General features: G+C 39.2%; 3 protein-coding genes and 1 pseudogene across 3 annotated transcripts; 2 read left to right on the forward strand and 2 right to left on the reverse strand.

The window, feature by feature from the left end:
- Window positions 1–1505: 1505 nt before the first annotated feature.
- Window positions 1506–33822, forward strand: LOC149287202 (abl interactor 1-like; annotated as a pseudogene).
- Window positions 33823–37320: 3498 nt separating this feature from the next.
- LOC149287203 (all trans-polyprenyl-diphosphate synthase PDSS1-like) lies at window positions 37321–48572 on the reverse strand. Its single transcript, XM_089493202.1, has 9 exons — window positions 48483–48572; window positions 48231–48361; window positions 47284–47425; window positions 40876–40987; window positions 40455–40564; window positions 39881–39961; window positions 39662–39775; window positions 39003–39083; window positions 37321–37461 (listed from the first exon to the last, which is right to left on the reverse strand). The coding sequence occupies exons 2-9, from the start codon at window positions 48326–48328 to the stop codon at window positions 37321–37323; spliced, it is 879 nt and encodes a 292-aa protein (XP_089349328.1). The 5' UTR covers window positions 48329–48361; window positions 48483–48572.
- A 28604-nt stretch (window positions 48573–77176) lies between these two features.
- Window positions 77177–97804, reverse strand: LOC149287204 (amyloid beta A4 precursor protein-binding family B member 1-interacting protein-like). Its single transcript, XM_089493216.1, has 13 exons — window positions 97733–97804; window positions 96116–96200; window positions 95647–95933; window positions 95163–95240; window positions 93222–93381; window positions 92847–92968; window positions 88479–88553; window positions 83879–84022; window positions 81837–81947; window positions 79072–79170; window positions 78380–78482; window positions 78143–78234; window positions 77177–77710 (listed from the first exon to the last, which is right to left on the reverse strand). The coding sequence occupies exons 1-13, from the start codon at window positions 97802–97804 to the stop codon at window positions 77177–77179; spliced, it is 1962 nt and encodes a 653-aa protein (XP_089349342.1).
- Window positions 97805–122940: 25136 nt separating this feature from the next.
- Window positions 122941–131218, forward strand: LOC149287205 (uncharacterized). Its single transcript, XM_089493188.1, has 4 exons — window positions 122941–123313; window positions 127143–127681; window positions 128876–128942; window positions 129699–131218. The coding sequence occupies exons 1-4, from the start codon at window positions 122941–122943 to the stop codon at window positions 131216–131218; spliced, it is 2499 nt and encodes an 832-aa protein (XP_089349314.1).
- Window positions 131219–144179: the final 12961 nt, after the last annotated feature.

The following is a 144179-nucleotide window of genomic DNA, read 5'->3' on the forward strand; positions in this document are numbered from 1 at the left end:
TCAACATTGAAAAAAGCGCATGCCCCAAATGTGGCCCTTTTGCCCCAAAACAGCCAGGCAAAATCATTCATGTGAGGTATCGCTGTACTCAGGAGATGTTGCTGAACACATATTGGGGTGTTTTGTGATAGTGACATATACGAGAACATTTTAATTCATACCTGAATTAAAATGTGTGTGGAAAACCAAATGCAAAAAAATGACTACCACAAAGTTTGACAAAGACTGGTGGTAGATATGGTGCATGGAAAGAGTTAAAATACTAGCATTTGAAATACCCTGGGGTGTCTAGTTTTCAAAAATATATGGGTTTATTGGGCACACTGAAATGGCCCGGCTCAAAGATGTACCAAATAGGGCATGGGCAGTGGATCCCCAAATGCCAAAGTTCAACATTGAAAAATGCGCATGCCCCAAATGTGGCCCTTTTGCCCCCAAACAGCCAGGCAAAATCATTCATGTGGGGTATCGCTGCGCTCAGGAGATGTTGCTGAACACATATTGGGGTGTTTTGTGATAGTGACATAAACTAGAACATTTTAATTCATACCTGAAGTAAAATGTGTATGACAAAACAAATGCAAAAAAATGACTACCATAAAGTTTGACAAAGACTGGTGGTAGATATGGTGCATGGAAAGAGTTAAAATACTAGCATTTGGAATACCCTGGGCTGTCTAGTTTTCAAAAATATATGACTTGATGGGGTAAATTGCATTGGCCGGGTTCAAAGATACCCGAAATGGCACATGGGGGGAAGAATTACCAGATTTGGAAAAAATGGCTTTGAAATAGCAAAACGCTACCTGTACTTATTGCCCCATAATGGGTAGAAAAAAGCAAAAAAAACATAAAAACATTGGGTATTTCTAAACTCAGGACAAATAGTAGAATCTATTTAGCAGGTTTTTTCATTACCTTTTATAGATGAGTAAAAGATTTTTCAACTAAAAGTTAGAAACAGTCATTTTTTTCTAAATTTTTCACCATATTTTATAATTTTTTTAATAGTAAATAATATGATACAATCAAAACAATGTCATCTAAAGAAAGCCCTTCTTGTCCTGAAAAAAACAATATCTAATGTGTGTGGGTTCAGTAAACGGGAAAGAAGAAAATTACAGCTAAACACAAGCAGCGCAGAAATGTTAAAAAGGCCATTGTCACAAAGGGTACAAAAAGTAAAATCAGCCTTTGTCTCGAAGGGGTTAAAGAAAGAAGAAATAGTAAAAGAAAACATTGGATAATGTAAGCAGGCACAGATAGAACTGAGTGACGCGAGAAACACAGCTCGGTCAGGTTTATTTGAAACAGCAAAGTCAATGCAGCGCTGAAACTACAACCCCCGACATGCTCTGCGCGTCCGCCCCTACCGTTACAGCTAGCAGTGGGTGGGGCTTCTCTGAAAGCGAGGCTGGGAATCCCAGAATACCAGTCGGGCGGGGTGGGTCCGGAGCCTGCTGTCTGTTCTAGGCTTACGAGGAAGAGATGCACAGGGGTGCAAGATGGCAGAGCTGCAGATGTTACTAGAGGAGGAAATCCCCGCTGGCAAGCGAGCTCTGATCGAGAGCTACCAGAACCTCACCCGGGTGGCAGAATACTGCGAGAGCAACTACGTCCAGGTGAGGGGCCCGGGGACCCCACAGCATTTACTGCCGCTTTCTGTCACTGTGCTGGGTAATGGCTGGGAGCAGGGGAGGTCCGCATACCATACAGGAAGTGCGGGATGCCGGCCCTCTGGACTTCTGCCCTTATCTTCATTTCACGTCTATGCGATCGCACCAAAAATCAAATTCTTTTCTGGGGCACTTAAAGGGTTTTATTGCTTCCCTTAACCCTTTATTCGCCGTTCCGTAGTGAAGGGTGGTGGGTGTTCCCCAGATCCGCCCAGAGGGTGCGTCCTTTTTTGTTTAATTATGAGTCATATCGCACGAATCTCCCCAGAGTGTCGTAACTCCTGCCTGTCCGGGCGGCCGGGGCTCTCCGCTACAGGCATGGATTATATGTTAGCAAGCGCTTCATTCCCCTGGGTGTCAGTGTGATGGATGTGATGTATGTATGTGGGGGATGGGATGGGATGTGTGTCATGCATGCATGCCTGGATGTGATGTGTGTGTGATGTTTGTACACTGTATCTTGTGAAGCAGACATGGTTATTACTGTGCTTTGTGTCCCAGACTATGGCTGTCTAGACAGCAGAGAGGAGCCCCTGATTAGGTTATTCTGTGTTTGTTTTTGATTATTTAGGTAACTGTTAGGGGTTATAACAGAAGATTCCAGGATGGTATCTTTACTGGTTAACTGACGTATAATAGATTGCAAGCCTTTGAGTCTGTCTAGGTATCTGTCTTTAGGCAAGTTATCTGAAGGAGGAGGTAAGATACCTGAAGAAGAGACCCAGGTAGCCTCCAAAGCTTGCAATCTATTATGCTTCAGTTGCCCAATAAAGGCCTCTTTACCCACGTTGGTTTTTCTTTGTGCAGCCAGCAGTCCTCGCTGCGCCGTTCTCTGCTTGTAAAATACTCGGCCGTGATGTTCTGTGATGTGAATAAAGTCTCATGATGTCAGCTTGGTGAGAGAGGGTTTGTCGCTGCACTTTAGGGCGATTTGATGAGTGTTTAGCCGCTTCTGCCGTACCTGCTGCTTAAAGGGACAGTGTGGTCTCCTTGACAGCCCTACAGAGGACTAATACATAGTCAGATACTACGAGAGATCGAAGCAGCCAATCGGTGGCAGGAAAGCTCTCCAATTTAAATAAAAAGGGAGCACTTACTGGGCATGCGTACCCCCTGCCTGCGCATCGGCGAGAAGTATGTCACATGGTTGTCCGCTACCCCCCCCCCATGTGTTTGCTTAAGGGGTACCTCGTAATTTAAAGATTATTCTCGGTTGTTACATGCATTTAAATAATTTTGGGAAAGCTTTTTTTTTTTTCTCACTGTGATTAATGGTGACTTATTTTTTTGCATTGCACCGCTGCGGTGCGTTTATACGATACTTTGCTGGAACACGAGTGCAGAAATATCTAGCGTGTGTTGGCAGTACTGCCCTTTTATTAAATAGTTTCTTTCCCTTCTTTAAGTGATTGTGTTCGTTCCGCACCCTTGTGGTTACTAAAGGGTGAACGCAGTCCTACCTAGTAGTAAAATCAATGGCCAAACCTTTCAGTTATTCACTTGCATAATATATGTAACTGTACCATCTGAAGAAGAGACTTCTGAGGTCCTGAATATAGACTCAGTTTTTACTTGGGCTGCTTTCCTGTTTAAAGAGCCACTGTAGCCATCATATGCACTACAGTTTCGGTGTCCCCCTTGAAAATGCATGGGGGGATTCTGCAGTTCCCCTCCGTGCTGTTCAGACCCCCGTATGCATGTGTGGAAAGTCCACCCATTGATTCTGATTGGAGGTCTTTCCTTCCACTGATTGGCTCCTTCAAGCTGGTTTACAAACCCTGTTTATATATTCTGATGCAATGTACACATTGCCAGCATTTACCCCCAAAAGAGCCCCGTCTGTTAAACCACATATGAGATGATCTAGTGCGAGCTTGAAAACCTCAGCGCGTCCCACCCATTGGTGGTTCCTTTCGTAGCGCTCCATACGGAGTGAGATCATTGGCGTGTAGTCTGTACAGAGCGTGTAATGTGACTCATGGGTCCCTGTAATATGTGACCTCACGAGTCCAAGACTGAGAAGAAAGAACGTTGTTTGTTTTGGGGGTCATTAGTAATACCTCCAGTCCACAAAAATAAAAATCTAATAAATATATTTCCCACAACTCGCTGGCCTTCAGAAGAAGGGTTAATCAGCAGAACATAAGTCTCCTTTGATGTAAAATCATTGGAATCAGGATATTATTTCTGCTTTGTAATATTATTATATTTTATAAACATGGCGGTATATCCTCCTAAACACCTCGGCCTACTGCATGCTGGATATCGTCTGGATTTCCTCAGAATCTTCTGGGGTTCGTCTGCGTCTTTTTGTTGATATCCCTCAATAACCAATTATTTTCTGCTTAATGTTTGATGAAGAATATTAATATTGTGCCCACATTATCCGCAACTTATGAAATCAGCCATTCTGAAGAAGGTCTCCAGGGGTGGGTCGAATGTTTTTTCACGTAGTAGTAGTATTACATGGTTTGGGCTTGCACGGCACCTGGAGACCACCTTACACCTTCCCATCTTATAAACTGTGCTGTTCAGCGTTCCACCTCTAAGATTCCAGGGGTTTATTCACTAAACTGTTTAACTGAGGCGTTATACATTTTATCATTCTGCTCACTGAACTATAGGTTATGAAGGACTAACGGTAGCAATGTTCTCCTGCAAGAAGGACTACGTTGGCCCTGCACGATGCATGGTTCCTTCAGTTTGAATGCCAGCATTTAACTTTTTGTGATGTACGGCCATCTTGGCTCTTCAGGATAAACTTGGCTTTTCATTATTTTCAGTGAACTCTTTAATTAAACCACAACTCTTCTACACATGGCTGTTTGTGTAACATTACTGTGTTCAGTGTTTGTTGAGGAGCCCGTCTACCTTCCCTTGAGCGATACGCCCTTTGTCATTCATAACATGTGGTTTAAATAGAATTTTGCTTTTCTCCACTTAGCGCGTCTGTTTATCCCCCTTTGATCTGTAACATGCCCCACTTTCATGTCCTGTGTTGTTCTTTTTTGTCATACGAGAAACTTCTCCTTGTTTTGGTTGGTAGGGGTCCATCTGCCCCACATTCTAGCTGGCCTGAGTTAAGTCGTATGTGGAGTCCTTCATGACCAATGTTCCCTCTAATTTTTCCTGGGTGGTGTGCGCAGAACATTTCTGTTGTGCAAAATTTTTCCCAGAGCCAAAATTTTGTGCGCACGATATGCTTCTACAGTCCATATAAAGCAAAGTTGGTGGAGCTGAAAAATCACATTGCAAGGGGGGTGGAGCTATACATTTCCAACCCTTTTGACTCCATGGTCTATTTTAAAGGTGAAATTCTCACTGCAAAAGTTAATTATGAGCGAATCATGAGCTGGGCCTCCGGGCTGCATAAAGGATCAAAAAAAATAATATTATATATATATATATATTTTTTTTTTATTGGGAAAAACTGCATAGCTTCTGTCGTTAGGCAACCATTGACAGGGGTACAGCATAACACCTGTCACTATATATTGAGGCACACATTGACTAGGGTACAGCATAACACCTATCACTATATACTGAGGCAGACATTGACGGTGTTGCAGCATAATTGCTATCATTATATACTGAGGCAAATATTGACAGTGGTGCAGCATAACTGTTATTATATACTGAGGCACTCATTGACGGTGGTACAGCATAACTGCTATCATTATATACTGAGGCAAACATTGACGCTGGGGCAGCATAACACCTATCACTATATACTGAGGCACACACTGACGGTGGTAGAGCACAACACCTATCACTATATACTGAGGCACAGCACAACACCTATCACTATACATTGAGCCAGACATTGCCAATAATGTAGCATAACCCCTATAACTTTATACTAAGCCAAACATTGATGTGGTGTAGGCCTACTGCTTCAGTGTCTGGCTTAGTATATAGGGATGCACCGAAATGAAAATTCTGGACAGAAAATTCAGCATTCACTTGACCGAAACTGAAAATGACCCCCCCTTTAAAAAAAACAAGAACCCACTTTACTAAAAATAACACACCAAAATTGGACAAAAAACCCAACAACAATATTATATATATATTTTATAATTGCTAACAGCAATCACACTCCTATCATGCCCAGGCAGCCAGTACATGCTGGAACCTGGGCATCATATTAATGTGATTACAGCCTCCCTATGCCATGCTATCCCCCCCTCACTTACACATCAATGCTATCACACACACACTCATTCACAAACATTCAGCATAAACTACAGCATAACACCCATCACTCTCACACACTTACTAATTCACTCTCACTTAATGTTTTCCTACCTTTCCTCTGTTACTTTTCCTCCTCCTCCTCTTCGTTCTTCCTCTTGCCTCTTCTTCTTCTGTGTCCTGTCCTTCCGGTGCAGTAAAGATGGTGGGCGTGGCTTAAGTGCTGTGCGCCGGGATCTGACATCAAATCCCGACGCACAGCATCAGTTGCCGCACGCATCGCAAGGGAGCGGGATCGATTGATTGTTTTTAAACCGGTTGGGGTGAGATTTTTGATCTCCCCAACGAGCTTGCTCCTCCAGTGGCGGACATTACTGTCCGTCTCTGGAGGACTGCCAGCATCACCCTAGACAGAACCCTGGACGGACTGCCCGCCCCCCTCAGCTCCCCGTTAGGTACTGTGCGCACAATTTTAGGACGTGTGCGCTCCCTCAAAGTTATGTGCGCGCGCACAGCTTAGAGGGAACACTGTTCATGACTCAAGCCCTGGAGCTATCAGCATGTCCGGACCTCTTTCATGATTTGGGTGGATTGTAGGGAAACAGTCTCCACTACATAATTCCTTCATTCTGGATATTTTTCCGCCCCGTGAATGCAGCTGGTACATGTTTTACTGGGAGCTTTTGGTTCTGATGGTTTTTGTTCTGGACCTCGTGCTCTCCGGTTTCTTTACTGGATCGTCAACTTGCAAGCCGGGCACTCTCTACCTAATCGGTTTGTCTTAATCTGCCTGTTTTAGTTTGGTCAGACCCTGTAAATGTAGGGACTGTAAGAAGCGCCATGTACATTGTTGGCGCTATATAAATAGATAACAATGGTATTGTAGTGTAGGCATGAGTTTTGTTTCGGAATTGATCGTCTTAATGACCGGTACGCCTAAATTCTGCCACCAATTCCTGAAACAACCATAGCTGGGTCATAGGATACCACAAATCATGTTTAAACCGGTGGCCTTGTTCTCCTTTCAGCACGGAGGAGATGCACATATAGAAAACATGGCCACATGGGTGCATTTTCTGGAAGTAGACTTGAAGCCAGCGTAGTAGTGTATAAATAACCTTTTTATTTACCTCCTAACGGTCTTAATCGTAAATTGTGCAGCGGGATGGGTGGAACCGCATCTTCAGAAGCACTTTATGACCGTTTCTCCATGATGCTGTAATGTAAACTGTGATTAATGTAAGCAACGTGTTGCCAGAAAAACAGGAAGGAGCTCTTGAAAGTCCCGTGCCGGCTGCCGGTGCCGTGATAACAGATGCAGGCACCCAACTGCATCCTGTTCTTATTAATCCACCCAAGTCGAGCCCTTATAGCGGGGTCTTCACATAGGGGGCTACATCTCGGCACAATGACATTATCTATACAACTGTTTATTATTTCTCAATGGGAATGGGCAGATTGGGCCGCTGAAGGGATCTGTCCATAAATGTATGGTTGATAAGGTGACTATATATATATATATATATATACATACATACATAATATACAATACACACACACACACACACTACCCATTAAGTTTGGGGTCACTTAGCGGTTTTCATAGAAAATTAGGACATTTCTAGCTGTAACATAACTGCAAAAGAGGTTTTCTAACCAACCATATAGCGTTTTAAACTTGCATCAGCGAACACAACGTGCCATTGGAACACAGGAGTCATGGGAGTGATAAAGGGTCGTTGGAACACAGGAGTGATGGGAGTGATAAAGGTTCATTGGAACACAGGAGTGATGGGAGTGATAAAGGGCCATTGGAACACAGGAGTGATGGGAGTGATAAAGGGCCATTGGAACACAGGAGTGATGGGAGTGATAAAGGGCCATTGGAACACAGGAGTGATGGGAGTGATAAAGGGCCTCTGTACGGCTATGAAGATATTCCATTAAAAATCAACATCCACCACCCTCTCAGTAAGCATATGTTGGTTCTTTGTTAATGTACGGTAACAAAAGACTGTTAGACTGTCCAACTTCTTTGCGGCTAGTGTTCCGATAGGGCTTTGATGCGTGTTCCTGTCCGTTTCCTCGTGTGACCCTGCATATGAATGCCATCGATGTGATATTAGCTGCCAGTTGGGTTTGTAGCTTAATCTCCCATGTTACAGGCGGGTATGATAAACGCCCCACGTTTGGAGGGGATCGCAATACAAAACACCGCAGGCTCTATTTAACCCTTTCACGACTACCAAAATAGGGATGGGGCAGCTTACTTTGATAAAAGGGGATATGAAACCCTTTTTGTGTCTGTGGGTTGCAAGTAAAATAAACATCTGGAGCCCCCTTTAACATTTTTTTATTTTTTTTAAGCACCCAAAATCTGATCTGAAGTATCAGACCTACAAAAAGAGACTCTGCAGCAAAGCTGGAAGCATGGTCATATCACCATAGCAACCAATGCCATGTTCCAAGCAGCAGGCTTTGCACTAGCGTGTGCGTGTGCGATTTATTTTTATTTTTATTTTATTATTTTTTTTATTATTATTATTTATTTCTTTTTTTATCTGTAACATTACTACCATTGTTGATTTTGATGAGCGATCAGGTTTTGTGTGGAATGTCTTACAATTAGCTGGCACCCGGTGATGGTGCCCTACTTTGTGACTTTGTGGTATGGTCATCAGTCGCTCTTGCTGGAACACCCTACTTCCTTGGGACTAAATCAGGAGAATACCGTCATGGAAGCTGGAGATGGTCTGCTGTGACTTGTACCTCTGCCATGGGGTGTGTCGGTTACAAGGACACAGCTGTTATGATGGTTTTTAAATGTATATTCTAAAGTTGAGGATGACATCCAAAAAACAACTTTCCAAGATATTATTGGTGTTCCAGGTGTTCTCAGAAGAATGTTTGAGATTGTGGTATAGTTACTTTGGGACCCCCCTTTGTAGAAATGTCTGCCACCTTATCTCCAGAAGGATATTGACATGTTGGGGGCTACAGATATGGTAAATGGTTTGCAGGATACAAATTATCAGGTAATACTAAGGGATCATGATATGTATAGGGTGGAGGAGAGAAGAGAGGCGGATGCGGTAGAAACATTTAACTACAAAGTACAGGAGGAAAGCTTATTTCAAAGGAGGAGAAATGCTAGAACAAGAGGTCATAATCTAACGCTATAAGATCAGAGGCTAAGAAGTAATGTAAGGAAGTTCTACTTTTACAAAGAGGGTGGTAGCTAAATGGAACAGTCTCCCAGCAGATGTGGTGGTGGCTAATATAGAGAATTTAAACATGCGTGTTTAGTTATCCCAACTCTGGGACAAGACCAAGTACCGATTGGGGTTTGAGTGCTTACATCAGGGAAGATGGGCCGAATGGTTCTATGAAATTCTATGTTTCCGTAGTGGTTGTGTGTCCACCATGTATAAAAACACTTTAGCTCCGGGAGATTTGAGGAATATTTCAAGGAATAACCAAAAAATCTGGTGCAGAACTTTTTTTTGGTGTTCTAATAGAATATGAGGAATCATTGCCCTTTATAGAGACCCTGGCGGTCTTCCAGCTTCCCCACATCAATTAATACCTTGTCCTTCTCCACGATGAAGCATTAACACTCCGCGGAGGTGGATATGAAAATATTGATCGGAGGCTTTCAGTGCCATGGTATTGATGGAACAGATTACGTTTGTTGCTTGGATTTCATTAACCATTTCACTTCTGTTCAATGTAATGCTTTTTTTTTTCTTTTTTTTTCTAGCCTTGTGTTTGATTATTTATTATTATGATTATAATATTTTCTTAAATATTTCTATGCTAAATTCAAAGAATAGGAGGCTGCGTTTGAGCTTTAAAAGGTTGAATTGTAAAACTTGCTGTAAATATTTCTTCTTTCTGTGCCGGTAATAAATGTCCTTCTAAATGCCATAGTTGTTGAAAATTAACCTGCATTCCGTGCAACTTTATGTACCCGGTACCTCCGAACGCACAAAGGAAAGTAAGAAATGGGGTTGCGATTCTTTATATTGATGGTGGACAGCAAAGGGAATTGTAAATCAGATATATTTGAGACAAGCGACCTCTTATTGAATGCTGATTAAAGAACAAGTCACTGACATTCTTGGATGGCTCGTCAAACAGAGAGCACCGTCTAACGGACATTCTAGAACATTTACAATATTTCAAAGCCATTTGCAAGTAAAATGGTCTTGGTGTGGTATATGTCATGTAAAGAAGTTTTAATTTACCTAGAGGATGGTAGATAAATGGAACAGCCTCCCATCGATGGTAATGCAAATATAGTGAAGGAATTTAAACGTGGGATAGACCTAAAACTATCCTGAAGCTAAGATGAGACGCTGAATAAGGTCTGGGCAGCGTACCCGGGAACATCCAGGAGCCCTCCCGTGTAAATGCATATGGAGGAGACCCTGTGGATTTCATCCATGCTTTAGCTTTAGACACCTTGAAACTTTAAAGGGACCCCTGTCTTTCATGGCATTGAAGTGTAGATAATGGCAGGAGTGTCCCTTTAAAAACCTCTAACATGCTGGTAAATATTATGACATTACATGAAGTCTGAGAATATCATATTATCAGACTTCATGGAGATGAGTATAATGCATGGTGTGTCTGCTGAATTGGTAATATTTCGTCTTCTACGGCTTCTATCCACTTTAGAAAGCATTTCAACATTTTATTTAGATTTTTAGAAACAGTATTACCGTATATTATGCTCCCTGGCTGGAAGAAGCTAAGGATTTTTGTATATTTTTACATCCTTCACGCTTTATTATTATTGCTAAAAATGGAAATTCTTACTAGAAAACCCAGCATGATGGAAATGGCCAAAATAAAAATACTGACTTTTTTGGCTGCATTTCCTTGTTTAATGCATAATTAGAATCATGGTGAATTGTAAGAGGAGTTCATAGACTTTATTTATTGTTATGTAGTATGTGACGGCTTAATCCTATATTTTGCCGTTCCATACAGTGAATTCCTACTGAGTTACCCCCTTTTGATGGTAACGGGTTCCAGCAGGCGAGGTCAGGACAGGAAAGTAACTTTTTTTTACTAATGGAACTACAGTTAAGCCTCCCTTTTTTAATTTTTCTCACACACACACACACACACACAACACAACACTTTTTTCAGCTTTCATGCTGAATTCAAAGGACAGGGAATTGGATTCCAGTTTTGAATTATCTTTACAATTTTTCTGGTGTCTTTCTTCATAAGCTCCACTTCACTTTGGGTCATCCAGAGAGGTTACAGCGAGACCGAACGTTGCTTTATTTAGAATGTAGACAATTGTAGTGGTTTGTGTTTTCTTTATCAGTGGCTTCCAGAGGGACCGGGAAGTGTCGAGTGAGCGTAAATAAACTGTACGTTCTAAGTGCTTGTTGGCTCAGCTGTTGACGGAGGGGGTGGGAGAGAGGAAAAGGGAGTATGATTTGTGCTGGTTTATTGAACCACTGCTTTGGCGTAAAGGCTGTGGCTTCCTTCCTGCTGGGACTGTGACTTGTAATACCTGTTTTACAAACTGGTTTAGTAACACGGCGTCCAGAGTCCTAACATCGTACAAATAATATGTCGGTGGTCTGTTGAATGCTCTATAACTGTCCATGGTTACATGGGTGCCGTTGTCACCTTTTGTGCGTCGCTGATGCTTCCTCCTTTAATTTTCTAGTTTTGTTTACTGTGATTAGCGGAGGGGATGTGAAGAGTTTACAGTAAAACTTAAATTGCAGCAATGCGTTCCTCATCCATGGTTCGTGACATGTAACAAATTTGACCTTTCTGAGCTAAGACCGGAATCTGCTATTTTTAAACTGGAAATTCAGTGGTGTCATGTAGATGTCTTCACGCGGTGGCTTCCTCCTGGAGACCTTGCATCTCCTACACGGAGTTCTTCAGTAACTTGTGTTTCTATTGTCAGCCTTATTTTGGCTAGAGAGGCTAACTCAGGGTTTATTCCAAGGGCTTTGAGGACTGTAAACAATTTTAAGAAATCCATGCATAAGAAGAATTAAAGACTCCAAGACTACTAGGTATTGTTTTCCTGTTCATAATATTGATTAGTGATAAAACTGGCAGCGGAATTAAGATAATGAGACCTTCGTTGACGTTACTGAGTTGCAACAATAGCAACTTCCTCTTTTCTTTTTGTACAAGGGAAATGACATCCTTTGTTAATGATGCTCAGATACTGTAACTGCCCATTATGAGTCCTTCTTAACATACTTTATTTTTTTAATACCTTTTACTTGTACTAATGATTTAGATTGAGGCCACATCATTAGATGTTGGCATATGAACATGGAATAGGGTTTGAAAATGAAGAGTTTGCTCTTTGTGAATTTGAGAAGCTTGAAGTTAGCTGATTGGAGAAGTTTGACAAATCCTAAAACTTTTATGGGATTATGGGATTCCATGAAGTGCAGGAAGGGCACTTTGTCCTTACCGGCTCCTACATTTATCTTATTTGACTTGTTGAGAACCTAATTGCCATTGGATTTTCCATACTACATCTGCATTGTGAAAGCAGACTCCATACCAGAAAATGATTGTAGCAAATGTATCTCTCTGTTGATTGATTCACCATGAGGAGCTTTATGAAGATGAACTCTGAAGGTTCCAAAGCCACATCAGACGCACAGACACTAGAGGCTGCCCCACCAAACTCTCCAAAAGAGAGAGGAGTAAAATCATCTTAGAAGTAAAAAAAAAAAAAAGCCTAAGAACACCATACTGGTATGAGTAGGCTTTTCTTGCAAAACATGGATTCATGTCAGAATAACAAGACCAAACCCACTGCTGTCTAAGAAGAACATGAAGGGACCATGAATTCTTTTTTCGAGATACATTTTACAAGCAGGTCAGCATCAAAATGGTTAAGAAAAAGAAAGTATTGCAATCGCCTACTCAAGGTCCAGACCTAAGCCCCATTGAGATCTTGTGGCAGGACCCGAAATGAGCGTTTCATGATTGATAATGCAGGAATAACCTTAAAGGAAAGCACATCTGCATAGAGGAGCAGGCTGGGTTTCCTCCTCAATACGGAGAGACTCATCAATCAATACAGAAATTGTTTGAATAATGGAAGTGTAACCGGGGTTCGGAGAAGTTTACTTTTTGTAACGCTTTGGCCACTGTGTTCTGTTCTCTAATACATTTTATAAGGATCCAATCCGTATTTTCTGTATTCAAGTTCCATTTTATCTAATGGTAAATTTTATTTAAGTATCAAATCCTTACCTCAAGCTGAAGAACTATATATATATAATTTCAGATAGTTTACATGTATACAGGTGAAATACTTGCTTTTTATGGTATAAGCTTAGGTCAACTCGGACAGTAATACATCTACTAATGTCTATGGAGTTTCCCAGGGACTTGGGGGTACCGGCAGTTTCAGGAGCAGTCAGGGAGCCCTTGACTGGCAGGAGAAGGCCCTGGAACCTGGTATTGTCACTAGTTTGTTGGGTGTTACTAACATGTGCCCAGTATATTCAGCAGCCAATCCCAGGCCTATTGTGTAAAGTTGGTGTCTTGTGATTGTGTCAACTTCACACTGTTACAGTGATGTTTAACAAGCCATTTTACATACCCCCAGGTAGAAGGATGAGGCCTAGAGAGGGGCCAGTCTGGGGTAGATATTTGTGTTAAACCATTGACAATAACGATTATTGTTTATTATTATTATTTTATTTATATAGCGCCAACAATTTACGCAGCGCTTAATACGATGCATATCTTTGAGGGCTATGACAAGACTAGAACTGACAGACCGACAAACTGATACATTAGGTGGCGAGAGCTCGGCTTACAAGCTTGCGATCCCAAGACATATAGAAATATATACATTGTGTGCATTATTATGTTGCTTGTGAGGAACAATAGAATGACATAGTTTCAATCACCCAGCCTGACACTCTGGCTAACGAAACTCTATGGAGGAAGGGGTGTTTGAAGGGAAAACCAAAAATGGCAGCCACCAGGTCTGCAGATAAAGGAAGTTTTATTGGATAAACCTCCTAGGACTAAAATGGTATTTAAGGCCTCCGGATAATCTTATCTGATCCGACAAGAATCCTCTGACCTCCATTGAGGAAAAATACCATCTCCTTCTATTGTCCCGAACAGCTGTGACCCTTCGTTCTTCATCCAGACGCAGGTCAAAGGTCAGATGACCCCCCCCCCATGTATTTATTTCCATACTCATTGTAATGCTGGAAATGCTTATAGTGCTTTTAAACAAATGAAAAGGGTATTAGAGCGGGTAGTTTTGATTTGATGTATGGGAAGTTCCTGGGAGTTCTCAGGGTAATGAGAGCGTCTGAGCTGTCTGCAGCCGGGAGATGCGAGACTGCGGTGATTTACTATCCCGGACCCGTGGCCATGGTTTCCACGCCGAGAAAATGGGGATTTGTTCAAAGCAATAAATAAACTCCAGATTAGCCCAGTATCCTCCGCTCCAAACAGAGCAGTATGTGAAATATTGTGCGTTCTGCATACAAATGGGAAGACCGCTTCTAAAAGAAGGAAGAATAATAAGGGACACAAACATTAACTCTTTCACGACCTTCCAGTTAACCCTTCTATGACAGCCTAATGTGCAGACCGCGAACTGCCAAGTTATAATGATACATCTTACCGTAAATATACAAGGAAAATGTGTTAATATGCCGTGTTCTAATGTGCGGATTGCCAGATCAAAATTATCAGGAAAGACTAGAGCTTAGAGGAGAGAGAGGGGATGTGATAAACAGCTTTTAATACATAAAGGGACTGAACAAAGTACAGAAGGGAAGTTTGTTTCCGAGGAGGAGAAATGTTAGATTAAGAGATCATCTAAAACCACAGGGTTGGAGGCTTAGATGTAATGCAGGAAGGGTTTTGCTGAAGGGGTGGTAGAAAAGTTGAACAGCCTACGAGCAGAAGTGGTAGCGGTTAATCCATTAAGGGTTGGGGATAGGCATATGGCTGTGGATCTAAAATGAGACAAGGAACTGATTAAGGAATAAGTGCCACTATTGTACTTGACACAGCATTTGGGCTACATTAAAGAATGAATGTGTTTTTACATACGGTATATTTTTTTGGGTGTTTCGTCATTTCTTTCATTGAGTGAGACCTGCTAGCCTTTGGCTTGTGCATTGCATGCCGTCCACGCAACACATTAAATAGTCCATTCGGTTAGGGGGCCCGTACTTTGAATATAGGTTGTGTTTGGTTCGGAGACGTGTGTAGGAGGCTGTTGGTTGGTGTTTTTGTGCATATTTGCATTTTTTGCTATTATTCTTCCTATAATCAGTATCCATTTCTAATGAATATTTAGTAAAATGCTTCCTTTCAACAACCAGGTGTTTATGCAAAGAACATAATTTTTATGGCAGTAGTGGAATTATTCAGCGTACAAACAGTCCTCAAATATACAGATAGAATTTGGCTAAATGCTTTGCAGAATCGCTGCTGTATTGTTACAGTGGCACCGATGTTAAGATTGTGAAGTAGTCCTGCAAGCACCTTCTCTCCTGTTTGTTTGTTTTACTGCCGATAAACCTCTCTGTAAAATATCTCAGGTCTCCCTCAGGCAGACGCACACGCACGCACACACACGCATGTGAAGAATGCAGCTTGTGAGGTCAGGGCTGTGTGCGAGGGCATGTGTACGCATTCCTCAATCGTCCATACAGGTTTGCTTAATCTTTTGGTTTTATCTTCTAGGCACCTGACAAGAGGAAAGCGTTAGAGGAGACCAAGGCGTATACCACCCAGTCCTTGGCTAGCGTTGCTTACCAGATCAATGCATTGGCCAATAATGTATTGCAACTGCTGGATATCCAAGCCTCCCAGCTGCGGAGAATGGAGTCCTCCATCAACCACATCTCCGAGGTAAGTGGATGCTTGGGCTTGTTGGTGGGGTAAAGTGGTCCTAATATGGGGGGTGAAGTATATTCACACATTGCTGAAATACTATCCACTCTACATCAAACATGCTTCCTTCTAGCAGTATGACATCACTTCCTGCAAGCCTTGACATAAGAACACAGAGGAAGTGAATCAATTCCATGCCTTTAACACTTTTTGCAAAGGAATCATCTCTACAGTGTCTGAGTAAGAGTTAATAATAAACTATTAATGATATACGCATGAAGCATGATCTCTTTACTCCGAGTATTCTGAAATATGGACCCTCCCAACCAGTTTGCCTATTCTTCCTTAGACTCTACATTCCTGCACCTAACCAACCATATATGTATATGTAAACTCCAACCCTTTACAGAGCACGGGGCGCTTGTAGAAATCTATGCACTGGAAGTCATCCAGATTTCACTGGCTAATGTCCAGGACGGCCCTCAGCAGTAGGCTATTGAGTGTTAAAGTGCAAAAGCCTAATGTGTCCCTGACTAACGAGGAGGTGCATTACCTCTAAGCAGCAGTCGGCTATTACCCAGTGACTGTCTCAAGATGCCCCAGATCTGTGATGGTTCATGTGATGTTTTTCCCTTTAAAAGTTAATTTTGAACCATGCCAGCAAGTGAACTTATCACCTGTGTGTGACCACATTTTTTTTTTCTGCCATTCAGGGACACGCTATGAAGCAGATGAGATTACACACACAGGTGTATATATGTATGTGCATATATTTGTATGTGCATACGTGTGTGTGTGTGTGTATATGTATGTATATATATATATATATATATATATATTATATTATATACACACACACACTGATTTACATATGCACACCATCACAAACACACATGTATATACCGTATTGACTCGAATATAGGCCGCACTTTTTCCCCCCACTTTAAGTCTTTAAAGTGGGGGTGCGGCCTATATTCGGGGTCTAGCGCCCGACGCCCGGGACATGCAGTCCCAGGCAGCGGGGTTAGGATACAGATCCCCCGCAGCGGTGCAGGGGACCTGTATCCTACTCTCTGATACGCTCAGCCAGCCTCCCCTGCCAGCACTTTCCACGGGGGGGGGGGGGGGGAGAGTCCCGGCAAGGGAGATTGTTAAAGCACATCGTGCAGATGTCCCAGCAGCGGAGGTTGTTTACCCGCATCGCCGCTGCCCGGTGACTGTCCGCACGATGCGTTTTACCTCTGCCCCCAAGACTTACCAGAGCAGACTCCCGGGTGTCTTGCGGGGCCGGCGGGGGACATTACGCAATACGCGTATACAACTTCCGGTGCCGGGGGGGGGGGGGGGGGGGGAGGACAGTGGCAGCATATCTCGGAAGGGGGGAGGGGGGAGACAGAGTGGCAGCATGTTTTTTTGGTGCTTTTTTAAAGAAAAAAACTTTCTTTAAAAAAGCACCAAACTTTTAGGGTGCGGCCTATATACGGGGGCGGCCTATATCCGAGCCAATACGGTATATCTCACATACACCCTGATTCCCATAATATTATATATTAATTATTAAGAAGCCTTGGAAACCATGTTGATTTCAGATTTAATAATATACATACTCATTACAGACATGAGTAGATATAGAATGTTAACCCCTCTAATACCAGGCATGAGTAGATTCAGATTCAGAAACAGACAAACACAGTCATGCTGACACTACTCTTACACTTACTCTGAGTTGGTGTGAAGGAGGGACTCGGCCTCTCAGGAGAGGTTTCTGAACTCTCAAGCAATCAGGAGAGTTGAGAAGTCTCTCCTGATTGGCTGAGACCTCTTCACTCAGACTCCTCATTCCAGGACAAGACATTGTCCCGGATTGAGGCTGCCTGGGACCCGGGACTTAAAGTCCCATTGAGGGACTGTCCCAGGCAATCCGGGACATGTGGTCACCCTAGTGTGTGCGTGTGTTTGTGACATGCTCTTTTACTGGTACTTGGTTAAAAGAATTGTGTACTTTGCGAATCAGTTATAGAAAGGTTGGGAAACAGTCTGTAGCGTGAAGGAGATTTGTCTATGCATGTGAGGTCTAACACCAGTTCTTGCTCTGCTCCATCACACAGGAGGACTTCTCCTTGATTTATAACCTGGTGAGGAGCCCTGGAGGAGTTCAGGGATTTATAAGGGCTTGTAACGACTATGAGCTTTTACTATGAAGAGTGTTTTCTTGTTTTAGCTCCCAGAACTGGTAGACTGGATAGCTTTCTAGTAGGCTTCTGTCCACTCATTAACACGCAGGTCTGCTTTATGGTTCACAAAGTTGAAAGCCCATGAAATCATGTAGAATTGTTATAGAGCGGCTCTGAATTGCCACGGTCAGGTCATACTGTGTAATGTGCAGGAGTGAAGTTATACGTCCATAAAGAGTTGTACAAGAGATTTTAGACGCTGTAGCTATGGAAGTCCTACATGTAGCCACACGTGATCATTTACACAGATAAATGTGTTTTTGTAGATTATTCTAAAGTACTTTCTGATTTTGTATTTAATGGGTTTGTGCACGGAACTGATTGGACGGTTTAGTTTGGAAAGCTGTACAGTGTTCCATCATAATGAAGTTCTTTTAACAACCCACTTCAGTTAATAAAAATCATGTCTGAATGTTTACAGCAGTGATCTGCTCTCACAAGTACATATTTGTGCCGACTGGCATGTCCTGATTAGCTTTCCTGTTTTGGAGCTGATGCTAGGTGCGGGTTGTTACACCTGATAAGTTTGTTTGACGTGCCGTACAAATCTGCTTTGAAAGAGCCTTATACTGGTTCAACCATCGTGGTGACACCACTGACAAAGAGCCTTTTAATTAAAGATTTTTCTGTCACGTAGCCTAACTCTCTAGTTAAATTACCCTTTAAGGATAGTCTAGAATCAAATTTTAGCTGTCACCAGTTGATCTCTTTTTCTCTTTTGCTCAGGTCTGCATTCTGATCACAGAACCATCTCACATTGGTTGTGTTCCATCAGTAGTTAGACAAAGTTTTTGTTCATGGTGACGATGCAATGTGTTTTCAGTCCTATTTTTGCCCTCCTGGACATAGTTGCTATATACTGCTTTGAGTTTTATTGAGCAGATTTGTGAAATCACCCGATATGGGCCCATCGGCCACCATTTCTCAGACTTGTGTTTTCTACACACCGACTCCCCCATACTTATTACATTCTTCTTGTTCATTCTGAGGAGCTTGTTTGCGTTTTTAGGTAGGCTTCATAGAGGACCATGTCATTCTACTGCAGTCCCGGTCAGGTTGTTCCTAAAATGAACATGGCTGTTGGCCTGACTTGACCCTGCTGATAGTGCTGGTAGTCATCTAGACGTGGGAACTACAGTTCTGATGATTCTAGGCGAGTGTCCTAAAAAAGAAAGCATCGTGGGAGTTGTAGTTCTTTGATGAGAGCTACTCTTGGAAAACCAAAATCTAACATGGCAGTTGCAAGGGAAATATGTTTATTCTCACAGGATTTCTATTGTGAATGGGCTGGCGCGGTGAGCAGAAGCCGCCTTCCTGAAATAGATTCCCATTTTTAGCTTCTTTCAGCTCCCTTCTCGTTTTAATAATCAGTACATTGTTTGTTTTATCTGAGTTTTCAGTTTCCAAGCACTGCAAGGTTATAAAGAAAGGCTATAGAATGTCAAAATGTATAGTTTGGAGGAGAGGGGCTCTCTATGATCAAAACACATAGATGCCTACAAGATGGAAAAGGATACGTCAAAATGTTAGAACAAGTGGCCATAATCTAGAACCAATGGGTCAGAGGCCTGTACCTAATGTATGGAAGTTGGTCGTGATATAAATACTTGGCTTCTAAGCCTCTTGACTGTTAAACTTTTTGGGCCAGAATGTTGACAGCAGGGCTACCATCGTGAACCCTATGCTTTCCTGCAGGGGTGCGCTGTAGCGGGTGCCATGAGGCTTCCATCGGGGTTCCTTGTTTGGTTTGTCGCTTCTGTAATATAAACTATAGAGTTGTACCAAGTTAGCCATAGAAAGAGAGGTACATTTGGTGAAGGTGGTACCTTTATTGGCTAACTGACTCTGGTCTATGCGTAAGATTGATTGTGGGAATATAAACTAATAAGCAGTTGAATTTTTCTCCCGTTTTCTCGGTGTTGGTCGCCTACATAATGGAGCTTGGACTGCCGGAAACGTTACTTTCCCTCTCTGTTAAAGTAATGGTTAAAATCAATGAACAGAAGTGAAAAGTTGCGTTCGTGCCAAGAATGAAAGCAAGAGGAAATTCCGGTTGCTGGTTTGCATTGGAAGAGAAGTCAATTAAACAGCTTAAAACATAATTATGGTGTCATGGGCCAGTGAGGTGGAACTAACTAATGACATCAATATGGCTAGTTGAGTGGATTGGAGTCATTAAATACAGTTTAGTGTCCCTGACACCCACGCTATAAAATAATGCACATCGCATTACTCTGAGTACTTTAATATGTATTCTTGCAAAAAGCAGATATAATTAAATGAAAGCACTTTTCAAGTATCAAATAGGAAACCTCTATTTTAAGATACCCCAGAGAAGTTTACAGCATTAAAGGGGAAGTCTCGTGGCAAAAGTACTCTTCTCCATGAGCATTAACCCCAATGCTATATACATTAATGTAGTTTATTATTTGCGAAAACCTGGTATCATATAATTTTGTTCCAATAAACTCTATCTGCAGACCTGGAGGCTGCCATTATTGTCAATAGTGTGATATTTTGGATGACTTTCCTTCTCAAACACCACACTGAGCCGATGCTTTATGGCAATGCTAATGAAGTCCTTATCATACAGGCAGTCTGATAAGGAGTCACGGTGCTAGTAGACTGGGCTAAAATAACAGACCTACAACACGTACACATGGTTAATATGCAGCTGCCTGAAAACATTAGCGTATGGGAGAAAAATGGGCACAATTTATTGATTGATTTATTTTACTGCAGACTGTGGACATCCATAAAGAAAAAGTTGCTCGCAGAGAGATTGGCGTCTTGACAACAAACAAAAACACCGCACGAAGTCACAAAATTATTGCTCCTGCGAACATGGAGCGCCCTGTCCGCTACATTCGGAAACCCATTGACTACACGGTGCTGGATGATGTAGGACACGGGGTTAAGGTAAGGACTATGTGTGTGAAAATTCTCTGACATGGCTCATGATCTTAAACCCCTGCGTGTTGTATTCTTGACCTATTTTTAAACTAAGATTAACAATAATAAGATGCAGTTTCAGTCAGTCCTGGTGGAGCTAGAACTTCTAACCTTCTCATGCATGAGTCTGGAATCACCAGCTTTGTCCTCGGGGCTGGAACTGGGCACTAAACTCATAAATGTGACCTTATACCAGTAAGCGCATGCTGGCTTCTACATCATTCCATGCAGGAGCGTAACGAGGAGGTTACAGGAAGGAGATATGGCTGCTTCCTATTAAAATAACCTCTCACGCCATCATATGCACTTTCATGACAGCGGCGTAAACCCCCTCCCCTCCTAATGCCTGTAAGGTGTCAGAAGATTGCGCCCCCCCCCACATGATAGTTCCAGGGGGATCTGAGACCCCCCCACCTCCAGCACGCATGTGCATAAATTTTCATTTCTGGGTATACGGCTTGTAAAGGTAAGCATGTTTCTTCTCTTCTTTCATCAAAGCTACGCATAGTAAAGTACTCACATATGCATTCTCCGTTAGTGTGGCCGCACTGGTGTGTCCCTTTTAATCCTTTTATCCAAATGGATAATTTACGCGGCTTAGAAGAATTCCATCCCCAGATAATGGCATGTACTGGATCACTGGTAGCATCGCAGCACACGGTGCCTCAGCCCTATCAGGCTGCTGATTCTCCGACACTCATGAGGATACGCTTATGTTCTAACCAGAGATCTCCGGGGATAATGTGATTTATCTTCTTATGTTAAATTAGGTCCGTGATGGGTGATCTTTCTTAATCGGAGTTAAAATGTTTGCGGACTCTTCGGATTTACATATTCCTCTTGTTTAGCTCACGATCTTAAACCCCTGCTGCATGTTATATTCTTGACGTGATTTTCAAGGAAGATTAACACAAATAAGATGGAAATGCAGTTCAAGCCAGTCACATTTAATTAAGTTCTGGTCTGATTTGACTTAAAGTGCTTGTTGATTTGGTTCCCTGCTGTGGCACTGGGCATTGAGTGATAAGCGTCAATGTTTCACGCCTACAAAAATCACAAGTAACGGTGAATATAAATGACGGCAAACATTGCTGAAATAAATATAATATACACACGCACTACTACTTAAAAGTTTTTGGGGTCACTTAGCTGTTTTCATGGAAAACAAGGACATTTCTGGTTGTGACATAATTTAAAAAGTTTTTTTCTAACGATCAATTAGCCTTTTAAACTTAAACTTGGATCATTGGAACACAGGAGTGATGGGAGTGATAAAGGGCCATTGGAACACAGGAGTGATGGGAGTGATAAAGGGCCTCTGTATGCCTATGGTCTTCGCTGGATTCTATGAATGAACCAAGTTTGCTGCCCCCCCCCCCCCAAAAAAAACCAATGGAATTTCTAAATGACCCCAAACATTTGAACGGTAGCGTGTGTATATGTATTATATGAAATACATTATTGTCACACAGTATAATTGAGCTTTTATCCCCCTTTTAAAAGTGTTCCTCTGGCCATTTAAAAAAAAAATTGCATTTCTGTGTTAAAGATGTTCTCTCTTCTATATACTTCCAGTCAGTGACTTGCAATATAATCAAGAATGTTTTTTGCCCATTTCCACCCCTCTGAAAAATAAAGCTTAGCTTCCTAACAAGCATGTGCCAATAAACATGTCAAACTAAACACGTTTCCGTTTGTAAAGGTGCAGCTACATGTAAGAGCTCTGCATGGCGTGTTTGAACGCATGGATCCCGTGTCCCAATTAATGCTGTTTGTATGTTCTTTGTCATCTTCTGGTGAATAGAAATGAGTCATTCCCAGCGTTCGATCCATTAGTTCTAAGAAAAGCTTTTGTATAGAAGGTCCACCTACACTAAATAAAACAATATCTCCTAGCAACCCTCAACTCCGTGCTACGTTTTTAGATGTCAAGGTATTTTCTTTGTGGCATCTTGGTTCCACGAATGTGGGGAAGTTAATGGGCTTTACCTTCTCCTTTCTCCTACGCTTTCACTCCTACATGGATTTATTTTGGTCGAATCACAGAAGAGCGTCACTCATTCTTCTCTCCTCTCCCCATTTTCATGCAAATAATCCCCCTCATTCCTTTACTCAATCTACAGCAAAATTGTTATAATGGATGGGGAAGTTATTTGAACCCCTAACCCCATTTTTTTTTTTTTTTTTTTTGGTGTAAGACATTGAAAAGGGTGGGTATTATTTACCCCATGCCACCTAAAGGTTCCAAATATCTTCTTTGACAACCCACCACAGCCATATCCTGGACTGTTTTATATGACATCTAGTAAGAACAAGCCACCAAAACTTATTTTTTCAAGGCTGTAATGTTTTTTAAGAATTTCTGGTTGAAAAATCTGTCCCTCGCGCAAGTAGCATGTTCATAAAACTGTAATCCAGAATGTTTAGAAATATGCTGTTATCTCATAAAATAAATATTCTCCCCTGGATTTAAAGCCGAGGCTTGTTTGAAAGGAAACCAAGGTCCAGTATAGTACAATACATGTTTACTTTTCATTAATATATTAAAGAAATTCAGATGAATATGAGACTAGATGACTAGATGAGAGCAGATAATCCTAAATAGTTTGGCTGAGGCTTCAAGCCCTTTTGGGAGCCTCTAAACTTTTTGCCTACTTCTGCCACTACGGAGATGAAGTCTCTTCTTTTGCTTATTGCGCCTGGAGACATACCTCAAAGACAAAGCCCATGGAGGCCAAAACATATATCTAGAATGGTTGGTTCCATTGATTAAAAGGAAATTTTCTGGTTGGAGTAGTCTGACCGTTTGGCCCAAGAGCAAAATGATGAGGCTCTCAAGCAGAAGCTTACCGTGGGACAAGCTGTTTGCTTTCTTGGCTCATTCTCATACTAATTCTATTTTTTTAGGAATTAGAAGAATACATATTTTCAAGATTATACTTATAGTATATACTTTATATTATATTTTCACTTTCCTCTGGAAACTCCTTGCTTCGATGCCTCTAAATGCCATGATGTTGTGTTATGACGACATGAATCTAAACGGAAGAACAGCACTTTTAGACAATGCTGTGAATGTCATAAAAATGTCACATTTAGTGTATATATACAGTAAATGAGCTTTTGGACAAAAGGTACTTTATTTTTAAACCCACCTTTATACATATAGTGCGGTTTTTTTTTTTGAGCTAAACAGAAAAATGCACGTAGATTGATTTTTAACGCGCTTCAAAATGTGTGTTATTAGAAGGTGGTTTTTGTGGAAAGTAGCTGTGTTCTGCACAAGAGATAATTTTGTCATGTTCCTCTTTTTAGAATCTAGTTAGAAAAACTGTAAAAACACCCCAGGGGACTTAGACATTTCCACTTTAGGTTCTCGGATTTTCCTTTATTCTAGTACCTTGAGTTATACAGGGTCAGCTATGGTTTTCTTGCTGGAGAAATTAGGCAGTGTTGGAGTCATTACCTGCCTGTCGGCCCTCATCCCCTCAACGTGGTGTTAAGGGGGGACGTGGGCGAGAAAAAAGTTTAAAGGGGGGGGAAAACAGCCCGGAGGCTTATTCGCCTCTCTCCCCGCAGGCCCCAGAGCAACTACCAACTTAACACCAAACCTATTCACCCCACCTCTCCCAAATTTTATTAGTAGTTTTAAAAATACCTAAGGAGGCTTTGGTAAGCCACTGGGCTGCTCAAACTGTGGAGAAGGTGAAAAATAAAATAAAATAAAACAAACCCTCAATTTAGCCAAAAAAAGGGAAAACTTTCAAATGTGAAAAAAGAACCCCAAAAAGGTAATGTGTTAACTCCGACAGCTATCTATTAAACAAGACAGAACTGATTAATTTTATATTTAATCATGCCTGATTTTTTTTTTTTTAGTGTCATTCTGATTTTCATGTTATCTTGTATGTTGATAGCTCAGGGGTGATCACGCCATTCCCCATGTTCTTACAAGTACCAACCACCCCCTATCTACCTGATAGCTAGATGACCTATTCTTACTTCTCAGGCCCTGTTTAATCTCCTCCTTTTATTGGTATTTTTCTCCTCTTCTCTGATGTCCTTTAGCAGTCACTTTTTATATATTTATCTTTATTCATTGACTAGTTAATAAATACTCTGCTTTTCTGCCATCGATTGACAATATTCCCTTCCTCCTCTTCATGGATTTTATTCCCAACACAGTAAACTTTGACTTTGTTCCCTACCAAGAATATAATTTGTGACTATGTGAGCAAATAAATGGCCAGCTGACATTTTCACGTAACTTCACAGTAATGCCGGTGAACATCTGTTTTGTGTCGAAATTCCTCTAACTAGAAGACAGATGGCATTTACTGAGTGAGCTCTCATTCCCATGATAGAGATGACCTTCTGGTCAGTGGTGTTGTTTTTCTCATCATTCTCAACAGTGATGGCCAAATCACAGATCTCTTTATAATATACAGTGATGGCTCTGTTGTCCCAAAAAGACTGTGTCCCCAGTAGGTCGCATTGCAAAATACACCGTCCCTCTTCTTTTAAGTTGCAATGGAAGCACAAGAAACTGTGCAAAGGCAGTTCATAAAAGTTACGGCACGGAACTTTGGTTAATTTGGTCTGAGCACAGTGTTGAGAAAAGGGGGGCGATTTACCTATTTCAAGTTTGTTGGAATGGAGTGAGTTAGCCATTAAGCATGTAGAAATTATGGCAAAGCAATCTGTTTCGCACCCTCAACCATCCGTTTGGTCAAGGAGATGTACTTGATATTGGCCTTCATAACCTTTACTTTCCCATCTTTTGATCCTTGGGCTCCTCTGCTCTCCTATGTTTGCGTGAGGTGATAATGTTCCATCATGTGTTATGACGTTTACAAAGGGCATAGAGACAGTAATAGTGAGGTGTTGAGAGAATGTGCTGTTGGCTGTTCTTAACACGTCTTGGTTTGTTGCCGGCGGCTTAAAACATGCATGATCTTTGTCATGACGGTTGACCTCTTGGTCCATCGACAGCAGTGCATCAGACAGCCCTTCAGGTATAAGGAGAGAATCAAATAATCAAACTGTTTTATCCAAGCTACGTGACCACTTCTTTTTTAAAAACATTAATGGCGTGTAAACTTTTCTATTGTTATTGCCCCAATGGTTTCAAAATTATATAGTGGCTGCCACGAGGGCAATTGGTTCCAGGACAGCAAAGGCATCATTCTAAAAACCTGTTTCAAAAAGACAAGATTTTAAAAACCTCATGACCTGGGAAAAAAAGAGGGCCAAGCTGACACGTGTAAAGGCCAAGTCTCTGATTTTTTTTTGGGCACCAAGGAGGCCCAGATTGTGTCAGGTTTCTGTATTAGAATCTTCAAGTCTTTGTTGAAACTTAAATACTCTTAAAGAACTTAAGGGTGGGCCATCATCAGATCTTTATGCAGATGCTTTCATCATTGTCCGATTATATAAGCGGTTTACCGTGTTGCATGTAATTTGTAAGTACATGGCTGTTCTCTTTTATCTTGTAATATTCACGGGGTTCGCTATAGGAAGACCATACCATCTGTTTCAGTGTTTGATCTCTCATATATGTTGTGACGATCGATTAATTTTTACCTGTTTTTGTTTTTCCTTATTGCCATCATTAAGTGGCTAAAAGCCAAGGTAAGAGAAGTTATGTTTCACATTTGATCCCTAATGTTATTTTAACCCAGGCTGCAGCGTTAACCGACCTGTTAAATCTTACGCCTCTTTCCTTCTGTCTTTTCTTCTGGATACATAAAGCTTTGTTTCTTTGTTCAGTAGTTTAGTCCATTGTGATGTGTCAGTATATTATCAATGTATTGGCATCATGATAACCAAACCATACCTTTGTCTAACATACCTGTAGTGCTTACCTTATTTATCGAGGCTTTTTTATGGAAGGCTTCCCAGACAAGTTGGATGTTTTAGATCGAAAAAGGGTGTTCTCGGACACCTCCATGTAAATTTTTGTGTTCATCGTATGAAGCCCATTGGAGTAAAATTGCATTGGGTTCACAAATATTTCTATTTTCACTATAAACTCTGTTTAGTAGGTTAATCACCATTTTTGTCCACGCTGGGCTCATATGAACCATATAGAAATCTCCCCGGGCCTGTTGGATCCATTTATCTATGTCTGTCTCTAACGATATCTTTTCTTCAACTGATTACTTTTTTTAAATCCTATAAGCTAAATTTTTTAATATGTTATAGGCTGCAAATGCGGATATTTTTTGTATTGATAGGCAAGATGCCAATGAGCTTTGCTTATCTTCCAAGCACAATTCAGAACCACAACTAAAAATCAGTTCCAAAGTTGAAGCAACGTGACCTCTGGAGCTTCATTGTAGATATTTTTATCACATACTAAATATAGACCCTTGTGAGTTCTTAAAATTATCCTTTTTTTCTGGCCTTGATCCCAGGCTTGGACATACCTTTTTATTTATTTGAACCTTTGAGGGCTCTGAGATGATCAGGTAAAGTCTTCAATATATGGCATGTCTCATGAAAACAAAGACCATATTGGCAGACAAATGTCTTCCACTGTGATCTGCTCCTCATGCCGTGTCTGGGAATCCTGACATTTTATAGTATTTTATTTCTCATCTATTAATATTGAATGTTGAAAGAGCAAACAGTGTGGCACTTATATTAATTTTATATCTCTGTTTCTTCAGCATGGAGGGAATCAAGCTGCAAGAACTGGTACATTGACCAGGACAAATCCACCGACACAAAAGCCGCCAAGTCCGCCTATGCCTGGCCGGGGAACTCTGGGGTAAGGAGGGATGTGGCGTTAACACCGTGCATTGTAGCATACCGTGTGCTGGGAGAAAGGGGTACACTTCTAGCAAGTTTCTGTGCACACCTATTTGGTCTTATTGAGCTTTTTTTATTTTTTATTTTATTTCTTTATTTATTTATTTTTTATTAAGGCGAAACACGCCATACAAAACCCTGGAGCCTGTGAAGCCCCCCACTGTTCCGAACGATTATATGACCAGTCCTGCCCGACTCGGAAGCCAGCACAGTCCTGGAAGAACAGCGTCACTGACTCAGAGACCAAGAACGCACAGGTTAGCGACACTAATACATGTATACCTCGCCACATTACAGTACAGGCCCTACAAATATCTCATTTCTCTGGTTCTTTCTGGCAGTGGCAGCAGCGGCGGCAGCGGTAGTCGGGAAAATAGTGGAAGCAGCAGCATTGGCATTCCCATAGCTGTTCCAACCCCTTCTCCACCAACTATTGGCCAAGGTGCGTCTTTGTGTTTCGGCCTTCATTTTTCTTTTCTTTTTCATATATTGTGTAAGCTTTTTTTTGTGAAGCTCGTTCTAGATGTACACCAGGTTTCTTAACCAAGGAATGCAATCAACCAGGCGCTATTTTTTCCATGAAATTTGTGGATTATATGAAATCCACTTTGGGTAGTTCTTTTCTTGTCTTGGTGTTGGACAGTTTCATATATACAGAGAATATTAAACAGCAGGGTAGCAGCCTTTGCCTAACTTATTAGACATTTTGACAAATGAGAATTGTTATTTACTACAGGCAAGCGGTGAACCGTAAAGAGACTGAAAACGAAAAACAATTTCTGTTTTTACTTTGCTTCTCCTGTTAATTCTTATGCTGGGGAAAATAAGGATGCATCTAATGTGGTTGGGAGGGTGTGTGTAGGGCATAAAATGTATGTGTATGAATTAGACGGTCTAATTGATCATAGAGTATGCACGCGACCACAAAGAGCTTTTGACAGCTCTCGAGAAAAGAAAATCGATGTTTTCTTTTATTCAGAATTTCGAGTAAACTAATTACATCCATTTATATGACTAAAGGACCCTAATGTATTGGATGTAATAATGTGTGTTCCGTTTTATTCGTACGCTGCCTGACCGTATACATTATTTCACTACTAAAAATCCTCCAGGTTTCCCTGGTGGTCCCCCACCTCCGCCACCACCTCCGCTTCCAGGTGAGACTTCAGTAACGTAGACTACGGATATCTTCCTGCATTCATTTTATTGGGCTTTAAATGGGCACAAATCATTTTAGATACACTTTCCTGGTGTTCTGGATCAATAAGTTTTACTCTCATCTAATCCTTTTTTTCTTCTAATCAGTCAATTTGTGAAGTGTAGAGGTAGCCATTGGATAGCTTCTTCCGCTGTTTCTGAGCTAAAGCTCTAATGATCCTCAGCGTTTGGTTCTAGACCTTGAGAATAGTCGAAGATTCAGCAAAGCTTCCAGTTCGCTACTCTGATTGTGTAAAAGTCTTTTCAAGTGAACACACAAAAAATAATTGGTTGTTAGAGCTTTTAAGGGCCCAATGTTCCCTTTTTGTGTCTTTCCTTATCACTTAGTCGGGTCCATGGAAAGGCTTCCTTATATTTCAGTATAATCTGAATCTGTAATTGCTGTTCTTTGCCATAGGGCTTGGCGCAGGCATTCTGCACATTCCATCAAATTGTCAAATTGTTACATTATTCAGCCTCTTAAAGCATTTTTGCTTCTGCCGAGAAGATTAGGAACTCCGGCCAACAAAGGAAACTGTTAATAATTTTTTTGCGTGTTCGCTTCACTTAAAAGGCTTTGCCAGGTCTTGCAGACTTTCCCTACTATCCATGTTTGTAGATCTCACATCATTAATTTATGATGAATTGTTACAATATTTATCACAAGTTTCATGTGGTATACTAAATTCATGCATTTCTCTGTGATGGCTGCATCGTATCGGATCAGTTGTTTTACAGAATAATTTTCTTGCTATGAAGCAGCTATATTATGTGTGTGTGTATGTATGTGTGTGTGTGTGTGTATGTATATATGTGTGTGTGTGCGTATATATATATATATTGTATATGTGTGTGTGCGTGTGTATATATATGTGTGCGTGTGTGTGTGCGTGTGTGTGTGTGTGTGTGTGTGTGTGTACATATATATATTGTATATGTGTGTGTGTGTGTGTGTGTGTATATATATATAAAACATTTTTCTTATTACATCAGACATTTCAACATAAACATGGCTGATAGGAAGAATGCGAGATCACACTTATTAAATGATGTCATTAATGAACATGAATCTGAAAGATAATGTTAACCCCTAACTTTCCTAATGAACTGGTGATGGTTATTGGTTTGTATAATTTTTTTATTTGTACAAGAAACAACAATTTTGTAGAAATGCCACTAACCAGAGTGGTCGTGATGGACAATTAACGCAACTGAGCTTGGGAATCAGATCACATAGGACAACCCGAGGATTACAAATTATTGTTGTGTTCTGAAGTCCTTGGATTTATTTATTATACCATTCTAACGCTCTAATTGTGCATTATCAGACCACAAAAATCCCACAGGTTATATAACCTGCACGATCGTCCAAGAACTAAGCTTCTGTTCTACTGGGAAACGTACCATGGCTCTGCTGCTGGTACTTGGTCTCCATAGATGTTACTAGGCGTAGTTGATAGTATTCATTGGTTCCATTCTCACCCCCTGCTTTGTGTCTCCGGGAAGACTATAATTAATTGCACTGTACACTTCCCCTTTGGCTGCTTGCTTCCAGGGGGCAGTGGGTCTCTTCCTGGATCCCAGTTTGGGTCAATGACCAGACAGATCTCTCGGCACAACTCTACCACTTCCACAACTTCTTCTGGCGGATACAGGCGGACCCCCTCTGTGACCTCTCAGTTCTCCGGCCAGCCACATATCAACGGCGGGCCGCTTTACTCCCAAAACTCAAGTAAGATTTTGCCTATTCTCACAACGGCATTGCTTTTAAATGTCTTCCCCGTCCCAAACCCCATCTTTTGCTTTTATCTCCACCGATTCCCCCCTGAGAAATTAAGACGTTTCTTTATTGTTGTAAAGACAGAGGCCCTCAACAAAAAGCCATATTTAAAACTCATGTCTACTAGTTGTGACAACTATTAGCCAAAAGGGTTAATAAATATAATCTGCTTCTAATGAAATGTCTTGAATTTTTTTCCTGTTACCCCAGCCATGTAGAAGATGTTGATGCTGGGTATAATGGCCACTACTTTATCTCAGTACAAGCCAATTTATGGCATTTAAATAAATCCGTGTAAAAATATTTAATTTGTGTGAAAGCCTCCCCTTACTAAAATGAATGAAAGCGAAGAAATCTGAAAGCTACACTTTAAAAATGTACGATTGCTTTCGGATGTTTGCGTATTTATTTTCTTTATTATTTTATTCTCTGACCACTTTGTTACCCCGCGATTACAAATCCTTTGCAATGTTTGTCTGTGTTTTGTGTCGGCCAAAACGTTTTATTTGTTGATGTGATGTTTTTTTCTTTTGCTAAGTACTTTTTTTAAATGAATAATTTATTAATAATCCTCAGCACGTAATTATGCAAGAAGCCCTCAGAAATCCTTTGCAGTCTTGTATCTCTTACTTCTAGAGCAGGTGTTGGATAGAAAAATCACAGGAACCCAGCTCGGAGGACCCTGACATATAAACCTCTGGTTCCAAAGCAGTTTTTAAAAACTTAATGGGGAAAATGGCTAGCGTCCTATCGGTCCAAGAAATGACAGAGTCTTTAGTTGAAGTTGAGGCCTATTATTGGGCCAACACAGAAAAACCTATACAATAGCTTTTAGAACCTCAAAGGTTTCTTCCATCTTGTTTTCTTGGCCTTCATGGAGAGCCAAGGGTCAGGTTGAGTACCGTCGTTCGAGGCGCAATGTCTTGTAAGCTGTAGAAGTTCCATGAGAGGGAATTAATGGAGTGTCTTTGACCGTCCTTCTGTAGTAAAGTTTAATATGCGATACACGTTCTTCCTCCAGATGTTGATCAACCCTAGAAATATCTGAAACGCAGCTAATGCGATGGGTACAAACCCTGTAAGAGAAACGGAACTAAAAATTAGAGTGCGTGAGGGGTGCTTGAGGACTTTCTTGCCATATTTGTGCGTTTTTTTTTTTTTTTATTGACAATCTCGTTGTAACTGCTTCTGGTCCTTGTAAACTGACCGCTGCTTGTTGTCTTTTCTCTTCACCGTTTCCCTCTCCAACGTGCCGCTTCCAGTTTCTATCGCTTCTCCCCCCTCCCCCAATGCCTCAATTGACTCCACAGATACCTCTCACAGGCTTCGTGGCCAGGGTGCAGGAAAACAGTAAGTTCTTCTACTCACCGCTGGAGGGAGCACCACGCCTCACTTTATATGCATGGCTGACAAAATGGCTGCCAAGAGGGCTCTTACTTTCAGGCTTGTTTCAGCTTGCTGTGGAACTATTATTTAGGTTTACTGAGGGCAGGAACGGGTGATGCAAGCGCATGGCACTTGTGTTTTGTGCAAAGTGTAAAGCAAATGCTTATGCATTTGGGATTTTAGAGAAGTAGCATTGAATTATCAGGGGAGCCATCACACCTTTTAACAGATAAAAAAAAAAAAAAAAAATCCTTTTTATGAAAAAAATACCTACAGCTTGTGCTTAATTTTATTTTAAGACTAATGAACCTTATAGAAGCTGCAAAACTAGCATTAGCCAGTCAATAACAATCAGCAATTTAATGGATGAGGAATTACTGAATTGGGGGGGTCAATCACGTGAATCCTGGTCTTTTATGATCGCATAAAGTGGGTTTTTAACGTGTGTATATTGTATATTTTAATCTGTCAGCACGGGTACACAGGATTATCTTTTATTTAACGTGTAAAATTTGGGAAAAGTGACAGATCCCCCGTTAAGAGGACAGATAAGATGGCTGCCATTTTTTTTTTTTTTATCGTGTACGCAGGCTTTAGGGCATGAGACGATGCTTGTCTGCAGCAGCCGATGCATGTTTTCTCTTAATGCATGTTTTATGTTTTGATATTTTGTTGCCACTCTTTAACCCCTTCACTCCTGAGGCCTTTCCTAGGCACCAGACGCTAAAAGTCTGTTGTCGCCTCTGGATTTCTTGCAAGACTTAATACCTGTGGCAATACCTTCCCGGTGTTTGCTGGTATCAAGTGGAATCCAAGGCTGTGGATGTGGAAGGGCTAAAATACTTTGTTGTTGGCACAGTGACACAGTTTCCATCCACTTTTTATTTTTCTTTTCCTTTAAGTTGCTGATAGTCCAACACCCCCTCCACCACCACCACCTGATGAGATACCAATGTTTGACGATTCACCTCCTCCTCCACCTCCACCCCCAGTTGACTATGAGGAAGAGGAGGCTGCTGTGGTGCAGTACAGTGACCCCTATGCAGATGGGGATCCGGTGTGGGCACCCACCTCCTACATTGAGAAAGGTGAGTGGTTACACGCGGTCTTATTCTTGTTACCAAATCAGTGCTGTATTTACATGGGTATGGCTGCCCTCAATGCCGAGAGCTCCTTAACCGGTGGTCTTTCAGGGAAACAAATAGGTCTGTTGCATTGGCCGATGGGCTACGCATGTGGAAGTTACATGGAGCACTAAGTAATTATGTCATAAACTGGTGCCTGCCATCTAGCTACCGGAGAACACCCATTTTTGAACATATTGCTACCAATGCCTCTGCTGGACCACCTGGGACATCTACAAGAAAAAAATGGCTGGTAAGGGGCAGCACCCCTGCAATACTAAGAACACGGGGCCCTCGAATGACATTTCTATCGCTAGTCTGTGTTGGTTAGTAGTACAGTGGTTTAAATGTTCAACACGTGTTCAAACTGCCGTGAACCTAACCATATTCTCCTCTTGAATCTTTTAGTTGTTGCCATTTACGATTATGCAAAGGACAAAGATGATGAGCTGTCTTTCATGGAGGGGTCGATCATTTACGTCATTAAGAAGAACGACGACGGCTGGTATGAGGGAGTTTCCAACGGTGTAACCGGGCTTTTCCCTGGAAATTACGTCGAAAGCATCATGCACTATGCGGATTAAAGATCTCCGCCCCCCGATTTTAATATTTTTAAGGAGAGTTCAAGTACAAAAAAGTCTAACCTGATTTTAAAATTAATTGTAAGAAGTAACGTCTTCGTACATATAATACCGTGGCTTGTTTAATTTTTAAACCTGTTTTGGTGTTAGAGGTATGCTCCGGCACCAAAGACCTCTGATGCATCTGTGCTATGGTGGAATGTCTTCTCATGAGCCTCAAAAGACCAATCGCGGACCTTCCGATAGGCGACGCCAGGTGTTGCCGCTTCTGTATTCACTTCTGCATTGTTCATTTTGATGATACTCAATTGGGGCATAGGGTGTAGTATTTAAATAACAATTTCACAACTCATCTTTGTGCCATTATGTTTTGTTCTTTTTAGTGCCGCATGCAAACTAACACTAAGTTTGGCTAACATTTGGACTCTAGTTTACTGCTTTTACTGCTGGTCGAATCACCTTTTTAAATAATCACTCATTTTTAATATTAAACTTTGTTTAAAGCATGCATTCGGAACTTATGTGCTAAAATATATTTTTTTCTTTAAATCCGCAATGCTTCCAATTTATTGTAACCTTTACGAGCACTCACGAGTTTAAGGATTGCGTCATGTATCTTGTGTCCATTTTAGTGAATCAAAACAATGGTTGTATGATGTAATTTTGTACTTATTTTGTGTAGAGTCATTTTGAGTTCCTCTTTACCAGATATAAAAAGTACTGTACTTTTCTGGGTTTAAATACAGTATATCAAACCGCAGAAAATGGACGTTAGCTTTTTGCTCTAGGAAAGTGCATCTGTCACACTGCAGACCCCCATCTCCCTGGTAATTAAAACCCAAAGATTACATAAGGTGTTGGGTTAGAGGTTCATTTTGAAATAATAATTAAAATGAAGCAATGGCACCTTTTTTCTTTTTAAATACAAAAATATGGGGTGTAAGATAATGGTGTAAATTATGTTGGCAAATAAAATTTAAAGCTACAAGGGGGGGTGTCTTTGGCAGTGTGTGTTCTCCACCTGATGGGCGCTACATGATATAGGAGACCTGATCAGAACCAAAAAGCCGTGTAAACGTGTTAGTTCGCACGTGAACTTGAATAGGATACAGTATTATCGACATCATTTCTAGCCTCACGCTCATGATCAGAGAGCCGTACAAATTACTTACTCTTGGCATGTAATTCAGTCCGAACCTCCGCCTGCCATTACCCGACATCGTTAAAAAGTCAGAAACATACTGAGGTTTTGCAGTTACAATAAAGTAACCCTTGAACTGACTTGTGTTGCTACGACTAGAGGAGGCTTCCTGTAGCTTTGTTGGTAAGGATCACGGATCAATATATTTTTATAGGTTTGATTATAGCTACAGGTTAAGCGATTTTCTAAAGCCCCCACCTTAAAGGATACTGGCTCCTGCTCCATCTGTAAAGCAGATCTATACGATGTATAGTGTGGGAACGCACGGTAAGCAGCCATTATCGATTCATACAATTGTTCCCTTCTTCGGTTTTATTCTCTTGGTTTGTTTACAAGCACAAAGCCCTGCCGTTTTGCATTCAGCAGCCACTTTCTGCGCAAAACTGATGTATGTGAAAACATTCCTTGATGTTTTAAGACCGAGCAACAAACCAGCACAGAATACAGAACCAAACTGTTAATGTGCCAAGACTTCCAGCCTGAAATCAAAAGGGCCAAAAGCATCCGGAAACTTTTAGGACAGTCGAACAGAGACGTCCGCAGTAGTCCAGAAACATCTAAAAGTTGTACTTTGGCCAACGCCGAGTACTTTTTTTTTTTTGAATCTCTTATTTAGGGCACTTGCTGAAGTCGGTCTTTGTAATTTTATTTAAAGACTGTTGTGGATACGCTGTGGTCGGTGACGTGGAGGTTGCACTGGAGAGTTACGCACCGGGCACACCAATGTAGGTAGATACTGTGTAACGCGTGAACCATTAGAGGAGTTATTCAGGTCAAAGTAGGGATTTTATTAAAGAAATGCTTTTGCGTTTTGTTGCAGAATCAATTTTTACCATGACTTAGATACCAGAACCGCCAATATTTGATAATTGTGGAACTATCCCGTAGAAATTGAAGGGATTCTATTTAATATGGCGGCAGTTGTTATCTTGTCTTAATGCAGAGCTTTGCTGTGAAATCTTGTTTTAAAACATCCTACCGTGCTTTTATTTCTTAAGTTTACTGAAACATTCTGGACCTTTTAAAATGTTTATTTTCAAATTGGACATTCTTTTCATTTGTATATAACCTGTTAAAATCTTATGTACAGTCTTTTTATAATAAACCATTCTAAGTAACAAAAGGTGGCAGTGGTTTTTAGATCACAAACAGTGGGAAAAGGTGGTTCATATAAACAGGTTTTATGGATTTTTAATTGGTGATAACATGCACATGTCTTTACACACTACTAGATACATTCATTCATTCGATTTATTCTTCTTGGTAGCATTTGTACAATTAAAACACCAATGTAAACAAGGCTTTTTTTGGCCAGCCAAATACAACACAGACAGCTCTGGCACACTGCATAAAAGGACAGTAGTAAAGAGAAGGGTAAAAACAAACCATGTCTAATGAGCTCCGTGTAATCGTTCCTCAATCCTAAGCAAAGAGGAAATGCGGGCTTGAAATGCAGACCTATAAATTATAGAACATTCATATCACAGTCCACTGGTCAGACCCGTTGGATGGGGGAAAATATGGGATTCCCAGGCAGCCTAACGGGATCAGGGTGGCAAGTTTACACTAAAGAAGTGATCTCTGAAGTTACTAAGGATTAAAGGCCGGGTATGTCAATGCTGTTGGGTGTATTGCACGTGTATGAATTCACTCATCTCCCCTAGTTTTACCAAGCTTCATGGAGAATGGTATATAGCTATATTGGTCCAAGAGAAGATGGAGTCAGTAGTTGAAATTGATAGTTTATCAACATGGAAAAATGATCGTCACATAGGGTGTATGGACCTCAGATCTCTTCTGCAAATGGGATTCCATCTTTTTCTGTGTTAGCCCGACAAAAGGTATCAAGTTCAACCTTCAAGGCTCTACAAATCCAAACACTATGTGGACACAAGTTTTGCTTTTGGGGGAGTTCTTGGTAAATTTCTTGGCAATACCCCAAATACAACTGTCCTAAATCAATGGCCATCTTTGAGCAGAGTGGAGAAGTCAGAAATAGCGTGTGTGTGTGTGTGTGTGTGGATATATCCTGGGATGGGAAGTCTTTCACACTAATTAAAAACATTTCTAATAGTATGTGATATTAGCTACATGTAATCCCTTCTCTTCACTACTGCTTAGTTTTCTACCTGGTATGGCTTCCTTTGATTAAAAATCAAACATTAAAAAAAATACAGTACTTTAATGCAGGAAGGAGTTTCGGATCTTTGAAACAGTCCCTTTTAGTCCCTCGGCTGTGTTTAAGTGTTGTATGAGGCACGTTTTGGTGGTAGCTGCCAGAAAGTGTGAGACAACGCGTGTCATTTGTCTCTCGTGAGCATAGTTTTGGTCAACTGGATAAGTGCGTCTCTCTCTGGAGACGGCTGCAACTTGCTGATTTCCCGGATCGCTTCGCTACAGTAGCGCTGGGCGAGGTAGGTTGTTTGGCCAACGCCGTCACTCTGGGGGGAGAGAAATATATTTATAAAAGCCATTTTTCTACTTTAGGACCAGAAACTGCATCCATTGATATTAAAATTGCAAGTGTTGACAGATCATGCAAAAAGTTAATTATTTCTGAGTGAAAATCCTGTGTTTTTCAGTGGGTTACCCCCCCTCATCTAACAAATTATAGTTTCAGGACAGGTGAGTTTTCTATACAGACTCAAACCTTTTTTCACATTTTTAAACGTTATAAATTGGACACAACTGACAGACAGACAGACTACGTGTGTGTGATTGAGAAAAATATCTATATAATAGATCTATATAAATGCACTTGTACTGAAAGGAAAACATTGGCTGGGATTTTAGACTGTTCTTGGTATTTACAGGTTATTAGAAGATATGCCTCATTTGTTAACAGGGAAAAGAAAAAATGTCGGTGCGTTAAGCTAGTCTCAGGCTCAAATAATACAAATGTATAATATGAGGCCTACCAAACAGTGTGAGCATGCTGCAAATACAGTGTGTTGGCTGTACAATGTATACAAAAAACAAAATACTGTCTGCGCTTCTCACCCTAATAAAGTTGGCAACAAATATATAAACATAATATAAATGAGAGGTTTTGGTTATATGAATTGGCCAAAGCATAATTAAGCTCACCCGCTACGTCAAGGCACACTCTCAATAGGGTGAGAGCCTACGTTCACCTCCTACATAGTGGGCACACAAAACAGTTTATACTGCTACCAAAACCTTATTAATGAGTTGGGGGAGGTGCAATTAAACCTCCTCCCTATTAACCCCTGGACAGCAAGCTGCAACCAGACTAATGAGGAGCCAACAACCTCAATTATGTGCAAACAGGGAAAAGAAAAAATGTCGGTGCGCTAAGCTAGTCTCAGGCTCAAATAATACAAATGTATAATACGAGGCCTACCAAACAGTGTGAGCATGCTGCAAATACAGTGTGTTGGCTGTACAATGTATACAAAAAACAAAAACTGTCTGCGCTTCTCACCCTAATAAAGTTGGCAACAAATATATAAACATAATATAAATGAGAGGTTTTGGTTATATGAATTGGCCAAAGCATAATTAAGCTCACCCGCCACGTCATTTTTGTTTGTTATAATTTTTTCAAATGCAATCTATTGGGAGTAAAGCCCAAGAATCCTTAAACTTTTGTGATTTATAATAAAAAAAAATATGCTGCCTTGTAATTAGGACATCCATTTATTTATTCTTGTTTCCTCAACTTTTTATAATTTCGTTTTTCTTTTTTTCTAAATAAGGATACATTTTGTTTCCCTTTTATCTTATTTTGATGTCCATGCCTGCTGATCGCAAAGTGATCAGAAAACAGGGCTCTATCAGAGCTGATGCCTCAAAAGAAATGCCTGGACTTTCGTGCGATCTCGTATGGATAGAACGTAATAATACGCCCTCTGGACTTTTTATGTACTGTTACATCTTTGGTCGTGAAGGAGCTAAAAGGAATAAGAAGCCTTTGCTGATGTTCGAAGGCGCTGCACACAACATGCCAAAGAACCCTCACCTGAGTAACATACTGCCATGCTCGTTCCACATCGCCAGGTAAACCGAATCTTCTCATGATCATGGCATTCAGTTCAGGAAACTGCACACAAGAAAACGTTGCAACATTTCATATTAATCCCCTCAAACGGTTTCCCCCTCCTGTAATTTATTTCTCTCGGGTTTCAGTCGAATGCGATAACTTTTATTAGACCAAAACAGAAAAAGTCACATAAGCCTCCATGACTTTTTCGGACCTCAGTGGTCTCTTCTTCAGATCAAAACTTTGAGGTCCCAAAAGCGTGCGACTCCATGGGGCAAAAAATAAAAACATGATGGAAACACAGTCTGAATAATATAGGAGCCAAACAGCAGAAGACGCCATACATTACAACTGGTTAAAACGTAAGCTGATATGGCTACAAGACAATATTGATATATATATTTAGATGTATGTAAGTTTTACTTTACTGATAGGGTGGATGGTAAATGGAACAGCCTCCCAGCAGAAGCGGTATGGGCTAATACAGTAAGGGAAATGAAAACTTGCATGAGAGAGCCATAAAGCTATCCTGAATCTAACACAAGACCAAGAACCGGTCGAGGTTTAAACCTTTACAGTAGACTAGATGGTTCTACATGAAATTTCATGCTTATTATGCTTATACAAAAGGGAATTACCTGTTGGCAAGCAAATAAAACTGGACCCGTTGCCAATCCCAGTCTGAGGTCTGCAGCTGCTGGTTTCCCCAGCTGATCAGCGCAAGATGTAAAGTCCAACACGTCATCTATTAGCTGGAAGGTGAAAGAACCCGTAGAGAACATGGTTACGATCTGCCACCAGAGAGGCTTCTGCCCCCCCGTGCAGCGAGTTAGTGAATGAGATTACAAAATATGTACCTGAAAAGCTATGCCTATGTTCTTCCCGTACAGATACGCAATTTCATGGACCTTCGGGTCAGGACACGCCAAGATTGAAACCTACAAACAAGACAAGACATGGAATTGTAGAGCAGTGCGGTGGAGCTTTAATGGAAAGAATAATCTTAGGTTAAACCAAAAGCACACAGCAGGCTGTTTGTCCCGATCACGTCTGTGAACCCCGAGGACAGGCGTTTAAAACACCTAATTAACATCTAACACCTGTCACCAAGAGCTATACCACTGCCACCCAGTGGCCAAACTGATAATTACACGTTACCCACTCACTGCTCAGAAATTATTAGTTTTATATATCGCCATCAAACTCTGTGGCGGTGTACAGTGGGTTATTGATTTATATACTGCCATCAAATTCCACGGGGCTGTACAATGCTGTATATAGATTAACAGAAATGAGCAGTAATGGGATGAGCATTTTTTTTTTTTTTTTTTTTATAAGCGAACCCAATACATGTAATGTAATAAATACATGTATAAAAAGGGGATAGTCACCACACGGCCCTTAACTATATAAAACACGGAACGTACATACTGCTTTACAGCTGTTGGCTATCAGACTCGCCGTCTTCTTGAAAGTCTTTTCTAGGTAGTGCGCAAATCTTTCGTTTTCATTTTCTTTGGATCCCAGTTGGAGGAATTCACCTGGACAGCGGCAAATGAGACAATCGGTAAAAAGAAAACAGATCACACCAGCATAGGTCCTAGTCACAGATTGTGTCCATTCTCAACCCAACAACTAGAAGCACGAGCAGAGCCGTGAAGTAAGATCGGAGCTGGAAGTCTTATCATAGGCCGTGCATGCACAGGTAATACGATGACGGGGGTGTTTGAGAGTCATATTATATATAGTAACATCTAGGTATTGTTTGCAGATTTTCCATTGATATTTCTTGAGACATTCATAGAGATGAAATACAAAATCACACAATATGTGTAAAAATACATATCCTTACCACGCACCAAATCTTCAATGACCTGGGACAGCACCGAGATCACGGTTGTGTTTCCAATTCTAGCCAACGCCACGGAGGCTGCAGACAGAATGAAATCCCCAGCAAGAACAGCCTGAAAGAAAGAAACATATACAGGGGTTAAAGAGGTAGACAATGTTTAAAGCGACAGTCAAAACTATAATATATATATATATATATATATATATATATTTTTATATATTCCATAGTGTTAAAATTTGAAGGAATCAACACAATTTTAGCAAATAACAGAACAATAATGGAAAGTGCACAACATAACAGTAACACAGATAACTACCGTATTTGCTCGATTATAAGACGAGGTTTTTTTCAGAGCAAATGCTCTGAAAAATACCCCTCGTCTTCTAATCGGGGTCGTCTTCTAATCAGACCTCAAATAGAGTCTGATTAGGAGACTAAGATCCAGATCCCCCGCACCGCTGCAGGGGACCTGGATCCTCCTGTCTCACCCCCCCCCCCCCCATCATACACACTTACCGGTGCTTCCTGCTGTATTGCCGGGGCAGCGGGTTGACGTCTACGCGATTCGCGTAGACAACGTCCGCTGCAGCCGGAAGGAGGTGTGGCTAGCAGCGGGGGTTGTCTGCGTCCGTCGCGTAGACCTTCCCCGACTGTCAGAGATCTCTGATCTCTGACAGCCGGGGAAAGTATACGCGACGGACGCATACAAACCCCCGCTGCCAACTCCACCTCCTTCCGGCTGCAGCAGAAGGCGACGTCAACCCGCTGCCCCGGCTGGAAGACTTTTCTCTCCTATTCTAGAATTGATTTATTCTTAGGAGATGATGAGATGATTAGGAAAGTAAAAAAGGTACTCATACAAGAAATAACTTGGTCAGACCATAATGTGATAGTACTTGATATACTACCTCAAACATGTAAAAAGAGAGTAAATTGGCGCCTAAACGAAAACATACTGCTTAAAAAAGAGAATAGAGAGTACATAGCTGAAATTACAGAGAAATACTTTTTAGAAAATGAAAGGGATGAAGTTACTTTTCCTATTATTTGGTGTGCCTATAAGTGTGTAATTAGAGGCCATCTAATTAAATTAGGTACTATATTAAAGAAAATTAAAGGGGAATCGTTAGCAGACCTCTATTTGAAGTATTATAGACTCTCACAAGAAAACAAATTTTTACCATCTGAATCTAAAACTAAACAACTGAGTAAGATTCAGAATAATATAAATGAACTTCTTATTGAAGAAAAGAACAAAAATTTATATTATTTAAGAACGAAATGGTATTATAAAAGTAATAGAGCTGATACTCTGCTGACAAACAAATTAAAAGGTAAAAAACAATCTAAAAGAATAAATAGGATAAGACAAAATGGAGAGCTATGTCTTACCCCCGAGAAGATAGGGGCTGCCTTTAATAATTATTACAAATCTTTATATAATTTAACAAGCAAAGATCTAGATCAACCTCAGGATTATTTTTTTAATAAAAGATTCCCTAAAATCTCAGAAAAACAATTAAAAATTATTAATAGATCTATTGATATAGTAGAGGTTAAAAAGGTGATATCGGAATTACAATCTAATAAGGCGCCCGGACCAGATGGGTTCAGCAACAAATTCTATAAAATTTACAAGGATCTCTTGGCAGATAAACTTGCTAAAACTTTTAATGAAGCAATCGATAAGGGGAGTTTTCCCTCGGATATGTTGAGGACTAATATAATCCCAATTCTTAAACCTAATAAAGATCCGGAGATCTTATCTAACTATAGGCCAATTTCGTTACTAAACGGGGATATAAAAATATATGCGGCTATATTAGCAAGAAGGTTAAAAGCAGTAATAGGGGACCTAATTGAGAGAGATCAAACAGGCTTTATCCCTGGCAGATCATCTAAATATAATATTAGGAGAGTTATTGTTGTTATAGATATTTCTCAGCGGTTGAATGCCCCCCTTCTGACCCTGTCATTAGACGCTGAGAAGGCTTTTGACAGGGTCAGATGGGATTTTTTAGGGCATACATTGCAGGCATTTGGATTTAGAGGCAATATATATCGAGCAATTATGGCCCTATATACTTGCCCTTTAGCTAGGACAATTGGCCCAGGAATTGATGCGGAATGGTTCGAAATTAAGAACGGCACGAGACAGGGATGTCCCCTCTCTCCACTGCTTTATATATTGACGGTGGAGCCCCTCGCTTATGACATCAGAGAGAATCAGGATATACATGGCTTCAGATTAAAAACACTGGAAACCAAAATTAGCCTTTATGCTGATGACATCCTGGTGATTTTAGGGGAACCTAGAAAATCATTACCAGAATTAATGAGAGTAATTGACGCTTATTCAAAATATTCAGATTATAAATTGAATGTTAATAAAACCACTTTGCTTGCGTGTAATATGAATAAGAAGGATATAAGATTTTTGAAGGCTAATTTTGATTTCATTTGGGCTGAGGATAGCCTGGAATATCTGGGTATCAAGATTACGAAGGACCCGAAAAAAGTAATGGAGAAAAATTTCTTGCCCCTTTTGAAAGATACAAATAAATTATTAAATGATTGGAAAAAAAAAGAAATCTCCTGGACTGGTAGGATTAACACTATAAGATCATATATACTGCCTAAATGGACCTATCTGTTTCAAATGTTACCGCTAAAGGTCCCTAAAGCCTGGTTAGGATTGATACAGATGGCGTTTAATAAGTTTATATGGCAGGGCAAAAAGCCTAGACTGGGTTTGTCATTGTTATCGAGGAAGGTAAACAATGGGGGCCTTGGATTACCAAACATCATAGACTATTATGAGGCCTGTATGGCTGCACATCTGATGCTGACTCAGATTAATGAAGCGAAAACGGAAGTATGGTATCAAATTGAGGCAATAGTAACAGGTTTGGAAGGCTTATCTGTTCTCCCGTGGACTATTAGAGCCCTAGATAGAGTTGGCCAGGGGAAATTGGGATCCTTGGTTGTGAAAGATATCTTAGATTCATGGAAAAATACTACCGTGTTTCCCCGATAGTAAGACACCCCCGATAGTAAGACGTATCGGGAGTTTCAGAGGGGTCAGCTAATATAAGCCGTACCCCGAAAGTAAGACATATGTCTTACTTTCGGGGAAACACGGGGGATTTGCCTACGGCCTACGGCCGCATTAACGCAGGGCATAAGGGGCGCCTGCCCCTTAGGCCCGCCGCACCTGCGACCGGGTCCGCCACTCTAAGGGGCCGGGAAGTCCCCACCAAGGCCGGCCTTACGTGTCTGCGGCCGCACAGGATTTAAATTAAAACATCGGGGTTTTTTTTTTAACTTTATTTAACATCCTCCATGTTAAATAAAGTTAAAAAAAACTTTATTTAACATGGAGGATGTTAAATAAAGTTTTTTTAACTTTATTTAACATGGAGGATGTTAAATAAAGTTGAAAAAAACCCCCGATGTTTTTATTTAAACCCTGTGCGGCCGCAGACCCCTAAGGCCGGCCCCTTAGAGCAGGGCCGACCTTTGGGGTGTGCGACCGCACAGGGCGCCACACTCCAGGGGGTGCCAACCTGCGGCACCCGGCACCCCTCCAGAGACGGACAGTAATGTCCGCCGCTGGAGGAGCAGGCTCGCAAGGGAGCGGTATCGGAGGTCTTTAACAGACCTCCGGCTCCCTTGAGTGATTTTAAGCCGGGTTCAACCCGGCTTAAAATCACTCAAGGGAGCCGGAGGTCTGTTAATGACCTCCGATACCGCTCCCTTGTGATCTGCGCGGCAACAGCTGTTGTGCGCCGGGGTTTCTTGTCAGATCCCGGCGCACAACACTGAAGCCGCGCCCACCGCTGTCCGTGCCCTCTGACCCGGAAGGAGACAAGAACTGGCGAAGAGGAGGAAAAGAAGCTGAAAGAAGAAAGGAAAGGTAGGAAAGCATTAAATTCGAAAATTTTTTCCCAATATAAGACATACCCCGAAAGTAAGACATAGTGGGGCTTTTAGGGATAAAAAGAAAGTAAGACGCTGTCTTACTTTCGGGGAAACACGGTATGAAGAAATTAGCCCTGTCGAATTGTGTGGCAGATTTCCTTCCATTGGAAGTGCTTGAGATCAGTATAGAGGATATCCGACTACAAACATGGAAATGGTTAGGAATCTTGACTATCCAGGATATTTGCTCTGATAAGGGAATTAAATCCTTTTCTCAGATTCAGGAGGAATTTTTACTTCCCTCTAAGGAAGTATTTTCCTATCTTAGAATTAAAGGATTCCTTTTGAAATATGATATATTAAATACTGGTGAAAAATGGTCCCTCCTTAACTCTCTCCATAATATGACACAGACTAAGGGAATGATTACCAAGTGCCTAACTCTTATTAAATCGAGATATAAACATATGCCTGTAAAAGCAATCAAGACGTGGGAGAGAGAATTGAATCGATCTATCTCCTGGGATAGTTGGAAATCTACAATACAAGCAGTTAATAATGAGATTCATTGCTTAAATTTGAGAGAGAATTTTTTTAAGATGTGTTATAGATGGTACCTTGTTCCCACAAGGTTGGTAAAAATGTATGCACACAGTGAGGTAAATTGTTGGAGATGTGGAAATGAAATTGGAAGTTTCTTACATATCTGGTGGACTTGCCAATATGTATTCAACCTTTGGAGAAAGGTATCCCAACAGATAAAGCAAATTACAAATGTTTCTTTACCTTTTACACCAGACTGCTTCTTATTACACCTAGATTGGCCAAAAATGCCTAATTTCCATAGAAGCTTAATAACCCATATTTTCGCTTCTACTAAGATATTGATAGCAAAGAATTGGAAAAGCAAAAAACTGCCTAATTGGGAGGAGATAAAATCTAGTACAATTTACCATTGTAAAATGGAATTGGGCATTATTAAATTAAATGGATTTAACGTAATCAAAATTAGGAAATGGGAAAAAATCTTAAATATATTGGAAATTGGAGTCTAATTGGCCCTGGGCTTCCCTTCCTTTGTTGCATCTCAAAATGTATTTTATTTGTATTGTCTAATGTCTGTCCGGCGAATATTTATTATACTCTAGAGAGATGCATTACACTTTTGGACTGGTATTTATGTTTTTTCCTTTTGTATTGTTTGTTATGTTTTAGTAATGCTTATGTATGGCTACATTATATAAGCATTCTTCTGTGATGTTATAAAAATAAAAAATATATATATTAAAAAAAAAAAATTTGAAGGAATCAACACAATTTTAGCAAATAACAGAACAATAATGGAAAGTGCACAACATAACAGTAACACAGATAACTACCGTATTTGCTCGATTATAAGACGAGGTTTTTTTCAGAGCAAATGCTCTGAAAAATACCCCTCGTCTTCTAATCGGGGTCGTCTTCTAATCAGACCTCAAATAGAGTCTGATTAGGAGACTAAGATCCAGATCCCCCGCACCGCTGCAGGGGACCTGGATCCTCCTGTCTCACCCCCCCCCCCCCATCATACACACTTACCGGTGCTTCCTGCTGTATTGCCGGGGCAGCGGGTTGACGTCTACGCGATTCGCGTAGACAACGTCCGCTGCAGCCGGAAGGAGGTGTGGCTAGCAGCGGGGGTTGTCTGCGTCCGTCGCGTAGACCTTCCCCGACTGTCAGAGATCTCTGACAGCCGGGGAAAGTATACGCGACGGACGCATACAAACCCCCGCTGCCAACTCCACCTCCTTCCGGCTGCAGCAGAAGGCGACGTCAACCCGCTGCCCCGGCTGGAAGCACCGGTAAGAGAGGGCTGAGAGGGGAGAGAGGGGAGAGAGGAGAGGGGAGGGGAGGGGGGGGGAGAGAGTGTGTGTGTGTGTGTGTTAGTTAAATGGGGGCATAGGGCATTTCTGGAGTGGCGTTAAGGGGGCATTTAATAGAGCACTCTGCCTCCTGAAATGCCTTATACCTCCCTATATGCCACTCTGCCCCATAATATGCATTTTAACCCCCTAAATGCCAGAATGGGATATAGGGGTATAAGGCATTTCTGGAGGCAGAGTGGCATATAGGGGGTCAAAAGGCATACCATGGGGCACAGTGGCATATAGAGGGTTAAAAGGCATATCATGGGCCACAGTGCCATATTGGTGTGGCAAGCCTGGGGGCAGATGTGCGTAACTGGGGGACAGGCTGGAAAATACAAGAAATAACAACAAAAAAAATATTTTTCTCAATCATAGCTTTTATTAAAAAAAATAGTTTACATGAATTAACATTTACTGGTAAAACTTTTTTCCTTTAGGGTCGTCTTATATTCAGGCTTTTTCTTTTTTCCTAAGTTAATATTCAGATTTTGGGGGGTCGTCTTATAATCAGGGTCGTCTTATAATCGAGCAAATACGGTATATATTTAATATAACTGTTCCGAACTCCTCTGTAACTCACCTTTCTCTCCCCCCAGATCTGATTAACAGTTTTCTTTCCCCGCCGAGAGTCCGATCCATCAATAACATCATCATGAACTAAACTTGCTGTGTGGATCATCTCAGTGATCACAGCGACCGAGCGCTGGGACGGATGCACCTCTCTGCCAAGACAGACATCCAGAGACATATAACACACATATACACACACGTTACCTCTAACAGGTAAACTGCATGGACAGGACAGCTTTATAGACACACAATGTACAAGTAGTGTAAAGGGGGGCAGGCATCTGCAAATACATGGGATAATTTTATGGCATACATCAAATATGGAAACAGGAGATCTGATGTGAATAAACAATGATACCTCACTACAGGAGCAAATTATTTTAACCCCTACAGAACAAGACAAAGCCAATGTGGTAGATGTCAGTTGGTCTCACATTATTATTATTCAGATAGAAGTCTTTTTTAGCTCTAATAACTAAAGAATGCATTCATCTAGTTGATTTAACCAGTACTCTGGATGCCTCTAGGGAGTATATTTCCTCCTTGTATTGGGAGGGAGACCAAGAAGATCTTCTGCAGGCCTTTTGGCGGGGCAGGGAAGAAAGACAGGGCATATCTCTAAGGGGAGTGCAAAGTCAGCAGATATTTTGGGTTCCAGCTTCTGCTGCGGCTCGTAATTGAGCTCACAGAGCCCCCTCGCAGTGAAGCCCCTGCATCTTGGGGTTCAATAAAACAAACATGTGATTAGCTGCTGCAAGAAGTGTACTGAGGAATGCTCTCTGCTGGTTAAATAAGTAATTTTCTAACTCCAATAACTGATGTAATTGTGAAATCTAACTGCCACAGTGCGACGCGCGATATTATAACTCTGGCATCTGAATAGCTTAGATAGCAGAAGATGCATATAAGAAATGTAAATAAGATAGCATAGTACAAAAGTGATTGTTAACTGCTTACCTACTGTTATTGTAATGACTATTGCAAGCACGGGCCATTAAAACGACCAGCATGGGTCTGAAAGCTTTGCCTTTTCCATCAAAATAATATTCACACATCTCCCTGAGATCCTTGGTTGTTATAAACAGCTCCTAAAACCAGCAGAGAGAACAAAGGTGTCAGGTAGACAGAGAAAAAAAGTCAAGACGAGGTGCTGCCACAATATGGGCGATTCTAAACTACGGGGCAGTAAATCCTCATCTAACCGATCACCTTCTTGATATCATCATAGAGGTTTTTCAAGTCACTCCTGCCAAGTTTGAACGGGTCTTTGTATTTGGCTTCACTGTTGGTCTTACTGCAGCAGCATGTCGCACGCGTCGAATGGAGAAGTCTGGAAGGTGACCTGATTAAGACATTGGTAGAATAATTAAACTGAAGGTTGGGTTTTATTCTGAAAGAACAGGGTTGCCCTCCGGAAAACATAAGAATTATAATCTTTACAGGTATAACACGCACCTCCCCCATCCAGCACCGCTGAAAAAAGGGGTAAGTTGTGGGTATTTTACCCACCTGTTACTGTTATTAACCGAATACTGAAAAAGAGGCGATATCTGAACAGAAAAACTGGTTTAAAAAATGTTAAATACTAATTCCACACAAAAAACATCATTTTGTTCCCTCTTCAGGGTAAACGATCCTACAATAGTTAAACGTTTCGTTATTATTGTAGCTGCTGGAATATGCATCCGGTTATAAAGTATCCCCAACCTATCCAATTACAAAATCTGCAACAATAACTCAAAATATTCATTCATCTTAATTAAAACTGCAGTATCTAGAATATTTCTTATTAGTACTTTCAATATAAACAACATATCTGTTCAAAAATAAATAACCAATTTGATTGCTATGGTGATGAGGCCATATTTGAAAAGTGGCACCAGAATCACTTTTATATCCATCACCCCAAAATGTGAATTACCTCGCATCTGATAAAATATACGTCGTTCAGGTAACGACATCAATTGCGTGTAAGTAACGTAGCATATTTCTACATAGCATTTTCTACAAATAGTTTTGAGGCAAATGTTAACAAATGCAACAAATACCACAAGATAAAGAAATAAGGAGAGGGGAGAACGCAAGGACTATGAAGCAATTGATAGAATCGTGGGAACCTTTAAATAGCTAAAGTAACCAAATAAAACTAGTCGGGAACTTGCCTCCAAAGGTGGCTCGCGGGCTGAAGGAACTGTGCTGAGCTTACTGGCGTACACAAGATCTGCAAACAAAAACAACAACGTATTCATTTAAAGAGAGCCAAGATCAGAATATATAATCAGACAAGTCACATGACAGCTTTCTTTCTTTTTTTATCTTGAAGACACATTATATGCACTTAATGATCGCTGTGTGGTCCCTTTAAATGTTCATGGCACTGCTCCCCCCATGCATTTGGGGTCTATCAAAACCCCCCTGCACACCCGGAAGCACTGATTTTAAAGGGGAACACTTGGCTACACAATCAGACCACAGAGGATGCAGTGCGCTGCAGCTTCCTCTGAAGGCAAGCAATTAATTTTTAGTTTTCGTAGGCTTCATAATCGGATACTAAGTACTTTTATAGGCATTCGTGATCCCTTTAATATTTGGAATTTTTTTTTACCAAAATGGATAAACATTCACACTGTAGATAGACTGTGAAGTGAATGAGTCTGCCATAAACATATCAGGAATCCTTTAGTAAATCATCTCTATAACAACCTCCCTCATCGCAAAGTGTTGTGTTTGGTCTCAATCTTTATAGTGGCTTCTGGATCAAGGGTAACATTCGCTGCAGTTTATTGTCAAACGCCTCCCAGCATTTCAAATGGCCATAGAGGGACTATTGTTTCGAAAAGTATGGACCTGGCTAGGGGTATTTAGCATGATTTTAAGGGCCTATTTATACTGTTTCATTGATGTATTTACTAGAAGAGAGGGTCATCAAGGTAAAAAAAGCACGTGTTTGTTTCCAATGGTAGAATCATTAAGAAACGATATTGCGGCCTAACTTTTCTAAACACATAACATATTTCGATTGTGTGCCGGTCTCTCTTTATCTAATGGATTGGGTTTGTCTTTATCTGTCAGACCCTTTGAATGTAGGGACTGTAAGAAGCGCTGCAGAAACTGCTGGCACAATAAATAAAATATAATGATAAATAGCTGAAAGTTGAATTCGCCATTATTCAGAAGATTGCTTAAGGTTCAGGTGATTTTGGCACCACTGATATAAACCATCAATCAGATGCAGCATACTTGGAAAGAAAATTAAACTGTTGATCTGTTATGCAGCATGCCCTGCACCTCCTGTATAAAAGGAGGGGGCGATCAGCACCCATGCCCTGCACCCCCTGTGTAAAAGGAGAGGGCGATCAGCACCCATGCCCTGCCCCTCCTGTATAAAAGGAGAGGGTGATCAGCACCCATGTCCTGCACCCCCTGTATAAAAGGAGAGGGTGATCAGCACCCATGCCCTGCACCCCCTGTATAAAAGGAGAGGGTGATCAGCACCCCCTGTATAAAAGGAGAGGGTGATCAGCACCCATGCCCTGCACCCCCTGTATAAAAGGAGAGGGTGATCAGCACCCATGTCCTGCACCTCCTGTGCTCATTCATTATGGACACACTCACACAGGCTACAACAAAGAAGAGAAAGGTCTCCCACTGACGTTAATGCCTACCAGGGATAAGCACGCGTATACATTATACCACCAATCGTCCCTTTATTCCTGGCTGAGAGTGATTGGAGATAATTTATTTAAATGTTGTGAGGTTTCAAATACCAGGAATGCAACCACCTGGCCATTAATGTCATGGCGACCTGGGTGACATTATGCTCTGAGAATTACACCATGGATCTGTCAATGCGACCTGGGTGACACTGTGACCTTCCCTCCCTGCCCTCACCTTCCCGGCTCTGGCCGCGCTCTCCCATGGTCCCAGTGCAGTATGAAGCCCCAACGTCCACGCGTGACCAGGAACTCGGTGCCCACAGCATCGCAACATCCACCCACAGGCCAATGCCATCTCCTCCTGCACCACCGCCCGGCGCCCGAGAACCGGCAAAACCCGCCACTCACCCCCCCCTAACCCGGAAGCGGATGCTGCTGCCAGGAAACGGAACTGCTGGAGGTACGGCGACCATATTGTTTACGGGCGGATGTACGCGGGCTGAGCTGTACGAGCAACAGCTAGAGAAACAGCGGCAGTGACGTCATTATTTGTTGGGTGACGAGTAGATAAGGCAGTACGTTAAGAATAACCAGCTCCTCTCGAACGGCTTGTGCTCTGATAAGGTGCCCACATCAGCCATGTTTTCCAAGACACATATAATATTTATATATCGACGACCAGCTGCCCTGCAGTATGTTTAATTTATAAAGGGACCCGGTTACTTGGTTAAAATGATATGTGCCCTGGATAACATGGCTGACTGGCATAGCATGATCACCCTATGCTCGTAACACACGTGTAGCATGTGACTGGTGCAGGTGCATGGGTGGGTAGACAAATATAATCAATGTGCAGAAGCTCACTGAGGTTGGACACCCTCTTTAGTAAATAGACCCCAATGTGACGACCTGGTTCCATTTACGACAACTATAAGAAACAATAAACATTTTTTTCTATAACACTACAGTAGCCAGTATGTAATACTGTTCTATACCACCCTCTAGTGATTGCTCAAAAATGATATATTTTATTTGTAACTTCAGATACACGTTGGTCATGGGGTGGGCAATATTTGCATTCTAGAGTCCCTATTTTTCTAGGTGAGGCATAGGTAAAATTGGGGAGAGCGTGCCCTGTACATGATGGTGGAGGGGCCACATCTGGTTCATAAGGATCCTTCTGAGCATCTTTGCTAATTAACCGGTAGACGTCCTTATGCTCTATGCATGATCTGCATGATTTTACCTGCAATATATTGATGGTTTACACTGATATGTTTTCACTTATCTCCCACGCCAGGTGGAATAAGGTTTCGGAAGATACAGGGCTGCTCACGGTTTCTTTTTGCTGTGATTAATGGGTTGATTCGATATCAGCGAGGGTTTCATCAATAAGACTGACACCAGCTAAACAGAAGAAAAATATCATCATGATATGGAACGCCATGCCGGCAGTTCTAAGCTTTTGGGCATCAATATGCAGCTTTTGCCTCGGATGGAAGTCAGATGTTCTGTTTGATACAGAGAGCTTTGACTCGATCGTCTTAAAGAGCAGATCTAACCACAGCGGCTTTTGTGAAAGAAAAACTAAAGTAATATCTATGGATTTATGGAGCATGGCTGCGGAAGACGTGCTAGGTATGGTGGCATTTATCATATAAGTGTTTCGGTCCTCTTTTAAAAGAATAAATGGTTTTATGAATGACAAGAAGTACAACAATCAGATAGCTGTTTGCAATAAAGAAGAGGACTGGACATTAATATCAGTATTGTGGATGTATCTATCATTTGTGCCCATGTTTGCTTTTAGAAGATCGTCTTATGTGTATACTTTGCGAGGAGTTACTTTAACCTCCTCAAATGTTTATTCTATTTCGGAAGAACATAGAATAACGTTAATACGGCCTAAGCATGAGATCTCCAAATGTTTGGAGATTCATAATAATTTATTAGCCCGTCTCGTTAATGGCAGAATGTTAGACCCCACAGTTACATTATGCCCGATGATATTTCTGTTTATGTATCTTTCTGCATAGATTAGCTAATCGTTCCCCAGATAGAGACCCCCTATATCTATAAATTAGATTTAAAAAAATAAAGTAACTGATAAAACAGAAAAATAGGTGTCTTGTGGTCAACCCATTACTCAAGAACCCATTATAATGAGATGACATAATGATTATTAACCCAATCCCCCCAGGCACAATCCCCTCAGTCCAATGTCACCCCTATCAACCCCCCCCCCATGGACAAGAGGACAATTCAGTGGGATTTTTACCCTGAAGAAGTTGACAACAGAACCACGATGTATGTTGAAACATCTGCGCGACCAGCTGTCAAACCTCAGGGTCTAAACTATTGATGTAACGCTGCCATACTTTAAAGGATTTTTTTAGCGTTGCTTTTCTTCATTTTTATGTGAAGTTTCGATCCAGTCCATGTAGAAGAGGCAAAATGACTGTGCCCTGATAACAACATTTAAATAACAGGAATTTAACTTTGAACATCTCAGAGAAACATAGAGAGGGACAACCATCCATCTCACTTGATGGATGTACTAGAAATGACATCATGCACATTACCAAATGATGTGTTCTTTGGTGATATTTTAGGTATGTTCATCATCCGTGTGATTGCTTTATTAAACTCGTAAATTTACTCTTTTATTCCAGATGATTTGCCAGTTGATCCTATAAAAGCAAATTATGTGAGAAGAGTTAAAAATTGCATTTTTTCTGTCGCTTATCCGACCCCCTTGACGTCAAACATCCAGCTAGTATCCATTTCCGAGGTAAGATATAATGCACTTGGCCCCGTGGATCTCAGGAGAAAACCACTTCTACATGCAAATCAGTGCCTACAAATAAAACCACTTCTGGTAACTGGTAGAACATTTTGTGTCATTTATTAGACTTCATTGGAAAGGGACAATAATGCCTCCTGACCCCCCCCCCCCCGCGCCGAGATCTATATATTTTGTTTTACTCAGAACCGCTTAGAACTTCTTAGAGCGGAGGCTACCCATAAATTAATGAAGCAGATTCCTGGGGTGGGGGGATTAAAGCGGAAATATGTGCGGGGTATTTTTGTTTTGTCAAAAAAAAAATGATTGATTGACAACATAACTGATGAATTGCTGTACACCCGTAGATAACTGCCGCCTACAGAAACGTTAAGTCGTGTTCATCTGGTTACAGTTTCTGCTTTTCGTGCGATGCTTTACCTGCTTCCTCTGCATGAATTAGTCATCAGTGTTGTGACTAATCTACCGTCGTGCTGTTTGAAAGCTAATCGCTTGATTTTTCTTAGAGCTTTTTCTTATTTTGTAGAAAAAAAGCAAACTGGATTCTTTTTCTTTGGGATTTTGTCCTTTAGGTTACCCGTATGCTTTCAGTGCACTTGCCCTTTTGTTTTTAGGGCTACGTTTGTTGGTCCTGTGTTCATCTCATCATTTGTTTTATCCAAGATATTAAGCAGCAAGAAATCTAAGATTTCATTTGGCGGACATCTCCCCGTGACCAGTAAAATGTCTTATATTACAATGGCAGTGAGACCTGTGACATGTTTTTTGAACAGACCGCTCCTGTACCCAGATCCTGTTCAGAATTAAATGACTATATTCATAAAGAGAATCTGAAACTCTAGAGAATATGGCTACGCGTGGCACAGAACATATACAGAGGATGGCTACATAAGCCAGGGTTCCTGACTGTCCTCTACACAGCTGGTACCAAGGTGAACTTGGGCTGCCATGTGATGGTTGACTGGATTTTAAGTTTGAAGGAGCTGCTGGAAAATCACTCCAAAATATGAACCCCAGTGTTCTTCTGTGATACAATAACAGGCATGGTCAGTTCTGTATAAGCAAATTAATTAAAGGGATACTCCATTGCCCCAAACAGCATTGCCAGCCATGAATATACCCCAACCCCCCAATTTCCATAATTCTAGGCTAAGCTAAGCGCTTCTGTGCTGTAATTCTGATTTATATATTACAGGATGTACTAGAAAATGTGCTCGATCTTGACATCTCTGCCGTTAAAGAAGAAGACTTTCTGCAGTTTGTAAGCGGCAGGAAAACTATTCTAGGATCTGTTCCTCTTGCACACAGATACGGAGGACATCAGGTAAATATAGTTTTTATGTAAAATTATGTAAAGGTAACTCCAAACAAGTCAAGAAGCTTTAAATGGCAAATGGAGTTTAAAGGTGTTTGTACGAGCAAAGACCAAACCCTAAATCCTTTGTTTGAGCTACGTTAGGGCAATGCAATGGTCTGTGATTACTAGAATTACCCTTTATACACAGCACCAGTTGTTGGCATATAAACAGGGTTGGGAAACTTTTTTGTTATCATCACCGGTTTGGTGCGTATAATTCTGCTAGATGTGTGCATATCAGAGTATTAGAGCCAATATTTCCCAGAAGAGGGGACAAAATTATTTCTTGGACAGCAAAATCCTGCTTCTTATAGTGTGTGTGTATATATATATATATATATATATATATATTATACTGTATATAGACAATAAAGAATTTGCTTCCTAATAGACTCCATTTCTTTTCTATAGTTTGGTGTCTGGGCTGGCCAGTTGGGTGACGGCAGAGCTCACTTAGTTGGCACTCATATCAACAGGTTTGTCTTCTCATAAATACATTTCATATGTCACAGCCTGGATCTGCCTCTTACAAAGCATTGCATTGTTTCTGGTTTAGTGATCAGCTGGATCATCTTCAGATGTTATTATGGATGATTGTAAACAGGCTACGAATCTTTGTAGTTAACAGTATAATTTACTTCCCCAAGGTATTTTGTAGGAAGCATGTTTATTTCTTCTTCTCATTTACTTTACTAGGTTTGGGGAGAGATGGGAGCTTCAATTAAAAGGATCTGGAAAAACCCCATATTCCAGGTAATATTAGTATCTTCATGTTTTTGCCTATATTTCAAACTGTGGCAACCAACAGTATTTCCAGTTGAGAAAATTCAAATGAAACACAATTTTTAGCTAATTTCCTTATAATTTATAAGGCAAATCTGATTCTGACCGGTAATAATGGGCAGGTCTAGTTACGTTATTCTATGCTCCAAATAGCCGTACAGTTTAATGCAAACACTAAGTAATTAAACCCTGTACCAGTGCCAACAGGAATTTACATTCACTATATGCTTACTTAAGGCAACAAATAAAATGGCATAAAGCTCTACAAAAATTACTGTGATGTATGTAAGCAGTACAATTTTATGTATTAACTTTTTTGTGTAATACCTGAGTAGTGCAAATTTCAGGAGCTCTTAGTGAAGCCTCATATGACTAGGATTCAAGATCCCAGTGAGATCCCAGTGGGTTTCTCCTCAAGAAGAGATAAGTTGGCGTTCAACCCATATTATTCAATAGTAGAAAGAAGGCCATTTTTTTGTGGGACTGCATAGCTGATGGCAGATAACTGCTGTTCCTTAATTAGCACTTATTATGGTTGACATGATATATGAATATAGGTACTTAAAGTAACTTTACTGAAGTTTTTATTTTGAATCTTGGTTGTTAGAGATGGCGACGGGCGAACTGTACTCCGTTCCTCCATCCGAGAGTTCCTATGTAGTGAGGCTATGCATTACCTTAGAATTCCCACATCAAGGGCTGCCAGGTACTGAAACTTCCAGTTCTTGTTTTTGGAAAGCTTTATATACCAACAATACATATACTCCAGCTTTCAACCAAGCCATACGTATCAAGTTTTTGAAATCATATTTTTCTTTTTGCAAATTAGCCTTGTTGCAAGTGATGACCCTGTCTGGAGGGATCAGTTCTACAATGGAAGTCTTAGAAAAGAAAAGGGTAAGTGTGAATTATTTCTTGCTGACATTAATTATTTGTTACGAGAGCAAAGGGTATAAACACTAATGCCAACACTCAAGATCAAGCTGGATTTTGGCTTTATTATTTAGACAATTCCTTTAAGCAACAGCCATTACTATTTATAATCTTTTAGATTTACACACAAAAACGTACACAGACTCATACAGAACATAAATTAAAAGCGGATGACAAAACTAGAACTGACATACTAAGACAAAGTGTTACAGGGGTCTCGACTCGCAAGGCTCACAGGCTTAGTCTGTGTCTTCATCCATTAATGGGCATTTCTTTTATATTCAGGAGCAGTTGTGTTACGTGTTGCTAAGTCATGGTTTCGCATTGGCTCGCTTGAAATTTTGACTCACTCTGGAGAGTTTGAGTTGCTTCGGTAAGAAAGTTGTGGTTAAAATATTTTTTTTACCCATTGTCTTATTTAAAATTGTGATGAACTGGATTCACCTCCGCCGTACCAGCTATTACAATTTATCTGTGTGTCCCAGCTCTGACACGCAGCTTGACAACCAGCTTCGCATGTCCCCCGTGCACATGTTTGATTGAAACATTCATGCACGATCCGGGCTATCTGTATTATTAATTGGAGACTGAGCAAACCCTGACCCCCCCCCCCCCCCCGGCTTTATAAATGCCTGTCCCAACATCTTAGCCTGTCTTTTCTAAGAGGTAGGGTCCTCCTTGGAGAGTAAATCAAAATGCAGTGGCTGTTGGACACACTTGGGTCCCTAGAGGAACGCATGGGGCCAGATGAATGGTACCTAAGGTGCCCCTGTGTGTGTGGTGTTGCATTTAGGGCCACAGGAAAGGAGAAACTAAGGGTGGCATGGCTCAGGCTTCTGATTGGAGCAATACTGCCACCCAGAGCCGGCCTTAGGTGTTCTGGCGCCCTGTGCGGACTACTCCTCTGGCGCCCCCCCCAATCCCAAAAAAAGAAAGGAATAAAAACTTGTAACAAAACTTGTAACAAAACCCCAATCACTATATACTACGCCAAACATTGATGTGGTCTAGGCCTACCACTTAATTGTCTGGCTTAGTAGTAGGGATGCACGGAAACAAATTCTGGACTGAAACCGAAAGTGCAGCATTTACCTGGCCAAAACCGAATATGACCCCCCCAACACCATAAAAAAATCTAACACTTTTATTTAAAGTAAGTAACACACCAAAATAGGAGAAAACAATTAAATAATATTATATATATATATATATATATATATATATATAAAGTCCAAAAATAGTTACCGGCACTCCAGGGACTTTCCAAATAACCACACAAACAACTTCGGTTTTCAAGTCTGTATATTATATATATATATGATTAACAGCAATCACATTCCTATCATGCCCAGGCATACCCAGATTCCAGGATTTACTCGCAGACTTGGCATGATAGGAGTATGATTGCCCTATCTACCCCTTCTCACTCCCTTCTCCCTATCTACCCCCTTTCCCCTGTCTCACTCCCTTGTCCCTATATACGCCCTCCTAACTATCTACCCTTTCCCTCTTTGAAGTTCACTTACCTTTCAGGAGTCCTGCGGTGGGGGTGCAAGGCCTCTGCCTCCCAGCTCTGCCACTGTATGGAACAGTATAGAATGATGGGAGTTATGATGTACTTTTAGAGCATAATTAGATCATGAAAAAGACATTGGAAATGGTACAGCATAACACCCATCACTCTCACACAGTTACCAATCCACACATATACTAATCCACACGCATACCAATCCACACGCATACCAATCCACACGCATACCAATCCACACGCATACCAATCCACACGTATACCAATCCACACGTATACCAATCCACACGTATATACCAATCCACACATATATACCAATCCACACATATATACCAATCCACACGTATACACTAATCCACACATATATACCAATCCACACACATACCAATCCACACATATATACCAATCCACACACATACCAATCCAGACGTATACCAATCCACACGTACACCAATCCACACGTATACCAATCCACACATATACCAATCCACACATATATACCAATCCACACATATATACCAATCCACACATATACACTAATCCACACATATATACCAATCCACACACATACCAATCCACACATATACCAATCCACTCTCACTGAATGCTTTCCTACCTTTCCTTTTTTCTCCTTACAGCTCCTTTTCCTCCTCTTCGCTCCTCTTCTTCAGTTCTTCTGTCTTCTTCCGGGTCAGAGGTCACGGACAGCGGTGGGCGCGGCTTCAGTGTTGTGCGCCGGGATCTGACAACAAACCCCGGCGCACAGCAGCTGTTGCCGTGCGGATCACAAGGGAGCGGTATCGGAGGTCTTTAACAGACCTCCGGCTCCCTTGAGTGATGTTAAGCCGGGTTCAAGGGAGATCCTTGAACCGGCTTAAAATCACTCAAGGGAGCCGGAGGTCTGTTAAAGACGTCCGATACCGCTCCCTTTGCGAGCCTGCTCCTCCAGCGGCGGACATTACTGTCCGTCTCTGGAGGGGTGCCGGGTGCCCCCCTGATGAGCGGCACCGGGTGCCGCTCGCCCCCCCCCCCCGCTAGGTACGCTACGGTGGCGGGCCGCCCCCTGGAGTGTGGCGCCCTGTGCGGTCGCACAGGTCGCACACCCCAAAGGCCTGCCCTGCTGCCACCCCCGAATAGCCAGAGAGGCATACTAGTATTTTTATTGAAGGCACTTGTAACAAAATGGATGTGAATGAGTGCCTGCCATCATCTGTTGTGCAAAGGCTGTGCTTGCTGCTATTAGCACATTCCCAGTCGACCATCTGTTTGTTCGCTTATTAAAGCAAAACAAAGCTACAAATAAAAGAATTAGCGCTTTGAGACTTGAGAGCAAAGTATAAGCTTTTCCCAGCCAAGTATATGACAAAGAACCTCAATATTTTCAGCACATTGGGGGGGGGGGCATATTGTGCAGCAACCACAAATGGGGCCTAAAAATAATAATTTATTTTATTTTCAGTCTACTTCCCTAAAATGTCTTTGTTAATATTTAACTAATTGAACCAAATATCCCTATTTAACCCTTTAAAATAGCGGTTAAAATGGAAGGATTGCAGTATCAAGCCCTTGAATTTAGCTGGAGTAAAGTCAGACAGGGTTTATTTCAGTAAACAGGTTACAAACTGACTTTATTTTTGTACAGTAACTGCTATTGATTTCAGTGGAGCCTGACTTTTTTGCAAATGTGCCTTGTTTCCAAATCATTACACATTTTATGTGTTTACTCTGCAGTTTGTTAAGTTGCAAGTGAAAAAAATGTGCTCTTTCCCTAAGTCTTTTAGCTATAACTCAATTAGATATCATTATGAAACAGAAGACATTATTGTACACATACAAATGGCTAATATGCAGCTGCGTGAAAACGTTGCACTATGCAAAAACTAGAACTGTTTTTTTAAAACAAAAACAGCACAATATTTATGAAAACTCATTTTTAATGTCATACTTGGGGATATTTTTCTTTAACATGGTGGTTCTGGTTTACAGGAGGCTTGTAGACTTTATCATCAGGGAACATTTTCCAACAATCAATACAACAGACCCCAATAGAGTCCTGGTAAGATACAATTCTGCAAATTGCACTCATTAATAATTGATTGATAATTAAAATAACGCCATTTGAAATACCATGGGTTGTCTAGTTTTCAAAAATATATGGTTTGATGGAGGTAAATTGAATTAGCCAACTTCAAAGATGTCCCAAATAGGACATGGGGGCATGTTGACCAGATTTGGAAAAATGGGTTTGAAATAGCAATATGCTACTTGTTTTTTTTGGCCTATAAAAAAACCATTGGGTATTTCTAGGATAAATAGAATATATTAAGCAGTGTTTTCATTAGCTTTTGTAGATTTTTTTCAAATTAAAGTCAGAAAATGTTCACTATATTTATTTTTATAGTAAATAAAATGATATGGTATATAAAGAAAGCCCTTCTTCTCTTAAAAAAAACAACAATATATCATTGGTGTGGGTACACTAAATAAATATAAAACAACAGCTGTGTCCTTACAGGGTTAAATAAGTTATGACGTTTCTAGTTTCATTTACAGCTTACAAACAAAAAAGGCAGTCGATAAGCACTAGTAAAGGGCATTATACAATAGATGATGGATAGACTATGGATAGATCTATTATCTATCTATCTATCTATCTATCTACCTTTGTCTTAAGTTAAAGTTATTTGATCCATTCTAACACAATTATTATATTAATATATTATTTTCAGGAATTTTTCTCCCAAGTGGTATTCCAAACTGCAAATTTAATTGCCTTATGGATGTCAGTAGGCTTTGCACATGGTAAGTTTATTGTGTGACCTATATGTTAATAACATATAATTGATTATTTAGCAACTGATATAACATCCTATTTTCACCTTTTTAACTTGATTTATATGGCAGTGCTATCTTTTCTCTGTAATGGCTGTAGGATAAGCACTGTTCATTGCTTTTAACACCTCTCTTACTGAATGAGACATCCCAGGAACTCCTTTATATGTATCCCTTAATCTCCTTAGTTTAAAAAAAAGTAGAAAGGGGGGCAGATTGATAGGGACCATTTAATAAGGGCATTTGAAGAAGAGTGATTATACTTATCCTTTTGAGATTGAAGGTATTCTGCATTTCCATTTTAACATTGGACAGCCTAGGAGATGTCCTTAGCTGATACCCACAGACTTCTGGGTAACATGTATACAGTTAGAAACAATCTCATATTTCCGCAGGAACACCTGCCTTGTTATCTCCTACACAAACATTTACAAAACAAGAGCTTTTTAGATTAATTTGTTTTAACCTACACCCTTGTTTCATTTTTGAAATTACTTTTAATTGTACAAATACCTACAGTACATGGCTGCATATGCAATGTATTCTCCCACTTGTGTATTTAACTGCCGTTCGGTGTAGAGGCTGATAGGATTCCTATGTGTCTTACAGTAAACATATAATTGTTTAGTTAAATTAGAGAAGGAGAAGCAGGGCGTGAAATCACCTCTGGGCTGCCACTGACAGAGAGTTGGAGGAAAATGACAGGATCATTTTTTGTCTATGGAAACATGCATTTGCGCCTTAACTCTTTGTTGAAGAGTAGAAGGACAACCTATGAAATGCTTCTGAACCAAAGCAGCACTGCTGCCTTTTACCTTTTACACCTATGTCCGTGAACTGTCCAGAAAAAAGATGGATCGCGTGCACAGACATCCAAAGAACATTTCCTAGTTACGGACAAATCTGAAAACATGGATAAGTCTGCTGTTTATGGCATTTATTCATTAAAGTATTCGACTGCAGGAGAGCTGCAGTTTCAAGTCACCAACTTCTACATACAGGAAGGGATGAGCTGGCCCTGCATAGTTCATAGTTCAAGTGGTAGATTGACAAATCTTGCTGTTTATGCAGTAGACAGGGCCATCTGAGCTCTTCCTACAGGAGAAGCTCAAAGGGGTTGGATTGTCTTAATGTGTAGTCAAGTTGGTGTTTTGAAACGGCAAATCTCCTGTAAATTCATACTTGTGTGAATAAATGGAAAGCCGCATCTGGAACCGATGTCTTTCTGTGTTCGATGTATGTAGTGGGCATTGTATACCTCATGGAAAAAAGCCTCTCATGGAAAAGCTAGTAAACTTGGTTAAAAACATTATGCTTAATCATAAAAATGCCATGTCACAAAAAAAATGAGATCAACCCTTAACATACAACATAGCAATCACACACGTGTTTTTCTGTGTGCGTATCACGTTCTTAAACTGCCTTGTTTCTGCCCCAGACACATGATCTGTGCACCTGAATCAAGCAAGCCCCTCACGTATTAAAGCAGTAGATTAACGCAGAGAGTTCCCTGCGGAGACAGAAATGCTAATGTTCTACTGAAGAAGTGGGCTGGAAACCCTGCCATGTATCACAGAGCAATAAACTGCAGGTTCGCTTGTGACAAACAGCTCAAAATACAAAACAAACACCCTCCAGCTGAAAAATGAAACATTCTTGAAAGAAAAAATAAAATAAGCTGTATATCAGAGAGCTTATCCTCAGAGTATCCTCAGAGTATCCTCAGAGTATGCCGGTCACATCCAAGAGACAACAGAAAATAATTTTTTTAAATAACTGCTCTCTTTTAACCCCTTAACGACAATTGCCGGTCCTGGCACGACACGGAAAAGCATGTGCTTTACGACAATTGACGTGCCAGGACCGGCACGTCTTTAAACGGGTGCAGAAAGCGATCTGTTTTCGCTTTCTGCACCCAAAAAACGTTGCTGAATGCCTCGACCTCGAGGCATTCAGCAACGCCGCGATCGGAACGAAGGGGCCATCTCTGGCCCCTCCACGGGGCGTCAACATCCGCCATACTTTGTATGGCGGCGGACGCCCGTTTTAAAAGCGTTTAGGAGGCGATCGACGATCGCCTCCTAAACTTAAATGGTGTTGCTGGAATGCCTCGATCAGGAGGCATCCAGCGACACCAAACACTTACCTTTCGATGGGCTGTGACCGCTCCGGAGAGCGGCCACAGCCGCAGCTGCCAGTGATCTTCGCCATCAAGCAAGATGGCCGCTGCCCTGTAACAGGAACCAACAAATTTTAAAAGTTCGCTAGATGGTCCAGACCATCTAGAGAACTTTGGCTCCACTTGCAGGTTGAATACAGGTACTGCATTCACCATGCAAGTCAATGGAACCCAGCTTTCTAATCACAGTGCGATTAGTAAAAATAAATTAAAAAATAAAATAAAATTAATAATAATTAGAAAAAAAATAGTAAAAAACTAGTAAAATGTAAAAATCATTTCCCACTGATGTCACTATCAGGGGAACCTCCAAGTTGAAAAAAAATGTTAAAATTTTTTTTTTAAAAAGACAAAAAAATATATATATATATAAAAAATATATTTTTGTGAGCAAGTCCTAAAATTAGCATATTAGCTTAAAACAATTCTCGCATGGAAAGAGTTAAAATACTGGCATATTAAATGCCCGTGGGGTGTCTACTTTTAAAAAAGGTATGATTTGATGGGGTAAATTGAATTGGCCAGGTTCAACAACGTCCCAATTAACACCGGGGGAAGGATGGCCACACACCTAATTTCCAATTAGAAAAATGCACACGTACCAAATGTGGCCTTTTAGTTCCCACAAAAATGACAAACCCATGCATGTGGGGTATCACTGCACTCAGGAGATGTTGCTGAACACATTATGGGGTGTCGTGTGACAGCGGCATATACCAGGAGCTGTATATTCATACATAAAGTAGGTGTGTGTGGGAAAAATACACACACAAAAATACTACTGCAAACTTTGAAAACATGCTGGTGGTAAAATGTGTGCATGCAAAGAGTTAAAATACCAGCATTTAAAATACCCTGTGGTGTCTAGTTTTGAAAAATATATGGTTTTGTTGGGCACACTGAAATGGCCCGGCTCAAAGATGTACCAAATAGGGCATGGGCAGTGAATCCCCAAATGCCAAAGTTCAACATTGAAAAATGCGCATGCCCCAAATGTGGCCCTTTTGCCCCCAAACAGCCAGGCAAAATCATTCATGTGAGGTATCACTGTACTCAGGAGATGTTGCTGAACACATATTGGGGTGTTTTGTGATAGTGACATATACGAGAACATTTTAATTCATACCTGAAGTAAAATGTGTGTGACAAAACAAATGCAAAAAAATGACTACCACAAAGTTTGACAAAAACTGGTGGTAGATATGGTGCATGGAAAGAGTTAAAATACTAGCATTTGGAATACCCTGGGCTGTCTAGTTTTCAAAAATATATGATTTGATGGGGTAAATTGCATTGGCCGGGTTCAAAGATACCCGAAATGGCACATGGGGGGAAGAATTACCAGATTTGGAAAAAATGGCTTTGAAATAGCAAAACGCTACCTGTACTTATTGCCCCATAATGGGTAGAAAAAAGCAAAAAAACATAAAAACATTGGGTATTTCTAAACTCAGGACAAATAGTAGAATCTATTTAGCAGGTTTTTTCATTACCTTTTATAGATGAGTAAAAGATTTTTCAACTAAAAGTTAGAAACAGTCATTTTTTTCTAAATTTTTCACCATATTTTATACTTTTTTTAGTAGTAAATAATATGATACAATCAAAACAATGTCATCTAAAGAAAGCCCTTCTTGTCCTGAAAAAAACAATATCTAATGTGTGTGGGTTCAGTAAACGGGAAAGAAGAAAATTACAGCTAAACACAAGCAGCGCAGAAATGTTAAAAAGGCCATTGTCACGAAGGGTACAAAAAGTAAAATCAGCCTTTGTCACGAAGGGGTTAAAGTAGGCTTACTTGTTTTGTTTGTGTTCTTAAGGTTTTGAGAGCCAGGGCTCTCTGTCATTAAGAAAGATGTAAAATGTTTCAAGCATCTTGCTCTTTGAATTCTACTAGGACATAATAACAATCATATGTTCCTTAGCAGGTGTAAAAATCAGGCAAATACAACCTTAGATGAACCGTGTCAAGATTTATTCGACAAAAATAAAGCCAACATGGAGAAGCCATGTGTGAAAAACTAAGTGTGCCTTATTATTTAAAAGCTCATAGAACCTCCTTTATCCGCATTAACTTGAAGTAATCGTTTTCTGCATGACTTTATCAGTCTCTCACATCGTTGTGGAGGGATTTTTGCCCACTCTTCTTTACAACGTTGCTTCAGTTCGTTGAGGTTTGGGGGCATTTGTTTATGCACAGCTCTCTTAAGGTCCGCCACAGCATTTCAATTGAGTTTTGTGTTTCCATTCAGGTGTGTGCAACACTGACAATTTCAGTTTGTTGTCCATCACAATAGATTATGGCCCATTTGGCTTCATGGAAAACTATGATATTGGTAAGTGATGTTCCCATTACATTTTTGGATGGGTTTAAAATATTTTGTTGTTTTAAAATTTGAGCAGAATGGTCTACTCCTAGGTGCATCAAATTATTTTGGCAAATACCAGAACTATAAACTATAAAGATAATATTTTCCTTGACATGGAAATGAGCAATTTTATCTTATTACATTTGTTGAAAAACTGGGGGGGGGGGGGGAGATAGAATTGGTGTGTGATTATTTTTACCCTCTTTTTCAAAGGTATTATTTTGGGAAATGTAAATTAATAATAGCTTCGTGTCATAGAAGTTGTCATATAACAAGTGTCAAAAAGCGTTGTGTTAGTAAAATGTTATTCTAAGTGCAGCAGGGCTGATTTTACGGAGCAGACAAAGGTTGAACTAATAAAAAACCAGATTGTTGGACAAACTGAAAAGCAGAATGTACATTAATAATCCTTTATTTCCATTTAATGTTCTTTCAAAGGTAGAAGGACAACATACTTGCCCCTGGTGCGGAAGGATTAGAACTATTTGAAAAAGAAAATAAATGTTTTAAGATGATAGATGAGGGCTTTGCGTCCCTCGCAATTTGGGTACAGATTACACAGGTTAAAACAACGTTAAAAAGTTTACATTCTGCCAGAATTTAGCTGCCTAACAATTAAGGACCTTCATGAACGTGGTGGTGGAAAGCATCTGGAAATCCGTACCCAGGAATGTCCGTCTCCTCTACAGCAAACATTAAAGCCGAGGATAATCTTAAGCAAATAAATAGATTTCTTACCCGTAGACCATGTGGATAGAAGGTTTCAATCTTAGTAGGGGTTTGATTTAATTTCCACGTCAGCGAGTGTAAAAATAACGTGTATTGTTCAAATTGTCACATATTATATTTATTTGAATTGCCTTTTTTTTGTATGCCAATGATATACGGCGTGTTTGCTTTCAAAGATTATGTTCCAAACACATCTGATGATGAAGGAAGGTATAAAATTGGAAACCAAGCCAACGTTGGAATGTTTAATCTGAACAAGCTACGTCTGGCTTTGAACCCGCTTATGGACGGCAGACAGAAACAGCTGTAAGTAAGCCCACCCAAATACCCTTGGACCTTGGCGAAAGGGGGCATTTTGGCGAGGGGGGCTCCTAAATATGTTTTCTTAGGCTCTACTATAGGCTATCTTTGAACATTTTGCTATGAAAATCCCATGGGGGGGATTATAGTAGAAAAATGTATTGGTTTAAAAGACTACATGACAGATGGAATGAGGTGTTTATTTTCTACACACAAAGGCTGACGCCTATTAAACTGTGAAATCAAAACCAATTGCATTACAATTGCTGGCTCAGCAGCGGCTAATTAAGACAAATTTTTTTTTTATGACGTATATATTTTATAAGGAAAAGTTGGCCAACTTTTCTGCTTTTCAGCAGCATTTGGATTAAAACTACCTCCATAACCAGTCAGCTGACCACTAAAGGTAACAGTACCCTTACCAGGGCAGTACTTATTATTATTATTATTATTATTATTATATTTAATTTATATACTGCCAAAAATCTATGCAGCGCTTAATACAATACATATATTCAAGGGGTTTGACAAGACAAGAATTGACAGACTAAGACAAACCGATACATTAGTTGGAGAGAGCCCGGCTCGCAAGCTTACAATCTTGGCAAAGAAAATAAGGCAGATCTGTTGTTTTATTTTTTCCTTCAAATGTTAGCTTACATAAAAAATGTAAGCTTTCTTTTGTTTTTCAAGGACAACAAAATCTTCAACCAGTACCCTCTTTTTGCGTCTCACAGCCATTTATTTGGGTGATCACCTGGTAGAAAATGTTGTCCTTCATTATAGATGACTTATTTAATGCATTCCAGCAGAGGGAGCTCTGAGTCAGGTAACATGAATACAATAGGAAATAAATAGATCCATTATATAATATTCACTTATTACATAGTAATATGTTACTAGTATCTTTTATTTATATAGTGCCAAAAATGTGCGCAGCACTTTTTACAAATCATATATTCAAAGGGTGTTGCAAAGGTAAAATACAAGAGGCAAGAGTTAAAGAGGGCCTTGCCCGGAATCTTACACTCTAGAGTTCATATTATTAAAACCCAAATTCAAGATTACTTGGGGTTGCAAAGTACTTAATGTCATTGACTGTGCAACAATGTACTTGGCCAAGATTTACAACGGACTCATCAATGCCCCATAGCCCCAGTGATATTGTGATTATTATTATCTTTTATTTTTATAGCGCCAACAATTTAGGCAGCTCTTGTGATGCAGGATGTGAGTATCCAGTCCATATACATAAAAAGAGACAGTGATCATCCCTTCATAAACAGTAATTCTATCCCATCGATGATGTAATTGTCTGTAAAGTTGTAAAGTTTGGTTTTGTTCAAGTACTTCCTCCAATGCCCCATACAGTCCCCAAAAAAGTCCATACAGTCCCAAACATACAACAAAGAATGCTTGAAGCTGCCAATCACCGTCAGGAAACTGCTCCAAATGAAATCAGTGGGAACGTTTTCTGTCTGCACACGGAGGGGTCTCATTAGACCCCCCTTGGAATCTCACTTGAGTGAGCTCTGGAGCGATTATAACAGTGAATGCAACTCTCATTGAGGGGGAAGGAAACGGTTCAAATGCATGTGAACCTGGTAGGATATGGGCCCAAGGAAGCAATGTGCGTGTCCAGGAATAGTCAACATGAAGCTTTCCATAAGCTTTGAACATACATCTCCCATGCTGGTCAGCTAGCTGGTGGCTTACGCACATTTGAACAACATCAGAACATCGTCTCGGCTGTAGACGAATATTCTTCTAGACTCACCCCAACAGATCTGTCCAATTATGCATGCCTCGTAAGCTTTAACTAGATTAATGATAATTATGTACAGGCTCACAAAAGCACGTGGCTTCACAGAGGCCCCAAATTGCTGGCAGCTATTAACCGGATCCCAATTTCAAAGTTAGAAAAAGCTGGCATGCAAGAGCCATATAATTACGTGTATTTAACATAATCCCAGAAAATACATATTTCCTGAAAGCAGACACTCTAAAGATTATAGGAATGAGCTACGTGATAATAGAACACATATAACAAAGCCAGGAATTATGGTCCGGTTGAAATTTCAAAACAACATATAGTTCCGGATCAGTGTTGGCTTACCGAGACACCTGAATGTGGCATAACTCATGCTAAAGAGGTGATAACACCAAGGGATTTACTCCAATACATTACGAAATCTGAAAGTGAATGCCTTTTAGGTTGTGCTCCCCCCTTCTGTATATTTTTTCTGCATATTTGCAGCTTTGGGTTGAGCACACAGATGCTTCGATGATGGTGTCCAGAGAAGGCTTTACACTGATTAAGGGTCTCAGTAGGTTAAATGCAGCGCAGTCCCAATGGTTCAGCTCCTTGGTAAGCAATATAGTCATGTAAAATTAGATCGGACTCACCGACCTTGGGGTACTTTGACGTAGTGGTGGGCTAAGCAATATATGGCCGTATAATGTAACGTAATCCCCAATAACAATGTCTCAAATAGATGCTTTTAAATAGTATTTACTGGATGTGTGCTGATTTCTTGCTTTGTTGTGTGTACATGTATATATATATCTATATATATATATATCTATATATATATATCTATACAACAAATACTTTATATTTACAACGATTAATAATGTTTTATCAGGGATAAGCAGTCAAAGCAAACCTGGGAACCTGTGCCTGGGAACTCTATTACTAAACCCCTTGTAGGTTCACTTTTCCCGCTCCGTGGTCATATTATTAGATGGCAGGGGGATTACCTGCTGCTTAGCAATTGTTTTCGCCACAAGACTGATTGCTCATTTAGAATGCTGTGTTTCAAAACTAGAATACTTTTAAATATTTCAACTCACCTATTTCATAAAGAGATAAAGCTGGTGAGTTCCAACATGTGAAGAACAGACTTGGCCCTGCAAAATGTGGAATTTCATATAAAACAGTGGAATTTCTTTGAACTTATGTCGGGCTGACAGCTCTTCTAGTGCTTAGTTAAATCGGTGAGTCAAAAGCTTTCCTCTGCCATTCACGATTTAGTAAGTAACCTGATTTGGTTTTGTTAATACAGTCGGGGAAAGATGAAAAGTTGAAATGTACAGTCGTAGACAAAGAATTTGTTTTTCACTGAGAGATTCTCACGTCTAGCCTGAACATAGAAACAGAATTTGGGTTTTTCATGATGTAAGACAGATCTTAATCAGTCGTTGGTTTCTTCTTAGAACACTTTTTTAAGACGCTCCTTTTGTGATAAAATGCCAAGAATGTATCAGTGAAGCCGAGGTTGGAACAGTAAGTCAGGCACCTGTCTGGGGCGAAGAGCTTACATCTAAGGCCAATGTAATGGATGGACGCCAATGAAGTGGAGGAAGATGGCAAATTGACAGGGGAGATTCTGAAACGTCTATGTAATGATTGTGGCTCTTAAATACTTTAATGTAATAATAAAATATTTAAGGTATGGAGCTCATGTTTTGCTGAGATTTGGCAGAGGTTAAGAACACAAGATATATTAAAGAGCGCAGGGGAATCAGAGCAGTCGGACAGCCAAAGGGTCATTGTCAGGACGGATTAGACTATACAATGCAAAGTACGGGCTTATTCTGGGGACAGTCTGCACAGTCCAAGACACTAGTATGTGACTTATGTATATATATATATGTAGGCAGAGAAAAGAAGATGATAAGGAGATAATACAGCTGATGGTTTGCAGCTTTCATGATACACAGTTGCCTAAGGATGTGTTTATAGATAGTATATAAACTGCATACATACAGTATACACACACACACACATATATATATATATATATATAAATACAGTATATATTTGGGTCTTAAAATTTTACAGCCAGAAGCTCCATTTTTGTTCTCTCTCACCCCTGTGGATACACCCTCTGTCCCTTTAATGACAGACTCTTTTCTGTCTGCCTTTTACTTGTTAAGCATATTTGTCCAGGTCAGTCCGCATTTCTCCTGTCCTGTACTTCCAATATACAGCGTAGCCAGTGGTTATATATTCTAGTCTTGTATTTTATCCTAAGATTAGTCAAATTTTTCTTGAGTCGTTTGAGAATTCTACTGTGTTTGCCGTACTACTTCCACTGGAAGTCTATTTCATGTATCTACTAGCCTCTCTGTTTAATACAATTTTCCCAACTTACCTCTCTGCCTTCCAATTTGGGATTGTGGCCCCTAGTTTTAACAGCCATCTTTTCAACAATAATAATAATAATAATATAAAACTTCTTTACTGAACTTTATTTAGTCCATTTACATCTTGTCCTCTTGGGTACATATATTTAAGGTTCCTGGCATTTTATGTAATACGTTTGTAGCCCTTATTTGAATAGTTATTTATGTTTTGACATTACTAATGTACTCTTTAAAACAAATCATGCTGCCCTACCCCTCAGCACAAGTGCAGACTGAATTGGTTGGTACTATTACAAGTGACTGCTAAAATGCACAAATAAATAGCTTGTTTTATATGTAAAATGTTTAAAAATGTATTGATATGAAAAAATATATTTATATGTACTTTGTGTATATCTTTTAGGGCGTTACAAGTACTTGAAAGCTTCCCTGATTTATATTACCAAAGGTATGTTACATACGTTAACTACAAGCAAGGGCACTTTTTCCTCCCCTTACATAATTACATTTTGTTTTTGTCTCCCTTGTGTGGTTCCTTGCAGGTTTAAAGAGCTGTTTAGTGCCAAATTGGGGTTTCTCGGTGAAACTGAACAGGACCTGATCATAATTGCGTCCTTTCTCAGTGTATGTTATATTCTCCTTCAGGACACCGTATAGAATGCCTGGGACCAGGAACTAGTCATGACTGCTTGTTTTCATATTCTAGCTGCTTGAAGACTCCAAGACTGACTTTACAATGGCCTTCCGTCAGCTCGGCGAAATCACGGAAGAACAGCTACAGAGTTTACGCGTTCCTCAGGTTCACAAATATTTGCTTGCGAGTGAATTTATACCGCCTTCCAGAAGCCAACAACAATATATTAATCAATAGGTAGAGCAGGAAGACACAATCTGAAAACAGAGGGTTAAATGTAATTTGAGAAAATTCCAGCAGAATGAAGTGATAGAGGGTCATACAGCAAAGGCACCTAAAGAGGCATAGGATCAATATAAGGCTATCCAACGACCTGGTAAGGTTTGTGGTATTGCAGCCGGTATAAATATAAGTCCGAGTCCTTGTCTGTCCCCTAAAGATTAATCTGTAAGAAAGCCCCAAACGTCAGTATAATAAACTACAGTAATTCTCCCTCCTCTCTTCTCTCTCTCCCCCCTCTATCTCTTCTCTCACTCTCCGCTCTATCTCTTCTCTCCCTCTCTGCTCTATCTCTTCTCTCCCTCCCCGCTCTCTCTCTTTCTCCTCTTCTTCTCTCTTCTGTATTTCCCAGTACATACACCAAATCAACATAATATTGTTTTATAATGTTGAGGCTCTTAGAAGCACACGGCCACCTGCGAATTTCCCCTTCTATAGTTAACAAATGCACATCACGCTACAGTAACACACGGTTGCCTCTTGTTGCTCGGTACGGACTCAGCCACAAACACAGCACCTATAGCCAGCACACTGTGGGAGCTGACGCAGGTATCCCACTCAGTTATATATATTTATTTAGAAAACCCATCACTACCTATAGGACTAGTTGACATCCAACTGGGCAGCAGTGACCGTTAACTTTCTTTTTTCAAATTACATCCATTTTATCCGGCATTTTTTTTTTTATTTTTTTTTTTAGGAATACTGGGCCCTTCATGCAATTAGCCATCACAGGGACTTCCCAGAATGGGTTAATACATACCTTCAGAGATTAAAAAGGTAAAAAAACCTCTTACTGTAGACCGAATATTGCGTCGTGTACTATTTGACCCATACAGAGATCACAGTAAGTTGCTTCTAAGTCCTGCATTTGTTCTAAACATGGTATAGCTGCAAGTTCCCCATGAGATTATTGTGGATCGCACAACTTGAAGCCTGATAAATAGACGGTTATCATTATGCAAACATATTCATTATTTTCATTGTCACCAAATGAATATTAGTTGTTCTGCATATACACATCAATTGGGGGATTCCCTTACATTTTAAGACCTACACAAAGGGTAAAGCAAGAACCTGCAGGAAGAAGTAGTAGAAAAACCTCAAGAAGTAAGCAGTGGGCAGACGAGGGGTATGAAAGGGTGCATACATTGATTAATCATAAATCTTTGAAAAAATAAAAAGCGTAGGATAGTTATTAAATGTAACGGTACGTGATGATAGAGCCATGTACTACCAGCTGTACTCCGTTCCAGTGGTTGATATTTATTCCATTTCCTTGAATATTACTTCTACAAACGATTCTCATTAAATCTCCTGTCTGATTGTGTATGTACTTCGTATCCATACTAATTAACAATCAGCCAATGAAGCGGTGCTTTATGCGGCAATCTTTATGCGGAGTTCCCAGGTATGCTGTGGAGTAATAAGTAAAATGCTAAATTGCTGGGGAAAAAACTATGGAAAAGCCTCATGTCTGTAATATTACTGCGTATTAAGTGTTAGAGACAGCTGAGCATTGATGTCTGTGGGTATGAAAGTTACCCAGTATATCCCTATTAGAAGTTTCTCAGAGGGCCGTACTTGCCCTCGGAACCGTTCTGCCAGGTTATGGCTGAGACTCTCCGGCAGCTTGCATCAGATTTTAAATGCACAATCTGTCAAATGCAAATCGGCGTAGTACATCAACAATCACTAGCTGCTACCTTTATCACACCTTCCCACGCTTTATGTATTCTGCCTTAAAACGATTCTGTCTAATGGAAAGACATGCATAGGTATTACTGTTCCAACTAGCAAAGATCATTAAGATCTTTGTCGCCTTGGATACCTTTTTCCCCATCTGTATTATACAGTATTAACGATTTCATTGCAGACTGGGCCAAATCAGAGTGGTTTTAAAGCATTTTACATAAACCACTTTACCATTTATTTCTGTACAAAGGAAGCAATTTATATAAAAAAAACCTTTTTTGTGTTTTCTTCTTAGTAAATTCACTACATCCATTGATGGCTTATTTACAACTATTTAAAAGACATAATACAAGATAAACCACATCAGTAATTTTTTTTTCATATCCATGCATTTCAGGGTTAACTCTGAAACATCCCATTTGCTCCCAAGCTCTGTAGCTTTTCTTGGGGCAGTCGGCTGTTGTCGTGGTTCAATAGGCACAGATTAAAACAAGTATGATGCATTCTATAGTCCTAAAACAGATTCGAGACCTTTGGCATGTCTCCCGGAGCATCTCAACATTCTGTGATCTTTCACATAATGACTGTTGTGATTCCTATAACTGAAGCCCTTTCAAGCTTAAAGAACTGCAAGAGTTATGTACGTCATTAATCACAAAGTCGAATGTGTCGGTCGGACCACATACTGCAACAACTACAGAAAACTAACGATGAAGCCAGTGTAGATGCATCATTTTCCTCTTATAGTTTATCAGTGTGACGCAGGACTTTGCTTTTTTCTTACATTAACTGGTAATTTGGGCACTTGCTTGGCCAGCATGCGGGAATGGAAAAACAGTTTTAATATGTTGTCGTTTAAGGAAAAAAATGTACCAAAAAACTTTTCTTTTGACGTTTAAGCACTATTTAGATGTGAAACGGTAGCTAATTAAGCAAAAAATTTAACAAAATGAACAAAACACACCAATACAGTGCTCTTTACAAATTTGCAGATTTGGTTAGTAATTAATGCGTTGTTAAGATGTTTGAGAAAGATTTATAGGCACAGCATGTATATTCTGTGGATATTTAGCTTGCATACTTGTTTGGGTTTTTTTTGGATGTATTTCATACCAAATTTTGTTTTAATATTTCATGTTTAGAAACCCTGATGATACGGATTATAAAAGAAGACAAAGAATGGCGTGTAAGATTTTACTAATGCAAACATATAAAGGCAGCGCATGTAGAAAAAACATATAATAAAAATAAAATGGAAGGAAGAATATAATAAGGAAAAAATACATGTTTATGTTTTCTACAGCGACCAATCCTAGATACGTGCTAAGAAACTGGATGGCAGAGTCTGCTATTCGCAAAGCTGAAATGAATGACTTTTCAGAGGTGAGGTGCTTCTAAAATTCCCTTTGTTTGAAATGTATGTGTAGATGCTTAAAATAAAGCTTGCTGACGATAGTTTAGATCAATGGAGTAAACTGTACCCTAGACTAGAATGGTAGAAGATTTGTCAGCAGCTTTTCTGTACCATCCACATTTATACAGCATGACGTAATTTGTATCATAACGCAATGACATCAGACTTCTAGACCATGATTGGAATGGACTCCTTTATAAGTGGTGTTCCGATAGGGTTGATGACATTGCAGCAACTGCTCTTGGTCACAAAGTTTTTGTTTTGAACAAATTCAAGCAAAACATAATTAATTGCGTTGTAATTTTTTTTTTCTTTCTGGAGCTCTGGCATCTGAATTTTGTCATTTGAATGTGTTTTAGACCCAAAAAAGTGATTTCATGTACATTAGAGAATCAGAAACTGAATTTCAGTGACCGCATCCCAAACAAAACCTGTAGGGGAAGAGAGTTGGTTCCCTATGACAGTGTACACGTTTTGCACACAGGTCCGCACGCTGCAGAAGATACTGCGTCAGCCCTTCCGTAAGCAGAAAATAGCAGAGATGGCCGGGTATTCCCAACAGACCCCAGCATGGGCCAAACATTTAAAAGTCAGTTGTTCATCATAAAGCAAATTCATTAAAAGCCCCTACCCAACTTAAGACTGACCAGAGGAACAGACTCAGAGATTGATTTAATACCATAACACAGAGAAAACCAGAGCCATCACATTTATTTTTAATCTTAAACAATGAATTTTTTCCATTTAAATTTTTGCCTTTTTTTTCTCTATGTACAGTTTTTGTACTATTTTTGTACATTTTGTGGGACATAAAGTGTTTTTTTGTCCATTTATTACAATTTCAATCTGCACACATTACATTTTAATAATAATAATAACAAAAAAACCTAATCCAATGCATTTCACACAAGTCATTCTCTGGTGCTCAAGACATTTGAAGAAAGTAAATACAAGAATAAAGTTTGTAACGTAAATCATTTGATTAAAATCGTAAAACGTATTGTTTTCTGTAATATGTCAAATGTACTTATATAGCAAAATAAAATGGTATTTTGCTGTTCATTCTCTAGTGTATGACGTGTGTCTGCAGGTTTATATATTTTTCAAAGAACAAGACATTTACATGTGCCCTAGCTTCTCTTGGCATGTTACCAGTATATGATTCTGTTTTGTTGTAAGTGGATGTAATGTATATATTTACATGTGTGTTTGTGCTGTTCAAGAAAAGATTTTATTAATAAATTCCGTCAACTCATTCCGTAACTAAGTATGCAAAATATAACCGGTGACTTCATTCCCAGAATGCCCTTGGGCAGACCTGTTTCGTGTCACTCATCCCAATAGAAAGCCCTCCGTAATTATTCTAATCAATTACATTGCCAACCCACAGCTGTCCGAGTTGATCTGTTTAATGTGTAGCAGGTGGCAGCCATAGGTATTGCTAGCACCATTTTTTCATTCATCCTTCCCCTGCAATATTACAGTCAGAGGGACCAGCCAGCTTTGAGATAAAACCATAAAAGAATTCAGCATTAAAAACGTCCAATCACTTGTGTTATCATTATTGTATTTTCCGGTTTGCAAATTTTTCAGATTTCTGTTATCTGCTTTAAAGTCCACCAATGTCATGGTCCCGTTTCCCGGGATCTCTCAGTGAATATTTCATTGCAGTCCTACTGAGTGTACAGACAGCGAGTTCTAACAAGCTCCCTGTGTCCACAAAATTACATCAACAACAGAAGTATTTATAAAAACTGGTAATTCTCTTCATACCTACCATTAAGCGCAATAGTAGGCTTTGCACCTGGCATGCAGGCTGGTATCTTTACAAGTCATTCTGTTTGTGAATGAATGAATGATTTAAAAAAAAAATTAAACCGGCTAATCTAAATAGTGACGGTAAGTTAATAAGTAATATATATATATATATATGATTTAAAAACATACAATGGAATGTACTTAGTGCACATGTTGTGTTAGATGCCTGTATTAAAAAGAAAATATGACATGACTGCAGTGGTATACTGGTGCTGCATTATATATTTAATGCAGATGAGCGACAGAATCTTCACCAGTCTGCAGTACTGACCACCAGGGCCTCTATTTTGTGGTTGAAGACCACATAGCAGAGTGCTGTGTTCATGCACAACATTAGGAAGAGACAATAATCTTTTTAACCTTTTATGTGCCAAAAAGGCTTTATAAGGTTACACTATTTGATGCACCCAGGTTAGTTTCTGATTCTTGGCACTTGTAAAAGAACCTAGGATACATTTCCTTTCTTCTTCTGCAACGCTTTCATCAAATCGGACATGAAATCTCCCTCCCCATCTGCAGCCCCATTCACACTGCTTTTATTCTGGTGGGAGGCAGCCGCTGGAATTACTGGGTTGGTTTGTCGTTTTGGAGGATTGGGGGGCTGTTTTTTCGCTGGAAGCTGGGGTTTGCTGGTTGTAGGAGTAGGTGGAGGAGGAGGTAAAGTAACAAAATTGGTACTCGGGGGCTCTGAAAACTGTGGAGGAGGAGGAAACTCAGCTTGGCCAGAAAAGGCTGGGGGAGGCGGAGGTAAGAAGTCAGGAGGGGAGTCAAGAAATTCCGGAGGCGGAGGAGGTAGAAAATCATCTTCTGGTGCTTGAAACTGTGGTGGTGGTGGTATGGTTGAGTTCATTTTAATGGGAAGAGGAGGTGTTTCTAAATGAGTATTGGATTGCCCTCTTATAGGTGGGGGTGGAGGCTGTTTGGATTTAGGAGGTGATATTTTGGGTTCACTCCTTTTTGTCTCAGTTGGCCTGTTATCCTGTATGCGAACAACAAAAAAAAACCATTTGAAACTATTAGAATACATTGTTATATAGATTTGGGGGCTCTTAAGTGAAAATATTTAGAGGGCCCATTTCTTACCCCAACAACAGATTTTATTAAAGTCAAAATAAAGAGAATAATACATGTGTACACTATTTATTTTTTACCCATTATGTATTGCAGGCAGGAAGCTGTTGCTTCTTGGTGATTAATGGCTAGATTTAAACATAAGCACGTCAACATTCTGATAATATTACATTGAAGGGCAGTTAATTGCTTGGCTTCACTGTGAGCAAATCCGATTGGTCAATAAAGAGAAATATTTGCAATTATTTTCAATTAAATAATTTTTTGTGGGATAGGGATATCACAGTCACCGTACGTCAAGTCACCATACTTTTAATTCAGTCACTCCTGACAAGCATACCTGGGCAGACTCAGCTCGTTTCCAGGCATCAGAGAAACTGGAACTGACAGTGGTTGCAGTCTGGCAGGTCTGACTACCTCCTTGGGAAGAATCTGCTAAAAAGCAATATGAATTTAAAATACATTCTTAAAATATCAATAGCAGAAATTATTGTAAAAAAATGTTAAATTCAGTTTTTTCTAATTTATATATATATATATATATATATATATATATATGATATATGCATTATTTTACCTGTTGTGATTGGAGCAGATGAACTGCACAGAGCTGACCAATGGGATGCTAGACCTGCCCTCTGCACAGCGGTTTTATAGTTGTCATACAAAACCTTTCCGTACTGTTAAATTAAACAGAAATATGAGTACATCCTGACTGATTAAAAAACTCTGATATAATCAAAGCGAAACAGTGCTGCTTTATTTGACACTGTGCTCATTTCTACAAAATGAAGATATTTTTGTTATATGTGAGCCTCAAATAATTGAACCATAAATCTGGTAAAATAATTTGAATGTTTCACAATCTGCATATGAAATAGAAGGTCAGTAAAAAATAAATACAGATTAAAAGAATAAGATAATATTTGTGTTTCCTAGCTAACACTCCAAAAGCCAGAATAGCTTTATGAATGCTGCTACCGAACCTGCTTTATGATGATCTGCACGTATAAGAATCAAATCAAATGTTTACTAAACACAATTTGAAATGCAAAGCTTTTTAGAGCCATAATATAAGTATATTAGAATGCCCAACAATAATACTGGGAGGGACTAAAAATGATGATTCCACAATAATGGCCATTGGGCGATGAAACAACCCATTCTCTGGTGGAAGCAAATAAAACATACATTTAATAAGTAAAATAAAATGTTAAAAGTTACAGTAGTTCATCCAACAGAAAGGAATTGATGAAAATGTTTGCTCACCTTGGCTATTCTAATACCAGTAACCCACTGGTGCAGTATCCATGGGTCATCGCAGCATAAATATTTAATATACTGGGATTCCTTCTGAATTTGCGGATGCTACAAAAAAAAAATCATGATTCATCATGAATGCCAATATATCTTCTTGTGAAGAAAAAATATATATATTTTTATTATAAAAGAAAAATAGGAATTTGTGAAAGATTGGAGGCCTTTCACTTGAGTTTAAAAACCAATCTCTCTTCCTCTAGGTTTTTTTAGGCAAGTTACTTTCTCCAACAATTCCATTTATCTAATCAATCCCTAAAGATTATATTTCACTGCATGTAAAATGGTAAATTTTCCAGTAAATACAGTGCTCTAACTGCCAATAACAAATACCGTGTAGCATTCTATAGTCTCTTGTTACATCCTAAACAATCGATATTTTATTTATATAAAAAGAAGAACATTCTGCATCACTAACATTTCTACACAGTAAATAGCAGTAAGTATGTATTATGCAGCTCATCTTGGTCTATGTCACAGCAAAGAACTCTCCTGGGTTGACCCTTATAAAGCCTGTTTTATAGCATCTGTTTTAGGTGTAAAATTTAGGACCGTGGAAGTATCCTCCGCAGTAACGTTACTGAGGACAGCAGTGTTTGTCCACAAGTGAAAAAGCAAAATAATTGTGGTTTGTGATAATACCTTTAAATCTGAATCTCATACTAAAAGAGCAAGACATATGTGGCAATGTACAGGGGACAATAGGCGGTAGTCTAGGGACCTGTCTAATATCTTATCATTGCCTGATCATCACTATGAAGAGGTGAAGTTGCTGGTTCTTCAGTGCCCCCCACTAATTTCTAGTCACCAGTTCCCTGACACTCACAGATCAATGGGTCTGAAGCTCCAAAAAAAATGTTCCGTTATTCAGTCCCAGCTACCCAAAAACACAAAGTGTGACCGGAATGTCGTATCGTTAGGGATTTCATGCCCCTAAACATCCCAACATTCAGGCATGCGTGAAAATACTAAGCCAAATTAAATAGGCAAGTGATGGTAAATAAGAGAACAATAGCTTGCCCAGAAATCATAATGTTAGTCTAGTGATGTGGATTATACTATTTGTAAGAATCAAATCTAAAAACATTAGACATGTATCTGCAAAATGTGGAAAAAAGATAAAATATACCTGTGTCTGCGTCCCCTTGGTGCTGTTTTCCTTCTTTTCCGCATAGCCACCTTTTTTCTATTTCTGTTACTACCCACTCTGTTCTCATATTATACGTTGCCATAGTAACACATGAGTCAAATTTCTGTATTTCATTCAATTTGCTAAGAGTTCAGCAGTTTGAAGCACTGGCTTGGAGACACCCACCATGTGTACATCGTCTAAAAGGTGCCCTAGACCAAGGCAGGCCAGACCCATTAATGCGTAGAAAGGCCTATGGCCTAGTGCCTTAATGGCTAATCCTTAATGGCTAATCTCAGTCTAACCCTGTAGGCCGATTGCAGCTTTTCCTTCAGAAAACACCAGCGACTATATCTTTGTACACAATTCCTGGAATGAACAGCGCAAACAGTGATCTAAATATTGTGCCAATAGATCCGGGAGACTTGGACCTCTGTGATCTGCATATGGCTCCAGATGGTGTTTTAACAAACAAGGGACAGATCCAGCCATCTTTTTTGTAGGCACTACACAATTGTTTGTAGTTGTACTACAGCAATGTCCAATAACAGAGGAAACCCTGAGTAAACAGAGCCCCATTAACATTGGAATGTAGCCCACTTTTTACCACCTTGCTGTTACCTTGGTAACCTCTAGTGAAGACCCCTCTGTACTTAACAGAGGAGTCCTGCCTGCAATTATCCTGACAGCGGAAAACTGGTTTCGTTACTATACAGTATATCTCCATTTTAGAGACATTTATTCAATTAATTTAGACTTTGGTTATGAAAAGTGATAATGCCTAGTGTGAATGAATTTCCACCGGACCATTTGCTTCCACGGGGCAGAACGTCCATCTTATCTGATAAATTCTACACCACATGATAACAATAAACTACCTTAAAATAATCATAATCACAAAACATTGGGGGGAAAATGGAGATCATTTTTTGATGACCCACCTTGGATATCTGTGAAGTTATAATACTATACTTTCTTCTAATCTAGAATCTTTTATAATATACTTTCTTCTAATCTAGAAGCTTTTATACTATACTTTCTTCTAATCTAGAAGCTTTTATACTATACTTTCTTCTAATCTAGAAGCTTTTATACTATACTTTCTTCTAATCTAGAGATTGAATAACACATTAATTGAGTAAACAGTGAGAATATATTTGAGCCAACCTCAGTGAATCTCCCCTATAACAAGGGTCAAGCCGGGCAAAGTTTTGTGACATAGTCAATCTGTTTGTTAGTATAAAAGACATTAAATTTTCAATACACTGTTTTTTATATGGTTTTTTTTTTTTTACTAATTAGCAATATTGGTATAATTTAATGCTAAAACCATATTGATTATTTAGTAATAAAATTTTATTTCAAATTGCTAAAAATGGTGTGATCACCATAGCAACCAATAGTACATTTCACTTTGAACCTAAATTGCTTCTTACATAAAACCCTCCCAATCACTAACGGCTAAACATAGCAGTTAAAACAACCTCGGCAACAAAACGACCAGAATTAATTGAATCATTAAAACGCCCCCCAAAAATCATTCAATCACACACTGAATTCTGTATATTTTCCCGTTTTCAAAGCATACCTTCAGGACAAAGCAGTGATCAGTGGGAGCCTTATACTTCGCTTTATACTGAATACCATAATAAATATTCACGTTTGCAAACTGGATGAAGCACACCAAATCACGAGATGTCTGGGGGGGGGGAATACATATATATTATTACAAAATAAATTAGTGTTTCACTAAAAACAAGCATGCTTCTATATATGACGAATAGTGTGTTTTCTCAACCCGATCTGTCGATACATATAATTCACCCCCGCCTATCAATAGGTCACGGAAATACTGAGCATTATTTAGAATTTTCTCCTGAGCCCTCCCTCTATTTAGTTTTTTAACTCATGGATTAAATTGTTGCTTTCAAACCGGCTGCTTTGTATTAAATAACAGAACAAAAGAGATGAATGGGTAGGGGCAGGTACCAGTGTGCCCCAGGCTATATCTCAGATAATAAATTACATTCTCCCTATTGTTCTGCTTTATTGTTATGTTTGCGATATATCATGCGGTTCCTTCTAACTTACCTTAAAATGCGGTCTCTGTTATAAGAATCCTGTATGAGGCGACCACCTGGCAGGGCTCATTGGAATTCATGCTGCTGCTCGCTATTTCAATGTAAAATTACAGCAATTTCAAGAAAACCCAGATCTTCCTATTGCTTTTTTCCCCCTATAGTCTTCAAAATTGACTTTCTCCGAATACAGCTGAATGTGTTTTGTCGGAGAAATTGATTTATTTTCTGTTTAAAATTACTAGGCAAGGTTAGATTGTCTATTATGTTCCACCTTTTTTGTCGATAAGGTGTGTTTTTTTTTTCTCTCCAAAGCTGTTCTTTTTTTTGTTCTAGGAGGGTTGCTATGGAAACTCGAGATAACGGGTACCTAAGAGCTGTTATGATGCAGCTTTTTTACACCGCATAGCTTGCCAATGTTTAACATATTTAATGTATACAGAGAAATAGCTTCTCAAGATAACACGTACTCCTCTATTCATCAATCAGCATAGCGGCGGCATAAATATAATCTGCTCGTTGTAATCTGGGCATTAAACATTATTTTGTTACCAGCCTATGCCTAGATTGCAACAGTTTCCTCTTTACCTTATTAACTAGCTTAATTAATAATCATAATTAATAATCATAATAATAATAACAGGGGAGGACTGGAACCATTCAGCCCAACTGCCAAGTATATCAGTACTATGGTATCCCAAACAACATTTGGTGGACAATATGCTCAGTGGGCACTACTCTACACAAATCCACCAAAATAAACTGAGAAGAAACCCTATAAAAGGAGCCCATTAATGACCCAGTTACAGTGTAAATAAGTTCCTATTGTAACTGAGGATGCCCTGGTGGCAGTGTGTGGAACTGCACTTAATACACATGGAATAGGTATTAAGCAATGGTCCAAAATACTAAATTCTGAGCAGCTCAGAGAGGAACTGCCCTCCCCGCACTTGTCACTCCTACCCTGACAATAACTACGTCATAAGAGCGAATTTCCTAGCTATGAGCATTTAAATGTTAGCAGTCATATTGTCTTTTTTCCACTGGAGTTTATTCACTAAACATGGAATTGTGGTGAGATAATTAATTTAATCTCACCTAGTAAAGATGCATTATATAAGGTCCAATCAATCCATCTTGCAGCTGAATATTGTCGGATTTGGCCTTCTCGATGCCAATTACTGGGTTGAGTTTTCACTGTATCGCTGTTTAATGTATAAACTTTATATTTCCATACTGCGTTAAACCCAGTGTGTTCATTGCCATAAACAGTTAATAAGAGCTGTATCATTCATCATTCATTCATTCATGGAAAAACACTTCCATTTTAAAGTGTTTTTGTTGAAATAAACTTAATACTCTTATGTACGCAAACAAAACACAAAGAATTGAAAGATATTTGAAATCCTAAATCCTAATATTTACACAAGTGGCAGAATCAGGGGAGAAAGCCTCAGGTACTCATGACGTGCCAAGCGACGTCCACTTTGGGAGTTCTTTTCATTCTGGTTTAAAAAATTGATTCATGAATGCTTTCCTATTCTTCACTGACCTTAGTTTTTCCTTTGGGTACGTAATAAATCCCAGAAGCTCGCAGGAGAAAGTATCGTTTTTTCCAAGATTTCTTGCCGTCTTCCTTTAAATAAAGAGCTCCTTCAAGCTCTGGTACAATGACAGATGATCCACAGAAACTTTGCTACATGCCAAAAAAAGGAATACATATTTGATGATTTCTCAGAATAAATCAAATATATCATTTTATAATATAAGACAATGCATTGTCACCTGCCTACAAATTAAGCCCAGAAATAACCATTATAATGTTTTTTTTTTGTATTGGAATGACTGCGTTATACTGTTTTACAATGTAATGGTCTGTCAACGTTACAACAGATGCCAATTTAATAGAATCTTAATAACAACAGTATTCATTTAACCCCTTAAGGACAATGGGCGGTCCCTAAACCCATTGAAAACAATGCATTTTGAGCCCGTACATGTACGGGCTTTGTCATTAAGGGGTTAAATCCTGCTTTATATCAAGTGTGTTTTCATCTGCACTGGTCTGGCTTACCTACAGGTATGCCATTAGTGACCTATGTCAAGAGAGCTCTTCAGCTATTGATGTATTACAGTTCCAGCTATTGATGTATCACAAGGGAGTTGTGGATATAGATGAAAAACACAGAATAATGGACATGCTCAACAACAATTCGAGAGCCCCTGGTCGCCTATCTACTGTGCAAAGTAGTAAACATCAGAGTGACTAATAATTTGGCGCAACCAATCTATGAGCAGTCCATCATTTCTTGCATTATGCTGCAGCTCTAGAGCTGAAGGTAGAGATCGAGGAATTTCAGAAGTTCAAGCACTAGGTTGGTCAACAATGTTGAGGTCACCAAATTTGAGTGAAAAAACAAGGTAGTAATCATTGTGTTTTCATTTAGAAAGTAATACTTGTGGGCAGAGATACCGTAATTTCCCACCCAACCAACTGTGTAACTCTTATACTAGCTGGTGCTACCTATGGGCAAGGTAGGCGCCGGCCTAGGGCATAGATCAGTTGGGGGAACCTCTTCTGTGGCATACTGGGCTCTCTGAAAAAAGGAGAGATATCATAAATCGAAGGAAAGACAGAGAGAAAGGGGAGAAATATTGACCAATGGGGAGAGAGATAAAGAGAAAGAAGAGAGGTAGACAAAAAAAGGATAGATAGATAAAAGAAGATAGATAAAGAGAAAGGACAGACATAATAAGAGGAGAGAACGAGAAGGGTAGCTAATGAGAAAAGGGAGGGATAGGGAGAAAAAGGAGTGCTAAAGATAGGAGAGATGAAATAAAAAGCAAGGGAAGAGGTAGAGAGAAATGGAGATATAAAGTAAAATAGGAGAAATACTGTGATATTATGAGGAGAGATAATGTGAAATGAGAAAGAGGGGTCACAGATAAAAGAGAAAGAGGTGAGGTAGGGAGAAAAGAGACAGAGAAAGAGGAGCAGAGATAAATGGGGAGCGACAGAGAAAAAAAGCGTATGGTAAGGAGGAGGAGAGATAAAGAGAAAGCAGAGCAAGGGTAAAAAGGAGGAGCGATAAATAGAAAGGAGAGAAAAGGGAGAGAGAGAGGAGAAAAAAGAGCGAGGAGATAAATAGAATAAAGAAAGATGAAAAGAAAGGGGAGTGATAGAGAGATAATAAGAAGGTGGATCCAAAAAAAGTGGGAGAACTAAAGAGAAAAAAGATATAAAGAGAAAGAAGAAAACTAGGTTTTGCCTAAGTCGCCAAAAATTCTTGCACCAGCCCTGCATGGAGGGATTCATCAGATTTATTAGACCCACTGAAAATCTCACGTGAGCTGGCGCTAGTATACCACTGACTGGTAACCTAACACATCTCCTGCAAACCAAGGAACTGGGGGACAGGCAAGTATAGGGGGTTCTGATAAACCCCTCCATGCATTTCCAATGGCAAAAATGTTAATTTGAAGGGAACACAGCTATCAGATACATTAAAGTGCATGTCATGGCTGGAGTGTCTCTTTAAAGTGCACCTTTTCCAGTTTGTGCCTTATTGGAACTAAGTTTTGATACTGGCACGATCCGGCAGAAGATCAGCATTGGAAAACATTGTTGAAATATTTGACGCGTGCGAAGATTAGTGTAGCATTTCATTTAATCAATGTTTCTAAACTTTCCTTTTTTGAACAACAGCCTGCACTACTTCAAAGTTAAAGAACTGGGTTAATATCCATCTTTATTCCCGCTAAAGCCCCCCATAACCTCGTGCTCACAGCCACTACGTGGAAATTGCTGAAATCTCTGATTAACCATGAAGTTCTCCTGCAATTATTTAAACCGAGACCAACAACTTGCAGAGGACATGATGTAAAACAAGATTATAACAAATCTGAAATACTTCCAACATGTTCAGTGCTAAATAATCACTCATGTTAGTAAATATTTAATCAAGTATGTTTTGAATAAAGCCGAATCCTGTTTTTATCCATTTCCTAGCGTTGTGAGTTTTGTTCGATTGATGATCTCGGTTCTCTAAGTGCCCTAAAAACATTCGAGAGGATCTCAGGAATAATGTCAGCGCTGGCTGCTGGGTAAGTATGTTGAAGTGCAGACGGCTACATTACTTCACAAGTAGCGCACCCAGAGCATGTTTGAAGTTACGAGTAAATGAGCCAGAACAGAGAGCTAAATCGAATCAGTATGAGGACAATTTGTGCATTTCTGTACTTTCAACTGTACTTGAGCAATGTGGTGCTAACTTGTTTTTCTAAAAACAGAGATGAAGATCCCGATCATATCACATAATCTATTGTATTATTATCATAAATGCATAAAAATTTCATATATCACATGATGTATAAGTTCTAAGACCATACTTACTGCTATATAACAAATAATAGCCCATAAATCAGAACTGGTTGTATTGCATAGTATTGTAACAAAGCTAGATTTCTATTTCCCTATATCTTAAAAGTAGACTTGGGCGCCGGCCAACTCTTTGTGTTCGTCTTCGTGGGGGAAAAAATCTTCGTGTTCCACGAATATTCGCCCGTTCCTGTGTTCGGTTCGGGCGAATATTCGTGTACATTCTTCCTGTTCGTTTTTTTTTCTTCTTCGTTTTTTGCCATTTTTTTTAAAGAATGGGTTAATAAGGGGTTAACACGGGTACGCATTATGCAGCAGCTTTGGCGCCAGGATTTTAACAGTCCGTACGAGCAACTCTATTGGTCGCCGGCAGGGGCCTCCTCTGCCATCAACCATCGGAGTGCACCTGCTCTTCATTGGTTGAGGGCAGACAAACCCCCTGCTGGCAACCAATAGAGTCAGTCGCACAGACTATTAAAGTCCTGGTGTCGAAACTTGGCCTGGGGAGACCACTGGTCTCCTTGTTCCAGGAGTTAAAGGTCCATATGAGCGACTCTATTGGTAGCTGTCAGGGGGCTCCTCTGCCATCAACCAATGAGGTGCAGTTGCATATATATATATATATATATATATATTTAATTAATATAATTAGTATATATATTATATATATTTAATTAATATTTTTATCACAATCACACATACAGCCACACTTCTGTGGTGACGTGGACAGTATATGACAGTGGTGACTTTAAATACCTTATTATTAAATAATAAACCCAGTTGAAAGAACCTAAGAATGATAAAAACATTAATGGAACTTGACAGAAAGTCTGCTCAGAAATGACTCCCAGAAGAGGCAAGGCTCACACCAAGCAAGATCTGCTTTTATAACAGAAAAATGATGAGTCCCAGCTAATGTTAGAAGGCTTTGATTAGACTAGCGCTTGGTGTAGTCTGGGCTTTTGTGTTATATCAGAAACAGAAGACTTGGAACAAGAACAGAGGAGGTCAAAAACCTAATTTAACAAACAAAGCATGTGTAGAACTTTTCAAAGGAATTGGATTGTTTTCAGTTAAAAAAAAGGAGATGTCCTGATTCTCTTATATATACTGACGATGCAGATAACAAATGGTGGTCATGTTTTTTATGTACTCACGAAAGCAACGAGAAAAGACAATTTCTCATTAAGACATAAAGTAGGGTTACTGTTTACTACAAAAGAAACAACGGGGCTTACTCATATGGAAAAACCTTTGACTGGAGATGATAAATATGGAAAATCACGTGGGTTGTTTGCTGGATCCTTACCGATAAACATTTAACCCTGGTCTGTAACCCATACATTGCTTAACAAATCCAAGACTTTAGAAACTTAACATTTTGGAGAAAAAAAAGGTTTATGAGAAACATTCTGCTGGATCTAAAACATTTCAACAGATGGTTTGTATGTGGAATCGGGCAGTTGATCCCATTGATTTTTTTATATATATATAATGGCAGATGGAATACTTTTTAGATGTAGCACATATACATTAAACCTTTAGCACCTATGTATTAACCCTTCATATGTCAGATGGATTAGGATTTTGATGGTTCTTTGCTATATACAGCCGGCTTCATTTATTTCCAGGGCAGTTTTTTTTCCAACGCACCACCGCCAGTGAGTTTTGGACAACATTTCCTAGACATTTCCCAACATTTCCAGGGAGTAGCAATTCCAACGCAGTAAATATCCAGCGCTATTACAGTAGGAAACACATAGGTGATGCTCACCTCCAGTAGAGATAGCTTACTTTTTTCATTCATATCTTTCATGTCACTGCTTCCTTTCCGTGCTAGAAAGAAATTCTGTGGGCAAAAAAACCAAACACATTAAAATGAAATAGGACTGATTTACTATTAAAGGAATTTCTATTTTTCTTTTTAAGAAACGATAACTGGATAACAGGGGCTATTCCCAAAATACAATAAACACTGGTGGGATTTTTCACTAAATACCATTGTGCAACGACTTTATTTTCAAATAACCTGGGCAGGACTGGCCATCGGGCCCACTGGGCAAATGCCCGGGGGTCTGGTGGCCAATAGGGCCCATAGGATGTGCGGCTGGATACCTTTGGCCACACTGCGGCCATGCGCTCACCACTTGGAGGCCACTTAGTCATCTCCAGTCCGCTCCGGGCAAAGAACAGATCTAACTAATTATCTATTGATGTTCTGCTCTACCGTTACCAAGTGTACTCCACCTGCAGTGCTCCTTCCAAGGTGAAGAGTCCAGCGTGAAAATAGAACAGGACAAACTCATCATTGAATATAGTACGTTGTGCTTGGCTGCTTGCATTCAGCAACTTATTTTAAAGCAAACTGCAGGGGGCATTTTTAATAAAAGAAACCTTGATGATTTGCGCTCAACAAACTCTTTTTAAGGTGCTGTCCCACTTATACAAAACATTGTGCTTTCTAACAAGCAAACAAACCTTCGCAGATCTGTCATTTAATTATTTTCTCTGAAACCTCGAGCCCATTAAACCAAAACCGATCATTTTAAGATGCTTTCTTAAAAATTGCTTGCTTTAAGATGCTTTCTTAAAAATTGCTTGCTTTAAGATGCTTTCTTAAAAATTGCTTGCTTTAAGATGCTTTCTTAAAAATTGCTTGCTTTAAGATGCTTTCTTAATAATTGCTTGCTTTTTGAGTTACGTGACCATGGGTGCAGAGCATTATCAAGACTTTTTAAGTCTTTTAAATACCCAGGAATTTCTATGGAAGAGTAATGTATTTTATCCTCTAGATTAGATTGTAAGCTCATCTGTTGTCTCTAAATCAAATTGTTATGTTACATACTACTTGTTGTGTCCTGTCTAGCCATTGTACAGCGCTACGGAATTTGATGGTGCTATATAAAACAATAGATAATAATACATTGTTGATTTATTATATAGGCATGTTTTCTGTTTATATACATATTATCTTGAGTTTTAGGGCTGTAAAACACTATGATAGGCTTCTGTTCACCAAAAACATCTGGCCTTCTAGGAAACAAAAGGTACACCGGGGAGGATAGAGGGACAGATGGAATAAGGTCCAAAAGATGGACTGTAGCATCTGAAAAGGACACTTATAAGTATGAGATTATACAAAATAGCAGTGGAGTCTTCACCACTCATTACAGAACATCTATGCGAAAGGTTCAACATTGGCTACAAGACCATAATGTTATACATGCCCCATGTGGCGAGATGATAAATATTTGGAGCAGAGAATAATGGTTGATTTTACTCAAAGGCGGCCAATCTATGATCTAGTGTTCAAAGCATTAGATGTCGGATCTATGATGTGAAATTGGCTAGAACCAAGTTAGCAGTGAAAACACTCCACTGTGAATACAGATTCCATTTCCACTGAATGCTTCTATTATATATAATATATATAATATATAGTCATATTACATCAATTAAAAATACAAATGAACTGTGAAATTATAGCTATTTCATACAGGAATCCTTCATTTGAATCTGAATTCAGTTTCATTACTGTGATTTATTCATGTTCACGGAAATGCTTCAAGGTTATTCACAGCTGTCATAACGTGGGCTCAGTTACTTAGTATCTCACGCACAATGGAGAAGTTTCCAGAAGTTAGGTTCTGACATCACTAAAATGCCTTCTAGGAAGTAATGACATCTTAATGGATTTTAAGGTTCCAAAAAAATAATTATTATGAGTGTTATCATCTGTTTTCACCTTGGACAGAACAAAGGCACTTTTGTAAAATGCATGTTTAAGCAATTGGGCCAAGTGTCTAAAACAGTGTCTATATGTACATTAAGTAATTTTAAACCTTCTGCTGGTTAATTTACATTAGAAGTTTATTAACTGGAGAGGTGGTTTTACTTAAACATGTCATCGTCTTGCCCATCCTAAATAAAACTTCCATTGATCGAAATCCCCATCAAACTACCATCCAGTTTGCCTTCTCTCCTTGGCATCCAGACTCCTGGAACAATTAACTTATAATTAACTAACTAATTTTCTCTCTACAAACTCTCTGCTTCACCCTCTACAATCTGGTTTCCATCCATGGCATTCCATCAAGACCGCACTTACTAAAATTACTAATGATCTCCTCCTTGCTAAAACAAAAGGTCACTTAGCACTACTTCTTGGACCTCTCTGTAGCCTTTGACACAATCGACAACAACCCCTCCTTCTAACTCTCCTCACCGACTGTCTTTCTGTAATTGCATTATGGATGTCGTTCCATTACTTGAGGAGCAAGGTCTCTAAGACTGGGCTTATGGTAAACCCGCCATCCGCTCTGTCCACAATTCCTGACACCTCCAATATACTACCAACAGACCAAGTTCACCGTCTCCACCTTCCTATTCAAGTACACCCCTGACCACCCTCTTCGTTCCTCTCATGTCATGTGTCTCTCTCCGACCGTCATTACTTTTTCCTACCCCTATTTTCAGGATTTCACAAGTGCTGTACCACTCTGGAATTTCCTACCCCGTTCCTTCAGATTTTCTCCCAAGTACACAAATGTCAAAAACTCCCCCCGAAAACCCACATTTTTTGAGAAGTGTACAATCTTTAACCTAACACTCTCAGTCATCATAATGAAACCATCCAACCAACAACCTCTACAGATTATCTTGACTCGATTAACTCATCCCTATCCAAGCCGTCCTCTCCTACTGTTTCACTTCCCCATCAACCACCGACTAGATGGGTCGTCATTTCCTATTGTACCAGTTTGTTATTGAGTTTAAATTATTTTACTGCCTCTGATTGTAAAAGCGCTATGGAATCTGCTGGCGCAATATAAATAAATGTTATCAGGAGAAGTTATGTGACCCCACGATAAAAGCACAGCCATTCGCACAGTGAGCAGTCTTAAGGAACGCGTCAGGCAAGGCAAGGGTGTGATGTGTGAGGTGTGATAGAGGAGTGAGATGTGATGATGGAGAAGTGAGGTGTGATGGAGTGTGTATATTTCAGTGTCTGTGATTAGAGTGTATGTACATACATTTTTGTTAATGTATGTATGGGTGTACACAAGTTACTGGGAGTGGTGTTAAGGGGCCAGTGGGCTACACAGCCGTACTTGCCCTCTGGGCCAAAAGGTGCCAACCCTCCCCTGCATCTGAGGATGGCCAGTCTCCATAGAGCGTTTAGAACTGTCGGACTACAGAGGAATTGAGTAACTGCAGCTCTATAGCTGCTGCTTCTTCCTAAGGTAAGCAATTAAAAATAAAAACAAAAACTTTTTATTCTATGGCATAGCCCCCAGAACATTAAACTGTCTGCGGAATAATTGCTGATTAATACATGTCCTTGTACTTGTTCTCCTTTAAAAAAAAACCATAAAATTGGCTTAATATGCAAGAAAAAAAAGATTTTGAAACAGAAAATGTTGATTCTTAGTAGCTATACGAAGGCAGCACTCCGATACAGGAAAGGAGGTTACATTTCATTCCTAACCTTAGCTGGTCTCTACCCCTTTTTTCTTTGGTGTCATAACTGCGTTTTTCATGATGATGAATCACTTACAGCTGTTGAAAGGAGCATTTAGATGCCTACCCAAGCAAATCCACATCTGAACCCATGTTTGATCATGGTCTTTCACCGATACGTCTGTCATAATCAGTAACCGGAAAGCTTGCAGAATCGCGGTTAGATTTAGAATAACCTATTTCCTGCCAAATTAAAAATCCCAGCGGATCCTGGTAGCAGTTTTACGGACCGCACATTCAGAGCTATTGGAAAAAGTGTATTTCAATAACACAGTTTCATTTAATAGCTAGATAAATGTGCAAATCATTAAGTTGCTCACCCGTCTGACAACAAATTGATATTTAAATGAATACCATACATAAACAAAAGCACTCGAGACATTGCATTTACATTTAAATCCATTCAATAGAGTAAATTAAAAATATTGATATAAAAATACACTCAGAAAAATGTAATACAGGTGTGATCAGTATAGGTTCATCAGGCAATCATATAGATTTTTGGTATTCTGAAAGTAATTTATTTCCCCACCAATATAAACATATTTAGTTAACTTGTCTTAAACATACATCTCTTGCGTTTGGCTTGGCTTTAACATAAAATTTCGAGGTTTGTTATTACCTGTGGGTTTTTAAAAACTGCGTATTTTTCATTTTTTTGCAGAAAGTGAATCTTGTTTTCAGTGTCTCTCGTCCAATCCGACAAAATGTCCACAATATTTTCATGGTCTTCGAAGAATCTTTCTGTTCGAACACAATAAAACCCTAATAAGTCATTCCCTACTAAAATATTAAGTAATTATGCCTTATTGCCCAAAATGGAGTCAGAATGTTAATTATTTTTTGGCTACTTTCCTAATTTTAAGAAACCTTTAGGCAAAAAAAGAAGTTGGATGGTATTGATTATAAATTGTTCCATATTTCCCGATTCTTTCCTTTATAGTTTAGTGCTTTTTTGGCTTACTGTGGTTTTCTGGTGGTGAGAATTTATACGTACCCATTTGGAGTTCAGAGATAATTTCATACAAACACCACTCGACGGTGCAGTCGCAATGAGTCTTCTCAAAGAGATTGTCCAAGATATCTCTCACTGTCTGCCGTTCGTCCACCATCAATGTCTTAGTGCTGTTGTCATTCATGTGGACCTTAATAATAAGCTGTGCATGCAAAAAATGGAATGAAAATATATTTATATTTATTGATATTTTGTTATCATAAGTAAATCTCATGTCTCTACAACAATTAAGGCAGACGGTACAGACTATACAAAGTGTATTTATTATTTTACGTGTTGAATATATCATATATTTTTGAAAGGGAATTTCTTATTATTCAGATTTAAATCTGATTTTAAAAATATATATATTTTAAAACAGTTCTTGATTTGGTATAATATCATTTCAGCTATATATTACCAAGTTTGTTATCTTAGCCCAATCTAGTAGACAGACACCCTGACTCATGCTTATCAATAGAATGGCTCAGTCTTAATTGCCTAGCCGGACACTGTGACTAATGAAAGTCTATGGAGGAACGAACGTCCTCAGCATTGTCTTGAAGAATCAGCTCTGTGTGGTGTTTGAGCAGAGAAAGTCACGCAAAATATCACATGGTTGGCAACAATGGCGGCCTCCATGTCTGCAGATAAAGGATGTTTATTAGAACAAAAGGATAAAACCAGGTTTTTATCAATGCTAACCTACATCACTGTATACGGCACCGGATTTTAATCCCAAGGAGAAAAGTATATCTATGGGACTTCCCCTTTTAATACAAAATTAAAACATCCTTTTTTACAATATGTCATAGGAATATTCCACATTATTAATAAACCATTTTAAGCACTATATGTATTTTTAGTTCTTTACTTTAACTTCTGCATTTTAGATTCTGACATAATGCAACACCAAGATCACAAGTTGCTTTGGACTAATACCAGTATGTGTGCTGGTGCCACTGGGCTACTTCATTTTGGTTTCACAATTCTTCCTGGTTAGGTTTGTTAGACCTTGCGTGTTATTTAGTTGAAGGATACATATACTGCATATGGTGCCTATAGATTTGGCTTTTCGTTGGCATTATAATAATTCACCTTCTGCTAGCCAAAAGGCCAGGGCCAGGGCCAGGGCCAGGGAAAAAGAATCAAGTGTGGGTTAAGCTCCAAGGTGATGAGTGCTCTTGCCAACAACATTCACATCTACTGAAATGGTGAACCCTTGACCAATTCAAAAACATGCAATGCACCCAGGTTGGACTTCTCTGGGGTTCGTAAATTCTTCGCACCTAAAGGCCAGAGGACCAAGTGATTTAATTTGTCGATGCCTAAGCTGATTCCTTCTCAAGTTGCCTTGAAAGGGAAATAAAACCTTTCTTGACTCCAAACCAGGTGTTACTGCAAATCATGGCGACCTCTTTCCATACTAAACAGTTTATGTAAATTCTATATTTTTATATCCTTACTATTGCTTACAGTGCATATGTTATGTATGTTATAGAATTAAAAGATAGTATGGCGTTCTTTATCTATGTCACAGGTATCTATAGGGGAGGTGCGGAGTGGAGGAATAATTATCTTTTTCTTCTACTATACCGGCCCTAAGGCCCCCAGGACCCCCATCTGCATCTTTTTTCTTACTACACCCATAGCTTCAACTTGCGTATCATTTTTAGCAGGGGAAGAATTAATATTTTCATATGCGCACAGCTTTTAGATGTAAAACAAATATTTTCCTTACTGTAGAATATGCATCAGAGATATTATATTGTGTGCTTCTTTTCTTTTAACCAGAATGTAAGTGATAATATTATCATTATGCAATTTTCTAAATGCATTATGATATTAAAATGCAAAAGATCCTTTTCTCAATCTCGATAGCAAGATCATACTGTATTCAAAAGCCAAAACTTTAGCTAAAGCAGTTTATTTAAACTTGCTCACCTTTTTAACTTTGGCTTCCTTCATCTTGCCCAAAGCAAGTTTAATTTTATCAGCTTTTTCTTTTGACTCTTGAATTTCCTGAAACAAATATTGGCAAACACAGAAAATCCAAGTCAACATGTAATGTTCTTTTCCTGAAATCAGCTATAATTAAACAACAATAAAATATTATCCGATGTATTCCGATAAAGGAAAAATAAACATTTAAAATTAAAAGGCAGATGTGTATCATAAATAATACAGACATTTGTGAAAGATTTTGAAAAGAAAACTTTCTTGTTAATTTTGCGCTTTCCAGAATTATTAGTTTTAGTTTATTTTGGAACACATATGTGATCATGAAAGAAAGAATAACACAGAGAATGAAATGTTAAACAAAAGAAAAAAGAGAAAGAAGAAAAGAAAGATAAAAATGATTCAGGAAATACATGCTTTTGTAATAAAAAAAGCCTGTTGCTAATTTAGCTTATACATTGAACAACACCTGCTTTGTTGGCTCTGTAGGATCAGGTGGTGGAGGCGGTAGGCCCACCTCAAATTCTGGAGGAGGTGGTGGAGGTGGAAAAAGGGATGGCGGGGGAGGCAAATTGTCTTCTGTGGATCCAACAGAAACATTGGCAGGAAAATATGGCTGATGATCTAAGAGGCAGTTGGTATCTGATGAGCTCTCCTGGGTCTTAAAAGTGACTTTTTGTTCAGCTTCACTTATATCAGCTACCAGATCGGCCATCAATGCATCAAAGTCATTGTCTTCAAGGGCATTTAGTGATTCTAGAAAAACAAATAAATACAGCACTGTTATATACATCTACTGAAATTTTTTTTATCATATAACAAAGCTGGTCCTTCTGGATAACACTAATACAGATTCCCCTTGTGGCAATATGTGGTATTGCATGAATAAAACCTTTGCAGCCTTGTGCATCTCGTTAGCTAATAAATTCAAATCTTACCATTCAAATCTTTAAAACCAAAGGAGAAGTTCATCTCTGTTGTCTCGTTGTGGGCTGGTGGTGGAATGGTTTCAATCCCTAAACTCTGATTGGAAAATATAAGAAACATAATATTAATAACAAGCTTTGTAGTTATGGTATGTACAGCACATATATAAGGTGCCAACATTGAACATACAATATAAGTGGTTGCTGGAGCCTATATTATTTAACTGTGACCCAATATGCAAACGAAAATCAAAATGGTAGCCAAGCAAGAAAAGCAACTCTTTTTTGGGAGCATCTTTCTAGAGACACTGCTAGACTGACATGTTGCCATTCTATCTATTTACTGAATGATCTCCATTGTGAAAACAATTAAAACATAAGTTTAAAGATGCTTTATCTTGCAATGATTCCTGTGGGATCTGTTATGTGATATATGTTGTGACATTTGAGATTATATGCAGAAATATATCTGGAGAGATCTACTGGAGGACCCAATTGTTCTTTTAAAAGCATTCCCATGTATAGCTATCCAATTCAACTTGGAAAATAAATGTGAGTATGCTGACAGGTACTATCAGATGCATAATTACTGTTAAATAAATGTTATTTACATCTAACAAAACTTTGTATCTTTTCAAGACACCCTTTCTTGTACAATTGTGCTGTCATGGTCTTCTGTTATCGTTCAGCAAATCCTTAGGTTCGTGGAGAATAAAATGTAGTTTCTACCAGACTGGAGAAAGACTATTTTTGTGATGAAAAATCTTGCAATTATCATTATTGATAACATCTAAATCTGTATTTAAGTACAAACTATGTTTTTTTTCTCTAAGAGGTAACTTTTTACTTCTGATGTATACACACGTTGCCTCACACAAGTTGTGGGAACGTTAAGGCACCTGAGTTGGGGTGAGTCCTCTACTAGTTAAATAACTCACATATTTCATTTGGTTTTGAAAGGAAATTTGAAGTGGTCATCCTTCAAGAATTGTCTGGCCAACCTAGTTCTCCCACTTATAGAATACAAAACTGCCCCGGTGGCCGCTTAATGTTCCCTCACACCTCAAATCGAACTTATCATTTCATTTTTGTGCCCCAATTTTCCCTTTGGAAGAGTAACATGGAAACAATCAACACCTGCTTCATAATGATACATTAGTTTTACTGAACAAAGTCACCGACTGACTATAAAGGGTTGTGAGTTTGCAGAAATGCCTTTGATAAGCATGTGCTGAAACAAACATTGCCAAGAACACAAGACCCTGCTCCTCGGAATCTGTTTCCAAGCTTATTCCCTGTTCACAGAAAAGAACAATATGTGTTGACATTCTTGGATAAGCTTTTAAAGATATTGGACAAAGTTTAGAGTAAACGTCTTTGTTATATAGAAATGCAGCTGTCCCATACTGTTAGCGGGTATGATGTCACACTGACTGTTTCCTCAGACAGCCTGGAAAGGATCTCAAACAGACCAAACCAATTTCGCCCTTTGAAATTCCTCTTTGTCAATATTTATACAGTCTGGAAAGTCTCTATGGGGATCCATGTTGCAATCCTCAATGTAAAACTAAATACTGTTGGAGAATATTTTTTTGGGTTACTAAAAATATGAACTTTGATAATTCTCACCTGGGTTAGGAGGTCCATCTCTCCCAGCAAATTGGCAAACATTTCTTCTATCTCGTCACACGTCTGCTCCATCTACAAAAAAATGAAAATATTTTATTGTAAAATGTTACATCAAAAGCCATGTGAATCCAAATGGGCACAAATACAAACAAATCATATCATGGAAAGCCTTCCCAGAACAATGGTGACTGTTATAGCTACAAAGCTCCAACTCCATATTAATGTCCATGGTTTTGGAATGGGATGACCACCAAGCTCATATAAGTGTGATGGTCAGGCGTCCTTATCCTTGTGGTCATGTATTACATGAATCATGCGCAATGTGTTCATCCTAGTGACCCTTACACAAAGTGACTCATTAAAGTAGTGATTAAGGTTTAGGTGCAAGGGTCACTAGGATGAACACATTGCGCATGATTCATGTAATACAGCGACTGACCACAAGGATAAGGACGCCTGACCATCACACTTATATGAGCTTGGTGGACATCCCATTCCAAAACCATGGACATTACAGGCATCTGAACCATTTAACTACAAACTATAAGTTACAGAGTTACAATTAGACCTAAGACATTTATAGTGTTTTTCTATGATAATTGCAGGGTCTGCTGTTTAAATGCACAAAATATCTAGAACTGACTCCTACATATTGTACTTTTATTTAATGAAATGAAAGCTGAAATCACAGCTTGAATACAGTTGGATATTCAGAATATCCTTACCTCCTGGCAAGTCAGGGTTTTCAAAAGGCCAATTATTAGGTTTAGTTGCCACTACAATAGAATCTTTGTAGTAGACTATTGAAGGGTTAATCTTCACAGAATCTCAGGGTCAATTCATATATAAAAATGCCAAGTATGGTTATAATTAACATCTTGTTCTGAATATATCTCAATGCCAGGCTGTCAGGCTATGAAGGATATATGGCTGAAGTCTGATCTGAGTAAGATGGCTAAGGTCTAGAATTAAATCCTGAGCAAATGCAAATAAAGATGAAAGTAATCTAAGGGGCTTTCCTAGCCGTCTCTGTCTGTGCCTTGTGTTTGTGTGTGTTCGTTCTTAAAGCTAACAAACAGTTTGTAGAACATTAGTGAGTAGATAACCATTAAAATGTTGGTGTTATTTAAAATTTGTGCACTTGAATAGATGCATTTAAAAATCATGTCACACTATTATTCAGAGTAATGTATAATATACTATACTCATTATTTTACCAGCATTTTTTCAGATACGGTAAAGTGGTCCGGGCAGATAGTAACCATATCTAGGAACTCTCAGGGTTTCTGCCCCAATCTCAAAGTCTCAGGGTGAAGAGGCAGATTCTCGGGGTCACACTGTCTGGAGGTCACTCCTTCCTATCCTACACTGCTGTGATCATATATAAATATCCCAATGCAGGGGATTTAATTAAGTGTTAATAAATAATAATATTAATTAAATACATTTTTAAATAATGACAAGTCTGGGTTTACACGAGGACAGGTCTTACAGCCATGTGGCTTACACATTTCAATGGGCTATTAAAGGGTTAATATTTTGAGAGTCCGAGTATCAGGTTATTTAGAAAGTTCCCAGGTATTATTAAGGCTACACGGCCACAATCTTTCAGTCGTTTGTGTTAAAATCCCATGAAGAGAAAGCACATCAGGTTTGAATGTGGAGTTCTAGACTAAATCTAAATCATAGATTTCCCAAGACATAAAGAATGCTGCCCTTCAACACCCTAAACGCAAATTCTTAATTTTAGGTAGATTGGGTATAGTGTTAGGCTTCACACACGCACTTACCTTTAGCAGGTACCCTAAAATTTAAGCAGCAGACAAATGCCTAGGCTGTTTTATTAGAAATCCCATCATGGCAATGGCGGGTCTCTGAGAATACTTGGATAAAGTAGACCATATATATGCACAAGACCTGATGAATGGTGGGCAAAATAGCAAATAATAAGAGAGCAGAGGATACTTGAGTTTTTTGTAATTATGTTATTTTGGTTCAAAGTACTCTTAAAGGGTAAATGTACCATTCTTTACCAGGTGTCTGAGTGCATGCATACCTATAGAAAGTGGTAAATTTACAGTTGTCTTAGTTTATACGGAATGGTAACTGGACTGTAGTCAGAAGATTTTTTGGGCATGATAATGGAGAACTAATTAGAATCTGACTTTGTTTTCACAGAAAACACTCTTAGATATCTTTCAAGCAGAGAACAAAACTAATATGGAAGTAATCAAATTCAGGTCACTCCGAGCTAACAAATTCTTGTGTGAAAGGCAGCAGATAGGAAACGTTTAGTTTTGAAAAGTATCTCAGTTTTCAGACAGCCTGGCATGGCCGCAAGCTGAGATCACAACAGAAATAATAACTTTAATTTATTAGGTTAGATTGGCATCCAATTGAAAATATCCATATGCCAAACAAAGAAGGGCTGTGATAAAATATATTTATTTTAATATCTAACTTTAATCTTGAAGCAGTTTTGACGAAGGCATGGCAGTACTTACAGAGAAACCAAGTTCTTCTGCATTTATTTGAATGCCTTCATATTTCTAGCATCACCCCAGAAAGGTATGATTTATAAAGGTGTTCCAGGTGCAAGAATGGGCAACAATTTACACATATTTACCACTGGGGCTACCCTTGGCCCAATCTCACTCACCATCTTTAACACTAAAAAAGGCGCTACTTGCCTTTAACACACAGCGCACCAAGATATGATGTCATACCACGTCGTGCCATATCTTAAAGGCACAAAGTGCCCTTTAATACAGTCAATGGAGGCTGTGGCAGCACAGCCTTCATAGCATTAATAGGCCTGTTTGTAGATCAAAGTTCTCCCTTTTAACTGGCCTATTGTGCAGCGGGACATCGGGAGCTTAATCACCCAAGAGGGCGACATGACCCCCCCCCCCCGCCAAACTGATATGTCCAAGTTCGTAGGGCATATTAAGTAACATTGCCTTTGTCAAAAGTTATCTATAACTCTCTTGGCTCTATAAATAATAAATAATAAAGATAAATTGCACATGTACATGTTTTTGTTTGTTAGGCATTTAGTGGGACTGCCTTTCTGGTCTAATAAAATCTCTTTTTTCCTCATTTCCTATGTTTGGTAACAAACATACTAAAATCTAACAAAACAATGTCTCACTCATACCTGATAACAAAATCAGGAGCATTATGGCCACTTCGAAGCTACCTATATCTTGTGTATGTTTTCAGGCTTAAAAGTTTGGTGGCAAAAACTCATCTCCCTAATCATATTTAACAAAAAAAAGTAGTAAATCACTTAAAGTGGGGGTACATCATGCTGTAGATATTCACATCAGCTTGGAATGGTAGAATAATTTAAAGCACAGTGAAGAACTAAACCGCATGGTGGACACATGTTAGGGTAATAATGACCTGGGGGCTGTGATACACAGTAGACACAATAGCATGAACAATTAGCTTCTGCTACAATGTGAATGAATACCAAATAGATGAAGTACAATACAATTACCTATTAATAATGTTAGTGCATTATAATTTATATTTGGCTTTACATAATAGCAGGTAACAGCAGGGTAAAAAGTGGCTGATTAATCAGCAAAATGATCTTAATGTCAGAGAATGAAATGTGACTCCATCATCCATAAGGTCTGAATGAATGAATTAATATGTGGATGAATTGTGTGTTATTTATAGCTACCCCCCCCCCCCCCAAAAATGGTTGTTTATAAATGATTTTTTTTTTATTGAAGGGAGGGATGCTTAATAAACAATATTGATTAATGCTTGTCCTTTATATTTGCAGAACCACACCATCAATGGCTGTGACGTGTGACTTTCTCCTATCCTGAATGCTGCATTGTTGAAGATAAAGTAAGTTGACAGATATGATTCAATATGTAATTTGTTGAAAAAATAAAAATTGTTCTGTAAAAATCATGTTTTTTTGGGGGGGTGGGGTGGGGGGGCCTTAACAGATTCTCACACCGGGCCCCTGAGCCTTCTAGTTACGCCCCTGCTAATCAATTAAGTGTTGCAGTTAAGAATAACTAGAACACTGAATGGTCTCTGTAGTTTGTTGCTAAGCGAATTTAAAGTAATGTACGTCCTACATTCTCTCATTGTGTAGATATTAAAGATGTTACAATTCAGTAAATCATTTCAGTATTTCATTGTATAAAATACAACAAGAGACAATATTTATGCCAGTAAAATGTGAATTCTAACAGCTGGCCTTTGGTTAATTAAACACAACGAAAGCTAAATTGAAATAGTTCTTTATCCTACCCATATGGCAAAAGGCTCAAAACACTGTATGTGTTGCATATGGTTCTTGTTTTAAGAGAGGACGATGGGATACACTCTTTACTTATTGACTTGTACATAGAGGGAGAAGTAAAATGATTTTACAATATTAAGTCTCGATTTAGACAATGTTATACATCAGAACAAGTTCTGCCTTTCACAAACTGTTTAATTGCTAAAAAAAAAGAAACAAATTAAAAACTAAACTAAAATAAAAAAGCCTTCTTTCTCAGTAGTGGAATTTAGTCCCTGAATGGAGGGATTTTCGTGATGTAGAAGAATTGAACATGCACTGGGGATTAGGACACCTAAAAGTTTAAGGGATGAGGAACCATGTAGCCCATTGCTTGAGAGGCCAAGGAACTGGGCACCATCTGATCCAGGATTGTGGCTACTGGAGCATAAGTACCCTCTAGCCCAATTCTGGACATAGTATGGAATGAGAATAGGAATGTGTACTGACCATACCCCACTTAGCTCCATTACTTCATATACCCATTCCCCTACTCATAGTGAGGCAACTCATTGTAAGTTCTGATTTTTATAAACTGACGCTCTCAGTTCACCTGTTTTAGTTAAATATAGATTCCCTTTTTTAGAGCATTTTATGGAATCCCTCTGAATTGCTGAAATGCTGAATAAAGTTTGAAACTTAAAAAGACAAACAATTCTCAAAACACAACATAATCCTGGAGGCCTTTAAGGCACCCCAGCTACCAGCACTTATATATTACACACACACGAAAAGAATGCATGCTTGTCCGTTTAGGTTTTCTACCAACGCTACCTGGCATAAACCACTGTCACCAGACAGGTAACCACATGCAGGTCTCTAGATTCGGGACTAGCGAGTTGAGATTCTGGTCTTCAGCCCCAGTAACCCCCCCTAGCGACACTACTGTATTGTACTCCTATTGTAGCAATATGGTGAAAACTATAAATGTCCTAGAAAACAGAGCACATCGGGTTCAACTCCCTGTAAGACATATATGGATCAGTTTAGTAAAGTAAAGTAGAGTCCATAAATGGACACTCCAGCCATCATATACGGTGTCCCCTTTAAATGAACACGCTTCACCCTTTGTAAATGCATAGAGGAATTCAGCAGAATCCCTATTATGCAAAAAAAAAGAACTTCCATTCTTTTTAAAAGGAGTGCTTTCCTGACCGTGATTGGCTACTTTAAAAACCTAAAACAGGCGTGAATACTGGACTACGGCAGTGTAGTATAGCTCTAGAACTGCAGCTTCTCCTAAAGGAAGTTTTTTTTATTTCTTTCAGCAAATTAATGCATATTAGAAAGTATCTTATTATAATTTTTTGTTCCTAGGGTTGCACAGAAGGCACTAGGATGTCCATTTTTAGGGCGACTGACACGCTGGCTTTCCCATATAACCCATATATTTCCATATATTCCCATATATGCCCTAATTATTGGATCACAAGTTGATTATAACGGTTAAAGAACTGATTAGATATCAGAGATTTTGTCCGCCACTTGTGAATTTATCATAAGAACGTTTTCAGTTGTAAATTAAACTGAATATTATTGAACATTATGTGCCACAAACCTCCAGCGTTTGAGCAAGATGTAAGGGGGAGGTTAGGATTGCCCCCCACAACTACTGTAATGACCAGGTTTGGGTCCTGGTGTAAGCTGAGACTGAAATTTCAAAAACTACATATTTATTAACTGAATATGTATATTCAAAAGTTAATTTGCAGTTGTGTCAGGTTGCTTGCAATTATATATGTGGGTTTTATGTGAACGGAAAACTCACACACTGCTTATTATTTATAATTAGGCTTCTTTTAGACTTGCTACTGCATAATTCTAAATTTTAAATAAGAATACTGTTTTCGTCTTCTTATATTTCAATGGGTAAATTACAATGTGCTTTGGGGGACCCAAATTAATATTTTTTTAAGTGGATCACACACATAGTTTGCTTCCCTGATTACAGAAAGAAATGCAATTATTAAGGATTTTTATTCGCTAAACTAAAAGGCAAATTATATTTCAAAATAGCAAGTTTTTTTTAAATAGTTTAAATACAGCCATTGGTAAAACCAATGTAATTAAAAAAATATCCACTCATTTATTTTATTGAATATCACCTTTGAGCCTTTCAGTGCCAAGTACCTCTACCCACTATATATATATATATATATATATATACACATCCATTTATTTAAATATGTTTATTTTTTGTGTTTTTAAATTAAAAAAGGTTGATATGTCTTTGTTGACCATAACTCCCATTACACTCAGTACGCATGGTAATATGGGTGATGGTAGTTGTAGTCCTCTAAAGCAAGTAAAAAAAAAGGTGCAACAAATGTGCATACTTATAAGTATTTATTTTTAACTTCAATTTGTGTACATGTACAATTTATTAAGGGAGTTGGGGCTTTTAAGAAAATAATTTTAGTTACTTTTACTATCTGATTTGCCATTAGTGGAACACATTTTTATACTCATATCCTGTAATAGCTTCTAAGCACTGAAACCGAAATAACATGCTGGTTTTAATACATCAATCAATTTAGTCTAGTGACTTACCATAATAATATGCAAATATTATATAAATATATATATATATATATATATATGAGCAGTATATATATATATATGAGCATATGCAAATCTCCTAAGTGTTCCCGTTCACACGGAGCCCTTCTGCTTTTCTATTCTCCCCTGACATCCCCTTTTTTTTAAACAGATATTAAGAGTGGAAATACCCCAGTGGGTCTGATTCCCAGGGCAGTTTGTCTGAAGACAAAGACGGCTTTTGGTGGGAATGGTATTTTTGGGTTGACTACCACCACTTCCCAATGGTTGTGGGCCTGTCCCTCCTTGGAGGAAAGCCAGTAATGCCTTGGATTTCATGCAGGGAGCCATGCAGGGAAGACCCAAGTTTCCACTGGCCTTCTGACTGAGAAGGAGTGGGAATGTTTTGGGCTCCCCAGGCGCTGTTAGGAGAATTGAAGACCTTCTTGTGCCCTTCTTGTGGGACTGTTAGCTGGAGTTGGAGAGGGAAGGAGACTAGGGCTTAATCCACTGTGGCTCGGCATTTGTTTGTGTCGCTTGGACGTCATGTCTTTTGTTCTCTTTGGAAATTGGAGCATTAAACTTAAGACTTTGATAAAAATATCCATCAATAGGACACAATGAAACTTAAAAAAGCTTTGACCATACCTCTAGCCACCATAAAGCAAACGTGTCCCTATTTGGACTTTTTTTGATGTTTTTAGTGGAAACATTACGGTTATATACCTTTAGACAAACAGCTTGGTGTGTTTGAGCATTGCTTGTGCATGGATGATGAATGCACAATTTGTGGAATGTACTTCTTTCTTGTGTATATATTCTGTTATTGTAATTTCAGCTGTCAGAAAATCATGACAAATATTTTGGTGATCATTCGTCAAAACCTAGGGCCTGTATAACATCAGCCTATTTATGAGGGAGGTCGCACGGCTTCCAGCTTATTCTACTATAAGGGTCAAATGCAAATCAGATATGCCGTTGTGATGCTTTGCAGGTGAGAAAATGAATATCGATCGCAAAGGGGAAAGATAAATGTGGCAACATAGTTTCTTGTAACAAACAGTTGAAAATCAAGTGATGTACCTCAGAAACTATGGATGCCCGCATGTACGTTCTAATCTGGAAACACATTTGACTTTATAATTTATGATTTAGTTTACACCTCGTGAAGATATTTATCGTGGAACACTGTGAAAAGTCGATGGTGCGCTAACAACATCTGAAAACCATGGCATATGGTTTACCACCTGCAGGAAACCAAGCAAGATTTTTATTTATAGGGCTTAACGGTCGTGGATTATTTTTTTTTTTACTGATTGAACAGAAGTGTATTTTAAAATACACAGAGCGGGAAAAAGAAGCTATAACAATGTAGAACATATATTAAACCACCTATAATTGCCAATCACTCGGAGAGTTAGCTACATTACGAAGCAAGGAGATCGTCAAAGTGACTTGTAAGCAATAACTCAATGTTGTAAAATTGGTGGTAAGTATGGTTTCTGTTTGTTAGGTGCTGTTTAAACCAGAAAGGAACGCCTAACGCCTTAAAAAATATATAACACTTTGCACCCCTACCATCCTCCCTTTATGCAAACCTTTTTATGTTAGTACAAAACGGCAGCATTATACTCAATGCTTACTCTAGAAGTGCTGATAGGGTATAATTGGCCTGCGAACTCTACGGGTTTGACCGAGTGTCTAAAGCCATACTAAACACGTTTCCTCCGGCTCACTTTCTTCTTTCTTCGGGCAGGGGAGTGGAGTTTGGCCACCCAAGCTCTCTGCCACTTTTCCTCTTACTCCCTGCCCACTTAAGATTGTCTATTAGTCTATTGTCAACCTAAGATCATGTTATGTAGCCTAAATTGCTTGTCACTCAATACCTCAATGGCTGTATGAAGAAATAATAGTAAAATGCATCCGAAATATTTTTTTTTTTATGTAGCTCTTCAAATCAAGGCAACCCAGGGCGTAATTGACCCACTGACCCTTTGACAGCCCTCCCCTGAACTCCCACACCATATGTAACATCAAGTGAGTTAACTGTCTACAGCTTTATAATCTATAATCGTATAAGATTGTAAATGGGGCTCTTTAATACCTTGATAATCAAAACGAAGAACATTTGCATACCTCCCAGAATTACCTTTAGCACCCTGGACAAAGTATGTCGCTTATGCTTCCTCTCTACGTTTTAACATTGAAGAGAATCTATTGACACAAATATTTGCACCAAAATAAAGATGTTTTCCCTTTAGTGGCACAAAGTGTGAAGGTGTGGCGGCATATTGATGACAGTCTGATCTTCCCTTTGTCAGTAATGCTGCCTCCAAGCTGATTATAGCACCAAACATCACTGAGAGGGTTTTAATGCCCCAACAGCAGGATGGATCCATTATAGTGATAAAGACCCTATCTAATTTTTATAGACTGTGCTGTGATGAACCCACTGCAGTTGATCATACTATCTATGCTCACGGAATCATGGCTCCAGAGCCCTGCTTCCTTTTGGCTGTGTGATAAGGAAGCAAGGAGGTCACGGAAAGAAAAAAAGGAAAACAAAGTCTCCTTCAAAAGATTAAAAAAAGAAATTATAATTTCAAGAAATGGCATGAAAAGTCTGATGATCATGATGTCATCAAGAGTAAACACTTAGTTACAAAAGAGATTCCTGGGGCCTACAAAAGCTTTTAGGGAGTCTCTAGTAATGATATTCCGCTCTCTCATAAAGAGCACGGCAAAAAAAGTTGGAACAATAATAAAAAATTTAATATACTGTTTTGTACCTTTGCAACAAAAGATTCAGTTTGTACCTCAATATGGTCACCATTATTGGAAAAGGAGCTACCCTTTTTTTTTTCAACTAATGACTAATGACTAAGGCAGTGTGGGAGCCGCTTTCTGAAACCAGGCTCCTGCAGGATTCAAAAGGTGTTTAACTACATTTGGACTACTTTGCCAGATCTGCAAGCTAGTTTATTAATTCATATTTTGATTAATTTTGTATGTTTTCCTGTATATGCACCAAAGATGTATTTTGGGGACATTGTTTCTTTTTTTGGCCAAATGTTGGTATTTACCTTTTCAACTGCCTCTTTAAATGTAAAAAGAGGTAAGACAACCTTCTTTAACAAAGGGTTAATAATAAGGCCATATATGGTGACCCAAATCTCTCATCAAATTTAACTCTTGAATCACACAACCTTACTATTAAAGACATGTAACGTTAGCTAATAGAGATACCGTGTAGCAGGAATAATATGTCAAGTGCACGGGGTGAACTATTTTACTCAGATAAACAGGATATTGCAAACATTTTACACAACTGGTAGATACAATGAGGACGTGTAGATAAGGTGGATTCTGGGAAATTAAAGAAGGAAAAACAACCTGGTTGATGAAGATATCTTGTAAGCTTAGGAGAATACACTACAAGGATAACAAGAATATAAAGCCCAACTTGTTACATTCTGTTTACATATTGTACACATGCTACAAAATATGAGGGTGTTATATAAATGAATTAATAGTAATAATGATAATAATAGAGACAGCGTGATAATATAATTTGTTTGTATAACACTATATTAGTTTGTAAAATAAATAATAATAATAAAATAGGTATGCACACATATATGTATAAAACATTAAAAACGTTAAAAGATACACAAAAGGCTACACTCAGGACTGCTGGTTAACCCCTTCTCTGGAAGGCTCCCCTACTACCTGTGAGCCTCGCTCACCAGCCCCATATTAGCTGCCCCTCACTTCTAAAAGCAAGCAGGTCGAGGCGCGTTCTCTTCCAGACCTCCTCACATGTGGAATAACCTGCCAGACCCCGTCAAATCATCGAATAGCCTAAAATCCCTCAAAATGAGCATCTCCCAGCATCTAAAAGCAGAATGTACCTGTTGATGACAAACTCCTATTACACTGTACACGCCTATTGCTGTTGTCCCTTATTTTGAATTAATAACTGTATCCCCTGTGTAAAACACTTGCTAAATAAATTAAAAAAAAAATGACACTCCCACAATTGTGTTTAATGTGTACGATTTTGGGGCAGATTGTAGAGTTTTTAGCAAATAAAGATTAAGTTATCTTCTCTGTGGTTTAATAAGGGTTAAATGTGCTTGTGTTTTACCACGTTCACTGCCACAATGAATACGATGCCAAGTGGTGTCAGGGTTACAGACAACTTGGTGACATTGCTCAACTTGTCACTAACTGCTGAAAAGAGGAAGTTGGCAACCCGGAAGGGGATATGAGAGTTGCAGCGTCTTCTATATGTGAAATATTCCATGTAAAGCAGATATAGCTTAAGCATTTTTCTACTCCGCTACAGATACCGATCAACTCATATCTTACAAAAATACCATTGCAAGGCTAGTCATTTTCTGCTAATACTGAAATCTGCGATATCACTGCTTAGATCATTGGTTCAGAGCCGTAATCGTTTACATATCGGCCTTCAAGAGGTGTTTATCGTATTAATTCTGCATCACATGACACACCTAGGCAATATTATTTAATATTTTTCATGCCGGAGGAGATGTTTAAAGCAAAACACTGCCCATTTATCTAACATGTCATCTAATATTTCCGTCTCATCCCTCAGACTTTCGGCACATGTTTTGCACACCTCCCAACAGTTCTGTTTTTCCCAGGACGGTCATGATTTTTAGGCAGTATCCCCCTGTGCGGGTAGCTGTGCCACTGCCCCACATTTGCAGGCAAGAGGGAATCATGGGCCGGTTGAGGATATCTTGTGATCTCCCAGGTGACCAAGGTTGCATGGTGGCTATTCAGGTATGGCGGTTGGTGGCTATGACCACTTCTGGGTCACAACCCTGTCTCTTCCTGCCTCTTGTCCATAACACAGGTCTCCTAATTTGGATGCCTGAGGCATTTTGCGATGTTTATGTCCCACACAGTAGTCTCTATGCCAATGATTACTCGGTATAAGAATTTCTTGCAATGCTGACACTCGGTGAGGGACCTTTATCAATGAGTTTGCAGAAGAGCTGAAGTTTCAACTTCCTGATGCATTATGACGGATCAGCCCTTCTTGCAGGGGAAGCTCACTGGGCTGGGCTTTCATAATCAAATCTCCGGCCAATTCACCAATCAAGGTGCATCTGGCTTGAAAAATTCCGTAAACCCCAACCTAAATGTTTTGACGGTTTTAATTTAAGTCTTCGCCTTACAAGATCTAATAAATATCCTGTCCTTAAGTTATCTCCATTTTCTTCACTCTATGCTTACGAAGGATGCCTGAACCAATCAAGAACAAGCAGCAGCTATACAATCGGGGAGAGATAACTCGATGGAGAGGGATAATCAATTACATGCTAGGGATAGAAAGTTAAAATGACTTATCCCTTGGTATATACATATTGAATAATAAAAACAACAAAATTAATACGTTATATGCCTTTATCAGGGTTTATTTAGTTAAATAAGTGAAAAATGGTAGATTGGTATACATTTCCTCCTTAAGAACTCAGAAAGGGTTGAATTATGAGGATTACTTAACAAAATAAAAATGATCATATCTTTTTTCGGAGAACACGCTCACCCTACAAATTTTTTCCTCGGTTTCACACAGGAAGGAGAGGCTGAGAAAGAAACATTTTCCTTATGACTAAAACCCCAATATTCTAAACAACGGTGCTAATGTTTTTATGGTGTTGTTATTATTAGTGGTGTCAGTCTGGGGGATCCTTATGATAAAGGTGGCTGTTCATCGTGATCGTAAGATCATATAAAATTTGTATTGATGATTAAAATATAGTATTTCATGCTGTTTGGATAAAAAATGGAAAAACATTTTGGGGGCAAGTCTTATAGAGAATATTAAAGGCTTTATATCATGACATTTAGATACATATATTTAAGTCTCATAGAATGTGTCAGTATAACATGTATATATACTTTTTCAACTTTTGTTATTGTGTCATTGACTAATATTTTCAGTATTATCCTGAAAACCTGGTTTATTTAGCACTGATTCATGGAGACATGGACACCAATGGAGACAACAGAAAGGAGTTCATTGCGTTCTACCCAAATCCATTTTGGCTTTTGTCAGTTCTTGCCAGCGATTATTTTGAAGGTTCCCCCTCAGACTTCTATGTAAATTGGCCCTTTTCTTGCCTTCACCCGACTCACTTCAGTTATGGATATCTTGGGTAAGTTGAACTTTAATTACCTTTTTCAACTTTAGTTGTCTATGTAAATTATTTTTTGCTTTACACTGCTTTATTTTTATTAACCAAAATTAGACATTTGATATTATTTTGGAGTAAGGTTCATCAAAACTAGGCAACAGAATCTGGAATCTCTCTCTTGTGTCTAATGGATATGTCAGAATGGGTGTATCAACTATATGTCATGTGTCTACTTGTAAAGTCTTGAGATTTTTGGAAACATCTGATGTCAGTGGGCAGACACGGCCTATTTTTATCCGCTTTTATGCCCGTCAGCACTTTTGTGGGAATTATTGAGGCAGTAGATATTAAAAAAACTTGCAAATCTATGTTTTTCCCACCTCTGCATACTGTGTTTTGAAGATAGAACTACTTCTTTTTAAAAGTAATCAGAATTCATTTTTTTGGAAAGGTTTGGATTGTCTAAGAAAAAACGCACCACCAACGCTGCACAACAAGATGTGGTCTATAAATGTGGGCATTATTTAGAAAAGTGTTAACGCTCATAAAAACCACAACGGACCCAAATTGTATTATCTTTCAAAAATCTTAATACATTTACTTCCTGTGTTCACGTATGTAGGCAGATACTTCTCGTTCCGAATGCTGCAAATCAACTTCTACGCTTGTTGTGTTATTTCATCATCTGTTAACAATTATCGAAATGTGTGTACTGTAGAATTGCTGGGGTCTGATTATAATGCGATCAGCAGTTAAAACGTTTTTTCCCTTAGTACGCTATAGTAGAACATTATTCTGTTTGAGTCACAGCTATATTGTTGGCTTCTAGGGGCGATATCATATGCGGGGTGATCCTTAAGAATGAGTATGCGCAAAAAGGGTAATCTGAAGTTCATTTTTTTTTTACTATTCATACCCAATATAGGGTAGTTTGCCACTATTATGCATTATAAACGTTTTATGTTAAAAAGTAGAAATATTCCATATCTGTAATATTTTCACTGCTGTGGTAGAACACCTGAACTTTCTATAAAGCAGACATAGCACTGGCTGCGTCCAACATAATATCATAGCTAAAAAGAAAGCTTGTAGAATATACATTCAACAAAAAAGCATAAGGTGCTACACCGATGCATAATAACATAGAAAGATAGAATCTGATGGCAGATAAGAACCATTTGGCCCATCTAGTCTTCCACGTTTTTCTGATGTAAAGACACAGAACCTAATCAGTTCCTTGTCTTAGATTCAGGATAGCTTTAAGCCTCTTGTGTGCATCTTTAAATTACATCACTGGATTATCCTCTAGCCTTTCTGCTGGTAGGCTGATCCGTTTATCTACTACCCTTTCAGTTAAATGAAAACACAAGCTACCACAAGCAAATCAACAACATTATGATAACCAAACGATTTGTGAGAGACCTGCTTTAATGCTTAAATATAGCAATACCACCTCATGTTATATATTGGCAAACATATTAGTTATTACCTCTGAGTTTTGTTGACTCCTTCTTGAAGATGATGTGAATTAAAGGTTCTGCAAATCGCTGTCACCTTTCTTACACGAGACCATGAGGCTCTGAGTGCTTACTGAACATGTGCAACTTCCCCATGAATTCATATACATTCTCCCGCTGTGGAAGGAAGGAAGTGGTTTGTTCAGTCTCTTAGGTATGATGCTATGTGTTTCATGTTGTACGTGGGCAGTGAACAAACTACAGGGACCCACTAGGTATGGCAGCCGAACCCCCACAGTGCTGTCTTTACCATGCATGGCAGCCTTGTGTTTATGGTTTGGCCACTTTACAGATCCATGATCAGACCTCATCTAGGGTGTTGTGTACAGTTTTGGAGACCCCATCTCCAAAAGGGATATTGATATTCTAGAGAAAGTTCAGAGGAGGGCTTCTTAAAATGGTGAATGTTTTGCAGGATAAAGATTATCAGGAAAGACTAAGGAATCTTTGAAGGAGAGAAGAGAGGAGATGTGATAGAAAGATAGATCGGTGTATGTGTGCCATAGTGCATGTTGGGGGCACAGACAAGTTGTTTGGGGCAAAGATGGCACAGATAAGCTATTTTCAGGCACTTATAAGCTGCTTGGGTCAGAGATGGCACTCACATGCTGTTTGGGGGAAAAGAAGGCACTCACAAGCTGTTTGGGGGGCAAAGGTGACAGTGTGGGACATGTTGCTTGGTGAAATTGGGGCCCTGGGGCAATTTTTGCACTGGGGACAAGTGGTTTCTGGTTATGCTCTTGATTAAATTTATTGAGTGGGTGGTAGAAAAGTGCAACAGCCTACTGACAGAAGTGGTAGAGGTTAATACAGTGAGGGAATTTAAGCATGCATGGGATAGGCTTATGGAAACTAAGAAACTGAAACTAAGAAGGTTTGAGTCGTTACACCAGAAGAAACAAGCAGACTAGGCAAGTTGAATGGGAAACTGGGAAAATGGAAAGTTGTACATTTTATTGTAAACTATGATGTTCTGATTAACAAACACCAATGTAACATGTGACTGAGAAAGTTGTATGGACACTTTGAAAACGGTTAGGTCCATGTATTCCATGCAAAAAAAAAAATGTTCACATTCCTCCTGTGGACAGCTCCTAGAGTCTCCATTCAGGGGTTTCCACCAAAACACTTGGGGCTTCAGCCCCCGAATCTTTGCTAAAAAGAGGAAGACTATTCAACAAAGAAATAGTTTATTCCTGAAGCTGGATAACTAATGTGTTAATGCAAAGCATTAATGAAAATTGATTGTTTTCTTAACATTGACAAATTTGCAAATTAAATGTCTCATAAATCATTTAAAGGCCTCATGGAATATGAATAGAGTGCCTTTTAGGTCTGCAACATGAAAATATTACCAAGCAAGAAAATACTGTGAGGTATTAGATCATTGACCCAAATGTTGACACAATGTTAATGTGAGCCTTGAGATTTGTATACCTTTTTGTTGACAATATTGTTGTGTGTTACAACTTGTTCTGATGTAAAAGCAGGGTTGATGACATCAAAAAACACTAATAAAAATTTTTGCGTAGTTCCTAAGTAATTATGTTCAGAATTTATGTGTTTATGTTAAAACTATTTCTAATGAACATTACGCATTCATTATTGCAATGCATTCTAATTTAGAATGCTGACATGCAAAATACCTACTGCTGTAAAAACACATTTTAACAAAGGGAATGAATAAAAACTCATAAAAGGAGCAGAAAATTTAAATACAGCAAAAATGTTTCAAGTAGTGATTTAAAGGCTTAAGATCAGATGACCCCTAGGGGCAATTGATGCTTGCCACCCCTCACCTGAAGGTGTGTGTGGATAGACGTCCGTAGAAAGGCACCCTTTTAAGATGAAACCATTTTTTATGCTCAATTTAAAAAAAAAACCATAAAACATTAATACTTGGATTATAATGGTCTTTGCATCCATCTTTAATTTTAATAATGCGTTAGTGATAAACAGATTGTTTTGATTTTGAAAAAAAAAGCTAAATAAAATGAATGCATATTTTTAAATTTTCTGAAATAAAGACATCTTCGAATGCACAACACATAAAAATGTGAACCATTCTGTTTCTGGAAAATATCCCAAATGGCCAAAAGCCATTAAGTAACGATTGGCATTTCAGTTGCAGACATAATTTCCATGCCATTGATATTCTTTTCTTGTACATGATCTGCTGCCAATGATAACACAGAAGGCGACGAGGCAGGCAATGACATTCTGAGTATAGCTGCTGCATAACACTGTTTTATTTGTTCAGAAAAAAGGTACCTACTGAAGAACATATTTTTAGCAGGCCAACGTGGAAAGTTCACACTCAGAGGTGACTTCTGTTGTCTTTAAGAAAAAAACAGGTCACCTTCGGAAATGTGAACTATGGTCATGCTTAAGAGCGCCCTCTTGTGGACTATGTGCATGTAACCGGTACACAATCTAAAATAACATATTTGGACTCATTTGTTATACCAAAACCAGAGATTCCTGATCTAGTTACAAAAGAAAGAGCAAACAGGTTTCTTCCAAGAAAGTTGTGGTTTTTAGCGCTTTGACCTCCCTATTCATTAAAGGGGCAACACTGGCAGGTTTCTCCAACAGAAGAGCTGTTGATGGGTGCGGAGACCGACTAAATCTCACTGGTTTAACTAAATATTATACAGGGCCAGCCAAGGCCTTTCTGCGTGAGAAGTTTCCTGGGGTTAGACATTCATAATGTATAGGGAAGTTTAACCCGCAGCTCTCCGGTCAACTGTCCCTTTAGTGAATACACCCATTAAAGTGTACCGGTCGGCCCAGGCGGCATCCATGTTACGTGGTCCGGTGGTAGTAGTGTGTCAGCTTACACAGTGGTGTACCTAAAGTATTTGGCACCGGGGGTGGATCCTTTATGTGGCACCCCCACACACACCCACAAAAAATGAATGTTGGCCAGAATATGTATTTCACAATTTTTTATCTGCCAACTGGAAAAAAAATTGGAATCTGGAAAAATAAATTATTAACTCAAATAAAAAAATTAAATAAGTTTAAATAAATAACATTTTTCTGCAGAATGCCCCAATGCATTTGAAAACTCACCTAGGCATTAAAGTAATAACCTGGCAACCTGAAAGCAACAACCTGACAATTGTCAAATGGCAGATACATTTTTACTCAACAGCGTAATCAAAGTTTTGAGATGCCAGTGGGAGAGTATGTGGTAATGGTCACTTTAAGTGAAAGTAGCAGGAAATACAATATAACAAGACCCATGATTATATGTAATTATGTTTGCAGAAACATTGCAGAGCTACTACTTCAGCTTACTTAAAAAAAAACGTGGAAATGTCAAATAAAACATGTTTGGGCAACATCGCAGTCAGTGACGTTATAAAAGAAACAGCATGAGTTATGCACAATGTATACAGGCATAATACACTTCAAAGCAATGGCTAATTACAGGTTTAGCTTCTGTTGCAGTGTCGCTATAAGATTAAGAACCACTGTGCTAAGAACAAATGAATTACTGGAATGGATATTACTGTTTCAATGTAACATGTGGTGTCTCTTTCTAAGAACAGAAAACACTGAATTATCTAAACCTTATATAAAAAATATCAAAACCATAAAGAGCTGTAATATTTTTCTTGGGAGTAGGGTGTATTTATAGATTTGTTGCAAGCTGAGTTGTCATAGTCAAGAGATCATGCTCTGAAAGAATGGACATTTTACTGATGACAGTGGCAAATTCTAGCGAAGGTGTTCTAGGTACGTCCGTATGGGCAGCGGACCCTCAGCTGCATAACTAGGAGCCTATTCCCCTGTTGGATGATCAGGCTTCCAGTAGCATCAACGCTTAATGGGTTGGTTATAGGGGAGATCACCATTCTCCCCAACAGACCCATTGACACAGCCGCCATTGTTTTCTTCTGCCTGGCGCTGTGCATCCTTAAAAAGTTGAGAGCTAGAATAGGATGCCATATCCAGATGCCCAGTAGTAAAGGCAATCTGCTACTCTATGGGGCGGTTGGGTAGATCAGACCTTTGTAAGGGGCCCAAATACTCTATTGAGAACTGTACTTAACAACACATTCTTCATAGTGACCTTATTCCATGTCATGAATACAGCTCATGGAATATGATGTCATATCTCGGCACACAACAGTGGACAGTGGCTGCTGAGGGAAAGGGTAGTGAACAGCTGGGGCACTGCCCTGGCATTTGCCTAGGGCCGCGACCAGCCCAGACACGTTTCTGCTACAAAATAATGGTTGTTTTTTTTAAATTAATATGTTCTTTATTTGATGATTTGAGGGGCAGTGGTCTACAAGATTTTTTTTCTTTTTTTGGGGGATGTTTAAGGTGCTTAGAATAACAAGAGCCTTAGACAATATATGCCTCATAACTCCGTCTTCTGATGACAAAGACTAAAAATATGCATTGGAAACTTTGTTAGCCAAATGTATTAGCGACTGCTAGAATATGGAGTCATTTGACCAGGTTTTGCCCCGGGGTTAAAATCTGCAAGCCCTCCACTCCCAAGTGAGTTATATACCAAGAGAAGCTAGTTTTTTCCCCAAAACAATTTATTGAAATTTGATCACATCATACAGTAACAACATATGTGTTCCATCGATCTCCAATGGAATATCAGTCTTGTGTACCATAGGCTCTGCAGAGATCGTAACTTCCCAGACTTAAAATAGCCTTTTAAACCAAGGATTTTAAAAACATTACGTTGATTGAAAAGCAAAAAGTTTAAACTTAAGATAGTTTTAATAAACAAATGTAGTTATCCATAAGAAGATATATGGTTTCTTGTATTCATTTCAGGAGGTGTACAATTATAATGAAATATAAAGTAATCCTTTCTAATATTTCTGTGTATCCTTTATTCAGATGCTAGGAACTTATTTAAACAGTCGAAACAATGTCCATCAACTCACTGTACATATTGTTTATTTAGCCAGGTATAGAAGAGTTCATTTGGCTCGTGGGAGGTCTAGAAAGTTTAGTCTATAGGAAACCTTTTTTTTTCTAATTCTGCTCAGTACATTTTGAGACTTCATCTGATTACCGTAGCTCTCGTATCTTCTGAGTACTGAAAGTGAGAATTGATGGAAATAATATTCCTTTAAATTCCCTCGTGATTATGGAAACCATTGCTTCTTCTTGTATGAAGGTGCTAATACTAATGCGGATCCTGAGAAAAAGTTTAGGATGTTAGGATAGCTTCTCCCAGGTGTGTATATAGGTAGATATAGATTTATTAATAGATAGGTAGATAGATAGATAGATGGATAGATAGATAGATAGATAGATAGATAGATAGATGGATAGATGGATGGATAGATAGATAGATAGATAGATAGATAGATAGATAGATAGATAGATAGATAGATAGATAGATAGATGGATGGATGGATAGATAGATAGATAGATAGATAGATAGATAGATGGATGGATGGATGGATGGATGGATAGATAGATAGATAGATAGATAGATAGATAGATAGATGGATGGATGGATAGATAGATAGATGGGTGGATAGATAGATAGATAGATAGATAGATAGATGGATGGATAGATAGATAGATAGATGGATAGATGGGTGGATAGATAGATAGATAGATAGATAGATAGATAGATAGATAGATAGATAGATGGATGGATAGATAGATAGATAGATAGGTAGATAGGTAGATAGATATAATGAGAGAGAGTGAGAGAAAGACAGAGGAGGGAGAAAAAGAGCTAGAGGGAGAGAGATAAAAAGAGCAAGAGAAGGAGAAAAAGAGAAAACTCTGCACGAAGCAAAATTCTTAGTTTAGAAAGACTTGAAATTATGTAGAGACCTTTGACCCTTGAAAGACAGGTTTTTTTTAATTGATGCGTGAACAACCCTACTAAAATGTGATATCTTAACTCCAAAAGATACTCCTGCATGAAAATGTTAGGTTTCAGGCAAATACCAGCTGTAATACAGATGCAGCCCATTACCCGTGTTAAATGACTGCATCTGGTCTAGCCACCAGCTACGGAGAAAAAAACATCTCAACAAACAGTAACTGCTGTTCCCACACCCAGAGCCAAGGGATTCGCTTCATAAACATTTGTGTCATAAAGGTTGACTTATTTATCAAAGAAAAAAAAAAGTCCTGTTTGAAGTTATAATTGTAACCAATCTGATCTGATTTCACAATATTTATTATTAAAAACACGCACCGTGCTGAGCTTAGCATGGTTTCAATCACTCGCATTAGGTAACACAGAACAAAACTAAGGCTGGTTTTACTTTCCTGGCATCCTAGGCTTAACTCCTTAATTAACCCATAAAAGATTTTTTAATACCAATCTCTTGGGGATTACGGTATACATGTAATGACTGTAGACGCCAAGGGGCACGTGATCAAGTTCATCTCAGGAGAACTATATTTAAAAAATACATTTATGGTTTGTGATGACGTGCGATGTTGATAGGACTTGCCAATGATGAATAACCCGGAAGGTGGAACGCTAGATTTCTGGTGCTTTAGTTGTCACAATGAATGAAAGACAGAGAAGATAAGAAAGAATTGATGATTGCTCAAAAATGTTGGTTTATTGAAATAAACTTGGAATCAAGTTCTGCCACCCCCTGTCCTCCACAACCTTGTCCTTAAGCCTCTCTTTGCCATTTTGACATGTCCATGTTGTATAAATAAATTGAATTATTACTAATCTAATAACATTTTTAACAGTTTTATATTGTTTATACATTGTCCATGCCCCCACATCACAGTGTATGTCATCACACCTTTCAAATGTCCAAAACCCCATTGGAACTGATAGAACAAGAAAACTAGAGTTGGGAGAATATTCTCAACACCTATTTTTTACATGTGGTATTAAATTACCCTTTTAGCTCAGATCCCATTTCATATAGAAATATAGTAAATGCTTTAAATCATCAGGCTGTGTGAGTTGAGACTCGGGGGTCCGCACAGTGGGATTTCTTATATAGGTTTCCATCGGCATGAATTACATTCCCTGAGTAAAGAAATCCCTGGATATCCTGCACACCTACTTCTAGAGTTGGGCTGGTCAGATCTGAAGACCTGGCCATCAAAAGCTTCGATTCCACAGCCACTGGGGTATCATGCAAAATGAGGATGTTAGACACCACTTACACTGTGACTGGGTTCTTTCTGAACTCCTTTATAGGTTTGTTAAGTAGATCCCTTTGTCGAGTGTATCGCATTGAACTGGATAATGTGCTTTCTGTCAAATTTGTTTAGTGCTGACATATTTCTTGGTCATTTGTTGGGCTTGATTACCAGATGACAACAGTAGCAATTACACCATCAGACAGCCACTGGCCTGAGTTCCTGGGCCATTTCATCATCCCCTCAAACATGTTGAAAAATATCTAAGTCATTGTAATAATTATAAGTGTTGTATACTTCTATATTCTAAAAACATCCTCAACTTTTGGTTACTTTAATATGTAAATAGAGACAAAATTGTTGTAAACCCCCTGTGAATAGGAAATTCTTCGGAGCCGGTGGCTAACTTTACTTTGAAAGGGTCACCTGTGTACACAATGCACTTGAAATGAATATGCCAAGCATCCCATTTGCGATGAAAGCTTTAATAATTGCCAGTAAATCAGAGAGAGGTGAGTAAGAGAAGGCTTGATAAAAAAGAAATGACAAATTGACCTGATCACAGAATGACGAGTAAATTGAGCAGAACAAACGCAAGTGGCCAAGGTTCTTTATGAACTTATGGTGGTTTGGAGAGCGTGGGAGAAAATCACAAGCAGAGCTGGATCGAGATCGAGGGGGTCCCTGGGCAACACTGTTATACGGGGCCACCCACCAAATGACTACACATACACCTTAAGAGTTCCCAGGTTATAACAGCTAACTAAATGATCACACATAATCGAGTACCCAAACACATGAGTATAAAACAAATTAGCCTTATACTGATATACACTGACACACAAAGACATAATGCATATACATATGCATAGACATAAATATAAAACAGATATGCAGGCACTTACGAGGCCATGCTCCTTCAAACAGAGACATCCCAACATAAGTACAGACACACTGACTTCCAAGTTCCTACCTGTACAGAGTCTCTGCTCCTGTGACTGCAAGCTGCTGGATTGGGATCCTGACACAGAAACTCTGAGCCTTGCCTTTCCAAGCAAAGAGTCATGCAGCTTCCACCCTTACCGACCTCACGTGACTACAAATGGAACCCCATACACCCCCATCTACGAGCACAACAAGCACTATGTCCCTGCCAAGTATTTAAATGACAAAGTGAGAGCCACGTCTAACCTGGGGGCGCTGGAGCACGTGCCCATTTTAACACATCGCTGCTCATGAGCTATGTCTGAATTTTGCTTCTGATAACTTGAAGTTTTGTGAATTCGCTTGTGTCTAATGTGACCCATGTATAAATGTGTTTAAGTATCATTTACCTGTTTTTAATAAAAAAAACACCCTTTTACATGATTTCGACATACTCTCTCCCACAGCTTTACTGTCTACGGTCTTTATGAAATCTGGTTGGGTGTGCTGGGTAATGCAAGGTGTTATCCAAAATATAACCTATAAATTATAAGTGTCGTTAATAGCTTAGATCCCCACACCTTGGGCTGTCTATAAAGACATAAGCAAGGTTGACGGCTGGAGCAGCGGATTGGGTGTCTATAGAGCAAATTATAATTGAAACTACTATATACCAAAGTGTTTTTTTTAATATGCATGGGTATACGAGATTTGCATTATTGGACAGTTTTTTTAAACAGCCATTGGCATGATGATTGCCTCTGTGGGTCAAAGACTGACTTAGTTTCCCAGTGGAAAACATTCCTCCTTGAATGGCAGCCAAGTAAGCCCTGTGAAGAAGACTTCTGCATTGCCTCCGAGATACATACTAACCAATGCTTACCGGTCTCCTTAGGTACCTGGCAAAGCGCTTCAGATTTTTGTCATGCCTATGCTAGAGAAAGAAGCACTAGTCACCCATCACCAGGAGACTGGCAAAGGGACATCGCAAAGTCCTTAGACACACATATCTGTGAAAAGAAAGGAAAACAGAGGAGCAGAAAGCCTTATACAAATACCCGCTTACAAATGGATGACCTCCTTCCCTAGACTACTCACATATCTTCTAACTTAGGAATTGTTAATCAAAGGGGTACTTTCCTTCCACACCGGGAGACGGAAAAACCATCAGGCTGGAATCTACAAGACGATATGTTTGTGAAACCCCATGCTGAGAAGTGGACTTTGTTTGATAAATGTTAAAGTGTTGTAGGATTTCTACAACACAAATCTTTTTTTTTTTTTTTTGGAAATGTTTGAGAATCTCTTTTGTTCAGATGCAGGTAAACAAAGAAGAAATTCCCAGCGTTGTCTGCTGACACCCAAAAATGCTGGAATGTTTTACTCTTACGTATAAACCTGTTTTCATTTATACACACACGTAAACGTGGAGGTTTTAAGATATACCAACTCACGGCTTCTGTTTTTGTTTTGGTAAGTGAATTATCTATCGCCATGAAAATGCAGGAAATGGTCGTGAAATCCTATAGCTCTTAAACATTAGGACTATCAAAAAAAAAAGTTTCTTCCAACTTCAGTGAGGTTTGGACAGACGGTCTGAAGACATAGAAGAACAGACAACACAATAAGTTAAAAGCATTCCTCTTGGCTACGATAATTAGTCTAAAACTGGGATTTGGATTAGCTAGCCACTAACATTCAACCTTATTCTCCGCCATTCACTCGCAGACAGCATGGGGCATCTCTTTCGCACACTGCATTCAACCTTTAGCTTAATTCTCACACATGCAAACTTCAGACTGCAAACATTAAATATATAATAAAGTTATAAATGCGAGCAACGTGCCTTCGACTGTTCTTGATCGGGATTTCTAAGAGAACCTTAAATCTTATGTTGTAAGGTAAGTTAGCTGGTGAGCAGGGGGTTAAGGGGTGGTCTAAGAAATTCGAAGCTAATGAAGTCTGTGGAATGTTATACTCTACATTCTCTGGCTTTCAGCTTTTCTCTGGAGGTCAGTTTCTTAGGATAGCCTGAGAGCCCTGAACTGAAGACTAGTCATTAAGGATAGGTAACAGCACAGAGGACTTGACTCAGCACGTCTTTAAGGTACTCCCAACAATAGCACTTCTTGCAATATTTTTTTATTCTTAAGGAAAAAGGGTCATTGGGTTTAGCTTTATAAATACTTTTTGTGTTTTATTTAATTTGTTAGTAAGATTGTACTTTGTTTGTATTGTGTACAATGTGAAAAAACATATAATACGGACCTGTGATTAGAGGAATACTATGTTACTAATGTCTGACTTAATTGTTTATACTACAGTTCCTTTTATTATTTGTTCATTGTTTATGTATGGCGTAGGCAGGTGAAGGTGTACCACCCCATAGACCATTACTTATTATGTCTGGCTATTTCTGTTTTGCAGATGGTTTTGCTAAGATGTGAATCCTGTGCATGGCTTAGAGGTCTTCTTTTCCTGATACTTTGCAGCAAGATTCCTGCAGAGAGATGCCTAGGGGGTCCTTCATGTATTACTACCCTGCCAGAGGGGCAACAGCAGAGAGCATGTGTGGGGACCAGGTGTTCAGCCAAAACAAACAGGGCTTCTAGGTCTCAGCCTCAGATGCCCAGCAGTGGTGGAAACCTGCAGCCTGGAAGAGGTCCACAGCAACCTATTCCCTCCACCACTGAAGACTCTGCTGGGGTAACTGAAACATGGGGGTTAGCCCAGCAACAAATGAGCAGCAACGGCACCAAAGAATGCAAAGGAATAGAGTGCAAACTGCCCTTGAGGATCCGTCTCAAGTCTAGGTCCCGGGTACCATGCACTGGGGAAGGCTGCCCCCTAGTGGAGGGACAAAAAGATAACCAAGGTTTAGTGCGTTTAACAGACAGGGCAGCTCAGTTCATTGGAGAAGCTCCTGACCTCCAATACTCAACCTCTGAACTAGGAGGTGCCCCGCTGGGGGTCCAACTCACATGTGATATCAAGCCAGGTAAGCATATGATACTGTGTGTCTTGGATATATCTTCTTTGCATAGTGTTGGCATATCCAACTCATTTCATGTAGTTAAATGGTTACTGATCATATGGCAAAAACACATTTCATTTATTGATTACATCTATCTCAGACCTGCATGAATGGCTTACAATCTGTTTACCAGAGGAGGCGCAGATACATAGAATGAGATGTTATTTTAGGCTCTGTATTAGCTGGTACTACTTGTCATAGGTGGTGTTATTATAAAAGATCTTTAAACAGCTATGCTGATGTTTTAAAGTGTCTTTCATAAAGAGCTTTACTCTATTTAAAGATGCTATGCCGCTAAGACAAAACATTGATTGCATCTTGCAGAAGGCAACAACCTATCATTGACTACCTTTGTGTCACATGGCAATTAAGCATTCCCAGCAAAAAATGTGAGCCAAACAAAATTATAAAAAAAAAATTCTGTGATAGATTTGGACATTCAGAAGAACTAGGAATGTTTGCAGCATGTAGTAAAACAAGGAACAAGTAACATTTTGCTGAGTATGTGAAGCAGCGCGTTTAAAAGAAAGTAACCCACTGAACATATGTTGTATTTCTTGCTTTCAGTATAATTAAATACATTGGATCATGGTGGGAGCTAACTAGTTTTAAAAAAAATATATATATATAAAATGCCCAGCTGCATATAGTGTGTCTATAGGAATATGGTTAATAATACTGCGTGTGTGTGTGTAGGGGCAATCAGGAGTGCCGCCAATCCATTGTGCCCTTGAATGAACCCAGTAGCACCCTGTCTGAGCCAGTGACATATTACCCTGCTAGACACTATACTTTGTTATAGAAAAATTCAATATTATAATTAATGGGATACTCCACTGTGCCTTACAGGCCACTAATGAGGAATGCCTTATTTACTTTAAAATAATACTAATTAAAGGTACTTTTAGGAATCTACAGCTCACTCCGCTTTTAACTCCTATATCTTCTGACAAATCCCTCCATGCAAATGCAAGGGGAAAAAACATCTTCATTAAAAAAATGCTTTGCAGTAAAAGGATATGTGGCTGGGGTGTCCTTTTAAAAATAGGTCTGAACCTAGTTAACAATCAGGCTCCGCAGTGTATTGCTTAATAAATGGGCGATTAGAGATCTCCCTTCTAACTGTCTCATTTACTTGTCTTTAATTTAGAATAGCCATACACTTATCCAATGCATGTTGACATTCTCTCATTGTATTAGCCTCTACCATGTGATATATGTGTTGTGCTGGGATATGACATCATACCCAGGTGCTCGGCAGAGAGAGCAGTGGCGTGAAGGAAGCTAGGGATGGAAGCCAAAGGTGTTGTTGAACTACAGCTCTGAACTAATTTTTGACAACATATCTTAACTTAATCCAGCTTGTAGAATCATGGGAGCCTTTTTCTCAGGCCACCCATGCAGGAAGTCAACCTCTTGAAGCAGTTAAGTGATATAATGCTTTCTAGGAACTGGCATCAATGACGTTCTGGAAAGCCATGAATCATGAACACATACAGTACGCCCAGTTGGAATTTTCCATAGATGTCAACTAATCATTCCATTGTTTAGAGGGAGAAATGGTGAGATATTTAAATAAATAATCCTCATTATATTAACAGAAGACGTGAAAGAAGTAATTTTAAATGTGTGAGCAATGACAGAGATGGGGAAACAAAAATAAACTGAAAGGAAACCCACAGAGAAAGTAGAACTTATTGTAGTCCATTATTTATGAGGATATATTGTTCATATCAAACTAAAGTACTCTTAGCACCAGACATACTAGGCAGCTGCGCGGGGTGCCTGAATTTGGTCTGAATGGCAGGATTTAGGACACTTTATTAATGGCAAATCTACCTTTCTGGAATCAAATCTCTGCCCCTCTCTTACCTCCCTTGCTGCCCCTTCTAAGAGCTCAGAATGTTTGCTGAGTATGAGTGTATCCCAGGGTTCCACAGCCCTTAATGTCACAATTATGGTAAGTAGACTTGTGCATGAATTTAAATTTTACCAAAATTTGCCAATTACGTTAATTCGTAAAGGAGGAGGGACCCCCAACCAACCAAACGGAAAAGTAGCAGAGTGGCCCGCATTTTTGTTTGCATTTCATTTTTTTCGTTCTCATTCTTTCACTCAAACTCTCACACTCTCTCCTGCTCTCTCTTAACATCTCCCTGCCTTCTCCGCCAATCACTTCCATCTCCCCGTCACCTTCTCTGTAGCTCTTCCTGTTGTCTTGCCTCTTCTGTCTTCTTTCTAAATGGAAAAACCCTCTGGACTTCGTCCGAGCTGATAAGGAAACAAAATTTGTTGTCCAGAAACGTATGGACCCAAAACTAGTTGTTTTTTGGTCCATGTGCGCAAGTTTAATAATTAGAAAAAACGCCAAGGGAAAGAACAAATTGAGGTTAATGAATTAAATTAAGTTAGCACACAGTAATTGTGTACAGATGTCTATGGACATAGTAGAAATGCTATTTAGAATGGAATATATATGGGGCATTTAAGAATATTTTTAAAAATGGTGCCATCTGGTCAAAGACCGGCCTTTCAGCATGGGGTTTTTTGCCTTCTTTTGGATCAACAGCAATAAATTAACAGATATAGGAAAGGCTGAACTTTATGGACGCATGTCTTTTTTTCAGCCTATATAACTATGTAACTATGTAATGTAAAGATTTTTAACTTTACAGATTGTTTGTCATTGTTTCTATAAGTTAAATGAGCACGTAGGCTTGGGTCTAATCCACTCCTAACTTGATCTGACCGTCTTAGAATTCAGCCTTGGGCATTTTAAATAAAATGTCAGTTTCAATTAACGTTTGATCCAGTATTCCAATAAATACCTTTTAGTGGGCTTCTTTTTATTTGAGCTCATTTTTTGTTGTGGAGTGTTTTTTTGTTTTTGAGTGGCTGCTTTGTGCTTCGGTATACATTATCGTGATCAGTCAGAGAAAGCAAAATGAGTTCAAAGGTTATTTTTTAATGTATCAAGATGCTTCCCCTGAGGGTTTACAAAATGTGAAGTATTAAGTGACTGCTTGTTTAATTATTCCCTTTTGCCCTGATATGACAACAGACAGGAATAAACGCGTCATTCACCATCTATATATTATATTCCGGGATATGAAATGTTTTTGTTGTAAGGATCCGACTTAGTTTTGACATTTAAACTTTAAACTAATAGACATCCTCTTGGCAAATCAATCAGAGAAGCCTTTTTTTTGTGTCAAAACAGCTTCTTTACTAAATAGACCAAAAATGTTAATGGTGTATTAGGCCCTTCGCTGTGATGTAGTCAACACCATTTTCAGTTATTTATTGTAAATATTTGGGGGTTTTTTGGCAGTACTAAAAAAGTACTGCTATATCTTGGGTTTTTATTTTGTTTCTAAACAGCTATACTTTTCACATGCAAAAATGTTGATTTCACCCTTTTCCATTCCAATACATTAATATACAGGTAGATTATTGAAACATTAGGTGGGATTCTGCTTTTGGTAATAAAGATCCATGAATGTTAATCAAGAGGCTCAAAAGCAACTTGGATATTTTCCCAATTTTAATTTTGAGTCCGGAGCTAATGAATTAACCACCTGTGTTTATATGTGGAAATCCTGAAAGTCATTGACTTATAGTTAAGGGTGGGCATTGACAAGTCGTGAAGTAGAAGCAAAACATTTAATGAATGAGGACACGTTTGATTTGACTTTTTAAGCCATTGAGCTGTAAGTACATAATCAGACAAAAGAAGTTATTAAAACACAATGATTCTCGTACCGTCCTCACACTATTTCCATCTGTATTTTAGGAGAAAATGAAGTCCCGTCAGAAGACGCACTGATTCTTCAACTGCAACTTGCAAAAGGCCAAGAGAAATTTGTGGAATCACTAAAAAATCAACAAAAGACAATCACGGAACTGCAACAAAAACTGTCTGAGCAACAAAACCTACTCGTTAGTCAACAGAGAGAAATTATCGAGCAGCAGCGGAAAATGTACGAGCAAATGGATATGATTAAAGTCCAATACAGCATCCTGTTCGATACGGTGAAACAGATGTCTTTCCAGAGTCTACAGGAAGACATTCAGCACTATTTTGAAGCCCATCTTCAAGGAATGCAGAACCAAGTTAGGAATCATCTCCAGAAAACCTATTCTGTGCACAAAGTGGATGTGGATACAAAAGTGATCGATGTGGGAGGACCTGTCCTGGATTGTGGTCACTGTGAAAGTGATGAATTTTGTAGTTTTCAGAAGACACCTCCTCAGTGTGAAAAATGCACTCTATGTCCTCCTGGGTTTTTCCAGCTGTCTGACTGCTCTGAAAATGTTGACCGGATTTGCCAGGTAGGTCGAATATTTGAAGGTATTTTATTAAGCCTGGTAAGCATTGTAAATAATGGCAGCTTATTGTATGGAGAACTGTGATTGGCTGTTGCTACTCCCATTGTCTGTTTTAGTACGCCTGCTACTTTCAGTAGAAGTAACCAGGTGGGGAAGAAAGTCTCATTATCTAACTCCATTTTTATAAGAATTTGATGGCAGATAAGAACCATTTTCCTGATGTAAAGGCCTTGGTCTCGTCTAAGATTCAGGATAGCTCCATGCCTATCCCATGCCTGTTCCCTCATTGCTTTAGTCTCTACCAGATCTTGCAGAAGGCTGTTCTACTTTCCTTACATTACCTATTGAGTTTGCTCCTGGCCCTCTTGTTTTAGGCTATGACCGCTTGTTCTAACATTTCTCCTCCTTTGACGTAAACTCTTACTTTGTTAAATCACCTGTCACTAGTATTATTATTATTAGTTTATGCATTATTTATTATAAATTGTTGTGATTTATATTGTTCAGATCTGCCGCACAGTAAAGGATTGCCACAACAATCATGCACATTTTCTTTGATTACATCTCTCCCTGTCTTATTATGTAGGACGTTGTCAAACACTTCCCAGACACTCCTTGCAAAGACTCTCACTAGTGGTTATCTACAGGTGAAATTTAAAACATACCACTGAGAGGCTCAGGTTGGCCATCTGGCACACAGGGCAAATGCATGCTGGGCCAGTGGCTGCATAATTACCAATAGGGCCACTCTAGAGAGAGATTGGGTCCTGCCGTGTGTGCGGCCGCCAGCTGGATACCTGTGGCTGCACACTGTATAAAACATAACGCATGATAGGAGGGCCAGGTTAAGGTGCTTTGGGCCATGGAGTAATTATACAGGAAGGGCTCTTCTTCTGGATTTTTTACCTTTAGCAATCTCTTGGAGTGGATATCCGATCGAGTCCCGTGATGTGCGGCAATCATCCTCCCTCACTGACACTGTGCGCACGTCAGTAAGGGGGGTTGGCCAATTTGTGGGACAGCCGAGTACCTTTTTCGTTGACCAGTCAGAATGCTGGGGCCTTGAAGCAATTAGAGCCTTTCTTAAATTGTGGTAACTTTTCAGAACCTGGACAGGAATACAGCCGAGAACAAGGCTTGCGCTTTTTATATGAATGGAACAATCACTTTAAATGGATCAATGTGCTCTTTTTGAAGGATCGTGATGAATGTATGGATTCGCCCAGTATTTGTGGTGAGAGGATCAAGTGTTTAAATACTCCAGGTATGATTTCTTCTATATGTGGATACTGGATATGCACCAATGTGTACTTAGTTGATGAACATTTATAATAATTTTAGCGCTCAGATAGTTGATAAAATGTACATTATTTAGGTTCTTTTTAAACTAAATTAAATTAAAACACAAAATAGTCCTTAATAGTCCTATTTTGTGTTTTAATTGGTTTTCAGAATTTCTCTTTTGTAATTAGTCAGAAATAATTTTTTTTTTACTACAGTTGTATATTATTGGGTATAATAACTTTTGATAAATGTACAGGGAGTGTCTATCCCTTTAACAACAAAAAAAGGAAAATGTACATGTTCTAAATTAATTTAGAAGTTCGTTGAAATTGTGTGAGTGAAATCAACTTTGAAAAGTCCATCAGAACGTTCTATAAAAAATTCTACATAATTGCTATTCCAAAATGTTATATAGGTAGGTTGGTTCACCAGATTAGCCTTAGTATATGGTAGACCTTGTGGGGTAGCAGGCGATTGTCCAAGAAAACAAAAAAAAACATATGAGCCCGAATTTAATGAAATCCAGTTATTATGTGCTTGATACAAGTATATAGATGCAGTTGGACATCTGACAATAGATGTTTTAGACCCATCTGCATTCAGTGGCTTTGCCAGGGGTCTATGCGTTCAGTATCGTGGAATTTGCATAGTTTACCCAATCACGGACAATGCAAAACATTCTATAATTATGTAATTATTGTCTATTGAATATTAAGCTTTTTCTTTTTTTCACCAGGCGGATTTAGATGTCTCGGAGTTGCTGAGAAGGATGCAGCACTGGGGCTTTGTGGCGCTCAGTATTTTTTCAATAAGGAGCTACAGGAATGTCAAGCTTGCTCTGAGTGCGAAGAAGGAGTTGTTGCTTTTGAGTGCACTCCAGATAGTGACACTGTATGCACGACAGCCACCGAAACTAAGCTAACGGAATCATGGTCCGCTAGCATTTCCCTGCCCTCCCCGAAGATGGCGAACTCACAAGTGTATCCTGGGTTAAGTTTAAAGATCAAAGAGAAGTTACAGTGCGAAGTTTTGTCACCAGAAGATAACAAAATAATATTCAAGCAGCATGGTTTATTGTGGGCAGACCTTAATTTTGCAGTAAAGCACAACTGCAGGAATTTTCTACAGCTGTCCCTAAAATTAAACAACAGTGAAGAAGGATACGAGCTCAGTGGTTCTCGGATCGAACAGCCAGAAGGAAAATATTTTCAAAGTGTGAGTATCAGTTGTGCGGCGGAGGTAGAGCCAAGCCAAACATTATCTGTGTTTCTAAAGAGCCCCAACCAGTTCTGCAACCAAAGTAAAGACCTTCACATATATGACTTGAACACTCCCTTCAGCTTGTTTTGGTTATCTCATGACACGGGTGCAGTGGCCATGAGTGCCCAGATGTCAACTGCACTGCATTACCAGACTAATTATAGACCTTCTTTTAAAATCATCTCTGTATCTGATCCATACATGATAAGTTTGTCTCATGATGGAAGAAGCATTAAGTTCACGGAAATGGGTGTTGTCAAATTTGTGTTCCATCAAGCTCTCTACTCGATGGGTCCTACGTGTGTCCGCGAGGGCTTCTCACTGGTTTCCTATATAAATCGCAATGGCACAAACTCGGAACTTTTACAGAACTTTAAATCAGGGGTCAACTACCGAGACACGTCCATATCGGCATCGGGTGCGGCGAAAGTGAGTGCCGGAGATGTCATAAGTTTTGAGATTCAGTCTCCAGCACAGTGCAACGTACGATATTTTGGAGAAAATTCTGGCATGAGCACCTTGAGTCTTATCTGGATCCCTTCCACCATTTCCACCGCTATCACTGCTTCTGTATCGAGTGCGGGTTTACCTACAGGCGCGGTAAGAAACAAGGTTTTAAACTTTCGCCAGGATTCATCCAATGATAAAATGATCCAGCTTGTTACCTCTGGTCAGCTTGCTCATAAAGCATTCATGTTTACTGAAAGGGGCGCAGCTAGTGTTTCTTTTAATTTGAAGTTAATCCATTCATGCAATGTCATTAAGATTACTCTGAATAAATGGGAAAACGAGCAAGGCCCACCGGGAATAATTTCCCAACAAATTGGTGGTCAGATGCCTGAAGGGAGCCTATGGACAAGTGTTACCCTTCGCTCTTCCTTTGATGTTCAGAATGAGACAAAGATATCAATTTCCCTGGACTGCGTGCGTGGAAGGATCAACCAGATTGCTCATGATCAGGGGACCAATTTATCTATTCTGTGGGTTTCTTCATAGAGTTCTCATAAATGTAAGGTTTTATTGGATAAAGTGCAATGATATTCTACTGTTTTATGATAGAAACAATGTTAATGGTAAGATGAATGGTTTACATTCTTAGAATGGTAACTTTGTCATGCCAGTTGCCTGAGATTTAAGCATTTAAGGGATCTACAACATGACCACAAATTTATCATTTTTCCTCTGAAAAGTTCAAGTGAACCACCCTGTCTCATGATTCTGTCCAGAGTCATATAAAGCGTATAAAAATGCCTTAGGTTTTTCAGAAATTGCTCGCTGAAAAATAGATGAATACAAAGTCTACGTTGAGGTCAAGTTATTCATGCAACTTTTGTGAGAGGAAGTAAATAGGGGCAAATCAGGCCTGTTTTGTTGGCCAATTATGGTTGTTCCTAGTTTGAAACCAATTAGAGTGTATAAATATCCTTCATAAATGAACAATTAGGAAAATACACCCTATGACACACATAAAAAACACTTTTTTTACATAAATTATAAGTCTGGGGAGCATGCATATTGTTAAAATAATATTTTAATAAGCTAACAATAACCAAATTCAAATAGTAAATTGAAACAAAATGTTTGTTTTTGTTATATATATAGATCAATTTCTATTTCTATCTTGACTGTGAATAAAGAAGTAATCCTACAAAAAAAATCCATGAAAACAATATGTAAGATTGCAATGATCTGGAATTAAAATGTCAAATATGAGTCTGTTTTATATTATTGTTTTTTTATTTGTTTAATATATTATTCTTTCAATAAAAAAATAAAAAATCTAGAAATTTACGAAAAAGAGCGCATCTCACTTTCTTATACTTTAATTCTTAACTCATGCCATTTTGGTTATAAAAGAACTAGTGTTGGTTGCCAAGCATTTAAAAACAATAGGATACATTTAAACCAGAGGGCATGGGCAGCGGCTTCTTTGCACAAAGTACATGAATGCTGACATTTTTTCCTGTGCCGTTGGGCAGCATTTGTCGCTGGATTCATATCGTGGAGGAATTATGGCATCTTGAGATGAGCTTTGCCAACTTTACAAGGCAGCAGAGTCCTGTAACGTCACACTTCACCCACGCCACATGTCAGGCAGACTGGAGGGCATTACGCGCCTTGATATATTTAGGTTTTGTGCCGTCCCTAGCTTAGGACCTGTGGGTGACATCCAGCATGTCGGGACTGTACTATAGCAGATTGAGCTGCAGGTGTGAGAGAGCAGAAGATCCGTCCGGTGTTAAGAAGTAAGGAGGTAATCCTTTAAAATGTCTGGGGCTTATTGAGGAAGGGGGCTCCCTCGATCTCTGCCAAAAAGTGCCATCCACCGGATAAACTGCACTCGACCCCGCGCAATTATTTTCTGTTCTGAAACATTCTCTTTTTTTTTTTTTTTTTTTCGAGGAATCTTCCAACACTGATACTAAATCAAAATGAGAAAAAAATAATATTATTGAAATCAAAATTACCGGTAATATATTTTTGGCAACACTGAGAAAAAAAACCCCAAAACAAAACATTCATAGTTCTGAATGTTAATTAAGCTGTATGTAGAATTATTTTCCAGGTTCGTGCTGGACATGTGTTTTTAAATTTTTTTATTTTTGTGGTGTGCAGAACTATTTACTTTGGAAAGAAAATAACAAAGGAAAACATAAGAAACGCTTAATTTTGGTATTTTGCCAAACATAAACGGCACTTTTAAAGTAACACTCATGTCCCCATTTTTTATAATGTTTTAACGTTTTCATTTTATTTTTGGTGTACTAATTTTGTACATTAAAGAAAATAGATCAGTTGATCCATGTAAGAATCAAATGTTTTTCTGTTGTTAGGATATCCTGCAACAACATGTAGTATATATGAATTTAGGATATATATGCCAGAAGGGGGAAAAATCTGGGAATATCAAATCAAGTCCAAACCATAGGGTTCTCCATAGGCTACCGAATTAGAGTCCCCTATACCTTACATTCTGAATGCGCAGTTGGGTGTGTGACCTACCAATAAGACATTGATTTGCCAGGAATAAGGTAGGTGAACAGGAGGGAAACGTCAGTCTCTCAAATGCCCCTAATTTGTAGAAGATGTTCTGGTAATTGACAGGAGTGCAACAGAAGCCTCCACAAGTTGTGTGGGACATGTACAAGAGACATATGCCTTCACTTGCATTCTAAATGAGTAATAGGGGCATGTGTGGGAAGGCTTCTTGCCTCGGGGAACATGTCCAAGGACCAGCCCTGGCTGAGATAAGTGATTCTCCTGCTTTCCTTGTTTCCGCTTTATACTGAGAGATGAACATACAACCAACATGTTCCGCCTTTTGTAATGTAAATTGAGCCCCTGTTTAACCTCAATAGGAGGGCCCCGGTATATGTGTCAGCAAGATATTTAGAATATACTTGAAAACATAAAACAGCCCACATATTCCATGGGTGGCCAAAGGCAACAGTTCCTCTCTTATTCTTCACCTTCACTCTCCCAATCAAAACTCTATCACAGATAAAAAATCAACTTTTTTCGGTAATTAGGCGTAAGTAACCAAGTTATTGCCCAATAATGTTGTTTTATTGGCTCTTGGAAGCAAGGACGTGCCAGTCCATCATTTCTAACAAAGTGATTTACAAAGGGAATGGAACTCTAACAAACATGGGCAATAGCATCAGAGTGGACAAGTATTACCCTCTCTCTATTTGAACAATACTCTTCTAAAGGGTATTAATTAACAATCTGCTGAAGAACATTAACAATAGAAACACATATATTAAACGTAGAAGTACATAGCCATAGAAAACCTTTAATGGAATGTTGTGTAACGTGTACCCTTTTTTTTATAACTATATGTCTAACATTTAGATTTTCTTTTGTAAATATTTTTTTGAGTAATCAGTGTAACATTGAGTCGGTAATAATAACTATTGTTACATCTGGTCTGCATTTCAGTGCTTCAGGGTATCCTCTCACAAGTGTTTTGGTCAGAATGATTTTTTTTTTTTTAATAAACACCAATTAAAACAAGGTACAGACTCGACATGATTTATTGAGGGTAAAAGCTAATTGCGTCAGTGCAAATGTAACCTGTTGAGTGAGAGAGACTGGTGGGCATTTCATGTGAATTTGATATTTTTCTGCAAATGCTTATCCAGAATATGGAAATCTCCAGGGAGAATTAACAGATTTAAAGCCGATATGATCGGTAAAGCATAACAAATGTTTTTGAGTCAAACATCACAAAACAAATCTATTTAAACCACATGTAAGCAAAATAAAGAATAAAAACAGAGAGAGACAGCTTTAAAGAATGAACAGGCAGACCATACAAAGAGGGTGGGTGAAATACCCTATATTTTTCCCATGTTATAACAGTTTTAGGTTTCGATGGTATTTTAAAGGAGAACGCACACCTTTTTTTGGTGGTACTTGGTAATGTGTGCTTTGTTGGTAGGTACGTTTTTCATGGGTGCCCTCTGTGCCCAGTAACTTAATTCTTCACAGCTTTTCAGTACTGCCTATCCAAGGCATACTTCGGACTAAATGGGGCAGTACTGTCCTCTACTGACATCAATGGTCCCATACATGAAGTTGTGTATTTTCAAAAATAAAGCCACATTTTGTAGCCTTTTCAGCACTACAAGGCTTTGTGTATATATATATATATATATATATATATGCGACTATGATGCAAGCTATATGGCTTGTAAAGTAATTGCTGCTGTGTTCCGATCTCCAGGAGGCTTACAGGCTATGAGGGCAAGGTTGGAGAATGTCATGGGATCATGGGTAGGTTTAGTACTCACATGAAACATTAATGTAAGAAAAATCAAATAGCTATGGGAATGTAAGATAAGAAATTAAGTGTGAATTACTTACTTTTAATGAATTATGAAAAAATATTGGGCAGGCTGCTGATGGTTCCCTTATTATTATTATTGTAATTATTATTTATTGTTTTAAATACCACCATCATATTCTGCAGCAATGTACACAGAACATGCGTAACATAACAAGCTGACTTAGAGAAACAAGAGGTAACAAGTTTTAAAGATATATAGAGAGTTTCATGTCTAAAAGATATTTTTTTGGAAATTGTAATAATAACTATACATATTGTTAATTTTCAATAAATATGCACCGCTTAGCATCACCGCCATGATTATTAGCATTTATGTGTATACTATTAGACTAAGAATTTCTGGATCACTTTTCACAAGGTAATGTTATAATATTTTTTTAAATTCAAATCTGTTATACATGAATTAAATAGGTCTATGTTCAAGGCATCACAGTGTATCCTGAGTTCAGCTTCAATAAAGAAATGCTGGAGAGAATTTCTTTTTCCAAAAGGACAAAGGCGGAATGACCAATATCAGCTGTAATTCACATGCTGGAGGCTTGGATCTGTGTTCCCAGACTTATCACTGCTGGCCATATAATCAATGACATCAAAGGCTGGAGTGTTTGTGACACAAGCAACAACAAACGGCAAAGGTCAGGATCCGCATGTACCCTAAGGACCTAAAGGACAGGACATAAAAGTAATTACAGTAAGGGGAAAACGCTATCTAACCTCAGACCTTATGGGAAAACATAATTAAAGGGGGTTGTAATATGTCATAAAACACACTAATCAATATTAGTAATTTTGGCTTACCTGCTAACATTTCAAATGTATATTAAGGGAATGAAAACAACGAAAGTATTGAACTCTGTATTCCATGTAAGGCAGAATTAGTTAACCTCACATGTTTATTTGAAATCCCTCAATAGGTTTACATTTAAAAGCACTAGAACTAGTTTGCTAGTTGTGATCAGAACCATGTATGTATTTTTTAATAAATGCCCCAGAAACCTCCACGGTCTGTCAGTAACTAGTAACCACCAGCAATTTTACCAGTAGGTGTAGTCTATCCAGCAGTTACCAGGATAAGTCTCAACATCAATCTCAATAGCAGGTAGTAGGAACAGTCTAACCAGCTTTCTCAGAGCAGTCTAAAGAGCAGTTTCTATTTCAATTCAATTGGCAGTTACTAGGCTGAGACACACCACACATTCACCCAATGTTGCCAGGGATTTTTGCCACCTTAGGCAAACACAATTTTGCCGCCCCTGGCTCCACCCCCACAAACCACTCCCCTTTTGCCACACCCACTCCTCCCCACAGTGACCACAAGCCGCGGCCGTGCTTCTAATGAATGACCGCGGCCGGCGGTTCACGGCTGCAGGCTGCGCGGCTGCCGGCACCCCCTCCAAGTAGCCGGCCCTGGATGTTGCCACAGCATTCGTCCAGCGACTGGATATGTCCAGCTGCAGGCTATGTGAACATAAAAATGTAGCATGCAGCAGCACATATCCAGTCATTAGTCATACTAATGTCATCGGTTGGCCGCCGGCCTAAAGAGGCAAGGGCCACCCCGTCACCTCCATACTTGGGAACTCTCCGGGTTTGACCCGGAGATTGCCGGGTGAGCGCTGCTCCACCTGATCTCCGAGTCAAGACCCGAATCCTCCAGGTCGCAGGAGTGGGGTCTTGACATTTTTCCTTTAAATGGTGCTGTTTCCCGCTGCTGTCAGTGTGCAGTCCTGGCAGCCTCCCGCAAGGGAAGGCTCAGGGTAGCCGGAGCCGAGAAGTTCCCAGGTATGGTCACCTCTAGTCCGGCCTATGTGTAGTCAAACCAACACTCTGTAAGGGTTAAGCGTAAACAACCTTCTCTCTTTCCAGGTTATCAAAATATTGAGGTATTGAGGGGCATACACAGAGGGACACATGAATTGTCTCGAGCATTGGGTCTCCAGACCGTCTCTTTAAAAAATAATATCAAGAGTTATTTTTAGGGGATCAAGACCAAAAGTTCTAAAAGTATTTGTTCTTTAATTCTAATGCTCATTTCCAAGAAGAGCCAGTATATACAGTTACAGTACTCGCATTGACTATTTTCTTGATTTTGTTAGATGATCTAAATTGCTAGAAACATCAAACAAAATTAATTTTTGGAGGAATGCGGCATGCATGGAGTTTCAAATTTCCGTTCCAAAAATATAGCCCTTGGCATGTGAACATGTAATACGTTCACCGACATAATCATATATAGTGGATATTTTTAATCGACGATTATAGTTTATGGAAAGTTAGCCCCAAATGAGCTATAAGGTTATTTATCATCCTTTATTCCATGGTTCCTATGTTACATCTGTTTATAATATGACGTGATCTTGTTAAAAAAAATACCTTTTTAATCAAATAACCAATATATCCAAATAGACAAGTTAGAAAAGACAGTGATACATTAATCAAAGATTTTGTCATATTTGGGGCTAACTTTCCATAAACTATAATCGTCGATTGTCTAAATTGAATCTCAATCCCAAGGACCCTGATGTGTTGTTGTGACAGATTTCCCGATTCGTGGTAGAGAGCACACGATCCATATGCATCATCCAAGACTTTTGACTAGACTTTTTTTCCTAATCCTTAGCAGACTATGTGCTTCATGTAAATCTGTTGTGCATATGGAGCCAACTAAAACAAACATGACTCTTTTTTACTCTAAATATTTCTTGCAGGCATTTTTTTTAATGCAGCGCAAATGTAACCAAATACAAAAAAATATATAAAAGAAAATGGAGTCGATGGATAATAAAGGATAGTTTCACTTAAAAAAAACTGAGACTGGCTTAAGTTAAGGCTTACTGGTAGTTACCTCTGGGTTTTTATACCATGTAATTGAACAGCAAACTTTGTGCCTTAAAGGAGAACTCCCATCAATTTATTTTCAACATATTTTATTTTATTTACTTCCATTTTCTTTCTTTTTCAGATTGCAGTGCAGGAATAGAACAGAAAAGAACATATCGAGGGAATGCGCCAAAATTAAACTTGTTTACAAAGAAAAATGGCATAAATAACACTATGTATTAACATTTTGTTAATACATAAAAATAAATGAAAGCCATCATAAATAAACATGTTACTTCCAGGATTTACACAAATTGTCTGTTTTTATTATTGTATTCCCAATATTCCAACATCTGTCATCCGAGACTACTATCCCTTGCCTAAACTGGAAAAGACCTGCTAATTCACAACACAACTATTTACCTCCTAAAAAATACATATTCTGAGCTTAGGATCCATAGGCTCCAGACTTTCACAAAGAGGTAGTGTTATCTGTCTTATGGGAGCCTTCCTCTAGAGCTCTGTGCTTTTCTAAAATATGAAATATTTTGTTTCTCATTGGGGTTGCAGGGAACTTCCAGCACCTAGTGATGGCCGGTTTACTGCTAACACATTATGGACTGCTAGCTTTTTTGGGACAACAGCACATTGCTTAGTCATAAATGAAGAAAATTGGGGACTGTGGGAGTTCATAACACAACACATTAAAAACCATGTTCCACATCAGGGGAGAAGGGGACACGACCACCAAATATGCAGCATGTCTTCTCTCTGGCCACATGATCTCCAGCAGATATTAGCTGTATTGAGTAAAAGTTATACGTTTTTAAAAAAGTTGTGCTGTTTTCTGCAACAGTTCATGATTTTACATAATATAATGTTTTAAGACAGCTGCATAGTTGTTATGTGTGCCCAATTTGCAAGACCTGACATATACTGACCTAGAATGACTATGGCAGAAGGTCCAGAGGGGGGGGGGGGGTTGTTAGCCTGCTGCAAAACCAGGGGGTGGTGGAGATCCAGGTCCTCGGTGTGCCACTGTTCAATGGGCTGGTCCCAAAGGAAGATCTCTGATCCCCCCCCAACCTGCCCATTTTTACTATGGAGGACTGCACAGCCTCCATACACTGCTTAAAGAGGTCCTTTGCGTTTTTGTCATGGAGAGCTGGGATATGACATCATATTCCCGCACTCCACATTAAGGAAGGTAGCTATGATGGGGGTTGTTGGGGGACAAAGTAAAAGTGTGAGTGCCCATCTGGACACTAATTGAAACCTCTGGTTTAACTGGCTTTATTAGCAGGGCATTTCTGTAACAAGACAGACTTGGGTAACAAAGTGAGTAACACAGTATGTCATTGCATTCTTTTGAAAGGCTAAATTAATCACAAAACCCCCACTTACCTTCAAAGTCAAATACACCTTGGATTGATAACCAATGCCACGCCTTAGTTTCAATTTTACTGTTAGCTCTTTAGGCTAACACATTTGGTTGTAAGTACATACCATGCATTGTTGCAAATGTCAGGTAATCTAAATGATACAGAACCTGTGGCCGGCGGCACTGTTGTTTACAGTAGCGTGGATACCATGACGAGTTGGCCACTCGGATTTTGCAACAAAGCCAACTTCTGATAAGTTTTGCAATGAGCATAAACAAAGTCAGGCTCAGACTTCAAGTAAGCTTGGAATATATTTATCCGACCCATATTTAGTCCGGGATAATTTTATGTCAGTTCTTCTAAAGCTATAGCTGAGAATGCAGTCCAGGTGAATATTCTTCATATTCTTCATTCTATTGCTTAGGGTCACTCAGTATCCTCAAGTAAAACAGATTATGCCCCACATTTTGTTTACAAAGAGATTTGCAATATGTAAGAATTATCATCCCGTCCACTATGTCCATGGTACTGGACCTAGTAAAAACAAAATCTCTTTTAAGTAAGAGATCATTTTCCTATCATTTCAGTTCTGGGCTTCCCTTGTAGCTGGGATCAGTCAGAAATGGAAAATACCTTCTACAAATCAGGATAGTTATAAGATCTGGTATTGGTCCTTGATTTACACTGGAAAATAATGGATATTAAGCATAATTAACTAAGCTAGAAGCCAGGGCACCCTATTCTGTTATGTCTCAGAGTTAACAATGTCTGGGCAGCTTGTGAAACAGTATACCTCAATTAAAGGGAAATATGAACACATTGCATTAGTAATACAAAATTATAGAAACGTATCCAGGTGCAGAAATATCAACATATGGCGATTCAGATGGATTTCACTTGAGGTTTGTACATAGGTCAGGTATGTGGATTTATATCTGCAAACCCTTGTGTTTCTGATCAAGATCAGTCATATGGCTGTACAAATACGGTATGTGAAATATTGTGAGGTTTGGTGGAATTTGTACTTCCACCAGTTTTTATAAGACTTACAAAGACAAACGAGAGAAAGAGAGAAGATAGAGACTAAAGCAATGCCACTGATGATAACACTTTATGCCTTTCCCGTCTTCTCCTACCGGGGGTTTAGTACTTCGCATTCTATGGTTTCAACTTTAAAATACCCTACCACCTATATCTTATTCTTAGATCCTCCAACTACCAACATGTCTCAGTCTAAACACTGGGTACATTTATGATATTTTCTAACCAACAGCTTCCTAACCTTTCTTGCCAACAGCTAGAAGCATTCCTAGGTGTGCAGTTTCCTTAGACTCTAGATGCTGATCTTATACTGTGTGTTGAAATAAAAAAGCTTGGCTATTCGAAGGCAATCATGGAGAAACATGCACAGGATATGTCGTTTATGGTGTTATTTTTGTATTCTTGAGTGGATACTTTATGTTTAAGGAGATTATTCCCAGGCAGGGTGAAAACGTAAGATCTAAGCAGTTGCAACACAGCATTTTCTCTGCCTAAAACAGACATTGTTATTCCCTCCATCATGTACAACAGATGAACGATAAACATTTATTTCAATGCATTTGGTAAGAAAGAAACACGATAGTGTGCAGGGCTGACTATAACAACTAGGAGAGAGTCACTATCACAGTATAACAGTGATATAGCTAGCATATATGCGATTGTTATTTAGCTATCAAAATGAACTGGCTCATAGTAACTATTCCGAAACGATCCAGTTAACGTGGCGGACTGCATGAGAGTCGGGTTAATGTTTGAACTAGATTTATCAGTTAAATGAAGTAAAATATTGGTCGCAGGTAAAGCTTTAGTAAGAATGACCTCAGTTAAGATGTAACATGCCAAAGTCATTGACATAATAGTCACACAAATGAAGAGGTGGTAAAAATCAGTATGATCAGCAGAATCATTAAGGAGGATTAGTTATTCAGATAAACAAACTTTGTCTAGTAATGAAGAATGTATGGCCAGAATGACCTCATAAACTAGAGCACAGATTGTAGTCCTAGTGTAGCTGTATCAAGGCACTTGGTTCTAAGGTTCTCATCAGATCTGGGTTCCCTGAATACCTACCATCTGATGGTCAAAATGAATGGAACAGAGATATTACAGATCTCATTATCATATTTTACAGATCCCTTTGTCCTAGTCTGCAACATCATTCATTATTACATTATTATTAGTAAATAATAGCTCCTTAACATACTACCTCTGTTGACTTTCCTTCTATTGAACGTATTCAATAATATGAGTAGAAAATACCACTAGAATTAGGAATCGTTGTATACAATCAAGCACCAGGCCATTCACACTACCCCACCAAGTCAAATTTCTAGAATCCCTCTCCACAGCATCATTCACCAAACACGGATTCATATGTTGATATTTTACTGCCCAGTAAAGTAAAGTAACATGCCAGATTTGGTTAAAATAAGCCATAAAAGCTGTAAATGAAACCATTCTGTACAGAATGTAGAGCACTTCTATGTAACATCAATACATAGTGTGTATCATATAAGCTGTATCATATAATGTATTTTTCTCCTACAATGCCGGCAATATATACTATCTATAACGTGTGCCATCAGGCTGGTGGAATTTTCCATCAACAAACACAAAGGAAGATTAATCATTTTAACAATAACACTTTGCATACAGCCATCTGCAATCTGTTAACACTAGAGAACATACTTGTGGCTCCTGAACTCAGAACGCGAAACAGATGAGCAAATTCGATAACTGCAGGTATATTATTGTTAAAGCACCAAGGGGCACTACATTCCTGCATGTCAATGGTCTATCCGCACACCGGCAGAAGAAAAAAAGTGGATTCTTGTTACATATTTTTGCCGTTATGTCATTTGTTAAATTAGCCCCAGACCATTTACCAGGTGTTGCACTGTTGCTCTAGGTTTAATCAAATTGATATCCGTGTTTTGTTCTTTTTAAATATTTGCAATAAAAGTAGATGTGTTGCTGTGGGGTACATCTTGTGGTTAAATATGTGTGACTGCACATTCTGTATTGGGCCCTTTCATTTTCACTTGAGCTACATGTTGGTCATGTTGGTCTTTTTTGTGCTACTTCTTAGTTCAGCTGCAGTTTCCACTTTGCCCATTGTTGTTTATAGTGAAATTGAGGAGATTAAAAGGTGAATTGGGGTTAAGGTCAAGGCTCTATGTATGCCACACAATATCCCTTCACACTAAGCTCATCAAACCATGTCATTATGGATATTGTTTTGTGCACAGAGGAATGCTAGGACTGGAAAGAGCCTTCTCCAAACTGGTGCCACAAAGTTGGACGCATACAATTGTCTAAAATGTCTTTGTATGCTATAGGATTAGCATTATCCTTCACTGGAACTAAGGGGGCCAATCCCAAACCCTGAAAACAGTTGCAGACCATTATCCCTTTTCCATGAAAACCTTACAGTAGGCACTATGCATTCATGTAGGTAGAGGTTTCCTGGCATCTGTCAAACCCAGATTTGTACATCAAACTTCAGAAAGGGAAGTGTGATTCTGTAAGGATAGGTGATGAGGAGCCTGGTATGCAGGATACTCCAAGTTCAGGTAGAGAAAGCAGGGTCAGACTCACTAAACACAGCGATGTCTAGAAATGTAGCCACAGGTAGGGGCACGGGAAATAGGGAAGTCTGGTAAACGATAGCCAAGATCAGGATCACAAGAAGACAGCGTAATCCAATAATCAATAGCCAAGGGTCTGTAACAGGAACCAATCTTAAACGCAGAGAAGATCTCTTAACAGGCACAATAACTGAGCACTGAGTGATACTCAGTGCCAGTTTTTAAACCTGCCGCCAGAGGAAGCTCCACCCCCGTTCGTGATGTCATCGACGCTCGTTCCTCGCAGTCTCCACTCAGGGATGGTGTTTAACGGGTACTCCGGTGAGTAGCTCCGTGGGGGTCTCTGCTGCAGACCCCGACAGATTCATCACTACAGAGGACACATTTCCATTGATCCAGTCCCGTGGCGGCATGCTTTACACCTCTCCAGCCAAAGCTTGGCATTGTGTAAAGCAATATGGCTTCCTTCTTATGTCGGCAAAGCTTTTTTTTTTTAAGCAAACCACTGAAAAACAGTATAGCATAAGGTGTTTAGGAGATTGGAAAATTGTCATGCTTGATGAACCAACTAGTTCCCATCTGTCATCATAATGTACATTTCAAAGAGCCAAAAGAAAAATATTTCAATATTTATCATGTATAGACCATTATTTGGCAATATATTGTATGTGTTTACATTGGCATTTAGCTGAGAGACGCATTTCACATATACAATTACCGTAAATGCTCTGAAAAATACCCCTCGTCTTCTAATCGAGGTCGTCTTCTAATCAGACCCCCCAAAAAATGTCCGTTGGGGCCAGGCTGCTTACCGGTGCTTTGGTCGCGAGCAGCGTCTCTTCTGCTAGAAGCAGGAGAACAGGAAGCTAATAGAGTGTCTGCCTCCCCCCTCCTTCCTCTGGGGGCGGGGCCAGAAAAATTGCTCTCACAGCCTGCAGAAGTCTTCGAGTGAGAGATCTGCAGTTCAGGTAAGGGGGTGGGGGAAGGTTTTTGAGCAAGTATGTGTGATTAATGGAATGAATGAGTATTTAAATGTTTGTGAATGAGAGTGTGTGTGATAGTATGGATGTGTAAGGGGGGTGGGGGTGGTGGTAGCATGGCATAGGGAGGCTGTACTCACACTCCTATCATCCTCAGGTTCCAGCATGTACTGGCTGCCTTGGCTTGATAGGAGTGTGATTGCTTTTAGCAGTTATATATATATATATCTCCAGAAATGCCTTTTAACCCCCTATATGCCACTCTGCCCCATGATATGCCTTTTTACCCCCTAT

This window comes from Sceloporus occidentalis, unplaced genomic scaffold, assembly GCF_023333645.1.
Source record: "Sceloporus occidentalis isolate IW3139 unplaced genomic scaffold, rSceOcc1.0.p SCAF_63, whole genome shotgun sequence".
Taxonomy (NCBI): domain Eukaryota; kingdom Metazoa; phylum Chordata; class Lepidosauria; order Squamata; family Phrynosomatidae; genus Sceloporus; species Sceloporus occidentalis.

Bases quoted from the DNA above. Each gene is read 5' to 3' on its own strand.
- LOC149287203 (XM_089493202.1), bottom strand. From the start codon at position 48,328: ATGTGTGAATATTATTTTGATGGAAAAGGCAAAGCTTTCAGACCCATG. The intron at 39,776-39,880 runs GTACATATTTTG...TTCACCTTCCAG, and splicing joins ACATAGGCATAGCTTTTCAG to CTAATAGATGACGTGTTGGA. The intron at 39,084-39,661 runs GTAATTCCCTTT...TCTTGTGTGCAG, and splicing joins TTTTATTTGCTTGCCAACAG to TTTCCTGAACTGAATGCCAT.
- LOC149287204 (XM_089493216.1), bottom strand. From the start codon at position 97,804: ATGGAGCAGACGTGTGACGAGATAGAAGAAATGTTTGCCAATTTGCTG. The intron at 78,483-79,071 runs GTGAGCAAACAT...TTAATTTAACAG, and splicing joins CTGGTATTAGAATAGCCAAG to TACGGAAAGGTTTTGTATGA. The intron at 78,235-78,379 runs GTAAAATAATGC...GCTTTTTAGCAG, and splicing joins ATCTGCTCCAATCACAACAG to ATTCTTCCCAAGGAGGTAGT.
- LOC149287205 (XM_089493188.1), top strand. From the start codon at position 122,941: ATGCCCAGCAGTGGTGGAAACCTGCAGCCTGGAAGAGGTCCACAGCAA. The intron at 123,314-127,142 runs GTAAGCATATGA...TCTGTATTTTAG, and splicing joins CACATGTGATATCAAGCCAG to GAGAAAATGAAGTCCCGTCA. The intron at 127,682-128,875 runs GTAGGTCGAATA...CTCTTTTTGAAG, and splicing joins ATGTTGACCGGATTTGCCAG to GATCGTGATGAATGTATGGA.